The sequence below is a fragment of the Nesoenas mayeri genome (assembly GCF_963082525.1).
Source record: "Nesoenas mayeri genome assembly, chromosome: 2".
Classification (NCBI taxonomy): Eukaryota; Metazoa; Chordata; class Aves; order Columbiformes; family Columbidae; genus Nesoenas; species Nesoenas mayeri.
In genome coordinates this window covers 118,932,864-119,056,682 of record NC_137543.1, presented here as the reverse complement: position 1 = coordinate 119,056,682, position 123,819 = coordinate 118,932,864, and the positions used below count along the sequence as shown (strand labels likewise).

General features: G+C 38.6%; 1 protein-coding gene and 1 pseudogene across 2 annotated transcripts; both read left to right on the top strand.

Annotated features, from left to right (window-relative positions):
- The first annotated feature begins 19,850 nt into the window (after positions 1-19,850).
- On the top strand, positions 19,851-70,105 carry LOC308053338 (collagen alpha-4(VI) chain-like; annotated as a pseudogene). The gene is made up of 35 exons: positions 19,851-19,900; positions 23,758-23,843; positions 25,723-26,299; positions 27,463-27,978; positions 28,318-28,654; positions 29,088-29,893; positions 33,708-34,057; positions 38,155-38,233; positions 38,679-38,824; positions 38,918-39,010; positions 40,475-40,528; positions 42,447-42,518; positions 42,978-43,004; positions 45,056-45,100; positions 45,349-45,402; positions 45,647-45,709; positions 46,783-46,848; positions 47,959-48,012; positions 48,969-49,004; positions 51,863-51,925; positions 52,764-52,826; positions 53,717-53,779; positions 55,390-55,452; positions 55,895-55,945; positions 57,992-58,027; positions 58,156-58,218; positions 58,510-58,572; positions 60,814-60,849; positions 61,696-61,732; positions 62,409-62,896; positions 64,819-64,909; positions 65,963-66,634; positions 67,507-67,600; positions 67,798-68,069; positions 69,933-70,105. The product of its transcript is annotated as a collagen alpha-4(VI) chain-like (transcript).
- A 15,995-nt stretch (positions 70,106-86,100) lies between these two features.
- On the top strand, positions 86,101-112,018 carry COL6A6 (collagen type VI alpha 6 chain; the record flags this gene model as incomplete). The annotated part of the gene is made up of 20 exons (XM_080364190.1): positions 86,101-86,671; positions 88,781-89,341; positions 90,375-90,989; positions 91,977-92,537; positions 93,833-94,396; positions 95,443-96,018; positions 96,906-97,418; positions 99,151-99,497; positions 99,607-99,685; positions 101,620-101,765; positions 101,998-102,090; positions 105,729-105,782; positions 107,352-107,423; positions 107,527-107,553; positions 107,976-108,020; positions 108,107-108,160; positions 109,325-109,387; positions 109,776-109,841; positions 111,203-111,256; positions 111,998-112,018. 20 exons carry the CDS (start codon positions 86,101-86,103, stop codon positions 112,016-112,018), a joined length of 5,082 nt encoding a protein of 1,693 aa, XP_080220316.1.
- Between the last annotated feature and the right edge of the window lie 11,801 nt (positions 112,019-123,819).

Below are 123,819 nucleotides of genomic sequence, written 5' to 3'. Positions count from 1 at the left end.
GGTGTTTGAACTTTCTTCAGAGTCCTAAGCCATAGAGGCAGGTGTTCTAGTCGTTGTTCACATGAGGATAGGTTTGGGGTTGTTTTATCTTCAAGAGAGCATTTTCAGTGCATATCTGTGTGTCATACAACTGTAAAGCAGAAAACAAATAGAAAAGATGTATTGTACTGCCCCTTCATGAAACAAACAAAACACCACGCTTCTGGTGTGCTTTAGGTTGGTAGTTTTGTAACCTAGGTAACCTATTGAGGATGTTCAGGAGGTTTTTTTTGTTCTTTCCTTAGGTGCAGGTTAGAGGTAAACTGCTCTCATGGGGAGGTGGCTGCCAGTGCTTTATTTCTGGTTTGCATTATAGCTGCTGCTTTCCCTTCTCCCCAGCTTGTGCTGTAGGATGAATTCCTGAGGCTGAGCTGGGCTGGGAGGCCTTGTCTGTAGCCTTCTGGAAGCAGCGTCTTCAGGGATCAGCCCTAGATGGATTGTGTTTGTGAATTCATGAATGGCTTTTTAGTGTGAAAACTGGTCCAGCTATATCTTTATGCTTTCCAAGTTTCTACTTAGTTGGAAGGGTGGAGTCTCTCCACAAGGACAAGGCAGGGGGCAATTGGTCCAAGTTAACACCAGGCGAGGTTTCATCTCGATATAAGAAAAATAAATATAGTGAGAGCATCTGTTTATTGAAACAGCATCCCTGGGGATGGGTAGTCACTGTTGCTGGAGGTTTTTAAGATTGTATTGGACTGGGGACTAGAAAAATCTCTTCTATGTTCTTTTTGCCATGGAGCATTGGACCAGGAGATCTTTTGAGGTCCCTTCTGACCTGGCCATTTCTGAGATTCTACAGGCTTTTATTTCAGCCTGAAAGCACAGCTTATTGCAAGACATTGTTTTCATGAGATGTAAAAATACTGCCTGACAACTTATTCTGAAACTCACTTTTATGAGTGTGTGACTCTTCAACTTGTTTTCTGATGGTAGATTTAGGAAGAGGTACAAATAAATGCAGGAGTGCTAGGTACTGAAATACTAAAATGTACAGACTTCCCGCTTTGATTTTCTCCTGTACAGAGTTAGTGTTCCTGTTCTGTCTTCTTCCTTATCTCTTTTGTGCTTTATAGACTGAATTAATATAAAACGCAGTAATATTCTGTGTAAAAGGTGACTTGGCCTTTGTGATCTGCCATGTAGGGGGAAGTTTTTGTAATCTTCATAGCTTTGATTTTGGTTATGCTACTGATAAGTCTGGTTGGTTCTGTTTGTTTGTTTTTTGAAGTATGTTTTATGCTATTTATATGAGCCCAGTAAAGATCCAGATTACACTACAGGATTTCTCTGAATAAAGCTACACTGGTTCAACGTTCCCTTAATGATACTGTGAAGATGAACACGGAATTTCAGTCAAGGTCTGCTTCCATTTGATATTCAGACTTAGTGGCATAAATTGTATAGCCTAAAATTAATTGGTGTATCATGGCCTCAGACTAAACCATTTACCGATCAAATGCAACTCTGAAGTATCTAGAGTGACATGCATAATGAAAAGGAGACTGAACTGGACAGAATGAGAAAACAATATAATTCCTTATTTAAATCTTCATGTCAAAACCACTTCTGTAACACAAACTAACATCTCTTCTAGCCAGTTGAGCTTCAGAAATGTCGCTTGGAATAATTAGTTTTTCACGAATTAGTGGTCACTAGTGATTGGCTCTCTTCTGATGATACTTATGTGTTTCTGTTTCTTATGAATCTGCTGTAAAATTCTACAAGCTTTTAAATGTACACCAAGAAGAGTAAGTTAGTGAGTTCTTGACTATGGCTTAGACTTCATATGTATCATTTTTTGCTTTTTGTTTGTAGTAGCATTTTAGTTTTGGAGCCAGATATTAAAATTTACTCCTTTTGTCTCTAGCTGAAGAAGTGTCAGTTCTTTCCATATCGAAGTATCCCAGGCATTTAAATTTTTGTATCTATGGTTAATTCTCATCTTCCAAGACACTGTGCAGAAAATTACTTCAGTCATTAAGGTTGTTAAATATAACATGATGTTGTTATTTGTGCTGAAGGCAGTAATAGGAAATTGACAAACATTATTAGGGCTGATGATGATGGGCAGGAGCTTCGTTGCTTCAGTCTTTATCTTGTTCCCTCCAGCTCTTGCCTTTTTGTAGAGGCAGTATCAGATGAAGAAATTCAGGTCTCTGCTTCTCTTTCATGCCACTTTGCTGCTAATTAGGCAGAATCAGCTCATTGTCATTTGTCCTTCCTCTTTGAGATGTTTTCATCCCTTTTTTCCTTTTGTCTCCCATAATGCTATAATTTACTGTTTCCCAGGTCCTCCTCCTCCTGCCTCTTGATTTTGATTCTTGCTCCTCTGCCTCTTTTTTGCTTTGTTTTTCCATATATATGCTGTAGGAGTAGACATTTGCATGTTGGTGATGGTTCTTACCCAAGTTTTGTGTATTGCCTTACCTGTTTTCATTTGACTACAGCCATAACTTTTAATGCTCCTAGGCATTAAAAAACCCAAAACTTTGATGTAATTTGGTCTTCCATGTGTATTGCTACCAAGTGTCTGTGTTTGAATTCCTCCATGGTTAGTTGCCCTCTGTGTGTTGTGGCAATACTGAGTCAGAATACAGGCTACTCTAGTGCTATATTCCCTTTGTTGCTTGTGGAAAGAGGACAAGAACAGGGCAAATTCAGTATAGTATTTTGTCTCAACTTCCTGTAGCCTGTGGATTGAACTCGCACCATTGCTTCTGTTGTCTCTTGCTGGGCTTATTTTCAGTGAATTAGCCTAATTGTTGCTTTAGCACATTTTGATATTGACATTCAAAACATTTTGTGGGAATGTGCTCTGTAGTTTAAATTGGTTATATGGGACATCTCCCTTTTTGAAAAAACAAACAAACTTCCCATCACCACCACCAAAACAAACCCAACAACAACCACTGAATCAAACCCCCCTGTTGCTCAGTTAATTTTTTTGCCTCCTCTCCCCTTCTTATGAGAAATTATGATTACATCTCATGCATCTCTTATGTTGCCCATAAATTTGTGTTCTTTTTTGCTATCTCTTCAGTTATTTCTTTCTTTGTACATTTAATCTCTGTTTGAGCAGAATCCTTGCAATACCCTTGATTTATCCTTGAGGTTCTTTTCTTTCTCCCCTGTGTTTTCTTGGAGAAGGGGTGATCAGAATGATGTGCAGTATTAGAATTTTATCATTAACTTTGTATCCTGGTGTACTGTTTTATTCTATTTCTTTCATAATGACTCCTAACACTGTCTTTGTCCCTTTAACCCCTCCTGAGCATTGTGTGATGTTCTGAGAACTCTCCAGAATGACTCATCTTTCCCAAGAAAGGATAGTTTTGCATCTGCCATGATGTACTTAATGTTGTGTTTTCTCCCCTGTGATTTAACAGCATTTAACTTCACAGGCTGTTTATTATATACACAGTGATATGAGAACCTTGCACAACTTTCTGTAGAACACTTTCACAAAACAGACTATTTGTATCACTGGCACACCTCTTTTCTGCCATATTCAGATAACTTCTGAGTTTTTATAGTAATAGACTGCTTTGTTCAGAAACAAAACTTGGGTATGCTATGTTCAGGTTCTGCAGAAACTGCCCCCATTGCCATTTTAAGAACTGGTATCCCATATATTTTACCGATGATTACATTTTCCTTCATCTCCTTGTTAAAGAAGGGCACTATATGGGAACCTTTAATTCCCTCTGTATTGAACTGCCTTCCAAATTCCCAGTCTCTTATGAACAATGTAAGAGATTATCCTTTCCCTAGTGCTTTTCTTTCACAAGGTGATTTCAAAACCTTCTACACAAGATACTGTTTGTATGCTGAGCCTGTTGGATAGCCAGGATGGTGTTACTTCATAGCTTCTGTGGACTGTACTGGTTTATGTCTAGTGAGACTGTAGGTTCCTTCTATTTTTACAGTTCTAAGTACAGCAAGACTATGATAGTTGTTACTACTGTAAAATAAATAATAAAATTAATCATTATATTGGACCCCCTCCTTTCATGTCATTTTTATTATTTTAGTCATATTAAGTATGTTGAATATCTTCTACTGTAAAAGATTACAGATTTGTGTTATCCAGCTTTGTTCAGTACAGTAAGGACCAGGTAAAATTATTTTAGACATGGAGTGGTTGATATATTAAAGACCTGGGCAGGCATTAGACTTAGAGGCATGCACGGAAATGACAAGAAGTTAAGGAAGGCAAAATAGCTCACTAAACAATGACTGTTGTTAGTTCAGAACACTGATGAAAATGAATACCTGTTTCATCACTAAGTTGTTGAATCTGTATACACAATTGTTAAATGGTTTCCACAATAATTTAATGAAATGTTGCCTATATTTTTGTCAGCTATGTAGGACCAGTTCCTTATATCTATGTTTCTGGGCCTGCTTTTGTTCGGCTGTTAAGAGCAAATCTGTTTTAACAGGTGATTTGACCTTTTATGTATACATTCTCTAATTCATAAAATGTTTTCTTAGACTATCTGATCTCGACCTATTTTTATGCTAAGTAGCACCAATTTATTGTTACATCAAGTACTTAACTACTGTATTTTCAGGGCTGAACACTTTAGCTGTTGATTATACTAAACTCCTTTCATTACAAAATGAAATTTTCCTTTATTGAAGATTTCTGAATCTGAACCCAGATCTCTCATTTCTACTGATGGTTTTTTATGAAATTAGGAAGGGAGGTAAAGCACAGCTGAAAATAAAGCCTTTTAGTGCATATATGGTATTTTAATTATTAATATGCTAGAAAGCACTTCTGTTGATAGGGCTTTGAATATATGAAGCTACTTGAAAAAAGTAATCCATTATATTACACCACTAGATGTCCATCTACTGTTGGATTGAAGACAGATGTTTTTGCATAGTTAAAAGGCCAGAAATTGAACAAATACATTCTTAGTTTGCCTCTGATTTAGTTACAAGTGTGGCTGTAGGTACTTTGGTTCATTTTGGTTTTGAAGTTTTCTTGACTCAGTCAAAGAGATTTAGATTTGATTTTTTTTGCAAACATCCAGTATCCAGACTCGCCAAAAATGTTGGGTCCCCCTGCACCCTGAAGACTAGAGAAATAGCAGTATGAAATACAGAATGACATTACTGTAGTTTTACATTTTTTAATTAAATAACACTCTTTTGGCTGATATTATTGCAGTCCACTAAAATTTCTTAAATTAGTTTGTTACAAAAAGTACTATGATTCTGTAAAAGTAAAGGATTTCTCCTTACACAGTTAAAACACTGATTCTCAACTTTTTACTAATTTGTGGCATCTGTTTGGAAGCAAATGGTCATGGTGATATGACTGTGATCCTAACCATGGAAAGAGGGAAGAAAAGTGAGTAATGTGTGTTGGTAGAAACAATATTCCTCACCTTCTTTGTTAGTAAGTATGCTGCTTTTGGGAATTACATCTACAGATTCTTTCTTCTGACTGTGGTGACTGGGAAAAGAAGCTTAATAATGAAATAAAACTTTATATTAAATAAGTTTGAGCAGAAAGCACCAATGGCACCATGAGCTATTCCATTACCTAAGATCTTTATGTGCTATTTATGCACATATATATATATATATACACACATATACACAATCACAGTGCTCTGTGGAATTTGGGCAGGTGGAATTCATTGGTCTGTTTTATATACATCAGTTGCAAGACTGGTATCATACCCTTTTAGGAAGAGACCAATCTCACATAGTACTCAAGCTTTGATCGCTCTCTCTGATTTGATAGCACGTTTAACACTCCTGATAGCTTGCAGGTATATCAAAATGGGTTGAATTTCAACTTTCATTTAGGCATGGAGATGCCCATCAGTGTGGAAGGTTTGAAGAAAATTCACAACATTTTGATTTAATTTAAAAGGTCAGCTGCGTGGACTCTGAGGATTTTTCTTGGGAAATCCTTGGGATCACAGTAATGGTCTCTGTGGATCACAAGTAAGCAGGTTTGATAGAAGACTGGGTAGCTTTTCCTCCTACTGATGCTGATGATAAAGTTGATCCATAAACATTGCCTTGTAAACATCCTGATTGTTTTGCTTGACATACTTACTCTAATTAAGAAACAATTTTTTGCTTTAATTAAAAGGTTGCTTCTTAATCAAGTGAATTCTTGCAGGATTTCATCAAACATCCACGCTCTTTATTACTGTCTTCCAGGGTGAGCAAGACATTGGATGGTTGAAGATCTTTTCCCTTCAGGAATGAACTTCATTACTATACTGATGACATTCAACTTAATTAATTTTGACCTTTTTGGTAAAAACATTTTCGTGTCCTCATGCTGTAAAGTTTAAGTGAAAAGGAATAAGGAAAAGTATACGAGAGAATAAGGAAGAACTGCTCAGAATAACTGTAATGGGAGGATGCATAGGAATTGCTCCAAGACCATTTTTGACATATCTTGGTAATTGTCGCTCTACTGAGAAAGTCTACCCTCATGAATTGATGCTGAGAACTAATTTGTTATAATTTGGAGTAAATATTAAGCCTACATTTTCAGCTTTCCTCAGTCTTTCCGTGTGTGCATAAATACATTGCTTTTTTTACTATAGAATATTTCCATTTTTAAGTATGAGCAAGTGACATGATTTGTTTGAGTCCGTGTTTTTGCAGGAGGCCAGACACACTACTGTATGCTGGTAAGTAGACAGGCAGCAGGCAGATCTCACAATGTCTGCTAATATAATGCCATTTGCACTACATAGGAGTGGAACAGAAAAAATAATGACACTGAAGTCCTGGGGGCACAAATGTGTATGCAAAGGTGGATAGTTGCATATTCTAAACTTTTACTTTATCCTTGAAAATTTCATGAGGATTAAGTTGTTGGTGTATATAAGCGTTTCTACAGCCAGGAAAAAAAAAATAATAATAATAAAAAAATATATATATATACTCTATTTGAATGCCTTAACCTAGCTATAACTCTACTGCTATTAATAAAGCAAGCATGCCAAAAAATCTGTTCAGTTTTTCAGGTGAAAAGCCACCTATTTTTTCATTCTGTAAGTAATCAGAGGCTCACTTTAGTCCTATGTGACAACTGTGCAGTATTTAACTGTGTGATAAAATAACACTGAATAGAATCTAGTGTGTAGTGGGTTTTATCCTCATTGCTACAGGGTGTTTGCTCTGAACCACCAAAATATAATGAGTGAGTACAATTGGAAGGAATTAAGGACTGAAAAACATTACCTGAGAATGTCTCTTCCGGTCTGGCTGTCATCTTATAACCTTTCCACCTGGTGGTGGCTTTGCATGCGACTATCTTATTTTTTTACTTACACACTGAAAATTGTAACTTTAAAGCCAGTGGGATATTCATTTGGTTCTCAGTTAAATAATGTCTACCTCACAAGACTGAATGAAAGGATGATGATGGAAATGTCCCTCAGAACTAAGACAATTCTTGCGTGTTTTTTTATTTTTTAAGTACTGCAAGCAAGGAAGTTGGCAATGAATGTGATCTGGAAACCAGAACTGGGACCTCTAGCAGTATTGGTAGATGAACACTTCTTTGTCTGTTTTGCTGCCTAGAAGCAGACAAAGGAGCAGTTCAGAGCTGGAACTGGAGCAGACTGGAAGTTATAATTGTTTAGGATAAAATCCCTAGTGTTCTTTGCAGGAAACTGTTTCTGCTCTGTTCTACAAGCAACTTGTGCCTGTGTGTTTTTAAAGTGGATCCTACTGTTAGAGCTTAACTTTAGGCTCTCTGCAATGATCGTCTTTAACCTGAGTTCTGAAAGAAATCCTTGTGTTCTCTATTATCATGAATTTGTCAGGTCCTTGGTTTAGCCAAAATTTTGCAAATTATTTTTCTCTCCTCTTGGGAAGTCTGTGTGAGAGATGTGCTGCTTGAAGAGCTCTTGTCCTTAGGCAAGTATGAGTGTCATTTGGTAAAAAATAGTGTTGTTCTTTAACAGACATAATATTTTGCTTTTCAGGGGCAATAAATAAAATGCTATAACAGGACTGTACTTCGTCCGTAGGGTGGCTTGCTTATCTTTCTATGGCAGTATTAGCATTTGGATAACTAGCTGTGAAAGTGTGAATGGCAACAGTCGATATGACGAAATATACCTCTAAGCTGCAATCCTGTCTCTGACAAACAAATGCAGGTAGAGAAAGAAGAATACAAGAACACAGCAGAAATGTGGTAATACTTAAGGATGTTACCTTTTAGCTCTAAGAGTCCCTGATCCTCATATTTAATGACCTCTGGTATATTTTATCTTCAATTTGTCAACTCTTCCTTTGTGCTTATCTGAAGTCTTTGCATTCACAACATCCTATTGCAAAGAGTTCCACAACATAAGCACCCAATACATAAGCCTCCAGTTTTGCTTGCTGTGAATCTGCCACCATCTAGCTTCAGTTGTTGTCCTGTCCTTTCTTTGAAGAGACATTGTCTCCAAGCTGCCTTATAAACATCTGTCATATCATTACTCAGTTGCCTTTTTTCCCACTAGACCAAAGAGTCATTTTACATTCAGAGGTCTTTCTATACCTTTCATTTAGACCTTTTACCTTGCTCTGTGCTTGAATGAATCTGGTGAGTTATTGCTGGTCTCCGTAATCACTGTTATTAATACTTCAATGAGGACATGGGGATTTGATTGCACAAGAGAAAAAAAGAGCAGGAAGAAGAATACAAGGGCTTGAAAGGTCTGAGTTGTCCAGTCAAGTTCTCTTGTAATTAGAGTCAACTGTGCAAACATTGATGCTTTGTTCTTCCTCATAAGACAACCTTCAATGAACTTAGGCTCTTGAATACATCAAAATTTCAAAACCAAACTGTATCACAAGAACAGAAGTAAAAAGCAAGGAAAATAAATGTTTAGGTGAGGATGATACAGGTTATGAAACACTAAAGGGAAATGAAAAAAGTAAGGGTGTGTAGTTGTGAATGTTTTATTGACTTGATCTCATCTTTATGTACCAATCAAGAGGGAAGTATTCCAGTTTATATAAGAGAGCTCAGTAAACTATTTTTAGGAACATTGCAGAGGTCATTTTGCCAGATGTTCTAATTTCCTTTCTTTTGTATGAAAAGTAGTGATTGCCAGAGGAGGAATTCATATTTCTGTAAAAGGTGGGGGTGTCTTTGAGGATTTTCTTTGCAAGGTTTGACTTCAGTAGTTACCTATGTCAAAAGCCAAGAGTTTATAGATCGTACTGAATGTATACCCATAAATTTTAGAAAACTTTTTCACTGTTAAAGTTGTAGAGGTTTTAATTTTTATATTTCCTGTTCTGAAATACTCAGACTTTTCAATATATGTAGTAGGACACAAAATTAATCAAATGGAAATTTAGTTTATTAGCTCAATGCATGTTCTAGACAGTGCATGTGCATTCAGATCAAGATCCTAAAGACACAATGAAGATTTAATTAGCTAGAGTGAAAATGTAATGATGCAAGGGCGGTATGGTAGTGCGCAGGTAAGGGCAGTTGAGTTTTCAGAATAAGCCAGAGTTTGATCCCTTCACAAATAATCACACAAAAATTGGATTGGGCTCAAACCTAACAACAAAGTAAGCCTGCCTGTTGGTTCTCCCCTCCTCATTTTGCTTCTGTCTGTGAAGTACCTTAATGTTTCCAGCAATGTATGCGAAAAGAAACCAGGCTCCCGAGAGATGTAGTTAAAAGCTTTGCTCTTCATCATAAGAAAATCAATTATATAGTAGTTTTCTTTTGACCCAGAAAACAGTATTGTGCTTTGACTTAATTAAATGCAAGATCAGTCTTTATTCCTTACTTATGGAAGGGTATACAGATACAGTGATTTGTTAGACTGGAATGGGTTTAGCCCTAGGACTTGGTTGTGACTGAACATTTTAATAAGTTGTTTTGTAAAAGTATGTTCACTTTAATACAGAGTATTAATTCACCTTTTGCTGGCTTCTGCAAAGCAGATTTAAATCTCCCTCTAATGATATTCATATGATGGCTTCAGTCCTCTGAAACTAAGAGACTGTCTTTTGTCTTCTACTTGAAACAGGTAGCCACTTAAGCCATCAGACTGTTGGCATGGTAGCTTGTCTGTGTTAGAAAGGGTGGGAGTCTGCCCTGCCTAGTTTCTTATAATTTACTTCTCCTCATCCATTCTTTATTTTAAAATTAGCGTTCTTGACATGTGACGTAAGCTGGTGTGCAAACAGATGTAAGTGCCTTGCAACAGTCATTATTTTGTATTAGCTCTGTTTGGGAGGATAAATGAGTTCAGTGTGTTTTTATGAAGAATTTTCACCTTCCCTTGCTGATGTATCAAATATGATTTTCCTAAGGAGTGAGGATTTCTTATCTATACATGATTAAGGCATCACCCCTGTACTGTCATGTGATGAATGTGACACAAGACCATAGTGGTCCAGAAACTTGTCCAAGTATTCTGTAGGTGGATACAGTTTGAGTGATCCATCGGGAAGGGCAGGCATTCAGCAGTGTCAGTCCCATACACTAACCAGTTGGCCCCCCAGGTACAGGACAGAGTAGCAAAGCATTGCAGTATTTGATACCTGAAGTCAGTCGTTCAATAAAAGGCACAATGCAATAGAAGCTGTGCTGCAATGATAATTTAGCCTGCTACAGCCAGTGATAGATGTGATGTGCCTTTGAAATGAAAAGGATAGCTAATGAATTTGTCTGTATTTGTCTTTTAGGACAATGGAATGTAAATGGCGATGCATCAAGCTGATGAAAATAAACATCATCCTTTCAGGTGAGAAGCTTGCCTTACAGCAAAGTTTTTTTTTGGAATCTGATGTCAGATTTATTTTAGAAAACTTTACATCTCACTGTAGTGTTGCCAGTTCAAATATGTATCCGTGTTTTCATTGTTTCGTAGGAAACTGGCATTTAGTGAATGCATTATAGGCCTGCCTCTCCACCTCTGACAGATCAGTTTCTTCTAATTTACAGGAAAAGGAAGATTTTTTTTTTTTTTCCATTATCCTTTAATTTATCCAAGATTTTATTTATTCCATAAATAGAATTAACCGAGACAAAACTGTAGTAGAAGCTATGCCACGTGGAGTTTATTAGACGAGCTTAATGATGTTCTTGGTGATACTTTAAAATTCATGTTAAGGTTGTGATGTTCAAAACAAAGCAGTTGTGACAGACTTGACAGCCCCTGTCTTTATATGCATTTGTACCATACATAGTATGTGTACGTGGGCAAAAGCTGCCCTCCAAGGCAGATGTAGAAGTTAGTAACAAAATTTTTACTTCTTTAATCTGTTCACATCTCTGCTTATTGTCAGGTAAACTGAGACAATTTCTATCCAACTTAAAATTTGTGTGATTTATCACTTTAGGATGCTGGGTTGATGTGTTTTCATCCTGTCCATTGATTTTAAAAAAAAAAAAAAGTTCTAATGCAGGTCCTGAACAGTGTTGGGCAACTAGTGTCCATTAAGTCAAATATTAAACTTCTTAGCAGAATCCTGAGCAGATTCACCTCACTTGCTGTGACCTTTTTTTTTGTTGAAAAAAAATAACTCTGCAGAAGGCACAAAAACTTCCTTATATGTACATTGTTGAGTATATGTACTACAGGTGTTTGTGTGTTTCTGCCTTGAAAGCTGTTTTCATCTGAGATCTGCAGTCTCATGACAAAATAGGATGGTGTCAATCAAGTATGAAAATACTAGACTTGCAGAAGTGCATCTGTAAGAATGTACAACCATGGCAAGGATGTTTCAGTCAGAGATAGTGTATATTTGCTGCCATTTAGTCCTTTCTCACTGCATTCTTAAATTTTTCAAGTGAATTAGCTAATTTTTCTCATGGCCAGCCCTCAGGATTTTAAGTTTAGTAGTAGCTTTGCCCATGGCATGTAAATTCCCAAATTTAATTTGGCAGTGATAACAGCACTAGTTTTGATGGATGGAGTGTGTACAGAATAAAAGAAGAGTTATGAAGAAGGACAACTTAAAATTTGGGGCCTGGAATTAGTGTCATGATAGGATTGTTTTCACAATCTGTTGCCAGCAGTGAACACTGTGGTTTGACTGACTGCTTTTTTCTGGCTCATAAGAAATTTCTTTCGTTTGCATCTCCATAATCCAAAAGTAGACTTGGTATCACTTGTCATCTTGCAGAGACTGTCCTGCCAGCAAACTGGAAGGAATGCATTTTTCTACATGAAAACCACTATATCTTCTCTAAAAAAAAAAAAGTGTGCTTTAATACACACTGTGTAGAGTTCCCTGTGATGGAAGCAGGGATAGATTCACTGGAAACATGAACTGTGTGATTTTTGTTCCAGCATTAGCCTTGCTTACAGTGGTATTACTAGCTCATCCACATTATGGCTGCATCTTGCCATGTTTTTTACACCTTCTTCAGTTACTGTGTTCAGAAGGGATGGACTCTTCTCTGTTTCACTGGAAATGAACCAAAAGATCTCTCTATTACCTTGAAATAGTGTGGCCAGTAGAATAACTTAAAATAGTTGGCCGGTGCCAATGCCAGGCAGTCTAAAGTGCAATAGCTTTTCTTTTTCCTTCTAAGGAAAGAGTTTACTGGAGAGGCTGGAATGAAAGCCTCATCTGTACACCAGATCCTTATCTACTGTAAATTGTGGTATTGAAGTCAGTGGTGCTTTATTGGTTCATATCCCAAGGGATATGTTGGATAGGAAATAAAATGAAAGAAAGAAAAATTGTGACCTCTCTTTCCTGTAACAGCTGATTGCTATAAAACAGAAGAGAACAAAAAGTGGGTTTTGAGACTGTGTGATACATAGAAGATGTTTTCTGGGGAAAAAAAAATCACACAGCTGTAGGTTAAAGCATGTTGAAAATAAATTGAAAACTTTAGAGAAAAAGTCAAGGTGGAGGGAAGAGACCAGGAAAACCAAGGCACAGCTGAAGCTGAACCTGGTTAAGGATGTGAAAAAATAACAAGAAGGGTTTCTTTGGGTACATAAGACAGCAAAGGAAAAGAGAGAAACTGCACACCCCCCTGTTCTGATGAGAGAAATGGGAGACCTGGCTGCAACCAACGTGGAGCAGGCTGAGGTACTCAACCACCTTTTTGCCTTGGTCTTCACCAGTAAGTGCTCTAACCATGCTCATAAGAGAGAAGTTGTCACCAGATGTGGCTGTGCTATATATAGCTGATGAGCACAAGCTTGGTGTACTGTATATGTAAGTGAGAAGATACCTAGGAAGACTTGATATTTTTAATACCACACAAGGTTAAGTATTTTTAATTAAATTAAATTAACTCTTTTCTCCTTAGAATTTAGTCTTGTACAGTCTCCCCTTTGGTTAATCTAAAGCAATTTTGTCTTTAATAATTATATCGGATCTGGGCAAGGGAGCTTTCAGCATTTTCCTTCAAATTTAAGTTTGAGACATCTCAAACATTTCTGCAGCATGTACAGGCATTTTTCTTACAGAGAAAAAGTCCAAATAGATTTGATTACATAGTTGCTGCTGTCTCCCTTTCATTGAAGGGATATTTGAGTCCAGCATCACCAGGTGGTACTGGGACCCACTTCCATCCTCAACTTTCAGAGCATCCCAAGAGCTCTGCTTTCAGTGTTTGGAAGTAATTAGCATCCTTTAGAAAGGGACTGGACTGCACTTAAATCATCTGTATGTCATTATGTTGGATAATATAGTGTATAAGGGTCTACTTTTTTCTTAACACCAGATTAAGTAAGAGCATTTATTTAGAAGTCCTTTTGCAACTGAATTGAACCTAGAAACTTTGAAAGCAAAATTAGAACGTAGAAATGTAATTACTCATGTATGAATTCAATTGGTAAATAAAGGCATATGGTATTCTTGAACTGAAACACTGGCCAGGAAATCTTAGTAGTGCTCAGGGAATAAACACTGGTGCTATATTTGTTGTTTTCTTTTGTGTTGTCCTAAGAAAACAGAGGATTCTTTTTGTAGATGATGCTGTAGAGGCCAGATGCCATCACTGACTCCCTGTGCATGTGTTTAGTTGTATGTTATCTCAAAGTATTTTTCCTACATAGGTTTTTTTAATGTGCATGAAGAACTAGCTTTCTGGATTAAAAAAAAAAAAAAAAAAATGTTGTAAGGGAGGTTGTGCACAATTCTTGCTGGATTTATTGGGATAAAAGTGACAGGGCTTTGAAGGATGAGAACTCAGCACCTTCAGTGCTATTCTGCAGGCTCATGATATTCCTGCATCCATCAAAGTATTCCTGTGTAATACAGACTAATCATATACGACAAACTTTTCACAGGTATTCTCCAATTAATTAGTGTTTTTGGGGGTTTTGTTTTCTGCATGCCTGATTTTTTTTTTTTTTTTTTTTTTTTTTCCTCCTTCTTCCTAATGCTGGAGTCTAGCTTTTTTAACTGAGGTTGGGAAGAGTGGTGTTTTGAGTGCTAGTTACTCTGAAATGCTACATCTGAAGTTAAGTACACTGTATTAGCAGATATTCGTGTTTGTAACAACTTGGTTCCTTGGCTTCCCTCCGTAAAATGACGCAAAAGCACCTTCATTTTGTAAACATGTTATAGTTCATTTCAGTGTCTAAAAGCTTGGTAATGCAGTATTTAAAAAAAACAGTGGACACTACTTTTTGAAAAATGCAGTACTTTGAGGGATGCCAAATTATTTTCAAATTGATTTCCCTTCAAGGAGAAATTGAAATTTTGGGCTTTTTGTTTGGTTCAGTGTGAAGCCACATTTTAAAGTTCCTTAGCTCCTTGCAAAACTGTTTTTCCTGCTAGTACTCTAGTTCTAAAGAACTCTAATATAGTGATACTGTTTCTGAGGATTTTTGAGGAATGTTTGCGTATGCATGAACATCATATCTAATGCATGGTGACTTTCTATCTAGTGCATGGTGAGTGTCACAGAAAGCATTTTTTAAGTTACCTGCCTAAGTACTCTAGACACCTGAGAAGGTGTCAGGTTTCCATAGTTACAGTATTTACTTTGGTTTGTTCTCACAGCAGGGCAATATATAAAATATGCTGTTTAATTTTAATTGCTTTTAAAACAGCTGTAGTTGAAAAGATGGTTTTAGTGGTTTGCAGTAAGGAAAGATAGAAAAGGTGATGTTGGTTTTTCAGTTTTCCAAGACTTATGGCAATGAAAAAAAGCACTGAAAAGTTTCAGAGGAGACATTAAAGTGAACAGCATCCTGCTTTATTTCCTATTACAGAATATATATATATTTTGCATCTTAGTGAAAGCTTGATTTAAATTTTACTTACTTTCTTTAAAAGACTAGTATAAACAATGCCTAGAAGTGGCAAGAAAGAGGAGATATACCTCACATCTCTAGCTACAAAATGAGAGTTTTCCAGTTGTTTTAAGGGTGGATCTTGTGAAGATATTCACAAGCAAAAGCCTTGATTCTTTCTAGCTCATGTTTTTCTGCTGTCAAAAGTGGTAGATTTTGGTAAAACTGTGCATGATTTCCAGCATTAAAAATAAGAGGACAATTAGGTTCTTTTAGCCAAGTGATGTTAGCAGAAGTTTTACATCTGTGACTATTGCAAGGTTACAGTTTTCTTCCATGAAGCTTTCATAAAACAAGAGCCTGCATCTTGCCGCCACCAGTAAGCTCAGATTGTTAGAGTCTGATTTTAAAGGTATGTCTAGCATATTTTAGTGGATAATGTACTGGTGGTTCAAAAACTTCTGTAACATTATGTGTAAACTCTTGCCATCAATTTTGAATTCCCCATTTTGTGGTAGTTCAATGTGAGGTGACTTACAGTATTTTTATTCTAAAGCAAAACTTATTATAACAATAATTTGTTCCAGATGAGATGGGTTTAAGTACTTGCTCCTTTGTATGGGGTGGTTTCCCACTCAGTATTCCTAGGAGCAGGAGGGTCACATCTGCTACCTTTCATAAGGGCTTTTGGCTTTGGGAAGCTGCTTTCATGAATGAAATGTTTATGTTTAGTTTGCTTAATATCCTTTACCAAATGAGTCAGTGAAGCACAGATGGGTAAGGTTGATATTCTTAGCCTTTGTGCTGTTCACATTTGTCTACTTTCCAGTCAAAGGAACTGGCAAGAAAATGATGAATTACCTATATTGTCCTCTGGGTTTATTTTGTTGGCCCATTTTACAAGACCCCTCAGAAGGCTTTGGTTTCCTGCTTTAATGTGGGTTTGTTTTTTGTTTTTTTTTTTATTGATCATCTTTGTATTCTGTTCTATAAGCAAACTTGATCCTTGGTACTGACATGATACTATGTGCCTTATGCAAAGTAGGTCTAAAGCCAGGATTGACAGGAGAGAAGGAAGAATGATAGCACATGTATCTCCTGTTCCATAAGGACTTTCTGATTTGGGAAAATTACTTCTCATACCAAGGATCTCTTTGGACTTCCTTTATTCTCTTTTAACAAATCCCTTAGTAGGAGGCAAAATCACCTTGCTGTGAAATATATAAAAATATATAAGTATACATGTTACTGTTTAGGGTCCCAAGTTATCACCCTTCTTTTATTCATGCCAAAGAGCAAAATGGTTAGGAGTTTGAAAGCAAAGTTGTTCTGGGTCAGAATGAGTCATTACTAGGTAAGAACTTGTTTAACAAGGTTAAGAGACTTTTCAGCTTCGCAGCTCCTTTTATGGGGTTTGATTTTTCAAATTATTTCCCCCATCTGAGATGAAAGGGGAAATATAACATTCTGCCTGACTTCTTTCCTGAGGAAACAAAACCAGGAGAAAAGTCTAAAGCCATGGTCCTGAGTGCAGTACTGTACATATTTTAATGACTACATGGGATAGTCTCGTTGAATTCATATGCTTAAAGACAAACTTTAACTCCAGCTGTGTATATCAATTAAGTTAGGGTGTGATTAATAAATAGCTATTTACAGAGTGTGCAAAGTGAAGAAGTGAAAGCTTGTCAGGCTCTCAGAATAGCCGGCTCTAGTCTTAGGTAGATGTGATAAGTATTCAGGTTAGATCTTCTTTTCAACTAATTGGGTTTTAAACTGTTTTATTTTATTCTGTAATAAAGATTAGCTTTCAGGGGGGTGGGGAAAATTTCACTGAAGATTTCCCAAAAGGAAAGTACTGGGGGTTGGAGCAGGCAGCAGAGCAGTTTCAGAAATTTTGTTATCTGAATCTTGAGGAATTTTTAGTTCTGATACCTGACAGGCAGCCAGGACAGCATCACTTGTCTACCTGCTTTATCTGCTCCTTGGGAAGGAGAGACTACAAAGCAATGGGGGAAGTGTAGGCTGGTCATGCTAAGCTAGAGGAAGGTGGGTAGATAAAGCAGGTTTTTAAATGATGCTGAGAATTTGCATCCTGATCCTGAGTAACTATAAATACATACTCAAAAACTCAACACAGTTGACTGCAGGAGAGACTATAGGGGCATGGTTACTTTAGTTATGGAGACATCATAATTAACTGGGTTCTCTAATGGATGCTTTGGTTTTGAGGGATCCTCTTGACTGAAGAGAGAAACTATAATTTGATTTTACTTTCATGGTAGCTTGAGAACTTTTTTGAGGCTATGAGGATACCAAGAGTCCACTTTCTAGATTTTGTTAATATGTACTCATTGCAATTTATGCTGTTAAAGCCAGCAGGGAGATACAAGTATGAATGATAAATAAGGCTTACAGAATAATAGCATGCCAATTATAAAGCTTTACTCAGAAAAGAAAAATAGACAATAAACTTATAAAAGGTGCGCCAGATACTGAAATGGAAAATAGTTATGTCCCTTCTTTAAAATCAAGTCAACAAGTGTAAACATGCATCCCACTAGCTTGCAGGCAGGCACACACCAAATCTAACAGTAAATGAAATTGACTTTCAATGTCAGTCAGAATTTCCATTTAAGACTGGGTGTAGACACCTAATGGGCTGGTTGTGTGCTTGTATGTATGTGTGTCCGTATGTGGGGGTATTCCTGCCATTGTGGCCACATCCTTTCCAGCTGTGGCTGCATGCCCTTCTAAATGAAACCACTCTTTGGAACATCTTGAATCGCATGTTGATGACATTGGCTTTCTAAGTCAGGTAAGTCACCCAGGATTTCCTTGCTTGAGTCAGTGTCTGGCCATGTGATTGTACCTGGAAACATTAGGAAACTCTTCTCTGAGAAACCTGCTGCAAGTAAAGCTGCAACTTGAGACATTTCAGTGTTAACAAAAAGATAATGTAATTGTCGGAAAAAATGTGTCTGTAGAGAGGAGATAACTGATAAAAAGATTTATTAACTTACAGAAAAAGCTGGCACCTAGAAAATATTTTACATTGTTTTTACAGGAACATTTATCCTTCTTCTTGTATTAATATGTCTCGGTGGCTCAAGTTTAGTATGTGGACATATGAGGAAAGCGGTGAGGTGGGAGGGTGGGATGGATTTCTCCCAGTTTTGCTTTTTGGTGAAATCAGGAAGTTCCACAGATGAAATCCAGGCTTTAAATTTGCATTAATGAGAGAAAAGGGGGTGGCAGAGGAAAGGAATAACTAACTGGCACATGTGAGCTGAAGCTGTCTGTCTGCTACACACCAGGGCTTGGGCTTTTTCTGAAGACTTCAGAAGGAATGAAATCAGCATATAAAAATGGAAGAAATCTAACTGGAGTCCTTCATTAGGTAGGAGAAAGCTACATGATCACATTCATTTTCACTGGTAGAAATGGGATTTGAAGTTGTCATAACAAAGATTGTGTTCATTCTCTTTGTATATACAAATTGAAGAGGGAAAATGTCCTCAAACCAGGGTGTGCAGGGAAATCCTGCATGCAGCATGGTTAGAAATTATAGGTGAAGAACAGACGTTGCCTCAAAATCTCCACACTTTTAATAGTGTACTTAAGAAGTTTATTAACTGTGTATTTTGCTCTGGCAGCAAACATCTACAAAATGTCTTTCTTTTAGCTGTGTAAAACATTGAAGCAGCTTAAGATGAAATTGGAACATTGGTTGGTTAAAAAAGAAAAAAGAAATAGATGCAAGCAATATTTTTGAAGCATTTACAGAATTCAGAAGTACTGTTGATCTTTTCCTGCCTTGAGAGTTATTGTATACATATTGGTGGGTCTCTGGGAACAAATAAGGAAAAATGCTAGCAGTAAAATAAGCTTTAGAATATGTATCCTTTTATACTGTTTTTCGAAGGGCTTTTAATATTTTTCATGCTGTTGTCTCCTAAAATAGCATTAAAGTGGAATGAAGTCTTAGGTTTTTGAGAGTTGCTGTCTTAGCATTTTACATAGATTATGCCTATATATATTTATATAAACAACTACACATTTGCATCTTTAAGTAACTTATACTAGGACCTGCATATACTGTTTTATGTTCAAATAAGTTTTGGAATTAACATATTCGTAGCTTAATATGCAGAATTGTTAATGCTCTGTAACACTGCATGTTTCTGAGTGAGATTATTTAGGCTTTGATCTGCAGTAACTATAAGCTGTATGACCTGAGTTTTCCATTAAATTACTTCTTTCATTTTACTTTAGCAAACAATGAACAATACATGTAGAAGGCATAAAGTGCCTCTCTTTATGCAGCTTATAGTGCATTATTGGAATTTCCAATGTGAAGATAGGGAAAAATAAATGCTACAAATAGGGAAACTAGTCAGCACACATTTTTAAATTGCAGTGTCACTGTGTGTTTAAAGACGCTGCCTGATGTCAATAGAGGCTACTAAAGGGAAAAATAAAGAGCAAGTGGGAAATACGTTCCCATCCGCACTCACTGTTTAGAAAGAGTAGGAGAGATTTTGCAGGTGTAGGGTATCTGACCCTATGACCACGGAACATTCTTGAATCATGAGGCTGAAAGAAGCTGAAGGAGGCACAGAGACTACAGCCGTTAGGAGGTATGGAAATAGTTGCATAGCTCAACAGTGACTGATTATTGTGTATCATATAACAGTAAGAGCTAGACTTTGGTACGAAATTCTAATGTTTACATTTTTGAGCAAAGTTTAGCCCCTTGCTAAAACAGTAACTATATTTTGCTCATCTGACTGTGGGCAACCAGATACACCCCAGAATCATGGTGATATTGGTGCCCTTGAGTTTTTCACAAACTCAGTGTTTTGCTCTAAAAATCTTCACCACTATAACTAGAGGTTTTGGAAGCACTGGTAGTATGTTACTTATCTACCTTTGAATATGTATGTTTCTAGCTGCATCAAGAGATCTGTGTTCAATTTATTAAAACCAGATAGTTCAGGACACTTACTGCTCCTCTGGCACTATAACTGTGTTATCAAAGTAGGTACTGCGTAATACAGTAATGGAAGTTAGTAATTGTGATGATATTTTAATGTTATTAAAAATAAAAATAATGTCTCAATATAAAGTTTTTGTTCATTAACGTCTAAAAGAGGCTGACATTGTGAGGCATAGTAGTGAAAATAGATAACTGGAAATCAAATCTCTGTCAAAGTGATCAAGGAGAACTCCTAAGATGTTGAGTAACTATCAGGAATATATACAGAAAAATTAATTAAATCCAAGACAAAATTTATTTGTGAAGATGCCATTTAAGATGGCTGCAGAACATTTTTATTTGCTATAGTTTCATATAAAACATAGCACAGTTTCCATAGTAAGTGTTTGTTAAAGAAAACTGCAATGTGCAGAGACATGAAGAAGGTTTCCACAATGCACAAACAGCAGCATTTCCACCTTTTTAAGGACCTCATAGTACCTGGAACCCCTTTTTCTTGTATAGGGACCCCAGTTACATCTGGAATCTGTGTTACTGCAGTACTAATAATAGTAAAGAGTGCCCATATGTGATACATGTCTTAAAATATAAGAAATGTGGCTTTTTTCTTCCCAGAGGAGAAGGTTCCGAAGAACCTTTCAAGAGCTACAGTGAGGCTTGATGTGGTAATACTTGGAAATGAAGTTTTGCCATTGTCTGAGCATAGAATATAGTCAAGCAGATTTCTGTTCATTGCTTTTTGTTGTTTACAAAACTTAGGGTAATATTATGTACTGTTACCCTAAGAACTTGGAAGTGAACCCTGTGCTATGATGTTAGACCAGCTGTAACCTTTCCACTAAATTGTCTTTGCAGATCCAAGATACAGTTTTCAAACCAGTGTAATGAATTGTTAAGAGCAGCATTTGATCATCAACCTGTATTTTCAGAGATACTTGGCTTGCTTTTTCAATAGAACGTAAGTGATGTTTGCAATATGATAAACAATCTAATTGGTTTGTGATTTTAATATAAAACTATAGCTGGCTTCAAAAGAGATGAGAATAATTTATGGAAGTATGGTCTTCACCTAGAAGCAACCTGGAAGCTTTTAAACCAGTCTGTGTGGTTTAAACCTTTTATACTATTTCCTTAAGCTAATGGCTATTATCAAAGATACGGGATTGGGCGGGATGGACCTTTATTCTGAACGCTAGAACTTTTTTGGTGACTAGTGGCAAAGGGAAGTTTAACAGAAGTGACAGAAATAAAGAGGAGCTATCTGCATGTACTGGTAGATACCCTGCCCCTCGCACATACTTTCAAGATACTGAAAAGACTAATATGTGGATCAACCTGTTATGCTGTAGCCATCACTTGGATATCTTCTCCCACTACACTGGTTCAGTTCCACATCCTTCTGCAAGAGGAATTTCCTGTGTCTGAGACTACTTGATTCTTAGAAGCATGCTCCTGGGATTCAAGAAGCATACCCAGGAAGCCTTCCAGTTGCTGGAAGGACAAACTAGTTTTTTTGTCTCTATCTGATTGCTTCTGTGTGTCTTCACATAAATTTCCTTCTCTGTTACTTGTAAGTTTAGGCAATTTCATGTGAATGTAATTATTAGGCATTAAGCAATAGCAGACACATGCTGGGGAAATTTGTGTGCAAATCATCTCCAAAATGAAATTGTAGACTGATTGTTCTCATCTGAGTTCCAGAAGCCCTGAATTTTTTTTTTTTTTTTTTTTTTGAGTGGGGTGAATGGGGGCAGGGAGAATGACAAATGAGGATCCTGGGTTTGCTTGTGTCAAACCCAAGCCTGGAATATAAGTGGCTCAAGCTATCTTTTCCTTCTGATCTTAGCATCTACCAGGATCACCCAACAGGTTCAAAAGATGGCATGAGACAGAGCAGTGTTTGGCTTATTCTGTATTACTGGTAGTTTAACAGTGCTTTCTATAAAATTTTGGTAATAAACAGGTGGTGGCGCATAAAAGTCAGTAGCCATGCATCTTTCACAACAATATACCTCTAACTTAGGTAGTATGTGAATATGAGATTCTTAGGGAAGCCCCAGTGGGATGTATTTTTCAGTCACTGAGCTTGTAAGCATAATATATTAGTTATGTCACGTTGCTGAATTTTACTTCAGCCTCCTCAATGACTCATTCCTCAGTATAATTTCTGCAGAATCCTTGTTGCTAACAGGTGTGTTCTGGAAGCCTGAAGAAGAGACTACACGCAGTGTTGAACAACGTTAACTCTGACATGCACATCCACGCAAAAGCAGTCCAGCATGGACAGCAGCTCTGTCAAGCTCTTGGTTCCCCTAGAATGGGAAGAGATATGCTCTCAGTTGGCAGAGGACCAGCTACAAAGGGCGGGTGAGAAGGCTGGCTTTGGCTGTCTGAAATGCAGTGGGGACATCTTTTGCTTGTCTTTTAAATACTTGAATAACCAAGGGCTGTAGAATAAATAAGCACTCTACCCCATTTTCCTCATCCTCTCTGCTGGACATACCCAGCCAACCTGCTTATCTGCTACGCATGTCACCATGCAGAAGCTTTGGCCTTTATATTCATAAATTTTACCATAAATCTTTTCTTCTACCTGCTGACATCAGCATTGTGTTATACAGCTCGGTTCTGACGTGGAACAGAATGAGAGGGTGGAACTAGGAGGAAAGCAGCTGGAGCTAGTCAGAACAGAAAGATAACTTGAGCAACTCCAAGGAAAAACATTATCTGAAATGTTTTCATATTCATGCTTTTTTGCATGCTTGGCCTCCAAGGCTCTGGTTTATTGTTTCTGTTTATTCTTTAAGCTATTTAGTGTACTTGTGTTCTAGAATTGAAAGTTTTTCAAAAGTCTTTTGTTCTCCATTGCTTGGTGTGCTTAAGCTCAGCCTGGCTAAATTTACTAGTTTCTCGCTGAGATTTTCATTCCCATTTCCCATAGCATTGAGTTGTGGTACTTTTGTACAGCAAGAGTCTTCATTACAGGCCAACTAACATATTTCATTTGTAAATGAGTGCTTGTTCTTATCTGTGCCTGTTGTATATAAACACCACCACCAAATTTCTTTTAAATACATGTGTGGGTGAGGAATTTCAAGGCTAGAGGGGAATCTTAGAAGCATAACTCCCATTAATCTTACAGTGTGAATAGCTTGCTTGTATTAATAGTTGACTTTTGGATCGTAGTAAGTATAGCTGTGTGAATCAGAACAAAGCATGATTGTGTGAGAGCAGAGCAGTGAGCAGTTCATTTTAGTTATATGCTGTACATCAGTATCAAAATCTTAACAGTTGTGTTCAAAGTCTCTGTCTTAAAAGCTGAGGAAAGAAAATATGAATGTAATATGAATGTAAAGTGCTGCTTTAAATTGCATACAGCTAGAAAACCTCCATGTTCTTCATAAAATGCACTTTCTGATTTCTCTCATGATTAAATATATCTTTCTAAGGAAATTATGCATGTATTTCTTACTGTCCTTCTTTTTTTTTCTTTCCTAGGGAGGTTTTCAAAATGGATGATTGGAAACCACTTCTTGTTCTTCTGTTTTTTTCCACCTTCTGCTCTGTAGATGCACAGCAGACTGGTAATACACTAAATAAATTATTCTTCTTCAAGTTGATAGCAAAACTAACTTTTTCTATTTATACCCAATGCTGGAGAGAGATGAAGAAATGATTACAGTTTATTCTTTATCTAACTAGGAATAACATGGTATATTTCTATGAAACAGATATTTAAACTAAGATAGGAGTGTTTTCCTAAAAAAATGCAAAATTAAATGCAACAGCTTGATAAAATTTTGTTCTGTTCATGTGTGTTGAGGTTCTCTATTTTCAAAAGCAATTAAAAACTCTCACAGTTGTAAGACCACCAAGAGTGAGATAAGTCACAGGATTCACCATTTTTATTTTGCTAGTCAAGTCTTCTGGAAAATCTACTTGAGAAAGTATTCTGTACAATTGCAGAATGTTTAGTGCATGACTGTTGGGTAGGGAAGTATTACAATAACTGCTTCTTACTTGCCCTACTAGTATGATATGTTTCTGAAAGGTGTGGAAGCACATGAGTTTATTATTTACTACAAGATGTGGTTAGCCTTGTTTAAGTTGGTGTCTTTTTTTTTTTTTCCCTTAGATGATAAATATTTTGTAATGTATGCTTGCAGAATGAAGCTCAAAGTGCATGGGTAACTTTTCCTTTAGTCTCACTTGACAGCAGATCAATGCATTCTTATAGTTGTGGTTCACATATAGAAGTGTGTAAACAATTACCACATGCATTTACTACACATGGGTTCTGAGCAGGCTGTGAGGCTATATATGGAAATGGTGTCGGTGTGAATTTCAGCGTCTTTAATTTGCCTAAGAATGTTGTTGCAGAAGGATGTAGCCTCTGACCCTCTGTGTGATGAACACGAGAAAAGAAGGAACTAGTGGGTGCTGAGAATTTACCAGGATAGGTGGAAGGATTTTTTTGCAAAATGCCAGTAGGTCCTGGATTCTGATAAGTGATCAGGAGAAAAAAATTACTCTTCCATTAGATTACGCATCCCATAGGAAAACGGGAAAGTTAGTGTTTCTTCAGTCTGCAGGAAGGCTTTTATGGCAGATGTTGTCTTCCTGGTAGCTGGATCCTGCAAGGCTTCTTGTACACAATGGTCAGTGGCTTTGATACTGATGTGCCATACACCATGTTCTTGTTGAATACTTACTATAACAAGAATATCTTACAGAAATTCAGTTACAAAGGAGGAGGCACCAAAACTGGGCAGAACCTCCAGTTTATGCTAGAGAATCACTTTGTAGCAAGTGCTGGTAGCCAAAAGGAAGAGGGCATTCCTCAAATTGCTGTGGTAATTACAAATTGATAGGCTGAAGATAATGTTCAAAACGTAGCCGCACCAATCAAGGCATCACATTGTATGCTATAGGTGTTAAAGGTTCTACTTTGTCTGAGCTTCGAGAAATACCTAGTGAGCACATCTATGAAGCAGAAGATTTTGCTTCTCTGCAGGGACACTCTCACAGTATTCTACAGATGCTTGTACTACACTAGCGAAGATAGCTGGACTGGTCACCCACATTACCCATGATATATCCTGCGAGAGTTCTTTTCTTCCCAGCTTTATTTTTTTCCCGTTCATAGATGAAGTACATGGAATTGCATTGTGTTGCCAAAATACAAGTTTTAACTTTTTTCATTTTCCATATATTGCTAACTAGATTTCAATAATATCAGCTCATAGCTGTGATAAATTTGGAGTACCTGTCTACCTTGAAAATACTCAAATAATGGTGAGAGATGGGAAAAGTGTTGGGAGGAAGGGGAAGGCAGAAACATGTGACACAGTTGTAATGTATTTCATAAATGGTAAAATGTACAGTCAGTTCTTCCTTGACCATGAGAAAAGCTAGAGAAGAAGCTGTACTAATTCTTTCTTCTATGTGGTCTTCCTTGGGCAGCTTGTGAAAAGCCTTGTTGGCAGATGTTGTCTTTTAAGTGGATACTTCAACAAGTATTGGCCAGGAAGACTTTCAGCAGGTGAAGAACTCCCTTTCCACCTTGGTTTCATGTCTTCCTATTTGTCTTGATGCAATCCAAGTTGGGCTGGCACAATACAGTGATGAGTTTTACCACAAATTCATGCTGAATCAGTATTTATTGAAAAGCGATGTTTTGGAGCAGATTGAGAATTTGCCTTATGGAAGTGGAGAAACATACAGAGAGAGAGCTCTGGATTCTTTCAGTAGAGTGATATTTCACTGAACCTGCTGGTAGCAGAGCTAAAGGCTGTGTCCCACAGGTTCTCATTGCTGGTTGAGAATTCAGTAATGAAGTTGAATTGCCTGCCAGGAAACAGTGCAACAGAGGCATATCCCTCTATGTTGTTTGAATTGGTGTCCAGAATAGCAGCTGAGCTTCAAGAAACAGCCAGTAAGCCTGTATATCTGTGTAGTGCTGGTAATTTTCATGACCTTCAAGATCTTTCCACAAGATTTTGGGGTAACTTTTGCTTTGCAGTTGAAAGTCAGAGAGAAGGTAAGAAGTTGTCCTTATACTTTTGCAGTTTCAGTTGCTCATGCTGTGTGTGTATAAGGTTCTAGAAAAGCGGTCCTGTTTTTGATGTTGTTTACATCAGCATTACTGTCATATTGCTTGAAAGCAATGGGGCTAATTTTTGGTTAGCTTGCAGTTCAGGATGATGTTCCTGTTCTTTTTAACGCATTCCAGTGTCTATTGAAATCAGTGAGGTTTAATTGTTAAAATATGAAGGCAAACCTATGCTGGGTGCTCTCTATAAGCTGAGCCTTAATGTGTTGCAAAGAAAATCAGGGTCAGATTCACAAAATCTATGAAGTACATTCAATTTCATCTAATTAGAGCTGGTGGAGCCTTTTTTAGAAAACGTTTTGATGTCATTGGACGGTTGAACAGAGAATTATTTCTTGATTAAGCTATGCTTTTGATAACTCCTTCTCCAGCAAAACATTTTCTGTAACATGGAAGCCTCATGTCAGAAGCTTTGTGACCCTGATCCAAGTGTGCCAGAGCAAAACCAGCAGCCTGAGTAGCTTCTAATTCACTGGCAATCCAGAGCAACTTCTCAGGTGACTGTGAGGGAAGAACAGAGTGCAAATGGCTGGCACTTGTGCTTCTATAGAGGTGCTATACGGACAAAATATTTACCAACTTTGGCTGCGTGATGGCAATACTTGCCTATGCACATTTTGTTGTAATTACCTGTACTAACCAAGAGGAGCGGGGCAGTGGTCTGAGGGGTTTGCTGCAGTGGAGTTGCCTGTTCTGACTGACAGAAAAATTATCTTGATTTTTTTTTTTTTTGTAGAAAATGGCAATAGGAGAGTTTGTATTTAACCGTAGAACCATATAATATTCTGGCTTGTCCTGATAAGCAGTCACTCTTCAGGAGAGTGAGAAAAGCACCTGTCTATCAGACTTTCCTGTAGTGTGGGAAAGGGGCCAGTTAAGGTATTGTGTTTGTTTCAGGTATTCCTTTTACTGTGAAAATCTGCTCTTCAGCACTGATAGGGATTTAGATTTCATGTTTTGTTGTAGCACCATCTTGTGTATTGCCTTGAAGATGAACCTTTTTTGTAGCAACCTTTTCTGATTATCCCACCAGTTATCCCATGGTATGACCTACATTCGTCTTATCTTCCTTATGTCTACTCTCCCTTTAGTGAGTTCCAGTGTTAATGTTGCAGATATTGTGTTTCTTCTGAATGAATTCAGCAAAATTGGGTCACGCAACTTCCAGCTGATTAGGCCTTTTCTGTTAAAAATTCTTGATGCCCTGGATATTGGTCCAAGTAATGTAATAGTTGGGTTAGTGCCATACAGTAATGAGCTAGAGTTCACTCTGGGCACGTTCAAGGATAGATTGGAAATCCTGAATTACTTGAAGAACTCAAGAAACAGGCAGCAGGAAAAAACAAAGAGTACAGCACATTGCTGTGGTGGTCACTGATGGCCAATCCTTGGATGATTACACTGAACCAGCATCTAAACTAAGATGTAAAAGTGTTAACTGTCTATGCTGTGGGCATGCAGAACATCAGAGAGTAGCAAACTTGATAAAATTGCGACTTATCCCCCAAGGAAACATGTCACCACCATGAAGGTTTTTCTACAGCTGTCAAATATTGAGTGGAAAAATAAAGAAAGGGCTTTGTAAAGAAATTGTGACAAAAATGCTTGTAGTCCCATTACAGCTGATAAGTTTGAAAAAAGTTTTGTGATGTTTAGGTGATGACTGACCCAAATATCATCAAAGGAAGAGCTGCCCTGCTTAGAACCAGGTTCGGGGGTCAGGCTCAGACATTGGAGGTCACAGTCAGAGGTCACAGTTAGGGGTCGCATGGCCCGTATGTAGTGCATGGATCATCTGGTATCACATACCTGCAGTTCCAAAATGTGAAGTGGCTCATAAAAGCAGTAGTTAATGCCTCAGTGGTTAGGGTGAAAAAAGTTCACTTTGATGTTTCCATCTGTAGCTCCAAGTGGGAAATGTATTTCTCAATTAATACTCCTCGAAGTCTTCGACTAGAGAAGCAGTATTGAACTTGAAGCCTCTGTCAGGCCAGCCCTTTACAGCAAGAGCTTGGAGCTTTGCCAGGCAGAGATCTGGTGTGAACTAGGGTGGTTGTGTGTCTTTCCTTGCTGTCACCAGGATCCTCATTCTTACTGGAGAACCAACTGTGCCGTTGGATAGTGCCAGCCTTCCCAGGGTCATAAAAGCTTTGAAGGAAGGTGGAATCAACTTAACTGCTGTTGGAGTGAACAAAGAAAGCAAAGCAGAACTTGAAGAAATTACTGAAGGTCAAGAAAGATTACTCTTTGCACAGAGCTATGATGCACTTGCCAATAAAAAAGGTAGGAAACTTGCTTCTGCAATGAAAATAACAGACAAGAATTCTCTCTGCTTCAGGGGTACCAACGTGCTGTCTTTCTCCACAGAAGTCATGCAGTTTGAGTATTTATTTTTTTCCTCACAGTGGCCCTTCAGGTAGCAAGAGGATGAGTGTCGTGAGTGGGGTAGTTAATCTGACTTGGCTTCATTGGTACCTCAGCTGAGGGTTTGATTTTGGTTGCAAGCTCTGTCTTGTTATGACTCTCCCAGGTAGTCTTTTAGATGGTATGTAAAGATATATTTCTTCTACAAACTAATTGCAGAAAAGGGTGAATTTTATCTGTGCATGGAAACTCTCTGAGTTAAATTAGAATAGATGATGGGTTGGCCTTGCGTGGCCTTGCTATGAACAGCTTCTGTGACTAAAGCTTCACACTGCAGAAAAAAGGAAATAATTAAACACTGCTGAGGTTATGTTCCTCACTAGTTTTTGTTTTTTTGTGGGTTTTGTTTTTGTTTGTTTGTGTTTTTGTTTGTTTGTGGTTTTGTTTGTTTGTGGTTTTGTTTGTTTGTGGTTTTGTTTGTTTGTGTTTTTGTTTGGTTTGTGGTTTTGCTTGTTTGGGGTTTTGGTTTGTTGTTTGTTTGTTTTTGTTGTTGGTTTTGTTTTGTTTTGTTTTTGTTGTTGTTCCTATTTTTGTTTTCCCCTCTTTTTTCCCTATATTTGCAGCAGTCAAGTGACAGATCTGGTATTCCTGATAGATGAATCAGAAAGCATACCAAAAAGAAACTTTTCTGTCTTGAAGACCTTTATGATGGAAGTTGTGGACAGCTTTGTTATTTCTAGGGGCAAAGTACATGTTGGAGTAGTCCAGTACAACTAAGAACCCCAGAAAAACTTTCTCTTAATGACTTCTATACTGTCACCATGATAAAGGAACAGATGAACAGAATCGAGCAATTGCAGCCCTCTGCGTTCACTGGCAAGGGGCTGAAGCTTGTCCAAAGCCTTTTTCAGCCGGCCAATGGAGACTGCAAGGGCCTTGTAGTGATTATAGGCAGAAATGCTACTGACAGGGTGGAGGACGCACCAATGGCTTAGAGAAGCAGTTGGATCCATGTCTTTGCAGTTGGCATAGGGGTTATCAATTCCTTTGAGCTGCTGGTGCTGCAAGGAACAGTGGAAAACCTTGATGCACTGAAAACCATTGAGAGGAGGGTTATTGTCAATCAGGTCTGTGAATCCAAACATCCTCCTACCCAGGGTAACTTGAATATTTTGTTGGGTGCATGATGACGAATATCCACATGGCTACATGCAGTTCCTGATGAAAGTACCTGAGCTAGCTGGACAGCTATGCTACTGTTTTACCAAAGAATACTGCTCAGGTTACTCAGTATTGCAACTTTCTAGACTTGTACCTGGCTTCAGTCAAGAACCACTACACTCATTAGTATGGTAAATAGCTTCTGAAGTGAGACAGCACCTCACATCTAGCATTCATATCCATAGCTGCTCAGTGTCTCAAAGGAGCCAGAGCAGATGTGCCCAAGGTATCCTAATCAAAAGAGAGAAACAGACATTTCAGTGATATTTATAAAAGAGCCTTCCAAAAACCTAACTTTGTCATCTACAGCTGACCATACTGCTTCAGTGGGACTGTCAGCAGCAACTGTTGACAAAACTTAAGTCTCACAGAGGCACGGTGGAGAAGGGCTGTGAGGAAATCCATCGTTGTGTATGTGGGAGGTATTGGAAAGGTGTGAGCACAGCAAATCTACAGTAAGCTGAGATGCTACCCAAAAGCTTTCCCTATATAAGAAACAGAACTTGCTATCTTTTACTACATCTTTGTAATGGCAGTGGTAGCTTGGATGCCACACAGCCTGAGGGTCTCCCAACCCCAAAGAAAATAAAGGTTCAGTATTGGCTTTGATTAATGTAGCAACTTCTATGAGATGCCAAAGGCTGGTTTTGTATCTGAGTTTATTCCAACTTGGTGCTGGGTTATCTGTCACCTTGTCACGTGGGAAGACTGAAGCAGAAAACATAAGCAATTGCTCTTTAAAATTACAGATTCTTGCCAGTTATTTAGTAAGATAATACTGTAGATGTGTTTCTTAAGTTGCAAAAAGAAAAATGTGGTGAATGACAAATGAAAAGGCAGAGCACTTTCTCTGCTGAAGGTAAGGGAGATCTGTGTTTTAAGTTTAAGCATTGATTTGGGATAGCAGGAAGAGACAACTGCTGGAGCAGTTCTCTCTGTGCCCGTCCTTACAGGGACTGTAGCTGTACTTTAAATCTCCTTGTTATCTTCCTTGTGTCTTCACCTTATAGGTGACATTTTACATGTGTTGAATACATGCTCTTTGTTATCTTTGTTATGCCATAAAACTGATCGTACCCAGTTCTCTAGGTTTCATTCCCTTAGTGACCAGAATCTTACTGTGTGAAAGGAACACTGGGGTGACCACACTGCTTGTCTAAGGCTTGTCATAACAATGGCTGAACAAAAAACTGCCTCTCCTGCACCTTGGGCTGCTGAGCTCTTAAACATAGCAGGTGCTTTTCAGAGAAGAGAACAGCTGGGCTTGTTTCAGTGTGAGCTCTGCACCCCCACTCCCTGTTTTTCCCACCAAAAGCTGAGCAAACCTCCAGCTGAAAAGGCATGGCCTGAAAGCAGAGAGAGGAGGCTGCTGTGGAACTGGAGTGCACTGCTAGTGGCTAGTGCAGTAGCACCTCCTGGTGTTTCATGGCCAGAGAACAGCTAGTAACAGGAGTTACTGCAGTAAACATCTATACAGGCACACTTGTTTAGAGAGAGAAGTTAAGGAAAGCATGTTGACTTTGATCCAACCAATGCATGTATTCATTAAGTTCTGCATAAATTTGTCTCATACAACAAAAATTAACTTCTTGTGAAGCCTGTCTTATCTTATACTGTCATCTGTTTTCCTATATTTGCTGACCTTCTTTTCTGTAATAAATCTATTAATTCCCCTTTCTCCTGTCACTGCCAGATTTTTCAGATTTAAAAAAACTGCATTCAAGGTATGTTTTACAAGGGCGTGTAGTGATAGGGCAAGGGGTATGGCTTTAAAGGAAGAAATTCTTACCCAGTGGGTGGCGAGCCAGTGGAGCAGATTGCCCTGAGAAGTTGTGGATGCCCCATCCCTGGAAGTGTTCTTGGCCAGGCTGGATGGGGCTTTCCCTGCCCATGGCAGGAGGTTTGGAACTGAGTGGTCTTTAAGTTCCTTCCAGCACAAACTATTCTGTGATTCTGTAAGCCAACAGGGTAAAAATATACCTTTGCAGCAGTAAGGTGGGGTAGTTTAACAAAGTGGATGTGTGTGGGAGAACAAGGTGATTAGAAAAAGAGCTTAGCTACACAGAGGTGTTCACTCCTGCAAATAAATACAGATTATCAAAACAGTATAGAGTACCTACCAGAAGCTGTTTTACATATTCTCATGGAGAACACAGTAGCACTACAGTGGATATTTTACTGCTGTTTTGGTGTTATTGCTGGTATATTGAGGAGTTGGCAGGGAATGTTTTAAGAGCTATGCAGCATGTCTGGCCAATTGTCAGGGTTATACTGCTGAGTCCATGGTTACCCTTTGCACTCCCTTCAAATTATGTGGTTGAAAAGACACACATCTCAGAAACATCTCATTATGAAAATGTACTTTGCGTATGCTGGACATGAACACATACTGGAAGAAATATCTGATAAATTTTATGTTGTTCGTGGAAATGTTTGATCAGAAATATCCCTCCCAATTAGAAAAATTCTGTTAGCTGAACTGCTGATGACCTTTGCATCACGGGTGTTCTGTGAATCTTGAAATCAGATCTACAACCTCACAACCTGGCTGAGGGGCATGACTTGGGGGGTGTGTGTAGATATATGTATGTATAGATATCGTTAGCTGTTTAAGAGAAATCTTTTCTTGTCGACTAAACAAAAAAAAATATATATAGATTTTTTTTAATGTTGTTCTGAGGCTTGAATGGTGGCTGGTTTAGCCATAAAAACTCATCCAATGTGATCTTTTAACATTGAAAGATTTTCATGCTGCTTACCAGCAAGTTGTACCATCTAGGGGGCAGTTTGTACCACAAGTGAAAATACTGAAACATAACGATGGTTGCTCTGAGGTGAAATTATTTCTGGATTTATTTGGTTAAAGATCTAAACACATTCATCTTTTATATGCGGGGACAACCCAGAAATCCCTGATGAAGCCTATATAGAATAATGGTCTTACAGGAAATAGCCCAAACTAGCAAACATGGAAAACAGCCTTGTGTTTGGTAAGTGTTTCAGAGTCAATAGCTAAAAAAGGAACAAAATTAGGGAGAGAGCTGTTTCACAGATAAAATTGCATGCCTCTGACATCTTTGCAGAGGCACAACAATGGATGATAACACATCTAGAGGCACAGAATAAAATTCAGCATGACACATGAAGAATTGAGGTACAAAACAAATAAGTCAAGTGGTTTAGCTGCTTGATGAGGGCAAGGTGGTTGGGAAGGTGGGATGAATGAACCACATTGCACTATTTGCTGTTAAGATCAGGAGCTGTGCAAGCCTAACTGAGGTAGCCCTCGCCTTACAGCAGCTGTTATTCACAGTGGATTTATGACATTGCATGTAGGCAGTGCTGTGTCTTTATCTCATGTTTGTTTCTTTGGCCTGTTGTTCTACATTTGCATGTATCATCTGGTCTGGTGACAAAGCGATAAAGCACAGCCAGCCGTCAAGCTGTTGCACATTATCCGTTGATAGCAAAGCTCATGGAAACGTTTGCAGGAATAGACCCTTTGAGGACATTTGGCAGCTGGGGAACAGTGATGAGTAATGTAGACCTTAGTACCTGCAAGTTCACATACCCCCAGTGAAACTGGTGGGCTTGATGGTATTTTATATTTATGGAAAACCTATCTCACTCATTCTGACTTGTGGTTCTAAATCTACAATATTTGATTTTGTTCCACTCCCATGCTTCTGACAAAAGACAAGATCACAGATAGTGTATGCTTATAGTTTTCTGTTTCTTCTAATTTTTTCAGATTGCGACATAGATCTTTCTATAGCAATTGATATATCAAGGCACATGCAGCCAGCGTCCACCGTGCTTCTGAAACAGAAATTGCAAGCATTCCTTCCCAAGCTTTTACTACAGATGAAATTGCTGCCAAATACCAGCTGTAATGCTGGCTCTTTAGTCAACATTAGATTCAAGTTCCAAGTATTGGCACAGACCAAAGAATTCATCTTTGACTCTGATTTTGAAGACTATAACGAAGAGATCATCCAGAGGTTCTTAGGTGCACAGACCACTGTGAACACCTACCTGAATGCAGACTTCTTACAGGCACTTGAGGAGAAGTTCTTCAATGTGACCTCTGCTAAAGTGAAGGTAACTTAATGGTATGAATGTACATCTTGGAAAAATTATGCAGTTTGGTGTTTACAGTCTGATGCTGAGTACTCCAGAGAGACAAAAAGGTAGTTCAGGAATTGGTCCATCCAATAGACAGAATGACAGAATGGTTGAGTGTTGGAACGAATAAAGGACTCAGCATTCTGATTCAATGTGAATCACGCAAAGCCATTTATTACAGAAACAAGCCTCCTTATATATGCAGCGATTCTCTGATCACGCATCCGCTCTCCAAGCATGCATTCACTAATTGGATATCATCTATGTTCATGAGCTGTCTGCACGCTGGAGTCTCACTGCTTACGGGTCCATTGATTTACATCATGTTGAGACTCTGTTATTGTCGAACTGCCTCCCTCCCGTGGCAGGTCCTGTTTTCAGCTTTCCAGTGTGGCCTTGAAATTCCTTTGGGCCTGGCTAGTTCAATAACAAATCTCCATCTAGCAGAAACCCCTCCACAGTTGAGGAACCTCTGGAGGTCACTGTGTCCAATGCCCCTGGTCAAGGAGGGTCAACTAAAGCAAGCTGTCCAGCAGCATGTCCAGATGGCTTTTGGGTATCTCTAAGAATGAAAACTGTACAACTTCTCTAGGCAACCTGTGACAGTCCTTGATCATCCTCATGGTGAAACAGTGTTCCTTTATGTTTATATAGAACCTCCTGTTCTCTCATTCATGTGACTACATATACCAGTTCCAATTCCCTGAGTGCTTTTGCAGTGAGATGGTGCCCAGAACATTTCAGTTAATACGTATGATCACAAGTATGCTTACAGAAGACCTTCTTATATCTACCATGTACTTTGAGTAGTGGAAACAGTTTTCTTTCAAAAACTCTTAAATCCTGATCCTGAATCTCTGGCCAGCATAATGACAGCTCTAAGCAGAAGTCACCACAAGCATCATCCAATAAATTTGTTTACAAAAGTCTATTTGTGTAGTTAACTTTTCAAATAGTTTCCAGTAACAAACCTGCATTCTGCTCAGGGATCTTATGGTTAAGAAAATCTGCATAGATGTTGCAGTTAATTCTTCCATCTTGAAGTGAAGTGAAGGGAGAAGCATAAGACTTGATCTGATCTCTTCTGAAGTAAATCGGGGGAGTCTTTCCACTTAGTGGAAGAAATTTAAATCTCATTGGAATGTTTCAGGGTTATTGTCCTGGCAGTTTTTTTCTTAAGACACTGACTCAGTAAAGCACTGACCATGTCTTGTAGTAACTGTTTAAATATTATTCCTTACTAAGACCTCCATGCAGGAAGATTTTCCTTACAAAAGAGGACAGGTTGGCTCTTGCAAAATACATAAGGAATTTCCTCTATGGAGCTTATTTTAACTTTTAGAAGATGTTAATTGTAGTCTGATGTTGTTCCATCCCACTTGATGGGGTGAGGGCAGTTAAATTTTAAATACTCTGTGCGGTAGCCAGGAGTAATGACAATTACTTGAGAGCTTCAATTAAATGACAAGTTTACTAAAAACTCAGTGGAATTACAGTGAACACTGGCTTGGCAAAAGTTTGTAACTATATCATAAAACCTAACAAGACTTCAACAACAAAACTCACAATGATATTACCCTAATGTGCCCAGAATAAAGAGAGAGAGAGAGATTAAGGTATCAGAAGAAAAGCAAGATTTCACCACTCCAAAGGTTAGTCGATCCAGCGATAATCTCTGTAGTTCTCTTGGTGGTGAGCGCAATGAAACTTCACTACTAGTGTCCCAAGTGAGGAGTTTATATACTTTAGTTCATTTGCATGTGAGATAGGAGAGGGTGGCTCATCTTCTCTCTCTGCACGCTCCTTGTACTAATTAAGGAGATTGTTCCAGACATGGGTCGGTGGTCTGAGAAATAAGTCGGTTGGTCCTGTAGGGGTAGCTGGTGAATCATTATTTCCCCTAGCTGGTCAGTGATTGCTCAATGACTCTGCCTTGGTTCCAGCCCAATTAATGAGGCCTTCATTTTGCAAAGAATGGGTAGGCCTCAAGGAAGAAGTACATCCTCTCTCCGCAGCACTCATCTCTTCCTCCTGCCAGTAGCTGCAAAAAAACCAGCTGTTTAAGGCATAACAAGGTGCATACCATTACCATCGCCGATGTGGAGTGAGAAATTGTTACAAATTCCCCTGCTTTCAGGTGAAAGTTGGCATTCTGGTTTTTTTTATAGCATTTATATATATACAGCTTACTAATTTAGGTGGTAATTTCGTGCATAGTCAATACTATTTTTTTCGCAAAGATTTCTTAAAATATAATTTTATTCTGAACGGGGAAAATTACCACGTACAATTTTTCTTCTTTTGGGCCTCAGTAGAGAGAACTTGTGTGACATACAAGTAAAAGCAGTGCTTTTTTTCTCCTAATTGCCAGTTCTTTTAGATCCTGTTGAAGATTAGAATTAAGCAAGGCTTCTTTCTGCTTATGCATTATTACTAGAAATAAATGTGCTGCATATCTCAGCACTTTTCCAGTGGGTTAATATTCCTTTCTGATACTGATAATGTGCAAATTGAAAACACAAGGCTTTAGAATGCACATGAAATCACAATTTAATCTTCCTTGGATCCTGAGTAATGACATGCTTGTTCTGTAAAGATTATTAGTTTTAAACATCATCAGGGATAGTAATTCCCTGTTGTTTGCATTTCTTCCTTTATTTATCATTTGTTTGTTTTTCAGCAAAAGAGATGTACCTAATTCCAGCATTTTTGACAAAGCAAGACTCAGATGTGTACCAGCGAGAGGTTTATATAAATGAAAGCTTTGTAAACATATATGATGCCCACACTAACACCCCACACTTCCCTTCAGCCCCATGTTTTTAAAATGAAAAGATTGCCAAAAAATGCATCAAGCCCAGGCCTACAGTGTGGTTTCTAACAGTCTGTGGTGTGTTTACCCATCTATGGTTCAACTCCCCACTGCACCACACTCTGCTTGAGCAAACATACAATCAGCACCAGTTCCTCCATCTTGGATGTTTGGGAACTTTGCACCACCAGAACAGGTTAACTCTGTCTGCTCTTAAATTCTGGTCTCCTTGATGTTTTAGCACAGAAGTGGGATGTTTGGTGTTACAGTCTCTTAATTTGCCTTTTGTCACCTGTGGAAAAGTGCACCTTAACAGAAGCATTCTTCTGGAGTTCGCACTGTTTGAAGCTGTGCATTGTATAGGGAATGTAAAACAAGAAAGATGGAAGGGAAGGAGCTCTAGTTGTGCTTGTCCACTTGTTGGTCAGAGTTTCAGAGGACTTAAAAATTATTATTGTTGGGGGCAGGAAACGGTTTAGCTGTGCAGCCTCTTTCTGGGAAACCTAATCCACTGGATGAGTGACCCCTGAGAAGACTTGTGCTGGTTAGAAGTGGGAAGGTGAGGAGAGAAATGGGAAGAGACTGGTAGCTTGAAGAGGAACTGTAAGAAATGGTGCTTTCCTCAGCCCTGAAAGGGTCTTAACTATATTAACCCGAAAAGGCAGGAATGTAGCCAATACAAAGGGTAAGGATTAGCATCCTTATGTGCACTAAGCTTGATGTTTTAACAAGGAAAAATATGGCAGAGTGGAGCAGGGGGGTGCACTGCGTATGTGGGAAGGGCAAGGGGACATGAGCATCTGCAGGGAGGTGGGATTGGACTGAGAGAAGATGTGCTTCAGAGTGTGGTTCAGATGGCAGCCAACTGGAGTTGCTCTTGCAGAAAGGGAATTTTTTGTTTGGTCTCAGTTCCACATGCAGATATGGGAGAACTCTTCTGACATCAGAGAAGGCTCTGCAGTTGATAAGTTACAGCAGATTTGACCTTCCACCTTTCTAAGATGGCAGATATAATTAATAGCAATGCTGTGAACTGGTCAGCAAGATGAATCCCTCAAATGGAACTGTGGTCATGGAAGACTTGCTTCTGTGTTCTGTTTTCCTTGCTCCTCAGCACTTTTTCCAGCATGTTTCAGATCTACCACAGTGTAGTGCAGTTTGACCACCTTATAGCCAGTTTTCAATGTAAACTGTACATTTTGCAAAGACTTGACTCTTAGTCTCTTCTCAATTGACTTGTCAGTCCTCCCTTTCCCTACAGATTCTGTTAGTATTTTCAGATGGTCTGGATGACTCACTGGAAGATCTCAGAAAAGCAGCTGACTCCCTTCGCTTTAAAGGTATTACAGAACTTCATTGATGCTCTGGCCTCCTGCTACCAATGGCCCAATGTATTGTTCCCCCACAGCTTTTATGCATAACATTACCTCTCTATGTTCATATGGCATTCCTCAGGAGCCACTGAGAGAGTGTTTGCTTCTCCATGTGAACCAGTGTACATGATGGATTATCACTGTTTGGCAGATGATGCCACAGACATGCCTAGGGATGCAGAGGGCCTGGGATGGTTCTGGTTTCTGGAGTCCAGCTCCAGCAGCTGGGGCAATTCAGGGCAGCCCCTCTCACTGATGAGTGTAGCACCAGAGGATAGACCCAACTCCAAGTTCTGGAGAAGAAAACAGTTTTACAGTTCTGCTTGGGCACTAAGTAGCAGTTGGTTAAATATTGTTGGTTAAATGGTATCATTCAAGTATTCACTAATTTAAATCTATGCTTACATTGAAGGTCTTGATGCACTGATGTTAGTTGGCCTGGACAATACACAGAACTTGACTGAACTTCGGGAAATAGAGTTTGGCAGAGGGTTTGAATACAACAAACCTCTGAGTGTTGGGTTTGCAGAGATCGCAAGCATCTTGCAGCGAAACCTTGTAAGTCCTTCTGTGATATAAACAAAAGGGGGAAAATCAGTCTTTGTTTTATTATTAATATACATTGATGAAAAGTTTCTTGTTATTTTTCAGGATACTGTTGCAGAAAGGAAATGCTGTAAGATTGTTTGTAAATGCCTTGGAGAAAATGGTGATCTTGGTGGCCAGGGGAGTCCTGGAAGGAAGGTAGGAGAGCTAAGATTACTTATGAATTGCTTTATTTTTTAAGTTTTCATATTTTGTAGTATTTCAGAGCATGCATGTGCCCATGATCTTTGCTGTTAGGACACATGAAGGAGAAACATGAAATGTGATCGTTTCTCTGCTGTATGTTCATATTGCAAAAGTGATTTTGTAGTTAAAATCATTCATACATATAGAAGTCATTAAGCACTCTCCTTCATCAATTCAATGGAAAATGGAGAGGAATTAAAAATTGTTTGGTTAACCAAGATGCTTATTAGCTATTGTGAATGAGAAACTTCCAGCCAAGAAGCTGAGAGTAGAAAATAATCCTTCATCACCAGGTGTGAGCGTTATCCTTTTGTGCCTCTGGTTATTAAAAATATCCTTTTCTTTAAGTTTCTTCTGATCCAATACAGTACTAATTTACATTATTTCCTTTAAGGTTTTATATTGTCTGTTTTAAGCCTTTTAAGTATTACGGATATCACCACTTCAGCAGCATGCTAGTAGGCTTCATTATTAAGGTTTTTAGTTTGTTGTCTCCATTTGACTACTATTCTGTTATTTCTACTTATTCCAGTAACATGCTAAGTAAATTATATTTGAAGTTAACACTCTTCAGTTATGTAGTTACAGTTAAATGCATTTTTGGTTATCTCTTAGCAAAAGTACAGTTTTCTAATATTTATTCATAAAGCAATTTACTGATTTCTTGCATTACTCTTGTTCATTTTCTACACCTTTCTTTTTTATTAAAATGTCTCCATTAATGTGCTTAGACAAAACAGTGTTCAGAATGTAGATGTGGTTGTTTTGCAGGCAGATATGATGCCTGGGTTATACAGCCTACATTTGTAAAAGCATGTTTTTGCAGCATGAATTTGTGTCTCATTTCTTTTCATCTTCATTCGTAGAAATTTTGTTTGTTGTAGTTTCAGTTGTTCGAGTTTTTGCCTGAGGGTGTGAGGTTTGCATCACTTCAAGTACAAAGTTGCAGTATTCCTAAAAGTCTTTGTGAAGTATTGCAATATCTTTCTCCTAACAAGTCTTCAACTCCTTATATTTTTCATTTCATCTTAGAATTTCATTACCATAGTGCTTCCTTTTCCAAATCACTAAGGAAGAGATTTAATTTGACCCAATATCCCAATGAGTTTTTTTAACCTATTAGGCAGTTTCCTGAAGTAACATATTGGAATTTTATATCGAACATTATTTGGCAGGGGAGGGAGGGACTGTTTTTGTGGTGTGTTTGGGGTTTTTTTCCACAGCCATGTTACATATGTAGGACTGTTCACAGTGTCTGTGTAAATGTAGTTGGTAGAGCCTGCCATCCTCAACATAACCAGATCTAATTTCATTCAGGAAATGTTTCCTCTCTCCATGTGCAGAGTAATCTGATAGAAATGAACCCAGTGTGCTTGGAGAATAGTGTTACTTATCTCTTAAGTTCCTGTTTTTCAGGGAAGTACAGGTTACAGAGGATCTCCTGGCCATCCTGGTGAGGAAGGTGGGATTGTAAGTAAACATTATTCCTTCCTGCTAAGATTATGTTGGCTGGTACCTGAACCTGTTTGCACTTATTCTCTCAGCGCTCATGACTGTTAAGCTGAAATGTGTTTAAGCAGTGTATATCTGAAGGTAAATAAATGGACTTGATCCTCTGTGCATCTGCACCTGACCGTAGTTATTAACAGTAACAATTCCTAATGCAGAAACAGAATTAATTAGAAGGAATCACACATGACCATCTTCTGTGGTACATTTATGACCAACTCATATACTCACTTTTTGTGACAGACTGTACCAGATTCTATGCTGCTAGTTCTTTTAGAAATTGCCATCCTTTCCCTTCTTAAAATGAATGAATACCTTATGACAGGCTAACAGACCTAAATTTTGTAGTGTTTTAGTGATTTCCAAACCCTCTGTGATGTGCTGTTCCTGACATAACTTGAACTTAATGTGTATAAGTCAAAGTGCAACCCAGTAGGAGTATTTCTTCCTCTTTTGCTGTCTAGAAACAAACAACTCCCACAAATAATAAGATAGAAGTTCCTTAGCACCATAAGCACAGAACAGGGTTTACCACACTGCACCCATGACATGAATATTACTCCTAAATACAGGGGAGAATCCCTCAAACCAAGAACCAGCCAAGGATTTATCTCTGTATATAACTGCAGAATCCACATTGGAGTAGTTACAGTTCTCACAGTAGATTGGTCAGCTGAATTTGCCTTTGATGAGTCAGCCTGACACAAGCCCACTGTCTATTAATGGCAGGATGATGTGTCAGGGGAGGTTCAGGTTGGACATGAGGAAAAGGTTCTTCACCCAAAGCGTGGTGGAGCACTGGAACAGGCTCCGCAGGGAGGTGTCATGGCCCCAAGCCTGACAGTGTTCAAGAAGAGACCGGACAATGCCCTCAGACACATGGTGTGAACTGTGGGGTTGTCCTGTGCAGGGACAGGAATTGGACTTGATGATCCTTGTGGGTCCCTTCTAACTCAGGACATTCTATGACATTCTATTCAGAAAAAGGCAGTATGGGAAAGGACAGTTATCATATGGGATTTTCAAAAAAGTGCATTGTAATGGTGGTTTTACAGTTTCTTTGGAAATCACTGGCTGTAACTACTGGAGCAGTTTCTGTGAATTTTATTTTTTTTTCAGGTGGCCCGGTTCGCTGAGCAGTAGGATGAAATTCCATATAACCATTTTCTAGAATGGCTTATGTATGTTGCTCAGGAATAGAACAATTTTCACATCCTTTCACAGATATGAATGACATAAGTAGGAACTAAAATTCAAACCCTGAGAGTTTAAAACAAGAAACATCTTGAACACATCGAAATGGGATGCCTCAATTTTTTCACCACATCATTTTGATTTGAAATATTCTAAATCTTGCCTTTTTTGAAGTGGTGAAGGGATGAAAACTATTTTGATTTTGTTTTTGTGTATGAAATTGAATTTCTGTTTTTGACCTTCTGAGAATCCAGAATAACCTTCTAGAACAGATATATTACAGAAGTCTTGTTTCTGAATATTCTCATCCCTTTTCTGTGGCAAGATGAGAAGTGGTCATGGCCACACTTTGAGAAACTTTCTCCATTTCCATGTGAAGCCTACAAATAACTTCAATATTCAGTTAAAAAACAAAAGGCCTGCCTTCAAGTACAGAGATTTCAGTCAGAGATTGGTAGTGGAGTCTAAAATCTGACATGATAGTGAGAGCAGAGAATCAGGTGCAACTCAAACTAGTGACTGACTGTTCTTTTATGGCCAGAACGAAAATTTCCAGTTGACTTCCATTTGTGTCTTTAATGTAATGAATGGTGGTATAATTGTGTCTTGCTTTAATCTTGTATGATGATTTAATCAGTAGCCATCATTATATGGATGAGTTGGAACATTCTCTTTTGTTTCTTAGGGGGAGAGAGGACCAGTTGGTTTCAATGGGACTCAAGGAGACAGGGGATGTCCTGGTGCCAGAGGCCATAAGGCAAGTTATGTCACTTTGAAGCATTTCCTAATTTTGTTTCCCACAAACCTATTTTCCATACCAAGGACAAATCCCTGTGTCTTCCTGAAGCGTGGATGGACAGCAAGACCCAACTCTAAGGGTAGCAGACAATTTTTGCTGTCTCCTTTTGAGAGGTACTTTGTGGAACCAAAGCATGGTCAAGTGACTACAGAGTTTGCTGGCTCAGCAACTTCCAAGTGTCTTTTCCACCACCATCTCCGGACTGCCCTTGGGTAAAGCTGTAAAGCTTTACAGAACAGGAATGAAAATGAAGGCTGTACTGTCTTCCCACAGGGAAGGGGTCGATCCCATCTGTGGCGATAGGGACCATGAATACTGAGCCCACCACGCCTCTGCACAGCAAGCTATCATGCCCTGCTCCTCAAGCTCAATAAAATACTTTCACCCAATTTGATCTATGTTTGTTTTCAATTTCAGGGGGCCAGAGGCTATAGAGGAAGTCAGGTATGTGTATTTGTATGTGATCAGTTTTCTTTGAGAACAGTGTTCTGCTTCCTTTTTAAAATCATGTTGCCTTTTAAGATGAAAATATCAACAAGGAAGGAAAACAGTGTAAAAACTTCAGAGTATTTAATGTACTTTTGCTATGGTTGTATAAGAATGGTTTTAAGTGAGCTGTTCGAGATCACACTATTAAAAACCAGTACTTCTATTTTAGCGTGGTTGCAGTCATAGTTGATTTAGTCTAGTTGACAGGAAAGGAATTTATTTATATTAACAATCTGTCAAGATGTTAATTCTGGTAGCTGAATCTCATATTGTAATGGTTGAGGTTGCAGAGCAGAACAGGGAAAAAAAAGTTTGTGACTAGTATTTGTTGCAGATTTGGACAGCATTTTCACTGAATCATTATTGACACTTTCAATATCCAGACCTCTTCAGTTGTTTTTGTCATCCGCCAATCTTGCAACTCTGCTTATTTAACCTTTCAAACATACTTGTTCATCGAAGAGATATTGTAACCAATTAATCAATAAAATGTGGAGCCTGGAAGATAATGATCTGTAATGGCAATATTAGTTCCCAGGCCAGAGCAATTAAAATAGAATTCAGATTGTGTTGGGTGCTTTGATACAAATTCCAAACCTGAGCAGCTCTACATGTGAGAAAGTTCAGAGAGTGTTTCTGATACATCAGCTCTAATTAAAGTACAGCTCTGACTTTTTGAATTCTCCTATGTGTTTTTCTTCCCTTCTCCATTTTCTGCTGTGTTCCCTGAAGTAATTTGTCTTTTAAGTATCTGAAACATCTCATTATAGAAGAGAGTTCTTGCTGACAATTTTGATTTGTCCAAGTTGAATCATACAGTAGAACTTATCAGGAATACAAACCCTGCTGAAATCCATTGAATATGTGAATTTCTTCATATGTTGTGTCATTATATCCACTAATTTATTTGAACTAAAAATATAAAACTTTCAGCACATAAAAAATGTGATTCAATATTGCTAACTTAGTAAGACTGAGGCAATTTATCAAAGCCTGCAAAGTTATTTGGAGAAAAAATGCAATACTGAGTATTTAATACTATGAATTTAGCTCAGGTTTTCTGAGGTAGGAAATAAGTGAGGAAAAAATTGCTTGCTTAGTGCTCAATATTTTTTCTGGAATCCTTATTCAATAAATTATTGTTGGTGACATATTAATCTTATCAAAATGTACAGCCAGCTATTTTTTCTGGTAGTACATACAAAACTGTTACAAATGAATGAAAAATTTCCTCAGGAACTATGACTAGATGGTTTTAAAAGTCAATTTAGCATCAAAACCTACAAAGTGATTGTATCGGCGTTCTCTACTGGGGTGAGTCTCCTGAACAAGAAGTTAATATCGCAAAGTCCCTAAGGTTGGCACAGGTGTTTTGTGAGAAAATGGCTTCTATAAATGTTTGCAATATGGTCATTTGTTTTTGCAGACAAAGGGAAGAGAAGAGTAGTGTGTGTTTGAATGGGAATGTGACTGCTGTTTATGTAGCAAGTATCACATTGCTGAAACATTAACGAATTTCTTTAATAAGTCCTAAAGCCTGCCATCAGTCTTCTGTGATTGTTTTTATCATGGTTATTCTTTCTAGCTTTTCAATACACTGTTCATGGTATACAATTATTATAAAAAAAGAAAAGGCACAATACAAACACATATAATGGTTGACACCAGAAGTATGAGATTATCAGCATGTTATATCAGATACTAGTAGTTATATTTTGGAACAGATGAAAAAGCAGAACATAAATCCTGATGAAGATCTATAGTTTAGTACCCGTTGTTCTTACTCAGTGTTCTTAACTAAGAATTGTTTTAAAAGTTAAGAATTCATTAAATATCTGAATTATTAGTTCTTGTTTATAATTATTATTCTTAATTATTCTTGCTAGCCATTGAAAATGACTATTCTTATTCAAGTGTCCAAAAGTATGGTGAAATATTCTTCCCGTGGTCAAAGAAGCAATTGAACTGATGCTAATAGAGTTGGGTTTTTTTGCTTATTGCTACAGGGTGAACATGGTGAGAGTGGATTTGATGGCACTAATGGAGAGCAGGTAATCATTGCTTTAAATGTGCAGTGCAGTTAAAGACACCTACCTCAGAGTTCAAAAGTACAGATTTTTTTAATTTTGGATGGGCTTTAAACCAGCACAGAAATGCTGTTGTTTAGAGTGTGTTTACTTGCTTGGAGTTTAAAATTTAGATCAAAGTTGGATTCTGCCGGGCAAAATTTGGGGACCACGTTTACTAGAAAGAACATCCATTATTTCTTTTCTTCTTTCCTCCCTCTTTGTGAGTCTAGGGAGAACACGGATTTCCTGGACCTTCTGGAGAGAAAGGCAACAGAGGAAAACAGGTCAAGTATCCTTTATTGTAATGTTTAGATTCTATGGCAAGATATTTCCAGAGTGTAATGCTATCTGTAATGCCTATAAGTTGTTTTTAGTAGCTGCCTGTTCTCTAATATGATGTGGTTCTAGCTGTAGATTAGCGTAGCTCCACTGACTTAAACAAATCTGTATTCTCTTATCTGACCTTCCTCTAACACATATACTATTTAACCTGCATCTGAATTGCTTGTGCTCTTTTTATGAATTTAGGGCAGAAAAGGCCCCAGAGGAGAACCAGGTGAACGAGGAGAATCTGGTCTAAGAGGAGATCATGTAAGTATATTCCTTCTTTTTTGTTAGATTGCTCTGACTTGTGCTTGCATTTTGTGATGGAACTGCCTGAAGTATATGTGAAGAAGTTTACACAGTCCTAGATGGTCCAATGCTCTGCAAGTAGTATGGCATGTTCCAGGAGTCCTGAACTCTTTAGATGCAGATGGACTGATCTGTTTTGATATGTTGCTTGCAAGCAGATGTTTAAAGCTCAGGTCTCCTCCTTGTTGCTTGTGGTTTTGTTTTATTCATGTGTTTCTGTTTACCATGGGCAACATAACTCCTTTTGGAGCTACTCAGTCCTCCCTGGTGGTTCCCACATGACAGAGGAATTTCTGGATCACTTGAAAACTCTGTGCGCTGACTCTTGGCTAGCAATTTATAATGATGCAAAGGCATGTTACTGCTTGATTCTGACAGATTTTTCCTTGCATGCTCCAGAGCCCTGTATAAATGCAGTTCCCAAGGACTAAAATTTTGGTGGAGAAACCACACTTCTTGTATCCTAACTTTTAAGTCTTCTCACACATATTTCAAAGCCCTTTGTTCCAAAGGGTTAAATATAGTGTTGACTCTTGTCTTCTAATGCTTCTAAAAAAAAACCCCAAACAAAGAAACCACCACCACCACCACCACCACCACCCTGCCCCGCCCCCCCCACCTCCCCCCACCCCCGAAACCCCCACAGGTGTAATGTTAACTTGCCTCTTTGAGAGATCAAAATTTCACCTGTGTCTAGCATGAAAGGGCTAAATTTAACCCAATCTAGAACTCACTAAGCAGTTATGATCTTAATTAACTATACCGAAACAACCAGAACAGCTTCACATTTTCAGGGCTTAATTTGTTGTCCATTAGTAATACTTTTAATCTTTTTGCAAAAGAAATTTGTGGACTTTGCAGAACTTCCTATATAGTGTTCTTATAAGCATCTTCACTTAAAATAGCCTTTGTATTTCTTGTTGGCTGCAATGATGAATCTGATTAATCCTGTTTCCATATCCTGCCTCTGTAATCAGAGTAATAAAGATGTGGTCACTGAAAATGCTGAGCTTTCTGCTTAACTTTTCAAGGGAGATCCTGGGACTAACAGTAATGTTCCTGGTCCTAAAGGTGAAAAAGGAAACCCAGCGCAACAGGTAAGTGAGTAGTTCTATATTATGGAGAGAGGATTTGCATAATTTCTAAGTTCTATTGGCTGTCCAGTGACTAAGCAGCTCTTTTACTTTGTGTTTTGCCTTTAGTGTATGTTTGCAACACAGAAAGCTTTTGAGAAGTACTTGGTACTGTTAAAAAAAAGTTTAAAACTTTAACGAAGACTATGGAAATATTCTCATAGTATAGAGCTAAAGGAATATATAGATTTAGTGTATATATATTATTCTACCACAAATTTACATTACCAGCCTGAGAAGCTTCTAGTAATGGGTTGCTGGGAAATAAGGCATTGGGTATCAACAGGCTTTACTCATTTTACTGAGGAACTGCTGTTTCCTCCGGGTGGTTGATAAACTCCATTTTGACCTATACCTGAAATATAAAAGCTGGGATGTGTGCTTATGTAGTGATGTCTGAATTTTTAAGAGGTGTTTGAGCAATACTCCAAGAAAAGAAACATAACAAAAAGCACAGCTCATTTTACTCTTGCACTTTGTTTGGAAAGAATAAGCAAAACTGATAACTAGTTGGACAGTAGTGTATAAGTGATGGTGGATGAAAGCTCGAGAGGTTGAGAACTAGGAACATGTGAGAAAAATCCACTGTTTTAGAAGCTGGATTCTATCTGGACAAGTTGGGTTGTGTGCACATGTTCGGATACATGTGTGTGGACATGTTTGGATATCTGTGTGTGCATATACGCCTTTGTAGAGTGTGCTGAAAACAGTAGAAAAACTGTGAGGGATGCTCTTTGGAGAATAATTGTGTTTTACTGACTTTTTGGAAACAAACCTCATCAAACTTTCTCAAGAAGTCAAATTGAAAGGCTGAAGTAAAAATTGTTTCACAAAAGCCTTGACCAAGTATCATCTGTTAGTAACAGATACTGCAAATCCAAAGCAAGCCTAATACCTCTGGTTTATAATTTTTGATTGTAAATTATTTCAGGAAATAAGAATCATTTAGCATGATACAGCTGATTGTAATGAAGTTATTTAATAGAAACAAAGAAGAAACGTATCAAGAAGAATTTGTAAGTACAGGAAAAAGACAGAGGTTTAAAAGAGCCTGTTCATTACTTTGGTTTGCAGGGAGACCCAGGACCACATGGACTCCAAGGAGAGCAGGGTGATGCTGGCCCTGATGTAAGAATAGTAATCAATACAGGGTGGAAGTAACTGATACAAGATACAATGGGGTTCCCATTGAGAAAATCAACTTTTCTTTCTTTTATCCTTAAGACATGCAATGAGAGGGAACAAAAATCTTCTAAAATTTTCATAGTGAAACATATTTGTCTTCAAATTTAGAATCTTATGTGTATTGCAATGTCTTCTGTGTTTTTTTAATAAATCAGGAATTTGCTGTCACTTTGATTTCGGATCTGATTCATATGAAGTCACAGGCCTTAAACTCAATGCAACCTTTTTTATGAGCCTTACCTGCTTCATAATTTCACCATAGATAAATCTATCCCTTCTTCCTCCCCATGACTGCAAGTTCTGTATGTCTGTTCAAGTCTATATATAAACTCACTGGCAGGTGAGCTGTTCTTTTTTATCTATGGGAGACTGGAAGTTATGAAGACACCTCTTCTAGTCTGTCAGAAAGGTACCTAATGCCAGAGTCTGGAATTATGATTGGTCCTCAGTCAGGCTGCTGAAACATGCTGAAGGCCTCTAATGATTTGAGGTTTAACAGTAACATTCACTAGTGCTGCTGAGCAGTGTGCAGCAGAAAGCGGTGCAGACCTCTTAGCTCAGAGGCAGAGAAGAGGGCTTTTATTTAAACCAAGGAGCAGCTGACTGGTGAGATGTTTCCCAGAATTATGTTGAGGTGCCTTCCATCTGCACTCACTAAGGGTCTAAAGCCTTTTTTTTTTTTTTTCTTTTCATAAGGCTTACTTGTGTAGGAATTTCTGTTCCAAATCCACTCTTTTATTGTTTGTACCTCAAACCTTTCAACCTTTCTTTAGAAATAATCTTTGCTTTCTGTAAGCTGCCTTTGTTGTGATTGTATGTATAAGGTATTTTATTACAAGCTGTTGTTTCACATTTTGCTTAGTGTTCTGCAGGTAATCCCTCATGTCACTCCTTCCTAGGGTACAGCAGGTCGAAGAGGCCCCCCAGGTGTGAAGGTGAGTGGCTGACACTGCTGCTACTGATCTGTTAGATATGCAGCTACATGTCCAGCCTGAGGATTTGCTGTTCTTAAGGGAGGAATTTCAGTGTGATGCCAAACACAAGTGTTTAATAACCGAAAGTCTGCTTTAAGCCAAGACAGCCTTTGGATCTCAGGTGGATGTACCAGAGGCCCTCCTGACTTGAAGGATTTAGAATTGGAAAGAAGATTTCATTGAAACAAAAGGACATGTACTTTTATTATTAATGCAAATGTGGGAATGTAAATAGTAAAGAGACTGTCGATAAAGATGCTGGGAATGAGTAGTCAGGCTGGATTCTTGCAGCAAAAAGCCCTAGTCAACTCCAGTGTGTCGTGATTGTTCATTCCAGGAACATCCTCTGGTGGAAAATTCTCTCATGTTGTTGTTAGGTGGTAGCCCTGATTTTCCTAGACCTGTACTCCAGGGAGCCAGGATGAAAGGAAGCTTTCCTGAGATGTAATTGGTAAATTCTCTTCTCTTAAATAAAGTTTTAGATAATGTTCTTGGAAAAGTTGTTTGTCCCAGGGTATAAATTACAAGCTAACAAGCACAAGAACTCTGTGGTTAGAAAATAAAAACATTCAACTTGTTTAGTAAAACCACAGAGTGCAGAATTAGTTGAACCTTTCGAGACAACCTTCATCTCCATTGGGGGCCCTCCTCCAGTGATGAGGCCACCCTTTTGCAATATGCTAGGAAAGAGGGAGATGACTGAACTTCACAGCAACAGAGAACTTCCAGACTGTTTTCGTTTACATACTTGATGACCAGCTTTGAGTTGTAACAATATAACAAACAACTTTGCATTGGTCAGTAGGCATCAAAAGCTAGGGCCCAGCTCATGTTCAGAACACAGCTTATGTAAATAACCTGTTCATTGAAGAGCTGTAAAAAGCAAATGGCAAATAGAGTTACCTTCATCTGTCTTCTACGTCTCCTGGAGGAACTAGATGGAATAGTAAATCCTGTAAGTTGACACTGGCATCCATCCTTGGGTGAGATTTTGGGTGTTGTGTCTTCCCACCAAGATCTCTTGCATGGCAGGGAGTTGCAAAGCTGCCACAGAGCACAGCACAAGGTGTGAGAATTTCTCTGTACAGTCTTCCTGGTGTCCCTGGGCCTGGAAGTAGAACTGTGTAGTCCTAATGCTTGCAAGATCTTCAAGGGCACTTCTGTGGACCACAGGATCTGGCTCTGCAAGGAGATATGATGTGGCCACTTCTCCTGGAAGAGGAAGGTTTTGTGCTGAAATGGAACAGAATGGAAATTAATCCCTTTTCAGATGAAGATAAATATTGGTGGTGACATACTCAGGGACAAATAATCACATTACAGGCAGTGAGCCAGAATTCACCTAGCTAATGCCTAAGGACTTGTAGCAGGTTTAGCTCTTGATAGAAGTCACTGAACTAATGCCCTCGTCAACAAAGTTGTTAACTTACCTTGCAGTCAGCATGAACACCACTTTTCACCATATCCTGAAAAGGACAGTTTCTTGGGGCTTCTCATTCAAAATATCTGCTGCTTTTTGTGATAAAAGGGCAACTTTTTTAAATAGTTAAAAAAAAAATAAGGAAGCACAGCTAGCCATTCTTAGCATAGGAACTAGTCAGTGGACAGAAGGAACAGAACGTGTGATGTAGCCTCAGAGAGGTGTTTGTCACGGACAAGAACAACACTTCAGTCTGTGTTCCGAAAGCAAAGCAAAATAGTCAGACAGAAAGTAGAATAAACTAAAGAAAAGCATGAGAGAGAAGAAAAAAAAAATAACTCCTTTGAGTTTGATTCAAAGTTAATTTAACCAGCTGAAAACTTCCTATTGGTTTTGGATTCTAATAGCATGTGCCTAAGGAATTTGTCCGTTTTCATTGTAGTCGGAGTGATTTTTGTGGAAATCTATTTGTTTGGTTTTTTACATCTGTCATAAGCCTAGCATCAGTCTACGAGTTGATGTTCTGTGTTACATTATGGTAATAGACTAGCTGAAATGCCTTTTTTTCTATTTTTATCTTTAATTTCATTCATGTGGCAGAGAATGGGAGTTCAGAAGTTCAGCCTTTTGAATGTGCTTTTCCTCAGGAGATTCTTTCTAGAACCATCTGTTTCCTGAAAATCTTCAGACAAATGTTTCTTATTTCTCCTGGGAAAAGAGATCTGCAAGTCCTGCAATATTGTGGTACTAATTATCAGCATTTTACTCAGTTAAACTGACTCATCCTCACATGGCAACTTTATGTAAATGGGAGCTGGTATAGTATGTGTCTGAGGGGTTTTGCCTTTTTTGGGGGGGTTTGTTTTGTTTTTTCCCATCATCCAGGAGGATGTGACTGGCCTCACTGAGTAACCAGAATGAAAGATCAGGAGTATAAAGACACCTAATTCTAGGATGAATTGTGAAGCCATGGTTCCCCCTCAGAGTAGTTCTCCATGGATAAGAGTGAAGAGGATCTGCCCATGTGTCCTTGGCTTTGACTTCTCATGGTTTCTGCAGTGGACAAGGGTAATGCAGGAGACTTACTGAGACTGTGGTGCAAAAAGCACTTAGCAAAATGCGAAGTAGGTGGAACTGACCTCTTGTGCTGCAGATTTTATATTCATCTCACACCCTAAACAAAAAACAGCAACTATGCAACTCTTTTGCCTTTTGAGTTTTCTTCAACAGGAATTTGAAGGTGCTTGAAAGCTGTTTGGGAGCATTGAAAAACATTCTATCAATTGATACTCTGTGCAGATATTAAATTATCTGTTGATGTACATATGACCAGTGTTAATTTTTTGGTCTGGTTGTTGGGGTTATTTTGTGTTGTGTTTGGTTTTTTTTTTCCTGGCAGGGTGAGCAAGGAAATTCGGGAGATGCAGGTTACTCAGGAGACCCTGGTCTTCCAGGCCCACAGGTAACTAAAAGAACTTTTGAGATGTTCTTATGTTAGCTATGGGAGAAGATGAGTTGTCAGTCTTGATCTTTTGCTTTTCTTTTGGAATGCTTTGTTTACTTCGACTGATAAATATTATGAGTAAGATTCTTCCTTGGAAAGTCTCCTCTGTAACCCTGAGGAATTAAATGTCCCGAGTTTCTCTTTGCGTTTTTGTGGGTGCAGCTTCTAGTGAAAAGATGAAAGGCAATAGCAGAAATAATTAATTTAACCAGCCACATCTCTAGCTTGCAGGATATTATCAAGCAGCTGTCTTCAACATGGAATTTTTAGAAATTGCTATCTATAAGTACATAAAATCTGTTGCATTTTTGAATACACTGTATTTCCAGGGTGCATTAAAATGCTGAAATTTATATACTGATTGACAAAACCAATGAGGAAAGCTTTGTGTTTTAAAAATTAGCTTAGTGGAGTCATTTTGAAGAGAATTATGGTGGTAGACAGCTCAGAGTAGCTTCCAGTTTTATGACACTCTTAGATGCTCTAAAGATGCTCTTAATTTTAAGTTTTAAGAGACAGGCATCAGGAGAAATTGTGCCTAGTTGATAGTGGCTTGCTTACGGCTCCTTTGGTATCTTAGGCACCTCAGTGGCTCTCTCGAGTATGGTCCTCAGGCAATGACCATCTCAGCTGCTTCACACAGGCAAATACAACCAACGAGCGAGAAGTTTCACTTGTATATTAAGGCTTGTGAAACAAGCACTTGGATTCTGGTCATTGCAGCAATGTAATCTTCATTCAAGGGCTATCAACATTGAAATGACTTTTTTTTTTCCCAATGGCTTTTTTACATTAGGGCCCAAGAGGACTGCAAGGGATCAGAGGACCTCCAGGACCACAAGGCATGCCAGGCCCTCTGGTTAGCGTTAAATAATACATTCCTCCTGTGCACATTAGGGCTTTTCATTCTCAGTGTTGATATCGTTCTCACAAAGAGTTTTTTAAAAACTTACAGAAAGAGGAAACTGAGAATTCTGCAGTATAGTACTTAAGGAAACTGATTCACAGCCTCGTAGATAAAATAACAGCTATGAAAGTAAGTTTAGGTGGGTGAATAGGAAGTGAACGTTAGTGTTACCAAGCTTTTGCATAATTGCAATGAAAAGCCTTAGCTCTAGATTCAGCTCTTGGTTCTGTAGTAATAATATGGCTTGCAGCATGTATAAATACAGATGTACAGTGGTGTAGTTGAGGGCAAAGTTAGATAATGGTCAGTGGTTTCATTACAGTTTGGTCTGTGAGACTTAATGCTAGGATATGATGAGGTTGTAACTAATGAAAACTGCCTGCTGAGCTTCTCACTTGTGCCATGCTCTTGATTTTGGAGGTTCGGATTCTGGAATTACACCAATGTAACTCAGGACTGGAACATCCTACTCTGTCATCCTCGGGCATCTGCTTCAGTCTTGCAGTGATGCTCATGCTTATGCACTGATGTGTACTTGTGCATATATATATATACATATTTGTGCACATATGCATATATTCACTAGGTAACTGTAGAGAGAGAAAATAGCCTTCATGTCATATTTAATAATTTTCTGAGAATTCTAAAGCAGTTGTACAGGAAACAGGAAGTAACTGGAATAATAGCTTGACCAGTAACTCTTACTGTGAACCTTAAAAGCCTGTTAATGTGCTAATATTTATACTGATTCTGTAAGAATTTCAAGTGACAATGAATCCTTGAGTGCAATGAGCCCTTGATTTCTTCAGTGTGCACCTTGTAACTGATACTTCTGATTACAGGCTAGTCTGGGGGCCCCAGGTTCACCTGGCTCTGTTGGGAGGTTAGGTGCAAGAGGACCAAAGGTAAAGATTTTTTTAAAAGCCTAATTGCAGCATTCTAACAGTATAATTCATTCAGGAGCCTGACTGAAGAAGTATGAACCAACACTTGTGTTGTTCCTATGGAACACATGAAGAATGTTAAGTTTTATAGACATTTTTAGATGGCATGTGAAGGCAAGTGATGTGTTCAAGGTAATCTTACAAGTGTCAGAGCTATACTAAGAAGTTTTTTGTATTGTCATGACTGCTGTTCTAAGTGTGGTTCTCATGCCCTATGCCCCATTGTTCTCATTGGGGCCTGGCTTCTCACAAAATGCAGTAGGATTAAGACAGTGCTGACCTTTGAGTTTGTTTTATGATTCCTAGAATCTGTCTAATCCACTGAAAATATGTACCAGTTATTCACAGAATCCTAGAATATCTCAAATTTGAGGAGACCCATAAGGATCATTGAGTCCAACTCCGTGCTCTTCACAAGATGACCTAAAACTAAACCATATGACTAAGAGTGTTGTCCAAATATTCCTTGAACACTGTCAGGCTTGGTGCCATGATCACTACTCTGGGGAGCCTGTTCCAGGAACCAAACACCCTCCTAGTGAAAAACCTTTTCTTCATGTCCGATCTGAACTTTCCAATTCCATGAAGCATAGCTGCTTATTTTAACCTCTTCTTTCTCAAGATTCCTAACCAGTCCAAGGTACCTTGACTGTTACAATGTCTGTTATACAGGAATGAAAATGTTGAGATGAACTGAATCAACATGAACTGAAAAAGAAAGGCTTATTATACCAATAGGTAGTCCACATTATGGTTCGCTTACTTATAATAAATGTTATCTCTTCCATTTATTAACATGTGTTGATATGGGAGCCTTTAATAAAAGTAACTCATGCTAGGGATTGTTGCATCTTTGAATCTAAAAGTCATTAAAGTACCAGTTAATTAAGCCTTTCAGTCCCTTTGAAGGATTATTACATTCAGTATATTATTACATTCAGTGTCAGAAGTATCAGAAGATCAAAGTGCTGCTATGACAAGAGTCACTGTGAAAACACAGTGAAGCGGTGACAAAAATTGGGAAGATACACAGGAATTTAATCCATCATACATTACATTTTCTCACCCTGGTTGTGCGCTGTTTAATATTGGGGTTTGTGTTAGAAGCAAGTTCACTAATATAGTGAAAACCAAAAGAGAAAGTGAAGAAAACTTACAAGAGATCTAAGAGCATAGTGAAGACAACCAGCCTGATAAATATTGTCTGCTATCAAAGATGCTTCAGGCTGGTAGAATTTCAGGCTATGTCATACTACTATTAGTATAGTTTTTTTTTTTCCAGAAAACACTCTTTTCACTGATAATTCTGTATAACAATGAGAGCTTTTTTGAGCAAAGGCCTTTTGGGTTTAGCTACATGAATGCTCAGCATAATCTGGTTTGCCAAGTACTTTCCAGTTCCACCACAAAGAACCTTCATGAGTCGTCTGTAATGGAATGCTTTTGACTGGCATAAAGAAGTCTATAAAATATATAAGCACACTTCAGTCTAGCAGCCAATTTTACATTTCAGAAAGAAAAATTCTCCTGAATGACCCAAACTAATGCCTTTTATGTTTTGGTTATAACAGGGTGAACCTGGTGACCCTGGAGAGAAGGGCCCAGTGGGATCAGCTGGACAGAGGGGCATGCCTGTGAGTCTTTCTACCCTAATTCAGGGCCCCTGTAGTTCAATACCCATCTGGCTGAATCAGTACAGTTCATTCCCTTCTGTTTTCTGTGTTTGATACAATTAAAATGATTTTGCATTTGGCTCTTGGTTTCCTTGTGAACACCAGATTCCTTGTGGGCTAGAGAGAATATCTTTCTCCTCAGATTGTCTAGGAGAGGCAGAAATTTGCTAGAGGTAGTGCACACAGTGAACAGGAACTGTGGCCTTAATCCTTTTCTCCTCTGTACAGATTTTGCCACCATTTGCTAGTGGTTTTAGACCATGTTGTGATAGCTTGCCATGCTCATCAGTCTTAACAGCCTGGGCACCTCATTGTAGTGGAATATCTTTAATACCAAAATGGAATTGGATGTAAATCTAATCCTCTATTAAAAGCTAACTCATGATCTATTCAACCTATGCAGGGTATGGATGGCAGAGATGCCTATGGTCTTGAAGGAAGCAAAGGAGTAAAGGTAAGTGCTTAGAGTTAGGACGTCTCACAATCTCCATTCTGCAGTGTCAACTCAAACATGACCATCTGCGTTTGATGCAGAAGAAACGTAAGACATGGCCACAGTGCCTTTTTGAGGTTCAGTAAGAGGCTCAGGCTTTCCACAACCATCCTTGTGAGAAATTCTTCAATATTATGTTCTTTTGAGAACCGCTCTCTCTTATTCTTTCACTTGATGTGTGTATGTCTGTGTATGGATATGAGGGATTGTACTTCCTGGAGCACACAGTCCTTTCTCCCCATTTCAGTCTACTTGACTAGCTACTCTTGTTGGCAAGTGTTGGTGGATCAACCACCTTGGACTCTCTTAATTCTTTCAGAGGAAGGATTCCTTGACTATCAAGTTGAGGATGAAACTCTCCAAACATCCTTGTTGTTTTAATCTGAAATATTCTTCCTTGTGCTCCTGTGGTCAGCAACGAGATCTGAGGATTAACCTCTGAATTTCTGCATGTTTAGAAATTCTTATCATTCCGTTCAGAGCCCTGAGCCCTGAAAAAATAGCAGTGAAATGCCTACTTCTATAAAAGCATGTAAGAATCCACCTGAAATAAAAAGTATATATAAAGGATAGGTCAGAATCATGGCACCAGTGGATCAGTCCATGAGCAAAGTGGTCAGGATGTTGGAAACAGCTGCAGTCCTTCTTTCAAGGAGTTGTGACTGTGACTTGTGCAACAGAAGTGGTTCAGTGGATCTCACTGAAGGCCCATTATTTCACACTCACTTTTTGTAGGAGAAGCAGGATGTTGTAGAAGCTGCAGAAAAGATATGAAAAGCTTCTCAGGAGCCTCTCCAGTTGATGAGCTCCTTTTTCTAAAATGGCTTTTTATTAAAATGGCTCTTGATGCTTCTTATTATCCATTTTCTTATCTTATTAACCCCAACAATTTCCTTTGAGGGGAGAGTTTCACAGGTTACACATTACGTGCAAGACTATTTCTTTTAATCTCTTGGAATCTCCCACTTAGTCATTTCAGGGGACATTTTCCTTGTTACAAGAAATGTGGAAGAAAGGTTTTGGCCAAATCTTCTTGTCATCGTTCATTGTTTTAAAGGACTGACTTAAAGCCCTCCTTATACACTGTGTCTGCCCAAGGTTTGGCAGACCTGAATTTCAATAGTTAACACAAACAAATAAAAACAATTCACCCCAAAACAGTGATCCAGAAAATGTTGGTTTCCTCTGATAGCTAAGAGAACAGCCTTTAGTATAGGTTTTACTTAAGGTTACTATCAATTATATGAGTTCACAATTACATTACACTTTCTTAGGTGTCATGTGGGGCCTATGTCCATGTTATTTTCTGGAGGTTGTTGGATGGAGTCATACGATGTTTGACAAGAATGTCCACTTTCATGAGAACTTTTAAAACAAGAACATGCATAAGTTGTGTGAATTCTAATAGTTACTCTAATGTCAAGAGAAGATACACTTCAATTCTGATTGGTCTTTGTGAAAGTTCTCGTATTTCTCATATATTCGCAAAGAACACACCGAAAACTGAAGTAACTGAAAATAATGAATGAAGTGACTTCTAATGTGCCAGCAAAATATTACAGTATCACTGTTTAATATGGAAGGTACAACATTTTGGAACTGCATTCAAATGCTGAGTTCTCAATTGTAGACTTATGATTGCTGAACATTAATTTCACTGCATGTTACTAGGAGGCATAAATAAGTTTTGATAAAGCACTTATTTGAGAAATTGAATGCTCTTGAAAATTCAGAATTTTTAAAATGTTCTTTCTTTAGATGAACAATGTGTTAATCTAAAATGGTGTAATTTGAGCCACTGTTACTTGAATGAGTTGAAATGCTAAGAATAATTTTTGGTTTGGTTTTTTATTGTTGTTGTTGTTTTGGGGTTTTTTGTTTGTTTGTTTTTGTTTTGTTTGGGGGTTTTTGTTTGTTTTGTTGTTGGGGGTTGCTTAAAGACATCAAACACTAAGCAGATCACAATGTTCTAGACTCTTGTGAAGTCTTTTTCTGTTCTCTTGGTAGGGAGAATCTGGATTCATAGGATATCCTGGTCTAGAGGTATGAATAAATGGGCATGTCTACCTTCTTTATGTCTCTTTTTGAATTATTTTTGTTTGGAACTGGTTATCTGTCTTTCTCCCTGTCTTCTCCTTTCCTATAAAGTTCTGGTTTTCATTAATTTTCAGGGAGAAGAGGGAGACCCGGGCATTCCAGGACCTGAAGGACCCAAAGGAGTTAGGGGTAGAAGAGTAAGAATGATAAATCTACCAACTCTGTGAAGAGTTCTATAAGTAAAGACCTTAAGTCATAAGTGTTTCCTCACCAAAAAGTTTTGAAATTGATTTCCACTTTCATCTTTTATTGCCATAACCTTAGGTAAGAGGTCTTGAGAGCATGTAGGTCTAAGTCTTTAGAGATGTTAGTTGCTAACAATTCTTTGGGATAGTAGTCTGTCTTTATGAAATGCAGGTTTTTCTCTACTGAAATTCTGCACCTGTGTGTGCAACTATAAAGAATAAAACTTGTATTTCTATTTTTAGGGTAATGCTGGCACACCAGGTTCCCTGGGAGATCCAGGGGACCAAGGGCTATCAGGACCTATGGTAATATATTTTTTGTTTTTTAAAAAACCCTGTTCAATTGCTCTTAAAATTTCTATTAGATTAATGGAATATTTAATAATGTTTCACATGATAAACTACGCTTACTCAGCCTGGCAGTTGTATAGAGTTATGTCTTGCCTCTGTTTGTGTGTGAACAAGAGTACCTACTGTTGGAAATGGAGCTACAATGATACAATGCAGGGCAGAATTTCTTCCACAGTATTTGGAAATCTCTTAAGGTTCAGTAAATATCTAATTAAAAAGGAAGAGAGTACTAAAAGGTAGAACTGGATTGTTCTGCTGAAAGCTGATGTTTTGGGTTTGGGGTTTTTTTCTATTTTAGAAGAAAAGCCATTTAAAGTCAGACTTGCAATTGTAGACATGCACTTAAAGCTTAAATTGACTGTAACCTGTTAACCACCATATACAAGTAGATATCTTGATGTACTTTTCCGGTGTCTGTGATCTGCATTTTATACAATGAAAGGTTTTATTCTCTATCTAAGTAGGAGAAAGGATTATGGATTTCAGTAGCATTTAGAACTAACATTGTAGTCAGTTAGGAAAATCCCTGTACGTGTCTATGTTGCAGCAGTTCTGCAAATCAGCTCCATAGTGACCAGAAACAATTCCTACTGATAATTTTATTGTTAAACTTTCAAAGGTTACACTTTTAGTTTTAGTGTGGACCATTATTCATAACAGTGTATTTACCTGTATAACATGGCCCACCAGGATACATACAACCTAGAAGACAGGGGGATTTTGTCATTACTATTATCACTGTGCTGGTCAGTGAATGTACCTGGCCCACTTTATTTTGTGATGCTGGGCACAACAATGGCCAAGAGTACCACCTGGAATGCATTGCCCTCCCTGCTTCCCTGCTGCTTGGCTGCTCACATACATTACAGACAAACGGACCTAGTGTGCTGATGAGCCAGATAGCTGTTGGCCTTGCCAATCCATGGCCCAAGAAGTCTTCAGAGAGATTTCAAGCTCAAGATCTTCTCTTCAGATGCAGAATTGAGTGGAGCTTGGGAGTTATGGGTTTGGAGGGATTATTGTAGTAGCAGCGCAACAGTGAAATGAGAAAGCGGGAACTCTGTGGGAAGAGATAGGGATGCAGGAAGAGGTACAGGCCATAGGCATTGCCAGCCAAAACAGGCCTGTTTCACCTATCCTTGATTATCTGTATGGGTCAAGTCTGCACATCTCAGTCACCACTACTAAGCTGCTGCAAGTAGCATTTATTAGGACTCAGGCAATTCACAGTTAACTCTTGCTGTACGGTACCAAAGAAGAACTAGCACCTGCTGGGAAGTAGAAGAAGGTAAAAACATGGAATGGCTGTGATGGTGCTACCAGCAGGACAGCAGAGATAATGAGGAAGGTAGCTCAGGCAGAAGATGAAGGAATGGAAGGTTAATTGGAGGGTGAAGGAAAAAATCTGGACATGGGGTTGTAATTTGTGGGCATAAGGAAGTATATGATTTTTGGTAAACTGTAATGTTATGGTAGAAAGATGCTAAGGTAAATGTTGTGGGATGTGGAGTTCAGATTTTTCTGGTATATCTCACTGCAGCCCCCTGCAAGTAAGTGAGAATTTTCAGGAGGCTTGCTACTCATCTGTATTGCACACATGATGAAAACTCTCAAGCTGCCTTAAAAAAAAAAGTTTATTTTCCCTGTATTTTATTCCTGTTATAAGGATTAAACAATGCTTTTATTTTGAAAAAAGATACTTGGAATCCTGGCATTTGCTCACAGCTCCCAAGAAGAAGCCTGCAGACTGGTTGAACAGTCGGGATGTGTATATGGCCTGTGGGATCTCTTCAGGTAGAACTGTGGAGATTTTACCCTGCAAGAGAAGACAAGCCTGTTATACATCAGAGGTTGACAAGGGTTTAAGGTGCAGATAACAGAACCACAGCAAAGAAATGACTGTTTAGAAAGAAAATCTAATTCCAAATTATACTGGTCCTCAAGGGCAACAAGTATGAACATTTATAAAACCATTAAGGAAAATGGACCAAGAAATAGTTCTGGGAAGCAGTCTGCAACTCTGTTTGGAAAAGGTCCACAGAAATCTGTGCTGGAAACTGTCTCCTCATATTTCAATTTCACGAATGGTTGTCAGGGAAACACTACAGTGCCTGCATTTTCTTTGAGCTAGAGAGTCATAGATGACAACGCATTATCAGGGACTGATTTTCTGGACCTGTGTTTCATTTGTTTCAGGGTGCCAAGGGACCAATGGGCACCACTTTAATGGAAGTAAGTAATCACCTTACAGCTAGCTAACTGCACACTGCAGTTTTGGCTTCCATTTATAAGCACTGACTGCAATGAGCACAATTAGCTGTTATGAAATAGTTTCCTTTTCAAATACCTGTCAAAGTGCAGTGGGTTCTTCTGTTTTGCAAATAATCAAGGAATGAGAAACAGTTATGTATATGGATTAATGCCATGTCCAAACATTTACAAACTGTTGGACCATTAATACTCCTTTATTTGCTTCTTCATTCAGATCAGTTTGCACACCAGCTCAGGTTTACGGTTATGATTTTCACCCTTTTGTAGAGGAAGGCATTTTCTCAACAGAAGCTGTTTTCACTGGGAATAGCAGAGTAAGATTTCTTCAGAATCCTAATCCCATGTAAAATAAACACTGCCCTTCCATGGACAACTACTTGCATGCAATACTATTACAAGTGTGTTCTGTGTCCTGAGGGGGGTCCTTTTCTCCTTCGTGGACCTCTCTCTTCCTGTGTGAGTTGCTGTTGAAATGCCCCTTCTCCTGTGGAAGTGCCATTGCCTGGTGACCTCCTAGATCAGATTATTACACAAAATAAAGAGTGAGTAAATGGTTGCTTAATACTCCAGAGCATGATTAAATGCCAAGAGAGCATGTCTAAAAGAAACTTAGGTTTCTACAGCAGGGGCAGAACATCTGTACTATTTGAAATACAGAGGAACTGGAATGTGTGATTCTGGAATTACTTTAGTGAGAGTTAGTTCAGGAGCTGAGATATGACCTACAGCTCAAACCAATAGTAGGATTTCCAGTCTGTGGTGGTCTGGCATTTGCCAATTAATTGCTTTTTTGTTTTGGTTCTGCAGCCTTGTGAACTTGTGAATTTTACACGAAAAAACTGCCGTAAGTAGGGAGCATCTTTTAGCTCAGATTCCACCCAGTCACTGTTCTTAAATGGAATAGCCTGCATTGGAGGCCCTGGAGATAGGTAGTTTGTATCTGGGTTCAGTTTGATGATGACTGGTGTCATTTGAGGGGTTTGCAGCTGATTTATGAAACAGGCTTAGACTTTTTGCTTGTTTTTCCTGTCTCTTAATTACAGAAAACTGTTACAGATGCCTCTTTTCCTCATTTAACATTAAATTAATTCTTTGGCACTGTGCAAACTCCCTTTGGGGAATTCTCTGAGATAATACATTATTTGTATATCACCTGACCTCCAGATTTGGAGTGTTCATTCTCTCTCGGACTTGTGTGCTCAGTGGAAACCAGAACAATTTATTTGTGATCCAGTAAAACTGCACTATTTTGAGTATTTAACTGTGGAAGAAGAGTGCTCTCATTTCACTGACATTCTGTCAGTCATCTGAGCTTTGGGTCAGACTTTTTAGTGAAGGCAAGTAGATATGTCACTATGTTAATGAATATTTATTTACTCTGCATCTCTTTATTTCAGCTTGCTCATCAGGTAAGCTCATTTGGCCTCTGCATGTCCATTCTTTTATAGACTTGAAGAAAAACCTAACAATGTTTGAGTTATGGAAAGGTTTTCACACAATTTTTTTATTTCAATATACAGATACGTGTCCAGTTTATCCAACTGAAGTGGTGTTTGCTTTTGATATGTCTGAAGATGTTACGCCAACTGCATTTGAAAGAATGAGGAACATTGTTATGTTATTGCTGAAGATCATTAAGATCAGTGAAAGCAGTTGCCCAACGGACGCTCGTGTGTCTGTTGTTTCTTTCAATGTCAATACGCACTATCTCATCCGATTCTCAGAATTCAAAAAAAGACACTTGCTGCTGCAAGCAGTCCAGAGAATACCGCTGGAGAGATCAACTGGAAAACGTAATATTGGGACAGCCATGAGATTTGTTGCAAGAAATGTCTTCAAACGTGTTCGTCAGGGCATCCTCACAAGAAAAGTTGCCCTATTTTTTGCCAGTGGTCCATCACAGGATGATGTTGCCATCAACACAGCTGTGCTTGAGTTGAGTGCCTTGGATATCACTCCAGTGGTTATTGCCTTCAGTGAAGTGCCAAATGTCAGACGTGCTTTCTCGGTAAGTAGATAGATTATAGAAAATTGAGTCAGTCATCCATTTGCTTGGTATCTAAAGGTGTTTGAGTTAAGTGTGCTCTCAAGCCGAGAAATTCTACAGGAACTGTCCAATCGCTTATTAGAAAGGGGTATATAAAAGGTTACTATTTTAACGAAGAAACACTGATTCATTTGACCATAATGATCACCATCTGACCTCTTTCTTCACATTAATTATTTATGACTTGTGGTCTTAGGCCGAATCAGAGAATTTCAATAACATTATGTTAATTTCACTTGATTACATATGATGTTTCTCATCTGAAATTGTGACATGTACTAACCATTTAATTAGCAAACCATGGCCCTAGTTTCTAGAAAAAGTAGTAGTAGAAAGCTTCAAGTACACCAGGTTTTTTTTGTTGTTGTTTGTTTTTGTTTTCAAACGAAAATTTAAATTAAGCAAAACCCCTTTTGGTAGCTGTATTGCCGTTAGCAAAGGAGAAAATTAACAGCTTTTGTTTTAAATTATGACTTCATATAGAGAGAGGTAGTAAACAAAAATAAGCAATCCATTTTACCAAGTACCAAAGGAAAACTATTCTAAGTGTCTTTAAGGTTTCGTAATGTGAATTCCATGTTCTCTCTCTTTTCTGCTCATTTTTGTATAATCTGTGCTCAATTTTAACTTTTTTGCAATAGAATTCCTTCCAGCTGCAGTTTCTTCAAAATTATCCTTGTAGAAGGAAACTATGTCTACTTAATGTGACAAAAAATGCAAAACTTTGAGTCTAAGTTCTGATCTAGTAGTGTCTAAGTCAGCCCTTTAATCTTTGTATTATATTTAGTCTCATGCAGCATCATATCCATTAGTCAACACACATATTTGCGCTGCTGAATGTTAATTTAGCAGACTGAAAAAATTCTGCTGGTGTATGAGATGGAAGCTTATATTTTATTCACTGGATTGCTCTACAGGATAAACAAATATTTTGTTTCCTTAGGGTAAGCGGATTATGAATCCAAATGGTATTTACGAAGGTGCCAGCTTTCCATAAATGAGTTTTCAGAGTAGAAAAGTTTAAAAAAGCTGCTTAGCAGGGGGAAAGGCAAAAAATTCACTGCCCAGCTCTCCTTTATGGTTACAGGGATGAGAAGGCAACTGACCACACCAGCACCCTCCAAGAAAATACAACCTCCCTTTTTCTTTCAAATGGGGTTCTGCCCTTGCAATTGAGAGGTGATTCAGTCTTCATGATCCTACCAGCCTGTAGCCACAGATACTTACTGGCTTGGGTTATTTTGCTTCAGGAGCCTCAGCTTGGAGATGACATAAACAGGAATTGCGGATTCTAATTTCCTTGAAGAGTGCTATCTATAAGATCCTTTACAGCTGTTAATCAGAAGTTAATTGTGTTGTGTATAACACACAAAAAGTTTAATGCAAAGATGTAATTATTTATTTTCTCACCATTTAGGTTATCCATATATATGGTTAATTTCCTGCAATGTTATGATATTTTGCAGCCATTTTTATTTATCTTAGTCTGGAAGGAAATGGTTTTTTCCTTTGAATTACATTTGGATGGGGTCAGATGGTCAGTGAAATTGTAGGATGTTGTCGGAACTTCTTCAGGGTTCCTCAAGCATTTCTGTGGTCAAATCTTCTACTGCAGAAGGTTGTCTTTCTTCAGCTGATCACAGGCAACACATCGGTGGTTCTAATGCTAGAATTTTCTTTCCTAAGAAAAGTTTGCTGTGGAGGATTTCTCTTTGTCCCAGAACGAGCTGAGACAAGAGATTCTGCCCTTTTTTCTGTAGCACCCTCCTAAGAAAATAAAAAAAATGATCGCCATTCACTGGCAAAAAAAAAAATATACAAATCTTTTACCTGTGTTTTACCTATCTTTTTAATGTTACTTTTGTGTCTGCTTTAAAACACAGATTGATGATACCAGAAGATTTCAATTCTTTGTTTGGGAAAGACAAGAAGATCAAAGTTTGGATAACGTCACATATTGTACACTCTGCTTTGGTAAGATATTTTACAAATTCCAGCTGTTGCATTGGTCTTCTTACCCTTTCAATAACAAATCCTATAGATTTTGCAGTGTGGTGTTGGGGAATTTTTTGGTAACTCTTTTTTTTGCTTAAATATAAAAAATAATAATTGCTGAACAATACATTGAGCAGAGTCCTACTGCCGTAAGTGGTTCTGCAGGAGTCTGCAAAGATGCTTTAAGAGCTGATTCCTCATGTACACATGTACCAGCACTAATGCCACGAGTGGCTGCATGGGGTCACTCAGCCCAGCTCTGCTGCTCAGAGGTGGCCCATGAGTGCTCACATTCCAGGATAGCTGCAAGACAGTGCTGTAGCTGTTTCTCCTCATCACCAAGAAAACTTCACTCCCTGACAGGGAGTTGTTCTGTCTCTGGCATTCTTACTTCCAGACAGTTTAACCCCTTCTGCAGTTGGGCGTTCTTGCTCTCCATGCCAGATCATTCCTTCGTTACAGATTCCCATTGCTGAAAAGTTATGATTTTAATTTCCCCTTCAGTGAATGGTAAGAATTAGAATCTCAAAAACACAAAAGCTGTTTAATTAGTTGCTGCTTCAGCCATGTGAAATAAATTATTGTGTTTGGCATTTATGTTTTTTAACAGAAATGCACTTAAAATAGCATTATGATTCTGGGAAACCAGGCTCATTTACTGTAAATTCTATATTGTGAGGAGGAGCAATGGTCTGAGATGAAAAATAGTTTGTTCCAGTGTCCTTTACATTATTCAGATTTCAACAGAAGAAAATTTCTCAAGGGAACTCTTGTCTGTTAAGTTTTAACTTATGAATATTTTTTGCTCTCAGGCCTGAATAATTTCCCATGGTATCTGAAAACCTTGTTCAGCAAGACTCATGTGTTGTTCCTTACTAGAACAAGATGATTTCAAGTTATCAAATTGCTTTTTTTTAAATCAAAATTAAAGAAAAATAAAATAGACTAATAAAACTGTGTGAATTTTTTTCTAAACTATTGCTTTTGTTGTATTGCTAAATAGTTTGCTACCTATTGGCTCTTCCTGTGTAGATAAATGCAGACCAAGGACCAACTGCGAGGTGCCCTTTTCTCCCCCTGTTCTGATGGATATGGATATCACTTACATCATGGACAGCTCTCACACCATCAGCTGTGAACAGTTTCAGAGAGCTAAAGACTTTGTGAGCAACATGCTAGATCATTTTGTCATTTCCTCACAGCCAAATGAAACGTATGGAGGCATCAGAGTGGCACTGGTGCAGCAGGCTCCCCGGGGCTTCCTACCTGGAAGAAACCAGACCCCTGTGGCTCTGGAGTTTGATCTAGTCACATACAGCAATAAAGATTTGATGAAGAAACATATCCAAGAGTCTGTTCATCAACTGGAAGGACCATCAGCCATTTCTTCTGCCCTACAGTGGACAGTTGAAAATGTATTTTTTAAAGCCCCTAGACCAAGAAAACACAGGGTCATATTTACGATAGTTGGAAGCAAAACAAGCACGTGGGACAGAGAGAAGCTGAGAGAGATTTCACTTGGAGCCAAGTGCCAAGGATTCACCTTGTTCACTCTTGCACTTGGTGATGATGTGAGTGACGATCAGCTGATGGAGCTGTCAAGCTCCCCCACAGATCAGCACTTACTGACATTGGGCAGGGTTTCAACATCTGAGATGGTATACGCTCAGAGGTTTAGTCGGGCATTTCTAAATCTTCTACAACGTAAGTAGCATGCAATGGCGTTCGCTTAAGTTATGGACAGAAAGAGAAATGCTGTGTAGAAAAAGGCATGCTGTATGTGCTGTCATTCAGTTCCTAGTCATAATTTAGCTAGCCAGTCTTTCATCTTGAGTTTTCTGCAGATGCTGGACAGTAATGGAAGTGCCAGTAATGACAGAACAGTGTTATATTCTGATGGTGCCTTAGGTCAAAGTCTCAAGTAGTGTTTTTCTCTTAAGTTTGTATTTAATGAGTGGCTTTGTTGATTCTCCTTTCACTAAAGAAAGACCATTCTTCATCTTAGAGTCCACAGTTCTATTCCTTATTTAGGCTAACATTTCTCCAGATTTACCGAGCTGCTTATGCCTGTTTGGACTTTGGAGCAGATACAAGTTTAAACATTTAGCAGATTTGGCATTAACCTCTCTGCAGTTATTGACATTAACCTCTCTGCTGTTATTCCTCCTCTGTAGAGCAGAGAAAAAACTTCACTTTTCAGGACACATTCATGCATATTAGCAGGTCTTAGATGCTTTGAAGTACAAACAAGAGTATATCAAGAAGGAAATTATCACTGATTTAAAATCCTCCTGAGAAGCACGTACTTAGAGATGTCAAAGTTTCTATAGAAGGGTTTGGTATTACAGAGCAAGACAAAAGTATAAAAGGTTGGTTCAGGAGTTGCTCTCATCTAGCTGATCTCTAACATAATTTTCATTTTCCTGGTCATAGTGCTAGTCATTCTACAGTGTGTTACTTACTGAAAGATGCAAACTCCAATTCACAACAGAAAAATCATGTAGTGCTTTTTATTAAACCTACTGGGGTTTGGAGGACTTTAAAACTCACCTGTCATATCTGTGCTTTCCCCACAGAAGAAATGAACAGTTATCCTTCACCTGAACTTCAGCAAGAGTGTGAAAATTTAGATAGGGGAGATGCACAACAGCAAGTGTCTATGATTGAAAGGTTTGTAATTGCCTATTAAACTTTTAAAGTGTGTATCTTTAAATACAAGATTTCTCTATTTGCGTTAGTAGTTATATTCAAAGTAGTTTTCATATAAACATTATCAGAATCAAAAATTTTTTTCGTGGTATTCAGGTGCATTTTTCTAGGCCATACTGGTGCTTAAATACTTCATTTATTTTTCTTCTCTTTGGAAGGATGCCTTTTCCTGGAAATGATGAAACTGGTTATGATCATAGTTTAGAAGACCTTGAAAGAACTGAAAGGAGAGTCCTGGAGAATATTAAAGAGACCACCACAGAACCTGTATATACAATGCCAGAAATGAAATATGTTTATGAGGAGAATGAGTATTTTACAGAGGAAGATGCTGAAGGAAAAAAGCTACAAGAGTATGGAGAAACTCAGAAGGAGAATGAAGAAAACTTAAAGGCAACAGTAGAAACTAGAGCTACTTATAGTGATTATGGTATGATTTTGGAATATGAAAATATTTTTTAATTTAGTAAAAAAACACTAAATTGTGAAGGGCTCAGTTGAACATTCACATAGTATGAAGCACTTCCATTAATTACATTTTGCAGAGTGTTTTGTCACCATATGTTTGTATTCAGTTCAAATCTATACAGTAAGAATTTGTAATAAAAGGCTGAACTGAAGATGTCATTGTGACTTTAGCTTTGATTTGTAACTTTTTGTAATAACATAATATAAAATTCTAACCCTCTTTACTAGAATAGCTGTTCATTTTAAATCCCCAAGTTGCACGATAATTACTGAGTTACTCCTGCTGCCCACTTACCTCAACATGGAGGAACTAAATATATCTTTGCTACAATCTGTTACTGTAGAAAGAACAGGATCCCTCAGCAGAGTTATCCTGTAAAAATCTTCGTGTTTTTTACTTTGCTTCCTAATTATGTCTTTTTCTTTGCACATTTGCCATTTGATATGATAGATATGGGAAGCTGATTGTGAGATAGGTTGTCACCAACATCCTTTTAACACTGTTGGGTGTTTTTATTCTTTAGACTATGGTTGGAGATAATTGAATTGAAAAAAAAATGCAATGGTATATGCATAGCTTTGGGTGTGGTAGCTCATTGCTACAGGTGCCACCCCTTTGTTTTTCATCCCTCTCTCCTCAAAAATGGTTGTGGGAATCTCTGGCGGCCCCATCCCTGTTGAGAGATGACCAATGATTTTGCAAAACTGTTAAAACATTGGATCTTTAATTAAGAGCTAATGTACCTCTGGGAATGCCATATGTCCACAGTGCATGACAAACTTGCTCTGCACAGATGGAATTGGTCCCATCACCTAACTGTATGTATACAGTCTTGAATCAGTGCTCGCATTAACCAGTTCTGTGGTCACAGAAAATTCAGTAGCATGATGGTTTGTAATTGGTTATACTTTGCAAATAAAATATTCCCTGTGAGGAAGTAGTCAGGGTCATTGCACTGATGTTGTAAGTAGTGACCTAAGCCACTTATAGGAGACATATGAAATACCATTCCCAAGCCTGAGTTGTGATTAGTGACCTAACAGTTCTCATCTAAAAACATGTAGCACAATTCCAGAACTGTGATGTATTTTGTACTGGTCTGTTTCTTGAGATTATTGTGTTCCAGGTGATTAGGAGGAGAAGGTTGGGTAGTTCTATCAGTATTTTGCTTTACTTTTCAGTGCTTTTACTTCAGTGTTGTACAGATACCAAAGTCTAGAGCTGTTCTTCTGACTTAATTTGAGTAACTCTGAATTTACATTGGTGAAAGCTGATTAGATCTGTACTTACTCAATACGAGATTGCTATGAAGTGTTCTACTCTCACCTACTTTGGGGCTGCTAATTTATTAAATTTTAATCTATATTACTCTGGAAATCAGCTAAGAGACTATCATGGATAATTTAACCATTTATGCATGTTCATTTATTAAATTTTACTGATGGATAGCAGTATAACAAGTTGGAATAAAAGTGGATGTTCTGAAAAGCTTTATTTACCTAGCCTCTATTGACCAGGTAAAATCATTTTTTCAATAATTTTAGTTAAAAGTCTGTATCAGAAGACTAAACATTCTTTCTGTTTATGCCACAGAGAATCTAGTTGTTTCAGACATTCTGGTCAAATCAATCATAAGAAGAGGGGCTTCACACCACACCAGCACTGTGCATTTGTGGATGAATGCTTAATGAATCTTTGTAAGACCTTGAACAATGGCTACCTCTTTCATCTGCCTGTTTGCACTGAACATTACTTTTTCTTGAAAGATCCACCTTTGTCAGCATTGTAATTTCATTAAATTTGTCTCTTATTTCCCTTTTCCAGATGCATGTGACCTTGTTCAAGATAGTGGAGAATGTCAAAATTACATTCTGAAGTGGTACTACAACAAAGAGCATAAAGTGTGTGGTCAGTTCTGGTATGGGGGCTGTGGAGGCAATAAAAATAGATTTGAAACGCAAGAAGAATGTGGATTCTTGTGCATAGAATCTTCCTAGTGCAGAGATGCTTAATTTAATTCTTCAGTTACACCATCAGGGTGATGCGGTTGGACTAGATGATCTCCAGAGGTCCCTTCCAACCCTAACCATTCTGTGAAAGAGAAAGCTTTACATAGCTACTCAGCTCCCACGTTTCAGTTGAAAGAAATACTTGCTTGTGAAGTTATCTAGTAACTTAATAGTGAAAATAAAACTAATCCTCAGTTGATCTGATATAGTATGTTGAATGTTGAGAAACTTTTGTTAGCTAACAAGGTATTGTTTAAAAGGGATAAAAGTATTGGAACTTTACTTTCTTCCACAGACACCAAAATGTACAATTTTAAATGTACTGAATAAAATAAAACAATACCTCAGAGACTTTAATGAAATAACATTGGACACAAAAGACTAATGTCAACATGTTTTTATACATTTGCTTGCATATATCCTGCTTATAGAAAATGCCAAAAGCATTTAGCTCTCAAATGATATAGACTTACTAGAACTTACTTCACTTTGATTTAAAGGATTTTAAACTATAGGGTCATTCTTGGCTTTTGAATTATTCTGAATAATCCAAGATGTTAATAAAATCAGTCATTCTCAAATAGTTCACTTCAGCTGTTCTTGAAACAGATGTAAACTTACTCTTACAGTGTGGCTTCTCGTGTAAATAAGCATTGGTCCCTTTCCCATGTTACCAAAGGTTGGACAAGTGAATTCATTTTAGAACGTTAGATTTTTGTGATTGCTCTTGAGGGAAAGAAAAAATCCTGAGGACATCTTCTGATTAGAAATAATAAATGCAATACCCTGCAAAAGGGTGGAACTTAGCTAAGCTTTCACACCCTGCTGACTTGCCCAAATTCTGCTGTTGCCCGTTTTATGTCTGTAGAAGTTATGGTGCATTTAACTTTGTCACTCTTTATCTTTGTAGAGGTGGCTGTGCTCACCTGGAATTTTGTTCTTCTCTGTATTTGTCTACAATAAAATAGATAAAATATCTTTAATATATTTGTGTAGACTGCTGGATAAGTGTTCCTCAACGAATTTTTAAGGAACATACTTGACCTTGGATTTCCAGAGCCTGGTGCTTTTGGTTCACCCAGAGAAAGTCTATTGTGTGCAGTGACTTGGAACAGAGTGGAGTCTTGTGAGGCTCTGCCAGCCTCAAGGCTGCCATATTGCTGAGCAACTCACTGCTAAAGGTGACAGTGCCACCCGAGGCAGTGCTCAGCTGAGGAAGGGCCAAAATGTCTCATGGGTTACTGCTGCTGATCCAAACTCTGAGATGGGTGAGTTGATGAAACTGTTGGTCTTTCAGCCTTGGATTTTCTTGCAAGTGATGGAATGGGACTGTCATGGAGCATGAGATAACCTGCTCTCTCTTCTTTTTCTATATGTGTCTGGAAAGTGATACTTGACGGAGGGTACCTTACCTGTTTGTTTTGGGGCTAGAACTGGTCTAGCAATAAGTTGAACCTGGGTTTGCTTTTAACTACAATATATACAATGTTTTTAATTCTGAAGTGGTTAATATCTGGATTTCAAAAATGCTATTCTTTGTGTCTTAGAGTTGTTTCTCCACAGATGCTGCCAGTTGGCAGTAGTTTCTCTCCTTTTTCAAAATCAATGGTTCCCTCCTCTTAAGCCAGATGTACATGAGAAGTGAGTTAGCCTTTTTGGAGATTTAGGTTGTTTTTTTAAATGAGATTCACATAAATTATGTCTCTAAGACAGCTTGGCACTTTGACCTCCTGTTTCCTTTAGAACTTAAGTATTCTAATTTTCTTCAGATAAATAATTCTTTTCCTTGGAAGGGACAAGTAAAAAAAAATCTAACATCTCTGTTCTTGTAGCAGAAGCAATTTTTGGTGTCTTGGATTCTCTTTGGCCCAGGAGACACTGAGTCCCCTGATGAATCTCAGCTACCTGCAATCCATCTCTTTCAGCTGGCCCTTGTTATCTGGGGCTAGTCTTGCTGCTGGCTTAAAATTACTGTTTCTCATTGAGAGAAGAGTCCCATTGCATGGGATCCTCTTCCTCAATAAGGAGAAATGTCCATGTCTGTGTGAACTAACTGGCTTTTTGTACAAACATCTTCCATCTTCCATCTCCTTATCTGAGGCTGGTTGAGGATCCTCTTCCTAGAGCAATGTAAGAGAAGACCAACCAGCTGACCCCTCTTGAAGAATGACTCTCAAAGCCCTAATCTGTTTTTCCTTCTTCTTTCATTCCTGACATAAACCCCCTGGGCTCTTTTCCAAAGGGAGGAATCTGCTAGCTACCACAAGCATTTGCAGGCTTTTTTTTTTTCCTTTTCAGACATATGGAGTACTACAGGAATTCAGGTCAGTTACACAAGGTATCATATGAAAAGACTTACTTTACGGGCAACTGACCAGACTTCTTTTATTGCTGCATTTCACTGAGTTGCGAAACATCAGTGTTTGGCAAATGGTAGAATGTTTTGGGGAAATACTAAATTCTAGTGCCAGTTAAATATTCTGGTGTTACTGCTTCTACGTACTTAACAGGCTTTTGTGAGAAATCTAGGTGCTGAATTTCATACGTTGTCTGATAATGTACTTTTGGTGCTGTGGGTGCTTAAGCTTCAGAACATTGCTCTAGATAATGGAGTACCTAGTACCTACGTTTTTTGAACCCTTGGCAATGTTCTGTCCTCTAATTAAAGCAGTCTTCTGAAGATGTACCCACTCACTGCTCAGTTGGGTGAATTAAGGACAACCTCTTCTTGCTCAATCCCAAATTCCTCCCAAACTATAGAAGAAACATTAATCTCTCAGAAATAACAAGGAAGTGGCTTCTTTATGGACGTTGTCAGAGGCTGTGTTTAGAGTCAAGCCACACAGAAATCTATTTAGGGAACAATTTAGTTTTGCCACAGTAAACCTGTGTCTGATGTTTATGCTGGCGAGGGCCTTAGTTAAGATAATCTGTCATTTAAAAAGTGCAAGAAGGTAGATATACTAAACCTAATGCTACTACTGTAATATGTCAGCCCAAATGCACATATTCTATTTTGTAATAGAGTTTTGTAATCCAGAGTAGCTGAATTCTGAGGCCCAGTCCTTTGAAAAGGAAGATGATGAACAGAGAACAGATCTTCTTGGGACCAAAACACTGTCTCTGAGTTCTGCTTAATCAAAGTGAGTAAATTTAATGCCCCTGCTTATTTGGTTATTTTTTATTATAAGGGTTATGATGATGTGAAAATGCTCACAATCCAGTACTAAATTGTAAAAGGTTTCAGATTGCATCTTATATTAATTATACCTAGTGATACATATCTTAATTAATTTAATGCGACTAGGTTGGTTTAGAGCAAGGAAAGACGTGAAGCATTTTAAGGGAAAACATCCAGCTTTCTGGCTTTGTGTTATTTTCTACCTCCTGTTGCAGAATTTGGCTACATATCTGACAGGTGAATTGACCAGCTTTTCTATTGAGGAAGGAGCTCAGCTCTTCTGAAACATGTAAAGGTTAAATTTTACCTTTTGTAACAAGGCCGGTACATGTCCTGGCTATCATTTGGATCCTGTACAAATGGAATGTAAGACTTATGTTCTTCCTCAAGACATGAGGTCAGTGCCATCGCATCTTGGCAAAGTGTGATGCATGTGCAGGATTTTAATGGGACTGGCAGTTACCAATGCGTAAGAAGTCAATGTTGTTCTTTTCACTGACCCATAGACCCTTGGTGCTTGCAGCATTGCTGTTAGTGACCTGGTGCAATTTCTCAGCATGTGACAGTCCTTCAAGAATCCCAAGTCCTGGAGAGCAGGGGGATAATATGGGGCAAGGAGAAGCTATCTTTGGTGGAAGAGAATCAGGTCAGGGAATGCTTAAGCAAGCTGAACGTATTTAAGTCCATGGCTGTGATGGGATGCACCTGTGAGGCAGCTGAAAGGTTTAGCTGCGAGGCCATTCTTAATAATCTTCTATCAGTGATGGCAATTGGGAGAAGTGCCCAAAGACTGGAGGAAAGTAGATGTTCTTTTCTTCAAGAAGGAGGACCCAGGGAACTACAGGCCAGTTAGCCTCCCTCACCTGGATCCCTGGGAAGGTGACAGAGAATCTCACCCTGGAAACTATTCCAGGCACAAGAAAGACAAGAAAATCATCAGGAGTAATCATTATGGATTAACCAAGGGGGAAGTCATGTTTGACCAACTCAGCAATCTTCTACAATGGAATGACTGGCCTGGTAGATGAGCAGAGAGCAGTGGATATCATCTACTTGGACTTCAGTAAAGCCTTTTGACACTGTCTCCCCTAAGATCCTCATAGACATGCTATTGATGTGTGGGCTTGATGAGCAGTGAGGTGGATTGAAAACTGGCTGAAAGGCTGGGCCCAGAGAATAGTAATCAGTGGTGCAAAGTCTAGTTGGAGGCTGGTCACTAGCAGTGGACCACGTGGGTCAATAGTGGGCTCGGTCCAGTTTAACATCTTCATTAATGATCTAGATGATGGGGTAGAGTGTATGCTCAGCAAGTCTGCAGACGGCACAAAACTGGAAGAAGTGGCTGATATACCAAAGGGTCAGGCAGCCAGCCAGAGTGATGTGGACATGTTAGAGAAATGAGATTATAGGAACCTCATGAAATTCAACAAGAAGCACAACTTCAAGAGCTCCTTTCTTATTTTCCATTCAACATCAGCTCAACAAAGGGAAGTGCAAAGTCCTGCACCTGGGAAGTAACAGCTCCCTGCACCAATACATGCTGGCACCACCCAGCTGGAAAGCAGCTTTGCAGAAAAAGACCCTGGGCGTCCTGGTGGACACAGAGTTGAATATGAGCCAGCTATGTGCCCGTGTTGCAAATGCTGACTGTGTCCTGGGCTGCATTAGTTAAAGTATTGCCAGTAGATGGAGAGGGGTGATCTTTCCCTTGTACTCAGCAGTAGTGAGGCAACACCTGGAGTACTGTGTCCAGTTCTGGGCAACAGCAGCAAAGGAACACAAGGATGTTGAAGGGACTGGAGCATGTCACGTAAGAGGAAAGGTTGAGACAGCTAGGACTGTTCAGCCTAGGGAATAGAAGGCTCAAGGAGGATCTTATCAATATATATAAATGCCTGAAGGGAGGGTGCAGAGAAGACAGAGCCAAGCTCTTTTCAGAGGTGCCCAATGACAAGACGAGGCAACAGACACCAACTGAAACAGAGGAGGAGGTTCCCTCTGAACATCAGAACTCTGAACTTTTTTACTGTGAGGGTGACCAAGCACTGGCACAAGTTGCCCAGGGAGGTTGTGGAGTCTCCATCCTTAGAGATGGTCAAAACTCATCTGGACACAGTCCTGGGCAACTGGCTCAAGGTAACCCTGCTTGGGCCCTGCAGGGAGATAGGACCAGATGACCTCTAGAGGTCCCCTTCAGGCTGAGCCATGCTGTGGTTTTGTGACTGTGTAGGTACTGCTTCTGTGGGAACTCTGCTAACTGCCAAAATATACAGCAATTTGTCTCTTGTTAAGACAGTGAAACAATTTGCCATGAGAGCAAACCAGCTATTGTGATTAGAAATTTTTGCATTTAAAAAATAAAAGAAAAAAAGCACAAAACCATTACCATAAGTTTGTGCAGTTTGTTGGACACAGAGCCCTTACCAGTGTGTGACAGTCAGGAAACCCTTTCCTCTTTACCACGAGGGCTCTCAATATTTTCCCTTTTTAGGTCGTGTTTTTCCATTCCTTTACTGCATTAGCCATTCCTGCTGCTACCTCTTTCACTGAGGCTTACGCAAATACATTCTACTTAATGACTAGTCCTTCATGTCCACAATGGAGAAAAAGAGCTTCATTTGTTATTTTGGGACATTCTAGTAAAATTCTTCCATAACAGGTGCAAGTACATGGCATTAAGGCTGAACAAGGTAGTGTCATCCAGAGGCTGCTTTGAATGACCTGCCCAGACCTGTAAAGCAAACTTAGAGCTTGGAGGGAGCTGTGTCTGCTTTCAAAATTGAGTTACTTTGTGTTGTGCTAAGAAGTACGTGTAACACAACCACCCACCCTTGCTTTTTAACAGATCATACATGCATATATAACACATGTACAAATATAGAAAAGCTCCAAATGACTTTCCTAGCTAGCCCTGCTCTTGATTGCTCCAGAACAACTCTGCTGCCTACAGTTAGGTTGCCTAAGTGAATCTAGCTGGAAAACAGGTTTCCAGCAGCAATTGCATGTTCTGGTATCCAGCCACTGTCATAAAAGTTATGTAAAAAATTCTTTTTAATTAAAACCTTTTGTTTATAACTAGCAAAACATTTACATTATTTGCTTCCTCTTCACTCACCAAGTGCTCTGCATATCTTGCCAAAAGCAACCAGTTTTAGCAGCATTTTCTGTAACTCTGAATGGGGGACAGCTGGACACATCATGCTTTATTGATGCATGACAAGCCAAACTCAGAGTCCAATGGAGGAACATGACTGACTCCTGCAAAGAAGACAGATTTCCCCATTATTTTTCTCTGCTTAGTAACTTTGTCTTCCCGTGGAAGGGCTGTGGCTGCTGAACCAGCCCCGCACTGTCTGCTTCCACCTTTGCAAGGGCAAGTGTAAAGCTTTCTTTTCTACGAATAAATTGTTGTGTAGTGCCTGAGGTACTTTAACCTTTGTTTTGCTGAGGGCCTGCCATTTGCATGTCTTTTGGTAGCAGTACTAACTGGGAGGTCACTGCCTCTCCTTTGCTATCTGTTCGCCTTCTCAGATCTGCTGATGTTAAGGTTATGTAACCCACTTCTGACAAAATAATCCTGATTTGGGGAAAAACTAAACAAAAGTTTAGCAAGTCTCAGGGCTAAGCCTGAACATTTTACCTGATGGGATTTGGGAGTTCTCATGTAAAAAGTTTAGCTGGTAGATTTGCAGGGTGAGATACTTCCCTGGAGTGGAAGAGAGGATGTAGAGGCTGATCTCTTCCTATAGTTTGTGGTGGCCAAAACAAAGTCTTTGTGACTTTGGCAGTGCAGCTGTTGCAGTCTGTACTTGTTGAGGCAATGCCACTAGCACCATGGCAAACCTTAGCTTTCCCTAAAGGCAGCAAAAATCCCTTGGGAATGTGATGGGTTACTGATTATGTGGTGGAAGTGGCAGAAGTGAAGAGTATTTAACTTGCACTGAGGCTGATTCCATTTTCATAACCATGTGCTTATAAACCTGATAACCTAGCACAGCAGAGCAGTGTTATAGCAAATGATATGCCACTGAGGGAAAGAGCAGAAGAAATAAGAACAAACTAGTAAGAGACATCTCCAAAAGGGCATTTAAGAACACACTTCGTCTGAATTTGTTTCATTTTCAGGAATGAAGAACTGAATCTCACTTCTTCAGAAGACTTGTTTTCAAAGTGTAATGCTAAAAGAATTAGTAGTAGGTGTGGCCTCATGGATTTACTAGAAATTTCATGAATCAGAGGAAATGGCTTCAAGTTGCACCAGGAAAGGTTCAGATTGGAGATTAGGAGAAACTTCTTCACTGAAAGAGTTGTCAGGCATGGGAACAGGCTGCCCAGGGAAGAGGTTGAGTCACCATCCCTGGTGGTGTTCAAAAGATATGTGGACTTGGCAGTATTAGATTAACAGTTGGACTTGATGATCTTAAAGGTCTTTTCCAACCTAAGCAATTCTATGATTCTGTAGTAGATGCAGCAGCAGCTTTCTTAATGCTTCCTCAGATAAAAAAAATAAACTGGAAAAAGATCTGTAAAAATCACACACAAAATATTTCATACTGAAGAAACAAAGTGAGATAATGACAAGTATTCTCTACATGATGATGGCTGCCACTGAATACAGAACAAAAGTGGTCATCAGACATTCTTTCCTGTCTCTCTTCTCCCTCTCAACTAGGCCATATCTTGGAGCAGAGCCTGTCTTACTGTGGAAATGTGGTAGCAGTCTCTAACAGAGTTTTTAAAGGTTGTTAATTTCATGCTTGGATATTGTAATAGTCCAGATCTTTGTCAGGTGTGTCAGGTGAAGGCACTGTCCCAGCCACTGGCAGTGGTGTTAATGTTGTATTAGGCTATCCATCAATGACAAATCCAGGAATTTTCACAAACTGCGAAGCTGATTTGACTAAGTAACACCACGCTGGGCTCTTTAGTCAAAGGAGTTTCTCTGCAGATGCAAATCCATCCAGGTGCCACCTTCTATTCATTAGTATTACCTCTACTCTGTGCAAGTTCAGTGTCTGCTGCCCGTTTTATCTTTCCAGACCAATCTATGTGCCATTTTCTACATGGTATGTGCTCTGCTCTTGGGACCTGCTCTTTCTCATGAGATGAAAGAAGAGAGAAGGAAGAGTCCAGACAGTCTCTGAACCTCTATAGCAAGTTTCTTGGCAGCTCCATAGCAGTGCTCCTCTCCAAGAACTCCGCAGGTCGGTCTGTTAGCAGATGTACATCACTGTCTCTCACTTGAAGCCAAAGGAAAGATCCAAGTGACCACCTTCACCACGTACGTCCACTGTTTTCTGGAGTCAAGCAGCATTGTGAAGCATCTTGTATGACCTGTTTTTGTCCAGACTGCCTGCTTTCTTTCTGGGTATATGCGTGTTTCATGCTTCAGAGATATCTGTTGACAATTTTCAAGATCTTAGAGAAAATAGAGGATTACTTACATCCAAATCCCATCCCCCCTTTTTTTAGAAAAAAATCTTATTGCTATCTCCAAAGTGCGTCTAGTGGAAGATCAACTCCATTTCATTTGAGAAATATGGTGTTTAATTGTGAAGCCCAGGGACTATTTGGTGTCTTTATCAAATTAAAACATCTGTTAGGTAGAGGCCGTGTATTACATCTTTCCAGATATTTATTGCAAGCCTATACAAATAGCTGAGAACACATGAACAACCAGTTAACTCAGATCTACAGGAAGGTAGGGCAAGGGTTTACCGCAACACTGGTATGAAGAAAAAGATCAAGTGTTCTCTAGGGGAATTTAAGGGGGAAATAATAACATATGATTCCTCTTCTTTAATTAGTTTTCATGGCTAATTTAAACCACAGCTTTAAATTCTGGAAGATTCTCTTTTCTTTGCACTTTTGGTGACAAGAAGTCTCTTAAATTGCCACAGAATTCCAAGACAAGCCTGTGCTAGCAGCTGTGGCCCCAATGGCAGGTCTGAAGGGCCATCAGGAGCCAACTATCTAGATAATTTCTGTTGAAGTGCAGGACTGCCGGTGCTGTCAAAGAAGATGTCCTAGCAGTGAAAGATGACGTTGCAATTATCCTATCCCTGTTCTGGTCCTGTCTCCCTATCTCATCTGTGAGTAACTTACCCCCAGCATCTGTGATGGAGTGCAGCAGCCTCTGCTGCACTCCTTAAATTAGCAGTCTGAGCTCTTGAGGAAACAAAGTGCTTGGCTGTAACTTTGTTGGAGTTTTAAATGAGCTACTGGCTTTACATCCATACATATTGCATTGCTGTACATTACACCAGAGTTTGTCCAGAAGTGGCTGGCTCAGAGCAGAGTCTCCTAGCCAAGCAGTAGTAAAAGGAACCGTTACCAGGAAATGCTGTTATATCAGAATTTCTTGTTGATAAGGAAGAGTCCCAAAGTATTCCTAAACTGCATTGAAAAAAGAAAGGTGCACACAGTCAATCCAAGAAAGCTAAATCATGGATACAAACTCGTCCAGATACCTTTATCTCCCATCTGCATCATACCTGGCCTGTTCAGGCTCAGCTTCTGCTGGGTAATTTACATCTACCAGCTGATCGTGCTGGAGGCCTATGTTGTTGTGGAAGAAGTGTTGATGTCTTGCATGTTGTGAAAGGGAGGCAGGAATTTGTAACACCTGATCTCTGAGTCCCAGAGATTCCAGTCTGTGTCACACTGATTGATTCAGCAGAGGTGGAACAGAGACAACTGTATTTGCGAGCATCTCATGAGATTGATATACTGATGTCCCTCACAAAAAAAAAAAAAAAAAAAAAGGCAAACCCAAAATATTCTTGTGATTTTGAAGGAAACTGGATAAGCCCTGTGAAGGTGAAACACAGCAAAACCTACATTTCCTCTGTAAATATCTTGGAGAATATTTCCATGTATTTTACTATGTGAGGTGTGGTCTGTGGCTGAACATGATGCAGCTTTTTGCTTGTACACTGGCTGCCCCTGCATCAAGAAAGCATTTCAGGATTTTGGTAAATCAAGGCTTTAATTTACTATGAAATTCTTCTCATGGTGATATTTCCTTTGAAATCAATGGAGATAAGTAGTTAGTGCTGTCAGGCCCATCAGCCTGTGGGATTATTAAAAATAGTATTTCCCGTGTCCTGCAATATCATCCACTAGCAACACGAAGTGGAAATAAATGTGAGAACAAAAAATTGCATTCAAAAAATTTCCAGTTGCCTGTGAATACTCTACAAGTCTACAAATATTTTGAGATAGCCTCAAAGACTCTAGATAGATTTATAAGGCTTTATTTGGATTTTTCTTCTTACAGCACCTGATTTTAGACTTAAATTTAACAGGTTTCTGTATGTTACATAGACACAGAGCAACTGCAGTTTTTGGCTAACTATCATCTATACACTAAACCTATTTTTTAAATTCCAAGAAGTGTCTGTGATATTACAGATGTATTGAATTTTGAGAAGTGAAACAATGAAAGCGCAGTCCAAGAGTGCAGGATAGCAAGGCTGGAATTATCATGGTGTAAAATGAGGCACTCAGAGCAAACAAATCTCTGTAGTAGCCCGTTTATTTTCCCTGATAGATTCTAATGAGACTGTGCAAATGCCCCATCCCGCAACCAGTTTGGTCAAGTCTTGAAAAATGGTGACTGGAAGTGTTAGGATATTAGTCTCAGCTAGGGAAGAGAGCACCAGCAAGCCTGATGACACTGGAGGAGCTGCTGGCCACTGCCTCACTGCTGTGGATGTACAGAGCTGAGGAATGCTGTGGGAGACTGCACTGCCAAAATCCCAGAAGACAGATGTCGTGGAGGAACAAGATGTGAATTACAGAGCTGCTGCTCCTGGTGTCTGAAACAGCTCAGCCCTGAAGGTCAGTTTTGCATTTGGGCCGGAGAAAAAGGGGTGGGAGGTGAAGAAGGGAAAAGAGAAAGGATAGGAGGAGGGCAAAACAGCAAATACATATTTTTTTTAAGAGGCTTCCAAACCACCAGAATGTATCTAATAATATTGTGGGAGGATTTTTTCATCACAAATTAATTGAAACCCTATAAAAGGATATCAGTCTCCATAAGCCATTTAGGGACCCTGATGGTCTGAAATGTTTCATTCAGACACCTTTCCCTTTGTCTGGTAAGTGTTATAAACTGTCTCTTCTGCTTATCAGAAAAGGATTTATTTAAAAAAACAGCAGCAGAAAATTTATCCTTCTGAGAAATCTGTCTCTTTGCTAATATGTCACTCTGCGAAAGCTTTGGTTTGAATTTCTGAAATTACTACTGATTTTCTCTAAAAGCTATTGGATTTGTGCTTTTTGGTTGTTGGTTGGTTGGGGTTTTTTTCCTCTTTCTCCCTCTGTAGTATGCATGTATATTCATATTTAGTTGTGAACACATACAGACACAGGCTAACACGAGGCACTGAGGATTTTGAAAGGATGGTGACTTAAGTAAATGAAGTCTTTCAGATTTTATTAATATTATGCACATGGATGTAGTTATGCATGAATGGTGGTAAAACCTTACACAGCTCCAACACTTAATAAAAGCAATGTTATTATAGGAGATGAATGATATCCACTGATAGTAGTGGCCTAGCTATGAGAACAATGCTGGGTGATCCTTTTCTTGAAAATTAAAATATTTAAAATGTAACTTAAAGATAATTCATTTGGATTTGATAAATAGAAAAGAATTAGTTCTGTGAGTGGAAGGAACGAGGAATAGTATATGTAATGACAATGCATGAAAATCAGTAGTGGGTATCACTTTCCAGAATATCTGACTAAAAACTGTAAAACGACAACTATAAATGTAGCAATGAACAATGAACCTTAAACTTACAAGCAGTAGTGAAATAAATATAATATTATATAGGGAGAATTTGGAAAAAATACCACTTCCAAGGGTACTGTAAGAGCAGAGTAGGTTATGTAGGCTGTCGTTCACTGGTGGTGTCCTCCTGAACATGCGTCATAGAGACCTGTAGTCTCTTGCGGCTGACAGGGCTTCACAAAGACTTGGTCTCTGACTAGTAGGATTTTTTAAACACTTACCTGCCTGCTCGCTAAGGTCTTCCAGAAAGAGGGAGCATCTCCCAACTTCTTTGGCCCTCTGGAGGAGCTGCTCATTCCAGTCCTGACCAGCAGACCCAGCTCCTGCAGAGGTGTGGAGCAGCATAGGTATGGTGCTTCTTGCTTCTGTTCCTCTCTGTCATGGGAAGAATCATCCTGAATGCAGCACCAGAGCTCCCTGAAATTCCTTGGGCAAAACTGTGGAGAACTTCAGCTCAGTTGTGCAGAAACAGAGTACCACTTTCTCCTCCCACAGTGGCTTGGGCTGACTAACTTATTTTATTGCACCCTTCCAAGGGGAATCTACTTGCTTTCCAAATTATGTCAATTGTTTCCTAATCACTCTTATACATATATGTGTGTTTATATATCCATATTTAGCAAATAACATACTAATAACCCTGAAAATAAAGTATGATGTAAAAGATGAAGGAATAAGTTAGAGATTAAAAACAGCACCCTTAAATACAGTATGAACCTGTGATTTCTAAACTTTGGGAGCATGTGTGTGCCTTCACCCTTCTCTTTCTTTGGGCTTACTGTTCTTAAGAGTAACCCTTAAGAAACAAATGTCCCTTTCTTCATCCAAGTTTACTTGGTACCTAAAAGCATTGCTCAGTAATATGAAATTTCTCCTTCAAGAAGCTTTTATAGGAACAATGGAATTAACACTGTTTCTGTGTCCATTCAGATGGGCAGACATTCCTAAATGAATTGCCCTTTTTAGCCATTCGTGTACAAGTATTTTGAAGTTTTACAGTGGCATCATTTATTGAGTACTTTGACTATTATTACTTTAGTTCAGAGACAATAAAAAATTGAAGATATTTCTAGTAGTCCTGCATTTCCTCTGCTATGCTTGAGAGCAAAATTTAAAATCAGCTATTCAATGAATAAGCTTATTATTTTTTATGAAATAGATTGAACGTTTATGACTTGTCAGATAAAATGAAAACAAATGAAAAGAAGCAGAGTTTATACTCATTATTTCAACTGTTACTTCAGATTTTATTGATACTAAAACATTCTTAGAGCAAGCGTGGGCCAAACAATACTCTCAATTATACTGTAAATCAAGATCCTCCATCCTGTGGAGGATGATGGAGAATCACTGTAGTTTTGCCACATATATGAAATAGCCATAAAAGACAAGAATAACAAGGCATACGAACACAATATCCCATTTCGGCTATCTGAAGTGACAGCAAAGATTTCTTGCAGAGCCAGTTACCAAAACTTTAATCACCTAGCAGCTGAAGATGCCCATTTCCCTTTGGTTCTGGGCAAGGACTGCTCCCACTGATGGTAGAGATCCGTCAACATAAAGTTTTTCAGATTTCCTCCTTAGAAGACAGAGATTGAGAGCTAGCTCTCGTACACCGTCCTGCAAGAGACTGTGCTTTATCAATGCTGTCAGAAAAAGGAGGAAATGTGGCTTTCTAGAATTTTGGGGGGCGAAAGTATCAAATTACTTAGAGCAGCACGACAAGTCCCTGGTTAGTCTGAGGCTGAGCCAGGCAGTTTTGTGCTGGGCTGGGGTCCAGGTGAGGAGGGTGCTGGGCTGTTTCATGCCTCAAGTGCAGCACAGGGATGGACTGAGAGTAAGAGACCACCCTGCAGTGCAGCCTCCAGAGGCAAAGGGCAGAGGATCCAGGTAGGGCTTCTCCAGGACCTTTCTTACTCAGCTCTTCCCCACAGGTGAGCTGTTTTCCCAGGAGCCTGACCCAGTCCACAGAGTTGCTGGCACCAGTTCTGGCTCCAAGCACAAGCAGCTGTGAGCATAGTATTTCCATAAAGCAGGATGTTTACAGGCATGGACAGATAATAGCCTGAGATTGGGATGAATATTTACAGGATAACTTACTTAAAATTTCCTAAGAAAGACTGGAAATTACTTCTGTGAATTATTTTTTTGCTTTTAAAATTCTGCCAGCTGGCAGCCGAACTGACATGCAGAAGACTTCACTTTATAGAGAGGATTCAGGGTGACTGATCCCCCGGAGATGCTTGAAGTTCTGGTTTACATGCAAGGCTGAAAGCACAACACAGGCCAGACTGAAATAGCCTTTATCTGGCATAGGGTTACTCCTGCAGCTCTTCAAATTCAGTGTAGTGCAAATAGAAAAGCTCAGTGTTAAATGGGACTTTTCCTCCTCCTTTCATACTGGGTATCAAGAGCAGGAGCAAAATTCAGGAGAGCTATCACCCCTTTGGTTATTTGTTTATTTCCATAAGCTTTCAGCATATGAATGCTATTACCCAGTGGATGCCGAATATCAGCTAAAAAAGATTCACACTGCCTTGGAGTGCAGTCTTGCTCCCACTAAAATCAGCAAAAGCTGGATCATCTTTCAGTATTGTGTAAAAAGCTTCTCACTATACATTGCTTTTTTTTTTTTTTAAAAAAAAAAAAAAAAGCCTTTGATGGAAGATAGTAGTATTTCAATATAAGATACCCATCCTTCCTGAAATCATAAACATGCCTGTTCATTAAGGGGTAATAGCTGTTTAAAAGATACTTTTTTGTAATAATACTTTTTGTAGTAATATTTACTGTTTGATTAACAGGAGGCTATTTAAGTGCTTTCCACTTTCATCCAAATTTTAAAAAATTACAAAGCAGGATGCATCTGAACCTCAGTAGAGTTGGCTTTTCCTGATACACACATGTGGTTAAAGAGCAGTTTCTTTACTATTCTGACCGTGGCCAATCTTTTCACCTCCCTCAGAGAGGATACTCAGAGGACTCTACCTTGAAATCAAGATGCTGTTGGCTTTGTTCTTCATCTTCTTTGAGATGCACATGTCTGTTTCCCAGAACACAGGTATTTTATTATCTCTTTTTTTAATCCTATTCTTAATGGGGGAAAGAAAAACCTTTGCTCACCATTTTTGCACTAAATAATGGCCAGAAGCTGGAGAGGGTAAAGAAACTTCTATGCAGAGTAGCCAAAGCTGAGTTTGGATGGCAATAGGTGAAGTTTGAGGTGTAAGATGTGATGTGGGAGGTGATGTGGGAGGTAACAAATTGTGAGGTGAGGTTTGAGATGAAGTTTCAGGTAAGGTGTGAGATGTAAGGCAAGGTTTGCGGGGTGAGGTGAGGTTTGAAAGGTGAGTTGAAGTGTGAGGTGAGAGCTGAGATTTTGGGGGTGAAGTGAAATTCAAGATATGAGCTGAAGTGTGAGGTGTGAAGTGAGGGCTGAGGTGTGTGAGCTGAAGCATGATGTGAGGTATGAAGTGAGACACTGAGGGGACAGGAAGGATGAGCTGAGCTGGAGTGGGGTGGGGCTGGCCGTTTTCCCAAAGTGCAGCCTTGCCTGGGAATGGCAAGGGAATAGCTTGTTAATCCATGTTTCTTCTGAAACAGCGGACTCTCCCATTCTTGGAAAATTTGACATACATAATGTTCTTGTGCACTAGAGAGAGTAAGCAAGCAAAACAGAAAGGTAGAGGCTATATCTTAGTCCTGCTCTCCTTTATGCTATTAGGTTGCGAAGTGAAACTATGCTCGATGGAGTATCTGGCTAATTTTGTCATGGTGCGGTTGACTAGAGATTTCCTCATCTGCAGGCATCTATTTTTCTGTGTGGTCACTAGCACATTTAACTGAGTTGCAAAATTTCTTTCCAAGTTTCATTTCTTGACAGTTGCAATGTCTGACTATGTTATGGATCCAGAAGTGAAAGGTGATGTAGCAAACTAAATTTTCTGTGTTTCAGTCCCTACAGATATTGTCCTCTTAGTTGACAGCTCTGACTCTATGGAACCTTCATCTCTCCCCTATGTGAAAAAATTTCTGATCCATATCATTGACAGCCTACCAATAGGGCCTAACCAATATCGGCTGGCACTTGCTCAGTTCAGTGATGAATTGTCCACTGAATTTATGCTGGACACTTACAGAAGAAAGCGTCCTATGGTGAATCACATCAGGAATTACTTTACACTTAAGGGTGGGGGTTCAGTGCAAATTGGAGATGCCCTCAATAAGGCTTATGAAACCTTTTTCCAAAAGTCAGCAGATGAAAAAGAAAAGCAAAACATCATTGTGATTTTAACATCAGCACCCTCAGAAGATGATGTTCGAGAAACTGCCATAAGCCTGCAGAGTCTTGGAGTAAAGATAATAGCGATAGGGACAAAAGAAGCTTCATATAATGACCTTTTTAAGATGGCCACCCCACCATTTCATTACAAAAATCCAGTGATAGAGGAGCTGCCTAAATTATCAGAATATATGCCACAGATCATTGATGATATCATCCAAGTAAACATCAGCGACTTAATGGAAATAAGTACACTTAATTTCAGTGACATAGCTGTGCAAGAAGGTAAGCAGTGCTACTTCATGTCAGTCCCATGGAGAGTAATGATCATTTTAAACATTCTAATGAAAAAAATCCATCAGAAAAACTGGACTATATTGCATTGTATTTCCAAATGTTAAGATAACCTTTGTGCAGCATTAGAGTAGTGACATCAGCTAGCAAATATTTAATCTGGGCTTGTGGCTAGATGCCAATATTGCATTTGTGATCTTTAATGTATATTGCGTGATCTGTAGAGAGAGGCAGCTGGAAGAGACAGAAAAGGAAAGAGCACAACATCACCTGTGGGCTTTTCTTTGATGGAGTAGGCTCATTACCGTTCAGCTGGACTAAGGCAGCTCTGTGGCAGATAAAATGGGAAGACTGCTTGTAGTCTTAATCTCTTCTATCCCCTCTTTAGACTCCTACTTTTTAAGTGTGTGTATTGCATTTCTGAAATACAGTTTTGGCATATGCAGTAGACTCTGCACGGGAGTTTTGGTGCAACCCTAACTGCATCCTCAGTGAGAGCTGTGAGAGAGTCAACAGGCATGTGGCCTCCTGAGCAGCACACTAAATTTCTGTGCTGAAGATCAGACATTGCTGGTGCAGGGAACTTCTTACAGATATTATTAAAGTGCATAATTTTCATATTTCAGTTTACACTACTAGAGTTCCACTGGGTGAATGCATTTGCAGGGAATTAAAAGATATTACTCTGCGATTAGGGCAGCTTTTTATTGATTTTAAAATATTTGTCAGATAGTGGGTCCTAAACTCTGCATTCCCTGCATGGAATAAATGTCATTTTCTTAGAGTTTTTTTAGCATACAGAGGAACATTAGGAAGGGAAGGAGGGGAACAGTTATGATTTGTTACAGGAGAGAGTGATCACAGAAAGTGATCTCATGTCCCATTTCAGGCAACTCCTGTGCAGTTGTGCTGCTCTGGGGAGAATGTGACTTTTACTGCTTTGAGCATTTCTGGCTGGCAGTTGTTTCATCCAGCTGCCTAAACTCTCCTTGGTGAGAGCAGCAAGGTAAAAGAAATACTAATTTTTAGCTGTATCTGAATTTCCTGAATCTGCATAAAACTTCTGAGGGATAAAGCTGTTTTCCCACCCTGAAAGGGCTGAAGTAGAAAAAGGATGTGTAGGGTTTCCTTTAAAAAAAAAAAAATCACTGAACTTTCAGCAGAGTGTTTCAGATAACGCTAAACATATATAGTGAAACTATGAATTCTCGTGTATTAGGCAAACATCACGCAGAGAGAAAATTAAGGTCGCAAAAAACATCACTGCAAACGTGGGAAAGCATAAACTGAAGTTTCCTGAGCAACTTCCATGTTAACTACAGGCTTGTCTTTAATGACTTTCTGATTTTCCCCATGGGGACTCTGTGTCATGCAGGAATAGTGGGTGCAGGTGGCAAAATTGACACTGACAAGCAGCTCTGAACCTGCCAACTTCCAAATGATGTATTTTGCAGCTTTGTTGTGCGTTTTATTCCATTCATTGAAAAATTTGTTTCAATTTCCATAACAACTCACATTAAAGGGTCTGTGAAGAATTAGTTGGAGCAGAACTCCTGTGTTGGGTTTTGACATATGAAATATTTCAAAATCTGAAATATTTCTAAATATGAACTAAAACCAGGCCTTTGATATTTGTAACTGAAAGAAGGTATAGGAAAGAAATTGCTTTCAAGAATTCAAATTAATTCTGAACGAAATTGAATACTTGAAAGGTTTTTCTTTACTAGGAGTAATGTAAAGAATTCATTTCCTTTATAAGAAATATAAGACGTCAGTCTTTCCTCAAATTCATGTTTCAGTCTGATCTTGAAGAACCATGGATGTGGCCTCTATTAAAGTCAGCAAAAATTTCAGACGTTGGACAAGTCAGCCTTTGTCTAGAACCCTGTTAGTTAAATGTTCTAATAGTGAAAAGGCTTTTAAAAACTAAAAAATATGTAGACCAGCTTCTAAGTATAGGAACTGTTTAAGCTTTTCTATTTCTGTTCCAAGACTGTTGCTGAATGAGCACTGTGTCACTTTATTGCCTCAACATTGTGTTCATTGTGTCTGGAGACAGTTAAAAATGATTAATACTATGTTTTTTTGTGACCTCTGCAGATACTACAGATATTGTCCTGTTGATTCCTGGCCAACAGGACACAGAAAATTATGCATTTCCTTACTTGAAAGACTTTATTAGCAAATTGATATACACTCTGCCACTAGAATCTAACCAATACCGTATTGCACTTGTCCAGTACAATGATGATGTTCATGAAGAGTTTGAACTGGACACATACAAATCAAAGGAGCAAATGTTGATGCATGTGCAAGAAATGCAAACATTGCAAGATGGGCCACTAAACACTGGCAATGCCCTCCATTACGTTTATGAAAGGTATTTCCAAGTTAATGGAGGAGATAGAAATCGGGTTTTAGTGGTCCTGTCTACTTCACCTTCTGAAGATGATGTGGAAGAGCCAGTGAAGATGTTACAAGACAGTGGAGTGAAAGTGATAGCCCTTGGGATATATGAAGCTGCGATACAACAACTGAACTTGATGGCTACGCAGTCATTCTTTTATTTTTTTCCTAAGGAATGGGACCTCCCTATGTTTTCTACAAATGTCTCCAATATTATTGCAGAGTTCCAAATGGAGAGCATTAAAGAAGCAGAAGGTAAGAAAATCAGTAATGTGGGAGGTGACATTTAAGGACTTAGACCTTCAGTCTGATGCTAGTTATGCGAGGCCTCACATACCTTCTCATCCCCAGAAACTTGTGTGACATTTAAGATACAATGGCTGCTGAAAAACTGAGAATAGGGATATGTTAGCTGGGGTTTTAAATACCTTAGCATGTTTTAAAATAGGGAAATAGGAATATGGATGAGATGGATATAGTCTTATGCCCAAGAAGCTTTGTGCTTGTCATTGTTCTTAAAACTTGGTGCTTTTTCATGTGTAGGAATGTATGAGGCACTTTTATTCTCTGATACTAAAAGTAATGGAGGTGAAGAAGTAATCTTTATCTGCTTTTACACATTGGTGGTAGATACAACTAGTATCTTTTAATGAACTGCAATTCCTTGTGAGGCTATGGACCCTCCACAATTGGTAAATTAATGAATAGTCTTTGAGGACCTTTGGCAAGTATGAATTGATGGATTATATTAGAGACTCCATTATCAAATCTTTAATGGTACAGCTGATGAACTTATACTCTTCCTGTAGTATTGAAAATAAGTTGGTGTACTGAAATTTTTCTTATATATATCAGATAAGTAATTAAAAAATAAATAGAAACCCCTGTACTTGAGGTGTTTTAGCATGCGTTGTCCAACCAATAACCTTAGATATGTATCTTTTGGATCAATATAATAAAAAATACAGGCAAGGGTTGTAATTACAAGAATGTACTTCATATGGAAACTATAAACACTTCTGTTATTGTATCTCCCAGCTTTTCTGATCTTTTGGTCATTTATTTTAACTTAAAATGAGATTTTATCAGTTTGTCTTTCAGTAGCTTGTCAACTTTGGCTAAAAAGCATTTTTACAAACTTGTCTTACTTTAAATGAAGCAGAAAAGTTTGTCTTAGAAAAAAAAACAAAACACCAAAAAACCCCACTCGACAGTCCATAGTTAATTATAGAAATAACATGGAAAATGGCGACTAACACTGCTTTATTCTCATCCTTTTTCACTGCAGTATGTGATGGAGACTTGGTTGCTGACATTGTGTTTACAGTTGATCGTGGTACTCCAAAGTCAAACTTCGAAGAACTAAAAAAATTCCTGCAAAACCTAACATCCTCATTTGATGTGAAGGAGAACTGCATAAGAATTGGCCTGGTGATGTACACTGAGGGACAAGAAGTGGTGTCTCGTCTAAACACAGACACAAACAAAGCTGAAATTCTGCAGATAATACAGGACCTTTCTGCTGGGTCAGGAAAAGCCAACACTGGTGCAGCTATTAATGCCACAAGGCTAAAACTCTTTACTGAAAGTGCTGGGAGCAGAAAGAAGCAAGGAGTAGAGCAAATAGCTGTTCTGGTTACCCACAGACACTCTCAAGACAACGTGAGTGATGTTGCTACTCATCTGCGGAGAAGTGGTGTGACAGTGTTTGCCATAGGTGTTGAAGATGCTTCCAATGCACAGCTGGTCCAAATAGCTTCTTATCCTCAAGAGCAGTATGTTACCAGTCTCGAGGAGTTTTCTGACCTGCAAAGGCAAAATACAGTTTTTCGAAAGAAGCTATTGAATCAGATACAAAATAAACTCTATGTCCAGTCTGAAAGAAACATGATTCTCAAAACAGGTAAGGCTTTCCAAATAACTTTAGTTCTTTCCAGGTTAAGGGGTTTTAACTATAGACTCACCATGATTGAGGTTGTGAGAACCTTCTCATGCTCTCAAATTGAACTTCTCAGTTTGAACCTTTGAGAAGAGGAATTTATATTTAAAATTGAACATGGATTCACATTTTACTCATTAGCATACTGCTAAAGTTCAGTAGTATTAAAAGATTGTTTATTTGTACCATTATTTAAGAGGAAGGACTAAAACTGGCAGAGAGCAAGTTAAAAACCTATTTAAGGCACCATTAGAGCTTGATCTGTTGGAAGATGCTGAATCTGAATGAGATTTCCCTAGGAATTGTTAACCTTCCAGTCAGTCTACCCTTTATTTTGATCAAACCTAGAAAATAGACAAGAAAGTGTACATCATGGGGATCTTAGCCACCAGAGTGTGTGTCCTGGCAAAATGAAATGTCTGAAGTTTTCAAACTCATCTGAACGTAGTAATAACAATGGAGTAGCCTTAGATATTTCATTAAAAATTACTTGTGGATTTACGCCCAAGAGCATGAAAAGTCAGTGGTTTCTTGCTGTAGACTATCAGAACATTAAGTGGACTGCTGCTGGTCCATGGAAACCTTTGCAACAGTAAAACCAGTCATACTGGTTAAATGTTTAACATGGCTATGTAATGGTGCATAATGAATTCTGGTGGTTAAAGTTCGGGAATCACAGGAGGTTTTTGCTTAAAAGCATTTCAGATGTGTCTGAAAACTCCAAGTTCTTAGTTTTGTTCTTTCCAGCAGTCATATAGCCATGAATAAACAGTGCTTTGTTTCTTGGTGCCATACCTAAGATACCTAGCAGTTTAAGTTTTCCAAATTTTTGTTAGCAGATGAAGACTTAATCCATGTGTTAGTTTATTTTGTATTACAAAAGGAGTTGAGATAGTTGATCTGTCCTTGCACAAAATGGTGATGTAATGGAGACTTTCTCATTCCACACAGGATGCCAGGACACAGAAGCAGCTGACATTTATTTTCTTGTTGATGGTTCAACAAGTCTTGACTACCTGGATTTTATGGATATGAAGAATTTTTTGAAGGAAATTATTAAGCTGTTTGACATAGGAATGAGTAAAGTTCGAGTTGGAGTTGTGCAGTTCTCACATTTTAATGAACTGGAGTTTGAACTTGATAAATATACTTCAGCAAGTGATTTAATAAAAGGGATTGAAAATATTCGGCAAATATATGGAAATACCAACACAGGGGGAGCTCTAGCTTACATGAAGCCATTGTTTGAAAAGGCCAGGAGGCAGCGAGGAGTTACAGTGCCTTGCCATCTAATTGTTCTTACAGATGGAGAGTCACACGACAGTGTGAAGGAACCAGCCATGAAACTCAGGGAAGACCACATTAACATTTATGCCGTTGGTGTGAGGGAAGCTAATGTAACTCAGCTTTATGAGATTGCAGGAGTGAAAAAGAGAGTGTACTTTGTACATGAATTTGACTTGCTGAATGATATAAAAAACGAAGTTACCAGAGAGATCTGCACCACAGAAGGTAAGACCATGCTTTCACTTTGTCCTGACAACAGAGAATAATCAGATTCCTTTTGATTTGATAGAGAAGTTATTTCATTAATAATGTAAGGTACATTTTTCTAGCTTGAATAACTTCACAGTCAGCTGAAGTTTTCAGAGGGAAATGATGATTATTGTGTTGCTTAAATTTTGGGCAATACCATGAAAAGGTCTTATTTCCAAGCATCTATTTCCCGTATATTACAGACTTTATTCTCTAGTTGCATGGAGAAATTGTGGATGCCCCATCTTTGGAAGCATTCAAGGTCGGGTTGAATGGGGCTTTGAGCAACCTGGTCTAGTGGAAGGTGTCTCTGCCCATGGCAGGGGATTGGAACTAGACGATCTTTAAAGGTCCCCTCCAACCCAAACCTCTCTCTGATTCGATGATTCTATGAAACTGAGCCACCAATGTCAAAGACACCCAAAATCACATACCGCTGTAGAACTAGGTCTGTGAATGTATCTGATTTTGAATGTATCTTTCTTAAAGCTAGCTCTTGAGCCTGTTTTCCTTATCTCAAACAAGCCAGTCCCTTTTATCAAGTGTAGATAGGCACAGCATATACTTCAAATAGGATTCTAGAATCGAGATGTTCTGAAGTCAAAACAGTTTTACAATTTAAAGTAATAATATAGTAAGAAGCATTCTCTAAATGGTAGCTTTCTGGCCAGCATTCACCAGGAAACAAGCAAAGGCTGTGTTGCACTAATATGTCCACCCCATCCTCAGTTTATTTCTTGCAACCCTATAAAACATTAATTAAAAAATGTGCTTAAATGTGACCCACCACTGTGCAGGGTGTCCATTTGTACCTATCTATCATTTGGCTCACCTCTTTCTGTAAAATAAGCTTCTGCATATTTTTAAGCTTACGATGTTTTACTTTTTTTCTACTTTTACCACACTGAAAAGGAGAGAGAATTTTCAAGTTTCTCAGGCTCTAAAACAGCAACAGGCTTTAGATTTTTATTTTAGAAATTCCTTGTTGATCTTAAGATGCTGCTTCAGTTGCTTGCTGTGATTTAATGCTGACTGAATTGCAAACTGATGAAATTAATAATGTCCTTGTTCAGATCTGAGCAGGTAAAATATTTTAGTCACAATCATAACTTACCAATGAACTAATAAAATCTAGGGTTTGAAAAGGCTTGTTCTGGATTTTTTTTTTCTTTTTCTGTTTCTGAGGTTATTCTGTCTGTTTAAGCTGTTGGGTTTTTTTCTCAAAAAAAAGTAAAGCACCATAAGCTTAAAAATCTTTTTTTCCTTGACAGTCTGCAAAGAAATGAAAGGCGATATCATGTTTCTAGTGGACAGTTCTGGAAGTATTGGAGATGAGAATTTTTTGAAAATGAAAAACTTCATGAGAGAGCTAGTGAACAGAACAGATGTTGGTGCAGACAGAGTGCAGATTGGTGTTGTTCAGTTCAGCCACGAACCAAAGGAAGAGTTCAAGCTCAACACTTACATCACCAAAAGGGATATCTTCAGTGCTATCGACAGGATATATCCTCTTCAATACACCACGCTGACAGGAGAAGCACTGAAGTTCATGCTTAAATACTTTCAAGACAGTAGTGGTTCACGTCATGCAGTTAAAAAAGTTCTCATCCTGATCACAGATGGGGAATCACAAGATGATGTTAAAGGCCCTGCCACAGTGCTCCGAGATAAAGGCATTATTATCTACTCTGTTGGAGTTTTTAATGCAAACAAAACTCAGCTTGAAGAGATTAGTGGGAAGCGTGATATGGTATTCTATGTTGAAAATTTTGATATTCTAAGCCAGATAATAAGCAACCTCATTTTTGACATTTGCAGTAGAACTCCTGATGATAGTAAGTATGGTAACTTTCAGTAACGTATTCCTGCATGAACAATCTTGCTAAAACTTTGATTCAAAGCTGCAGTTTCAATCATGGAAATGGCACTCATTTAAAATATCTTAGGTTAACTGTTGAGTTCAGTACTGAATTCTACCCAGCATCCAGTTTCTGAGCTTTCAAAACTCCCTTTCTTTACTTAGGGGTGAGAGGAAGAGTGGGGACAAGAGCAAAGCGTGAGGCACTCAGTGGTGATTTACTCACAGTCTTAAGAGGTCCAGACAATCTGTGTTAAGACATGTGGCTCAGGCTTTGTGTTACTGCAGCACAAAACTTGTAAATAAGGGGAGTTTTTAAGTACTACTACAATTAGCAAAGATGCTAAGCATCATTTTTTCTTCTCAATGGGTTTGGAAAAGGCATCAAGTAGCTTACATAGTGACAATGATCAGGGAAGCCTGAAATGTAACAAGTCACCAGCTATCATCTGTGCTGCTCTGTATGTCTGCAACTGGGAGAAGACTGCCCTTCAGAGGGACCAGACTATTCTTTCACCATGGAGTAAGCTGGAGGAAGGATGTTAGCCCAGCTCTTCAAATAAATAATTTACAACACTGAGACTGTAAGAAGCAAACCCACTGCTATGTTTAATTCAGATATGAAATAAACATTTGGATTTTTTTCTGCTAGATGTTAAGTGTCAACTGACAAAATGGGCTGTATGCAAGGGGAAGGAAATTTCAGCTAATATTCATACCCTGTGGAAGGATAGTTTTAGGTATTTTAACCTAATAAAAATATTTCTATGACAATTTCTGTTTGCTTTGTAAGCCCTGTACTCTCGTATCCAGAGCAAAAGGACAGCATTTTTTATAAATATAAAAACTTTCATTGTCATATGTGCAACTTATTGATGGTAGCAAGACAGTTATCTATGCAGTAAGCAAAGTTATACAGACATTGCACAGAACTCTGAGAAATTGACTTGAGTTATAATAATCAGTAAGATTCTGCATAATGTTACATGTGAAAACTTTACTTTTCTCAATTTGCTTTTACAGAATGCAGAAGAGTGGAACGTTTAGATATTGTGTTTGTTATGGACAGCTCTGGAAGCATAAGCTCCTCACAGTACCAGGCCATGAAAGAATTCATGATTGCCCTGGTGAAACAGTCTAATGTCGGCCCAGATGGAGTTCAGTTTGGAGCACTAAAATATTCTGATAAACCAGTTGTGCTCTTCTACCTGAATAAATATACTACAAAACTGGAGATTACTGAGGCGATCCAGAAGGATGACCCTATAGGACTAACAACTTATACAGCACAGGCACTGGTCCATTCTGAAATGTTCTTCACTGAAGAACATGGCAGCCGAAAGAACAAAGGTGTTCCCCAGGTGCTGATAGTGATAACTGATGGGGAATCCCATGATAAAGACAAGCTGGATACTGTGTCCCAGAGATTAAGGAACAAAGGAATTACCATCTATGCAGTTGGAGTAGAAGGAGCAAAGCGAAATGAGCTTCTGACAATGGCTGGATCAGAGGACAAGTGTTTCTATGTGGATACCTTTGAAGGACTTGAGAACTTAACTGCAAATATAACAAATGATATATGTGATATTTCAGAACCAGGTAAGTCTATACTCACTCTTGGCTGTTGTGTCCAACTTCCTCTTCTCTTACAATTGTGTTTGAAGGAAAGCCTTGCGAAAGCATCTGTCAGATCAGTACAGATAACATATTCTGTTCTGATTAATGTGATTTAAATTACAGTCATCTCTGTTCCCTGCTTGCTTATTCAGCTCTTGTAGTGGCTACCCTTTCCTACCTTCTCCTTCTGCCATCTTTCTGGAAGTAGCTATGGTTACTGTGCTTTATTTGCAAGTTGGTCCTTTGGGACTATGGCAACCATATTGAGAACAATTTGGTTCTGAGAGAGGGGAGACACCTCATCAGTGAGTCCTGAAGAGTGTCAATTTTATATATACACATATGGTAGGATTTATCATGCTTAACTTTAGCTGCTTGTAGCTGTCATGTCTAGTCACTGTAGTTTCCCTTTTCAAAGCAGTATGGAGAGCAACAGGCATTTTGGGTGTGTGAGTCACCTGACCTCTTTAGACATTTGCATGAGTCTAAAGTGAAATGTGCCCTTGCCCAGTGCATGTTTGGTTAAATTTATTTGCTCAGCAGGTAAGAGGAAAATGCACCTATGGTTACGCTGCAACATACATGCTTACAGGAGTATGGTTTGTGTTCTGGGACTAGATGTCTGAATTTCTGTGTCTGTTATATTTTATGTGCTTAACTTTTTTTTTTAGATCTGTTTATTGGGTTTTGGTTTTGTTTGTTTCGTTGTTGTTGGGGTATTTTCAATATGACTAGTAGGATGTGGGAGGTAGAGATGGGATTGCTAATAGAATTGTGTACTTTATAAATAATATGTTTTCCTTTATCTTCTGCAGCCTGTCCAGCAAAAGCAGATGTTTTTTTCCTAATGGACGGTTCCAAAAACATAGATGAAGAAAACTTCAGGATAATGATGGACTTTGTGAGAAGTGTAATCACTCCAGCTGTTAATGTTCAACATACCAAAATTGGCTTAGCACTGTATGGTCGTGTCTATAAAGAAGAGTTCCAATTAGGCATTTTTCAGAACAGATCAGAACTAGAACTGAAAATTAAAAGCATCGAACAAATTAAAGGACACCAAAGTGATATTGCAAATGCACTTGAAAAAGTGAAAGTCAACTTCCAACCAGAAAAGGGTAGCAGAATACATGAAAATATCCAACAGATTTTGCTGGTAATCAGTGCTGGACGAACAACCAGTAGAGCTGCAAGAGCAGCAGAAGACCTGAGGAAGAAAGGTGTTGATATATATGCCATAGGTGTGGGGAATGTCGATCAGTCCCAACTAACACAGATAACTGGATCATCAAGTAGGAAATATGCTGTTGATGATTTTTCGAACTTGAAGACCATAAAAAAAAGACTGGTGGATGTTATTTGTGAGGATAATAATAGAAAAGGTAAATATCACTGAACCAAACTGTTCTAAGTTCATCTTTAAGGTCCCTTCCAACCCAAAACCATTCTAAGATCTCTGTTTGCTGCCTTAAGTATGCTTACCAGTTAAGAGTGGTTCTTTAGAATACATTGGGCTGATCTTCTGCAACGCTCTAGAAATAGAAAAGAAAAATTTTTCTGACTCACGTGAAGATAATGATCTCTGTAGAACAAATAAGCTATATCCAGTCTCTCTAAAATTGCTGAAAGAAATGACCCAGGTGTTTTTGCTCCCTCCATACAATAAAGGATATGAGCTGATAAATAACCACCCATGTCAGTTTACATTGTGTTAGCTGCCCTTGCTGCCCAGGCAAATACTCTTCTTCTCTGGTACATAAGGTAGTTTCCATTTTCTCCCTGTCAGAAGGGGTAAAAGACACATGTGAACATTTATTTTGAATTTAGAAAGTTTACTGCAGGCTCATGCCCTAATGTACACCTCATTAACTTACGAGTGTGCTTGAGTTCTCATTTCTGCAGATTTGAACTGATTGATTGAGATAACACAACCGAGGCTTGAGGCTTTTAGTTTTAATTGTTTAAATTTCTATCCAAGCTTTAGAGTGTATAATGTTCATCTACATCTTTACTCAAAGTACAGCTTTAGCACTTTCAAATATGTTCTTCGTTTGAGTTAACAGCCGTATCAACTGAACACTAATTTGAGAAAGTTAGAAGAAGTTACAATGATTCCAGAGCAGAAATAAAGTACTACTAGCAATAGGCATAATTCTAAAAATGTGTATTTTCTCTTCTCTGGAGTTACAGACAGAAATAATAATGAGAAAGACATTAATCTCATAGAATACCCATGCAGTGACTAAGTCATGCCAGAGATTAGAGTAGCCTTATCTTATTAAACAACGGACATGGTGGCAGTACTTCTCATTTTGTGGCATGTACTTTCATTTCAGTTCATCACTTCACATGCAGTGAGAAATTATGCTTAAATGCATATTCAGAGTTGGGTGCCCCTGCTCTATCTGCTAACTGTGCAGAGCTGTGCGTGCCACAGTGAATGTACAGGCACAGGTAAAAAGCATGATGAGGAGAGAAGATATTGTTGTAATCTGAAATCTTAAATATTAGGCATAGCATTACTTTTAAAGTAATAAGAATAATACAGCAGTTGTGTGTTAACTCTCCACCATAACATGTTGAAAACAAACAGTCCTCTGATCTTCTAAATTCTATCTGCTCTTCTAAATTCTACCTGCTCAATTGCCTGTAGCTGGGGAATTAAGGGGAAGAAACAGACAAAAGCTGCTAAACTGAGGAAATACTGAGAAATACCTCCAGTGAAATAATTTCTGAAACTGGTGCTGGCATTGCTGTTAAGAAGGGTTCTCAGATTTCTTACATAAGGATAATCACAGAACACATTTTCAGTTAAAGGCATTTAGGGATTTTTTTGTAGCTTTATCTATCAAATATGGTTTTCATTTCCGCATTTTTTCCTCTAGAAATTAAGAACTGATCTGAGTGGGTTTAAGATGAAAATGTCTCTAAATGAATTAGAGACCTAAAGATTCATTTTAGATAATCTTAGCTGAGGCTTGGAGATGACAGATTCCAGAGGGTCCTGCTAACTTAGCTGATGTGCATTGGTCTCCCCTTGTGTTTTTTGTCTTCTGTTTTTCTTTACCTGAAATGAACATTGTTTGACGCATTTATTTATGATTTTCCCAACAGTTGCTTGTTTCGTGGACATCACTGTGGGATTTGACATCTCGTCACAAAGGGAAGGCCACCACTTATTTTATGGACAGACCAAACTGGAAAAGCATTTCCCTGACATTTTGCAAGCCCTCCTGTCTCTAAGAGATGTGAGCTGCAATGTTGGGTCCAAGGCACAGAGCAGTGTAGCTGTTCACGTGAAGAATACTGTTACTCCAATATCTGCAAAGTTCTACATTGACAAGGAATCTGTCCTGCGTAACCTCTCTGATGCTGTGATCAAGAGACCATCCCGACTTAATGTTGATTTCTTGCAGTCACTCTGGGAAACATTTCAGAATGAGGATAAAACCCGACAAAAGGTAATGTGGTGACTTAAGCAAAATCATTTGATCAAATTATATAAGAAAGATTGAAATACAATTGTTATTTGCTTCTGTGTGATTTGAATTCTCCTTTATGTCTTTGCAGGTATTACTTGTGTTCTCAGATGGCGTGGACGATGACTTAGAAGCACTTGAACAAAAATCTGAAGATCTTAAAAAGAAAGGTATTTCAGAAAAGACAGAACGTTTAATTTTTCAGGTGTCTTAGCAATGGAGTGACAAGAGCTTTTTATTTTTTTTCTGCAGAAAGAGCAGAGGGAGATTAGCAGCAAATAAAAGGAGTTATAGTGTCAGGTGCCCAGTTGAAATAAATTAGATTAACTCCATTGAAGTAAGATTGACAATGCCAAATAAGACTGTCCTCCTAGCTTGCCCCTTATCTTTGTCTGTGACCAGTAGTGGATGTTCCAGAAAACAACTAGTAGCAAGGACTAAGTAAACAGTAATGCTTCTTTGGGATGACTTCCCCGTTTAGAGATTTTATGAGCCCGGGGTCAGAGGAGCAGGGCAGAAGGAATGGAGAAGCTGCCACAGGCTAAGCTCTTCTGATGTGTGCAGGAGACTGTCATGCAAAGAGCAGTGAAAAACAGAACTGGAGATGAAAAGCCTATTTTTGCTGAAGGGAGATGCACATGGCTTGTCAACTGGTATCAATCCCTTTGGTGTGTGCTTGTGCCTCCTCCCATACAGACATCTATTGTCTCATGTCCATTGTCTCTTTCTCTCTTTTCCCTATTCTGAACAGCAGGCAAGTGACAAGAAGAGCTCTGGTGGAGTACAAGGGTAACAAATGCAAGCAGTAAAATGGGGCATAACAGTCATTGTAGCAAAGATGCTGTTAACTGCAGAGCAGTAGCAATGGGGAGAACATGAGGCTTCTTTTGACATTATGGCAGCCACATGGGAAAGATGACAAGATAGATAGATATGCACAACAGCTCACTCAACTGTACTGAAGCCTGTATTCCTTGGGATGTTGTGTATTGTTGGCCAGTGGTCCTGTGTCAATAAGCAAATTAGGTGTTTAAGCGTGATTTTGGATTGGTTTTAAAATAATTTTAAAGTATCTTTGGTCTAAGGTTTGCGTGGTTTCTCTTTGTTTCTGTTATTTTTTAAATTTCATCTGCTGGGGCTGTGCAGCAGCATTCAGCTAGATACTGCTCTCATCTCTGTTAGAATCACAAATCTGTCTGCTAGATTCGGAGAATTTAAATCAGAGTATATTCAGCTTGTTTGAATCTGCTGATATTGCCAGCTGTGTTGTACAACTGTATAACAGATACCCAGTACCAAGCCAGAAGCCTGGAGAAGTACTGCTTTTTGCTGTTGCCATGACGAGCATACTTGTCTGTGTGTTTGGCTCCTTCCCCAAGTCTCAACCTGGAATCCTGATGTAACTGCATTTTGAACTGAATTGTTGCCTCTCTATGCTTTTTCGCCTTACAAAAAGAAACAGACTTTTCCCCATTCTTTCTTTGAATAATCTGAGTTCAAGCGGAGCACTTCAGGATATTACTGCATAGGCTATATCTTTTCTTCTTGCTTTGCAACCTGAGGAATTGTCTTGTGACCACAGGCTTACTTTAATTTCACACTGGTGTCATTATAGATCAATGTAAGGACATGCATTCTTACAGCAAAACCAAGCCGGAGAAACAGCGAATTCAGATGCGTAATTTCACTGATGTCTACCTCATCTTTAGGTCTGCTGTTGTAGCAGATGGAGTGATGACTTGGAGCCAGCAGTATTTGTTATTATTTTAATGTAAAAAGAAGTGGAACCTGAAGATTCTTGTTTTCCCTAAGAGCTAAATGATGAAGTGAATATTTATGTTGACACCAAATAAACCATATGGTCTTGAATCATTATTTGTTATTCAAACAGGAAGATTTTTATGTTGATCCTTTTATTGGCTCTTCATTGTCACTAGCACCTCATTTGAATCACTTATGGAATTGTACACCATCAAAAGTCTGTTTTTTACAGCTGGCATTTCTAATAGATATCATTCACCTTCTTCATGATGCAGGTATATATAAGATAGAGAAATTGTTTTTCAGTGGAACTGATATCTGTGTTCATTTTTATTATAATTAGGTTTGGATGGTCTTATAACTGTTGTTCTGGAAGGAGCCTCCGATTTTCAGAACCTCCAATCCATTGAGTTTGGAAAAGGATTTGATTATGGAACTCACTTAGATATTGGCATGACAGATGTCGCTAGCAGGCTATCCAAGTTCTTGGTAAGTTATTTGATAAATGTACGCAGTAAGATCTTGGGCGAAATAACTGCACAATCAGACCATAAATATCAAGTTTGGTAAATATGGCTAACAAAGGAGTCATGCTATTGATAGAGCATAAAGTCCAGTTGTGTTCTTATCATGAGTGCTTCCAGTAAGAGCAGGAGCAGAGCCATGAAGAATTTTTTTTTGGGAAATACATTTTCACCTGCAGTAACTTCTTCTTTTTAAGAACAATATTGCTGAGAGAACCTGCTGCTGTTTGTCTTGCAAATGTACTGGGGACGAAGGTGAAATCGGAGACAGGGGAAAGCGAGGCATAAAGGTAAGAGTATATCATAGCTTTGTATTGCTAAGTTTGAGTTGTAAATAATGATGTAAAGATGTTTATCTACCTATGTTTTGTAGCATGATTTTAGTAAATCTTCCAAAATTATAATATGCCCTCTGTCTAATGATGCAGGAGGAGGAATCAGTCATCAGTTATAAGCTATATGCAGGTGGGGGAACATTTTGTAATTGATGAGCTCATCTAAAGATTCTCATACTAGTTTTGCTTAGCAACTTGCCAGCCTTTCCCTAGAAAGTGTCTTTCAGAGATCGCGATTCAGAGACATCGGAAAGTTCCTAATAGCTGCTTGAGTTCCTAATGACCGCATTCTTTCACAGTCTTGGAACAACTTAGGGTAGCAACCGGTTGTTTCTGCAGGGGTTCTAGAAAGAACCAAAATCTCAGAAGAACATTGCATTCCATTTTGATAGTCAAGTTTTCCACTAAAGTCAATGGAAAGATGCCAGTCAAATGCTACAGGCTGGGGAATTAGAAGTTAATCCATACAAACAAGCAAAACGTACTTTAAACAAAATTATTTGTCTTTTGATATTTTTTTTTTACTAACTACATGTCCAGTTAAGGAGTGCAACAGAGCCCTTCTAAACCTCAGACAATCTTGACTTCTCTTATTTTCTTTTCATTTGATGTTTATTCCTCACATCTAGCCTGAATTTCCCCTTCTTTACTTTAAAACCATTACCCCTTGTCCTGTTGGAACAGGCCCTGCTAAAAAGTCTTTCCCTGTCTTTATTATAGACACCTTTAAGTACTGGAAGTCAGCAATAAGGTCTCCCCGGAGAACAACCCCAGCCCTCTCAGCCTGTCCTCACAACAGAAGTGTTCCAGCCCTCTGATCATTTTTGTGGCCTCCTCTGAACCCTCTCCAACAGGTCCATGTCTTTCCTGTACTGAGGGCTCCAGAGCTGGGCTCAGGACTCCAGGTGGGGTCTCACCAGAGCAGAGCAGAGGGACAGAATCACCTCCCTTGACCTGCTGACCATGCTCCTTTTGATGCAGCCAAAGATATTATTTGCCTTTTGGGCTGCAAGCACACATAGCTGGCTCATGTCGAATCTTTGATCCACCAGCACCCCGAAGTCATTCTCTGCAGGGCTGCTCTCAATCACCAGCCTGTATTGATACTGGGGTTGCCCTGACCCAGGTGCAGGACCTTGCACTTGGCCTTTGAACCTCATGAGATTCACATGGGCCCACTTCTTGAGCTTGTCCAGGTCCCTCTGGATGCCATCCCATCCCTCAGGTGTGTCAACTGCATCACTCAGCTTGGTGTCGTCCACAAAAATGCTGAGGATGCACTCAATCCCACTGTCTATGTCATTGATCAAGATGCTAAACAGTATCGGTCCCAATATGGACCCCTGAGGGGCACCACTTGTCACTGGTGTCCATCCAGACATTGTACCATTGACCACTATGCTCTGGGTACAACCATCCAGCCAGTTCCTCATCCACCAAACAGTCCACCCATCAAATCCATACCTCTCCAATTTAGAGAGAGGGATGTTATGTGGGACCATGCCAAAGGCTTTACAGAAGTCCAGATAAACAAAATCTGTAGCCCTTCCTTTGTCCACTGATGTAGTTACTCCATTGTAGAATGCCGCTAGGTTGGTCAGTCAGGACTTGCCCTTGGTGAATCAATGCTGGTGTCTTGAATCACGTCCCTGTCCTCCATGTGCCTTAGCATAGCTTCTAGGAGGATCTGTTCCATGATCTTCCCAGGCACAAAGGTGAGGCTGACAGGTCTGTAGTTCCCAGGGTCATCTTGTCCTCTGCACAGCATCTCTTCTGCCCTTGTTTCTTTGTTCTTTACAAATATTAAGCAAAGTCAAAGATAGGTTTGCAGGTGCACTTGCAGGATAGCTATGCCCTGCTGCTATTTCTAATGCTCTACCAGGCCAGATGGTGGGTTCCTGCCTTTCCAGGACAAACTACAGCCTCTGTCACCTGAGAGCATGTCATCTGTGATCTGATACTTTGCTTAATGCTGTGAGTTTTTGCAGGGAACTGAATGACGGTAAAGGAAAGTGCTCCTCTGCAGCCTCAGTTTACAACCAGAACAAACTTTGGTGCTCCAAAAGACAAAGTACAAAGCAACCCCTTTCAGGGTAGTACTTTGCAATGCTGATGACTAAGTGGAGTAAAATTTGGAGGATCAGACTCTCTTTTTAGCCATCTCTCTCTCAGGAGAGAGTATATATGAAGGCTTTTCACTTTCCAAAAAGCTCTCACAAAATGTTGTGCCAGAGTCAGTGTGTCCCCTGCCTGGCATCATACTCTAGGCAGACAGAAGAAAACAGCCACTTACATTAAGCCCTACCTCAGAATTCAGTATAATGGCTGTTGTGCCAGGCTAGATTTCACTCTCCAAACATTATCCTTTTGCAGAAGAGGCCTCTGAGTTCAAGTAGGAGCTTCTTTTTGGCCTATGAATAAGGGGAAGGGGAGTGAGAGATTGAAAGAATGTTCTCTCTTATCCTCTGTGCTACACAACAAGGGTCATTTAATACTGGACATTAGGAAAACTCATTAAGCCTGTGCTGAGACTCAAAGCCCAGGACAGCTGTTTCTGGTGCAGCTTACATCTATGTGGAATCACAGGCCAATTGAAATTCCCACCTTGGATTCAGAACAATTTGTTTTAGTGATATGGTCTCTCCTAAAACAGTTCTCATCAATCATACACGTTTTAAGATTCTATCTCCACAACTTGTTTACTGGTATCCTTCTTTCCTCCTGACCTCTAAGCCAGGGTGAACAGTGCATTCTCAACTCTTATATAAATAAATGTTACATGAACTCCTTCAAAAATAATGACTTGGAGAAGGCATGTTCTATCCTATGGGTGGCAATTGCTCTTTGATCATCCTCAACGTACATTCTTGCTCATCCAGACTGACAAATGTAGAGCCAATTATCTCATGCCAGTGTGGAGAAGAGACAACCATACAATCATAGAATGGTTTGGGTTGGAAGGGACCTTTGAAGAACATCTAGTCAAACAAAAAGCAAAGACAAAAGAGAAATTGATTACAATTTTTGATATGAAAGGCATTTAAGAAGAAACTATTCAAAGCAGAATAAGAAAATGACCCTTGTTTTCTGCCCAAACCAGTGAAACATTCACCATAAAAATGCAGAGTAAGCATTTATGTATGACAGATTGTGAATCTTGTATAAGATTTTTATTTTTTTTTTTTTCCTGTCAGCTTTTAAAGATTCAGTAACTAAGATATATCTCAATGTTGTCTTGAAATGTGTAATTACTTGTTGGAGAACTTTAGAACTTTAGAACTTTGAAAGAGCTTTTTCTGGAGCCTACAGTGAAAGAAGACTGTTCACCCTGGAGCATCTTTGGGCCACCTTCAAATTTACATGTGGGACAAATAATGCATTAGTGATGAATTAAACTGTTAGTCACATTAGGGGAAACATTAGGAGAAAAATTATCAGTAAAGAAGTTGTTATTCAAGTTTTCAACAGTGTTTGAAGCCCAGATTAAGCAGAGGGACAGAATATATTGGCCCATTTAGTTTTTCCAGAATTTCCCAATAGTTTCTGAATGTTGACCACATATTATAGAATTATCTCTCTTCTTTTAACTTCAGGGACCTAACGGTGTTAAAGGCAACCCAGGATATCCTGGAGATGAAGGAGAACCGGTAAGTTGTAACACCTTAAAAACCTGTGTTTGTGAAAACGAAAACCTTTGAGCAGGGGGCGGCAGCGGGGAAAGACCATCTAAACTAGCTGGATAGTGAACTTACAAAAGCTGTATTACCTTTAAAGTGAGAACTCCCTCACATCACTTGAATCAAACAGAGACAAGATCGTAAAATTTCCAGTAGCATTTCTTGGGATATAATGGACATATATTGCAATAACCTGCTTAGCACATATGTGCAGCTGAGTGGGTGCCTACATAGCAAAGCTATTTGGTAACTTATTTTTAATCCTGTAGAAGACTTCTACAAAAAGCATTTTTTGTTGTTTTCTTTGTTTATTTTCATGTTTTCCTAAGTTATTATTGAAAAATCAAAACCAGTCTTGTATGGGGAAACTAGAAGTAAATAAATGGAGAGAAACCCAGGCATTTTCTGCAGAATAAACTGTTAATAAGCCACCAGCTCTTTGATCCCAGGCATCCATTTTTAGATATTTTTGATTGTATCCAAATTAGATGTGTTTTTTGAAGGCCACCCAAGCAGCATCCTCTTGATTTTACCCAGAAGTTTGGTTTGTTTTTGTTTTGGTTTTTTTTGCTGGTAGGTTGCTAAAATCAAAAACATGAAAGGGAAAGAGACTGGGAAGTGTATTGCAAGGTTATAGCCACCTCTCAGATTGATGGATACGTTTGTTTGCTCCCAAAAGAGCAAACAGTTTTCATCTAAATAGGTTTTGTTTCAAATTAAAAAATAAAATTTAAAAAAAAGGTAAATGAGCAAAGACCCATTAGTGGAAACTCAAAGCACTATGGTGACAATAGGGAAGTATCATAGCAGTATAATGGATACTGGGGAGGAGCCCAGCCTAAAGTTGTCCTGAGGAGGATGCAGTAACTGTTCTGTTGGTGTTGGCAGCAGGTTATAATGGTTTGTAGGCATTGCTTCGGACCACTGCTCACTCAAGAGCAAGTCTTCATATGACGGGATGTAGTAAGTCCAAAACCAGGCCGGCAGGTGTGTAGTGGCATCATCACATTGTATTTGCTTTACTACGCAGGAATAAGTTTTTCATGGAAATCCTGTTAGCCAGAGCCACAAATATTGGTTCTGCTCTGTGAGATTTCTATATTTGTATGCAGTTTCAAATCTAAGATGCACTGCTATAGTGATGCTTTTTTACAGGAGTCAGATTTGTCAGAAGGGTAACTGGAGACTTGGGATTCTAAGTATAATGTGAATATTAGCAGAACAATGCAGACAGCTAACAGACGTCACAAGTGTAGCAAGGAAGATTAAAAATATTTTAACATTTGCTAGGATACTGCTGATATATTTGATTTTTCATAGAAGGTCACTGAATTATGAGGATCTTGCAGTTGCACATTTTTCTGTTGTTACAATGTCTTTAATCTGCAGTCAACCAGGGACTTTACTGGGTCTACTGTTCTTGAGAAGAAGGCTTTCCAGGACTATTGGAGCAGATCTCTCTAACAGATAAATTAGTTGCCAGCTTGTGTAAAGCTCACATAAATTTAAACAATTGGATTCTTCTTTTCTCTCTTTCAGGGCCCAAGAGGACCACCTGGACTACAAGGAAGACAAGGCAATGTTGGGTGTCCAGGCAAAAGAGGTTTAAAGGTTGAAAAAAATTCTGGACATACTGTCTCATTGTGATTTAGAATAATCCTTCAATGCTTTTATTACATCTTATTCTAAATTTTGCCATCTTTTTTCTTTTCAGGGGTTTCGAGGATTTGTTGGAAAAAAGGTACAATGTGACTCTAGACAGTCTGAGTTTGTGAATGCAGTATTATTTAGGGCTTTGTCCTGCACTAAATGGAGATTTAAAGAGTTTTGTAGAGATGTCAGTGAGTGTTAAATCAATGTTACTTTTTAAAGTTGCTTTGCAGACGTCTGGTGCAATGCCCAGTTTATTTTTGTGCCTAGGGAACATACAAGAAATGAAATTTCAGGCATTAATTTCTGTGTTTTGTTTTGTCTCGGATTTTTATGTGTTTTTTGTTGTTGAGGAGGAGGGTTGTTGTTGGTTTGGGGTGTTTTTTGAGTCTTTTTGTTTGTTTGTTTGTTTGTTTGTTTTTTAATCTTCGTCTGTGTCACCCTGTTCTTGCTAGAGTTTGTAAATGTGCACTTGTTTATGTGAAAAATTACTGAATATTTGTATTATTTCAGGGCGACAATGGAGAAGATGGGATTGATGGAATTAGAGGAGAAGAGGTATGTTATTTTCTTCCTTTTGCCTTCTTGACCTCAGAGTTACTGAGTGACAGAAATGAATCAATATACCATATTTTGTCTTTCAGGGACTTCCTGGGGTTCCTGGAAAGAAAGGAGAAAAGGGTGACACTGGATATCCGGTAATATTTTGTTATCTTTTCTTGGTCAGGATTTGGATTTAAGAACAGTAGTATGGCTATTTCATGAAACTATCCCTGTGAGAAATGTCTTTAATGAACTCTCAAACACAAAAAGTAGACCTTGTACCACAGAGTTATTTGTGCATTTTTAATTTGAACTCCTATCAGGATAGGTATTATAGAACTTCCAACATCTGAAGAAGAGCAAACTACTGATGAAGAGCCAGCAGGTATTTTTGTAAATAGAGTACATACCCAGAAAATAGTTGGTCTGTAGGATGTTACTATTTGAAAGAGAATTTGAAGGATAATTAGATCTGTACCTTACAGTCTTCTAGATGGGCGTTTTTTCATATTTATGAAGGGACCAAGTAATTTATGCATATGACTAATTTTTGTTGGGCTAAAGATACATACGAAGCTACCTACTTGTGTAGTACCCTGGCAGGTTCAGATACACAAGACAAGAGATTGTTTTATTACCTGTGTTTGCCAAGGTCAGGTAACATGTTTTTTATAAAGCATGGAGCAGGCCTGTTTGCCTTTCCAGTTACCTTGTGGTCTGAAACAAGGTGTGACTGAGGACACTAAATTGTAAAAAGGGATACCACCTTGTGGCAGCTTCAATAGACAGCTGGAGAATTGACCATTTGTCTTTTCACTGATGAGACAACATTTGTAGAATGGCTAACTGGAGCAAAAACCCCAGCCTGGTAGGCACTGAACATTTTGGCTTGGTCCATGTAATAAAAACAATACTTAGTGGGATCCAAGGTCATAATTAGGGTGATTGGTTACAGTTTAGCCTCCACAATTCAATTCCTGTTCTTAGAGATGGCAGGCTGGGGGGAGGCCACTGTGCAAGTCTATTTGGAATAATTTCTGTTTTGCTGCAATAAGTATTTTGAAATCATTCTTTAGTTAAAAACAAAACCAAACCAAAATAAAAATAAACAAAATGTAGAGCACAGTACCTGTTTCTATATTGCTTCCTGTCCAAGAACCCCCAGGTTTCTGGTTTTTTTGGGAGTGGAATTGGGGAAGAAGCTATGGGTGAGAGTATTTAAAAATGAAAGTTGAAAGCTTGGAACTTGGGCCAGCCTGAATGAAATTCCTCATAAAAGTAGTGCTTCAGGTTCTTACCGAGATATCTTCTTCTTTCAGGGAAGTCCAGGGCCAAGAGGACCCCCAGGTGATCGTGGCCAGAAGGGCTTTCGAGGAGATACCGTATGTTTTTTTCAAGTGCATGATTATTTTCTAGATGCAGACTGTCTTCTTGTATGTACTCATGAGACTTTACACGTAGTCTCCTGTGCACCAGGGCAAAACCAGGATGTTTGTCTGATGTGTTCACATGAAATGACAATGACTGTAACATGTACATAGGCTTTTTATTGACCCTTAATATATGTAAATCTCTCTATTGTTGTGCTAAAGAAGAATGTTTACAGTTTTTAAATAGTTAGTACCACCAAATCCGTGATCTGTTCTCTCTGGACAGAACTTCTTTTAATGTTGACAGTCATCATACACGTTGACTAAGGACTGACTTGTTTATTTAACATCTCAGATTTTGTAAGAATAAGAATTCTTACTAGGTGTTTCTTTTTTCCAGGGCAACCCTGGATTGAACAGTGCAATAGCAGGAGCAAAAGGGTTTGCAGGAGAAAGGGGGCAAGAGGTAATTCTTTAGAAATATGTGGAATTTCTGAAAATTTCTGCTTACCAGTAATACAATTTCCTCCTCTTACCTGCACTATATTAACTATATCTTTGCCAAGGATATGGGAACTTAAGAAATGTGATGCTAACACAGGTGTTAAAGGTCTCTAATCACAAATACTGCTGGAAAGGAATTACTACCACTGTCAGCGTCAAACTCACAAGGCAATGATAAGCAACTGATCCAGTGTGCCAGTCATTTAATCCTTCCAATTTTAAAAGATGATGTTATGATAGCCACTACATTCCATGGGTTCTGGGACATGTGGACTCCTCCCCAACCACTGAAGCCCCATCAAATGCACTCTAAAACCTAGGAGGTGTCCCTGTCCCAGTCCAATGGATGCTGCTGCTCCTGTTTGCAGGTTTGCCCAGTATCAAGGTTCAGCCTGTATTCCAGAGAGATATATTCATAGAGGACACCAGTGCAGTCGGACACACAGACTACCACAGACAGAGCACTGCCTTTAGCAGCATCCACAAATGACACTACCAGAACTCATGTGAAACATACGTACAGATAGCAAAGTCCTGTTCCGTCTCTTTGGAGGAGGAACATATCCCAACTGTTTAAATTTTGAAGTGCAACCATATTCACAGATCTCTTGGATATCAGCATAGCTTCTAAATCCATCTAAGATCTATTGGCTGGACTGTTGGCAAGGGAATGGAATACTCTCCTTAGTGAAATCAGCTAGGGGGGAAGCTCAGCTGCCTCCAGGGAGAAGGAACAGCCCAACTTGCACTTAGAGTGAGACAAAACCAGATTTGGTCGTCTGGATGAGAGACTGGAGAAAATGGTCTGATGTAGATCCATCAATGCTTTCAGGGAGAGATAAAAGATTGGGTGAGCCTTTTATCCTGTCACACAATGGTACCAATGCTTACCTCTTGTGCAATACTTCCCAGCAAGAGTATGCCCTTACAAGCAGTCTGTGTCATTATTCTCACTGCAACAAATTAAAGAAGTGAGGCACAGAACAAGCAAGTAATTTGCCCATTTATCAGAGAGCCAGCTTGAAGCAAAACCAGGAGTCTGCCAGCTCTCTAACTCCCAGGTCTGTCCTCTTAACAAGGGCCTTCAAGCTATGACAGTATTTGCCAGTTCTTAGATTGTGCTGTCAGCCAGGCCCATTCAGAGATGTGTAACTGGTTGCCTTTGGTGGTCGATGCTGTTTACTGAAAGACTGGCAGAGAATGTTGTGGGGAAGTCCCACAAGACAGTTTTTTGCCGACTTAAAAATTTGGCATACAAAAATGGATGAAAGAAGAACCAAGAAACTGCAGTGATGCTAAGAAAATTAAATTTTCTGTGTACAGGGTGAGAGAGGAGAAAAAGGCTCACGTGGCTCATCAGGAGATATCGGCAACCCGGTAAGTTCCTTTAACAGAGGACACTTGTACACAATGAAAAAAAAAATCATTCTTAACTTGCTTGGGTGTCGCAGTTGGGATGGACAAACGACATAGACCAAGTTCTTAAATACAAACAGCAGTCTCCATTTATTGCCACAGATGCTTTTTTATATAGTCTTTACCAGCTCAAGTGTCTTTTTGCTATTGGTTACAGGCTGCAATAGTAACATATCATTGGCTAATTTTGCTATCATCAATGTTACTCTTTTACTCTGTTCTTTCTCATGGTACAACTTAATATCTTCAAGGTCAATCTCTGTTCCCACACCCTCCATTGGGGAATCCACGAACCCACCGTAGTCCCACACACTTGGGCTTGATTTATTGGGAGAATACTAAAAATCCTATGCCTTGTATGCACTGTTGATAGCAATATTAAATTTGGTGAAGAGCAATACTCGTATTGTTAAATAAAAATACATTTTCCTAAGCAATGGCACTGGAGGCCAAAACTGCTACTGTTTTTGTAAGGAATTTTTTTTGTAAAATTTTAAATTTTGCATTTTTTTATCTTTCAACTGGAAATTTTTAATGGAGCAATCACTGTAAGTTTTCCACTTTTAACAGCGTTCAGATGATACCTAACTTGGCCTCACGGCCATTTTTTTTACCTTGTCTTAGGGAATACCAGGACAAAGGGGACGACAGGGACCAGAGGTAAGAACTATTCTTTTCTCACGTCTGCCCTTTTCCATGTAGGATCTTGATCAAGAATTTTGAAAAAGAGAATTCAAAGTAGTTGTGCTAGATTTGTTTGAGAAACGTGTATGCTTCGTTCTGTTACACTGAAACATCTGCGAGAGTATGTTCCATACATTGCACAGATAAAACTGCAAATTTTAGGTGTTTATTGTTTGCATGTAAGTACTGTTAGATATGTCAAAATTCTTTTCTTATTTGTTTGTATCAATTTTTGGCATTAGGCCTTTGAATGCAGAAGATGCTGCTTTTAGTGGTCTTTCCCAGTGACTACAAGATGAAATTATTTTTAGTGCCTTTCGTGTTTTTCGCACACAATATTTTATTTCAAGAACATTATCACTGTGTAGTTTTGGAGTACTGTCTTTGGATTGGTTTTGCTGTGTTGATTACTAGTTCATTCTGGGTCTGCAGTGTTCAACATGTTGAAATCAGGCTGGTTAGATATTCTTCTGGAATTTTTCCTGACATCCGTAAATGTAAGAGGATACATTATCCATAGCAGGAAGTTCTAAAGAAAAAAAAATATTTTAAATAAAATAAATTCCAATATATAACTGTCTGTTAGGTCACATGAGAAAACCTTAACAAGACAAAGATTTGTTGCCATTTGAAAACAGGGCAATCGTGGACAGCCTGGTCAGAATGGCTTGGAAGGAAAACAAGGATACAAAGGACCTCAGGTAAACATTATTATGGAAGAAAAAATACACAACACTAATGGCTTGTGTGTGTTAACTGAACTCTTTTGTACACTTTGTTTTTTTTAGGGGCAAAAAGGCATTAATGGTCAAAAAGGACAGAAAGGAATATCAGGACCTAAGGGTCCTCCAGTAAGTAATATACTGAAAGCGCGCCATGTTGTTTAATTGTAAGGTACTGGGTGTGTAAACAAATGAGGATTGCAATGCGAATGTTTTTAATTACTTCATTTTTCAAATTTCTTTTCAGTACATGGTATTGACCAGAAAATGAGATACATATTGCTAGGAGACAGAAGCAATAGCAAATATGCATAAAACTTAATCATTACTGATAAAATATTAGCTTTCTAATAATGCCACCTTCCTAGCAATAATGGAGAAAAAAGTGATAGTGTAAGGCACTTTTCCTGCATCAGTATTTTTTTCAAGCTGTGATAAATTCCACAATTATACCCAATACATTGTTGTAGCTATCTATAACAAGCTATTAACAAAGGATTTGGCAGTTTTATTATATTAAGCTAAGACAGAAAAAGATAAGAAAGGTCACAGATTTGGTCATGCAGAAACTATAAAGTATAAATTAATGTTATTAATCTAACAATTTTATTTTATTTATTTTTATTTAACTTTGGTTCATAAGAATTCTAGTTCTTTCACTGGCAAAAATCTCTTAGAGAGATTTTCTGCCTTTGCTCCTTAGTCTCCTTTCTGGGTGTAAATCTTGCTCCAAGTGCTGTAGCAGTTTGGTTTCTGTTGTTTTGGGTTGGTGTGGTTTTTTCAGTTTGTTTTTGGTTTGGTTGGTTGTTTTCTGTTGTTGTTGTGGTTGGGGGAGTTGGTTGTTTGTTTGAGGTTCTTGGTGATTGGTTTGGTTGTTTTGGTAGTTGTTGTTTTTGGTTTGGTTTGGTTTGGTTTTTTTGTAAGGGCTTGCTTTTAAGAGCAGTGATGATATGGATGTTTTGTTATGAGTGTGTTAACATTTTTGTTGTCCATGCTCTGACTTCCTGCAACCTCCTGTGCATTATCAACCAATCTGTATAACTGGAGTTGAATACTTTAATTCAACAGCAAAGTAAACAGACTATTTTTCACAATCCAGTGAAATAATTTGGCCGGACAGGCTAAAAGTTGATGGTTAAACACATTAAGTAGTATGTATGAACTGATATATATGCGTTCCCGTAAGCCTTCTTATTGGCTTCCTGGTGATAGGTTTCCTGGTAACAGCCAGGTCCCAGGAGAGTCCCTTGCTCACTCCTTTCTCGGAAACTACCATTCACTCCTCTGTCAACCACCAAATATCTCCCATCTCCCACACAGCCATATGTTTTAATGACCTGCCTTCCCTTGGGCTTCAGATATTTTTAATGGGAAGTGTAGCTGCTGCCTTTTGTACTGAGCAGATTAATGATCATGAAACCAGCTCAAACTCCTGCTTTTGGCTCGGATTGCCCTTGCTACTCACTAGTGAGGTTACTGGGTGGAGAGCAGGAGAGGAGTGAAGGATGTTACGCTATGCAGGCATTTTTTCACCCAGCTCTTTTGTGTAGCCTCTGCCCACAGAAGTTTTCCCCTTTTCAGATCAGTAGCTGTCTGGTAAATTAAGGAGATGATACTGAGTTCCTACCTGTGACAGCCCTCCCAGATCTCCCTCTGTCCCTCACTTTGCTATTACTGTTGTCCTTTTGAAAACAAATACTGGCAGGACTCAAACAAATTGTTGATTCACAGTAAAAAAAGAGAGAAATTACTAATTGCTCTATATGAGGCAGTACGAGATAAATTCCTTATGTGGCTCCAGGTTGTTGGAATGCCAGCTGGTTAGTGGCTCATAGGAGATCAGTCTTGTTTTCACTGTAACATTGTTCCCTGAGACTTTGGTGCTGAAAAGATAGTTACATATATGTCAGGGAGGGGTCATACTGATGAGAGTGGAAGGCTGCTCTCTATCTAATGTCTCTATGTTTTCCACAAAATGAATGACTGATTTTTTTAGAGCGTCATCCTGTAGAATTCAAAAGTTGTGGCCTCCGTAAAGATTTTTTTAGAATCAAATGTAATACACTGGGACTATCATGTCCTGCTCTGTTTCTGATGTGAGCACCAACTTTGGAACAAACTGCTTTTGAACTGTGAATGTCCTGTATATCACTCACATATGTCCTCTTTGCTATTCTTGTGCCAAATTCCAAGATTTTAATGGAAAATAAAAACTATTTTAGCTTGTTTTTTTCAGAGCCCATTCAACGTTCAAGTCTAGATATTTTTTCTGTTGTGTGCTAATCCATAAAAAAAGATGTCTTTTTCTCTTGAGAACAAGATTCTTAAAGCAAAATTTTCTGCAGGCATGGAATGCTTGCTGTTATTTTAGAAAGATATCTTAAATGCTTCCTTGATGTGAGAAGTAATTAATTTTTTATATGCAGTCTTATTTAAATATATGTTTCCCAGCAAACAGTTTACCATGGGAACAAACTGCTTATTTTTGTCTTTCTCTGCCAATAGTGAGCTGAGCAGGCTTCAGTTTGACTTATGAAGCACATCTCTTGATTAAATTTCACATATTTTTGTCAGTTCTGTCCAAAAGGTGTCCAGTTCTCTCACTGTCTTCAGTGGTTTGTGACCAGTTCCAGGTATTTTGATTGAACACTCTGTGTAGATGTTAATGGTGTGTTTACTTGCAAGTGTGGTCCTCAGTGACCAAAAGGGAATTGATTTCCTATTTTGCAATTAGCACTCAACTTGTCATGCTGTGTGAGGTGGGTCACAACCACTAACTAATGACTGGGAATCGTTTCTGACCACTTTTTTTCCCTTGCCCAGTATTTGAAAACTTCTTCTTAAAGAGATCTTGTATCAGAATATTTTTATATGAGACATTGTGTGTTAGCATATGACATCCAGGATTGCCATTCTGTTCCTGATGATGTCCCTAGTGATTCCTCCCCTTATCAGAAGTGCTATCAGTCTTGGAAGTGCAGTCAAACCCTGTTAGAAAAACTGCCTGAGATCCAAATAGTTAGTCCAGGGCTGAGCAGCAGCAGGGGAGAGAGAGGCAGAAGCAGAGCAATGGGTAGACCTTCCTAGAAACATAGAGCAGGTCACAGAACCACATTGAAAGCAAAAGCCTGATCAAATTGATTCATCCATTAGACTTTGTTGTTTCCCACTTTCTTTCCTGCTATAATTCACCACAAAGAAACTGCGTCTTGTTCTGGTAGTTATCATTTTTCCCCAGAAATCAATGCAACATGGTTATGAAATGGGGTTGTGCAGTTCTGTATCGCATCTATAAAGCTGTTTGTTGTCAATAATACTTTTGTTATCTGACCGTATCAACTTACTTTTGTTTGGGAATAAAATATTTAATTTCCTCATACTCTAAAATAGTCCATGCTAGCTACACTGTCATTTGAAGCATATCAGTTGAAATTGCCATCCTCTATTACAGAAAGATATTTTATTCTCCTGTTTTCATGACATTATTATCTGCAATGATTCTAGTCTGTGGTCATTTAATCTTTTCACGCAAGTTAACTGTTCCAGTCTTTATTTCTGTATCACATATTGTCTGATATGCTGGTCTGGGTACTGGAGAAAGCATTGCCCTTTCTGATGTCCCTTCCCATAACAACTCGATGATCTGCAAGATACAGAGTTTTACACAGATACTATGTTTTAGAATATTTGAGTTACACCATTCAAATCCTCATCCAAGTCCACTGAACACCACTCTGTGTTGCTGGGGTTTTGTTGTTGTTGTAAAAGAAATATAGTTACTGCAGTTGTTTTGAGAGCTTTATGGATAGTATCCTTAGCTACCGTACCCTCACTGCTATAAGCCTTACTTAGCATACATAGTCAAATCAATTTCCAGCCCCACTCCACACATTTGTAAATACCCTGAGAGTCAATAAAGATAGAAATCTCCATATGTCTGGTCCTGTATAGAGAATGCAGATGAGTACCTTTCCTCTTCATTATCTTACAATGAGACTTGTTCATTTTAAAAGATGCTGAATAACTGGAGAGCACTCTGTCTTCCTGTCTTACAGTTTTCTACACCTGTTTAAAAAAAACCCACATGTGCTTCATGAGGAACACATTAGTTCTGATCTCTGAGATCCGTTACATACAAAAGTCTGTGGTCACGTGCAGTAACAGAACATGTCAGTCACAGCTTCTGGAAACCAGCTGTGCAGGGCTGGGAGGGCAGATCTGCCTTTGCTCTGATGTATCATCCAAACCCCACATCCATTGATTTTCTCCAGAAAATATTTAGAATAGCGTGGCTTTCTTTGGAATAGTGCGGCAGCTGCTCTTTGGCTACAAATGAGGCCAAGACGCTAACCTGGCTTGCTCAAATGAAGTTCCTATTGCTGCTGATGAATACTGAGGCTTTCTTGGAACAAAGGTCAGTATTTTCCCCAACAAGTTTTTAAATGGCCATGGTGATGCACAGCTGCTAGCAACTTTGTTAGAATATTTTGGCTAAGTATAGAGTATACGGTCAAATAACAGTACGTGTTTGGGACTGACAGAATAAAAGATTGGCACGATGAAGACTAGAAAAAATGTGCTATCACAATAGAAGTAAAAATGTTGTTTTTAAAGCTTCTGCAATTTAAGGGAGAATAAAGGAAGAAGTGGAGTGTGCTATTTTACAACTAGGAAGCTAAGTTTTATTTACTTTGGCTGACTAAGCCCTGCCAAATGTCTGGAGGAAAGCATTTCATTGGTACTCTATCAGTTGGTTATTGTCATTCTGCAGCCAGATATTTCAGAGAGAGGATACTAAAGGCTGTAGGAAAGTTTGTTTGAGCCAAACTCCTGTTATACCAGAAATAACTACATTGGATTAAAATCCTGAAGAAAATAGGATCATGTTCTCTAACCAACTTTCAAGACAGATTCTATCAATATCCTTAATTTTAACTTACAAGTAATAGAATTGCACCTACAGTTTTCTTCCATTTAGTTTCCTCCTTCTTAGTCATTCTGTTCAACTATGGATTGGAGATGAATCACAGAATCAAACAAGAAGCTTGGAGGTAGAAGCTGACCTTAACAATATGTCATTTTGTGTTATCTGGAAGACCAACCTTTTTCCTGGAACCTTGAGCACTCCTGTCTAGGGGAGGGCTGTAAGGAGGGGTAGATAGTGGTTATGTAGTCTACGAATTTTATAGCATTAGTAAATTTTTATAAAATATAGGTCCAACCTTAGAAAGAATCTGCATGTTTTCTGTTTTCGTATTTTACACCTTAGTATTTGTCTCCTTTGTTTCAGAATGAACCAGGAGCTGTGGGTCTGGCAGGGGCTCCTGGAGCTCCTGGGAAAACAGGAATTAAAGTAAGGTTCCCTTAGTTAAATTACTCTCTTAGTTTCGTTTGTTTCATTCCCTCCCTTGATGTTGTTGATGGCTTGCCTGTTCTGTTATTGGAATACATATCTGAAACTATTTCCCTGGCAAAGATTCAGGGGATGTCTGCAGGATCGGTCTCTTGATCTGAATAGCAATTTTGTGTTGAAGTTTAAATCAGCTTTATCATGTTTCTTTTTGGATTGCAGTTTGTATGGTACTTAAATTCCTTTGAAAAAACCCCAAGCAAGCACTGCCAGCACAGTGTGCATGTTGGTGATGGCTCTGGCCACAGTTGCACAGAGCTTTTCAAATGTAAGCTTTTTCGATCTGGACTTTCTCTTATTTGAAAAGCCTCTTTCTGCCAAACATGGAGTAAGAAGTTCAGGAAAGCAGAATTTTTAATGAATTCCATTTCATCTGTTAAACATTTAGATGTAACTTTTACCGTCTGGGTAGTCTGTTAATTCTGTAAATGGATAACTGTTTATAAGCTCTTTATGAGGCTGGTGTCATCTGCATGGTAAACCATGTTGTGTATTTCTTCAGTTAGGACCTAGCAGTTCATGTTTATTTGATTTACACCTCCTGAAAGAAATTGTAAGCTCTGTGCCAGGCTAAAATAGCTATTAAAGAGTCTGGGGGGAAAGCTCCATATAACCAGACATCAAAAGATTATTCCAATATAGGTGTTATTATATAATAGAGTTTCAGCATTCCCTTTTAACTCCAACATTCAGAATAAAGAGAAGCCGAGAATCCAGAAGACAAATGCTTGACAAAATTAAGAGTAACAATCTTTATGATGAAAAAGTGTAAAATATTTGAAATGCTTTATTTATACATTTTAGGTTGTGTAGGGTATCTCAAAAGTAAGCAATCATGATTTTCATAGGCATAAATTCTGATGTCTCAGGATATACACAAAACTTCTTTTGGGTGAGATCACTCAGTCTAGCTTTTGCACATCTAAATAAAGGATAAATGCAAAGTGGCTTTTAAGATAAAAATTGGGTTTAAGGGACTTTTTTGCCTGCAGTCCTGAGGATGCCTGTGTAATTTTATAAATTGTGAGAAAGTAGTTTGAAGGTAATAGTGTTGTCATATCTTCTTTCAGATTAGTCAAATTCCTTCATATTTGTGGATGAATGTGTGGGATTTGTCAGCTGGTATAGTCAGATAGTTATTCCACAGGATGAAGGAAATTCTTCCATGCCTTTTGAAACTGAATTGTTAGACTGTAAACTGACTATTTGGAGCCAGTGATTTTACCCCTTTAATACTTATAATTTCTCATCCTTTAATAGAGGCTGTTTGACCTGACACTAGGAATGTTTTGTTCTTTGGTTTGGAAATAATATAATCTTTGAAAAGTCTGGTTGTCTTCCCATATTATTAAAATCTTCCTTTCAACCTGTATTTAGAGAGTTGAAGAAGGAGCTCCAATACAATATTTCAGATTTCCTTTGCAGAAACTCATTTTGAAATTCAGTGTCCCCAAGCGTGATTCAGATGAGTATGCGAATGGTTTACTTAATTATTTTTTTTAATAGGGACAGCCTGGTGAGCCAGGACCGAAAGGAGAAAGAGGTCCAAATGGTTTGCGGGGAAGGCAGGTTTGTACTTTTACTTTTATCCTTATGCTGCTTATTTTGACTACACCAGACCTAAAGCAGGAGGCCTGTCCTGTCCTAAAAGATATATAACTCAAGAGGAATTTCAGTCTGGTCAATTAAGACCTAATATTAAGTGCAATAACAGAGAGAATATAGGTTTTTTTCCTTCAGAATAACTGAGAGAATATAAATTTTAAACTACTTTTTGCTGTGAGTCGCCTAACAATTATATTAGGGTTATTCTGGATGAATACAGTTGTGAATTACAAGTGCACATATGACCCCAGACCTTTGGTACGTTCCACTGTAATAATACAAAATTTCTATTAATAGTATTTGGAAGAAATATTATTTGAGTTAGTAAATAGACAACAAGCAGGTACTTCAGGTTTTGAGATTGAAACTTTCTGTCTGATATTTTGGAATGTGGTTCTAATTGTGCTGGTTGTGAAGAAAGAATAAACAAGAGTTTGATTTCTAGTAGCAGTATAAAAATGCAATTTCTTTTCGGTATGGATTTTCTAAATGTTTACTGTGAGGTACAGTTAGAGACGGTGCAGTAGTATTTTCAGAGCAATCAATGATTGCAGGAGGAGTTTGTTTTTGGACTTGGTTTTCTCCTGTGTCTATAATACCTTCCCTTCTGTTAGACTGGGTCAGCTTCGGAGACAATGTTGTACTTATTCTTGCCAATTCCCACCATCCCTCCTGTCTTTGCAGGTCAAGCCAGGACCAATTTCTACCTTTGTATTTGCTTTTAAGGTCTTAATTTCCCATGGACTGCAGAGATTTTGCTTCTCTTCAGACCAGTTATGGGGCACAATGTGCATATCATAGAATCCTAGAATAGTTTGAGTTGGAAGGGACCTTCAAAGTCATATAGTCCAACTGCCTGCAATAGGCAGGGACATCTTCAACGAGATCAGGTTGCTCAGAGCCCTGTCCAGCCTGGACTTGAATGTCTCCAGGGATGGGGCATCTACCACCTCCCTGGGCAACTTGGCCCAGTGTTTCACCACCCTCATTGTAAAAAATTTCTTCCTCATGTCTAGCCTTATATGTATGGAGCAAAACAGACTGAAAGTCATCTTGCTCCTTCCCAATGTATTGCAATTCCTTATATCAGACTTCCTGTGATTCCATACTCCAAGGCACTTGAATTAACACCTGGTCAGTAAAATAAGGTGCAGGTAGGTGCAAGAGTACAGATGCAAATAATTAAATAAAAATGGCCTGTTTACAGGGAGAAGATGGTGCTTTTGGGTACGGCCCACCTGGAGAAAAAGGAGTAAAGGTAAAACTGAAAGAGGAATCATAAGAAAATTGCTATTTTCCCCATTATTTTAGAAGTGATTTACAACAAAAGGGAAAGCTGGGGGAAATGCAAACAACAGGCACCATTTATAGCTATTTGAATTTCATTCCAAGTTTATGGGATAGAATTCTAACCTACTCAACTACTGATTTTATTTCTAATAATCATTCAGTATGACTAATTCACTAGCTTTAAATCTTGATGCTCTTGGAAGCAGGATTATATGATATCTTGGCAGGAACACCAGGCAAATCACATAGCAAGTTTCCTTCTAGCTTTACATTCCTACAATATGTAAGAGCTAGTGGCTGCAAAAATGTCTTTTATTCAGAATGTGTCTAAAGGAGACATTAAGCTCCTTATGCAAACAACTGAAACACAAGTAATACTATTCAAAAAGTCTTCAGCAAGATTGTGGTGAAAAGTGAGCAGTGTGGCCATGGCAGTTTCCTTGGGAAGAGCCAGATACTGTAGCAATTGTTGGTGAAATTGTGAGCAAGGAATGTGGGAGAAGGAGAAGGCCAACTGGAGACGCTCATCCTACACACTGACGGAAGCATTATTGGCCTGGTCCTGAGAAACACTGGAAAGATATTTTGGATCCAGCAATGCCTGAATGAGCCGTGAGCCTCTCCCTTGAATTCAAAAAGTAGGAGTTGTTATCATCCTTAAATGTTACTATATGGCACATTGTGTCCCTACAAGACAGTGTCTCTTGGCCAACACTGAGCTCTTGCTGGTATCTTTTTTGGAAATGAAAAATACAGCTTGGCATATCACCACCAGCAAATACCACCATCTGCCCTACATCTGATTTACTAGAAAAACACCTCAAGAATTTTCATGTGCTAATATTGGTCCCCTACAGCTGTCACTGTAGTGACACTCTTTATTCATGACTTAGACAAACAAAAGCTATAAGTAGATCCTCATTGGCTGTATTTTTTCTGCATGTCTGTATGTATCTTTCCATATATTTTACATATGCAGTGTATATATTATACATATGATGTAAGTATTCATACATATACATACAAACCGATCTATTACTTTCAAATGCCAATTTAAAAAAAACACTGAGGTGACACTGTAAATTTAATTATCTCCAATCTCTATGTTATAGGGAAATAAAGGATTTCCTGGAGATCTTGGACAGAAGGTATATGTTATTTTTTTTTACCTCAGCAGTTCTCTGGCTTTCATATATGTTAGCTTGAATAATCTGTTCTTTACTTCATTGTGATTATACAGGTGTAACTACAGTGTTTCTTGTGTTAAAATGCCAAAATACATTTAGCTGGGGAAAAAAATCTCTTGTCCCTCAACTGTTTTGCAAAACAGAAGTGGTGTTTATAGAAGTTTTTGGTATGACCTGTTTTCCTAGTAGGGAATCATTGATTGCTCAAAAAATTACAAGTGGAGGATCTCCTTCAGTTAATGTATTAAGTAATACAATATTAAGTAATACAATAATGACAACTCAGTGAAAAAAAAAATGTTCTGTCCCAACTGAGTATCACAAAATTAAAAGTCAGACTTTCCAGAAAAAGATTGAGCCTTTTTTTTTTTTCCAAGCTGACTATGAACAATAAAGCCTCAAACAATTCTAAAAACAATGAAAATGTTAGATGATCAGATTGTGTAAATAGGACTGAGCTGTGAAACGGGTATTATACATCAGGCTTCTGCTAATAAGGATGCTTAACATCTATACTCTCTGGATGCAGAGCTGTGGCCACAGCAAAAGCAGAGTCATTCTGCTGAACATCATGGCTTGGAGACAATGTGGGCAAGCTGAGTGCCAGATCTCTGACCCAAACCTTCCTGGTAAATGACCATGTGTGTATGGTGTGAAGAAGAGTAAAGAGCACCTCATGTTCCGATAGTTTGCTGACTGGTATACATTCCCCCATACATGTAGAAAATCTGACAGGGCTTGTTCTTGATGATATCACTGGACATTTTTGATGTTCAATGCACAAAAATTGCCCGTTAATGTTTTCTCCAATATTTTTACTTACACAGTAATTAGGGTGTGATTAGAAGTTTTGATAAATAAATTGAACTGTCAGCTCTTCGCTGTTCCCATGGGAAATCAGTGTGTGCTTTAGTAAACAAGTAGGTAAATCACATTTTGGAAGCAGCACACTTCTGCCTTAGAAGGTATTATTTGGAGAGAATACACCATAGTCAACAGTATGACTTTGACAGATTAGAGGGAGTTCTTTCGCTTGTGTGAAACAAGATGATGTGTGTCTTTTGTTATTTGGCAATGCTGCATTAAAGTAACAGCTGCATCTCATTTTCTTTTTCCCTGGTAAAAAAACAAAACAAAACATTGGCTGCTCAAAGTACAGGTTTGGTTTGGTTTTTTGTTCATGAACACATGACTAATTCTTTGTGTGCAACCTTTCATATGCCTGTGTTTCATTGAGAAAGTGTTGTCATAATTTCTTGAGGTTTGCATTTTTATCAGAAGAGCCTGTTTTCACATTTTTATCAGAAGAGCCTGTTTTCACATTTTTAATTACTTTTTTTTTTTTTTTTCCAATTAACTAGGGTGAAGCTGGGGACAAGGGAATGACAGGGGAAAAGGGACTAAAAGGAAATAGAGGCAGAATGGCAAGTACCTTATCATTGCTGTCCTTTAATGGATTTTTTTTTTTTAATAAGCTCCTCCTTGATTTGCTGATTGCACACCTGTATTGATTTTTAGATGTTATGTCTGTAATTTTCAAAGGCTTCTAATGCTGGTCGTGCTCTGTCCCTGTTTATATCACACTAAACAGAACAACGACCATTTCTGAATGTCCTGCCTTCAGAA